Source organism: Camelus dromedarius, chromosome 16 (assembly GCF_036321535.1).
Source record: "Camelus dromedarius isolate mCamDro1 chromosome 16, mCamDro1.pat, whole genome shotgun sequence".
NCBI classification, from domain to species: domain Eukaryota; kingdom Metazoa; phylum Chordata; class Mammalia; order Artiodactyla; family Camelidae; genus Camelus; species Camelus dromedarius.
Window position 1 is genome coordinate 10,630,140 of NC_087451.1, and position 142,039 is coordinate 10,772,178.

The 142,039-nt window shown below is 49.8% G+C and overlaps 3 protein-coding genes across 9 annotated transcripts; all 3 read right to left on the reverse strand.

The window, feature by feature from the left end:
- Window positions 1–15,463: 15,463 nt before the first annotated feature.
- MRPS23 (mitochondrial ribosomal protein S23) lies at window positions 15,464–21,913 on the reverse strand. Of its 2 annotated transcripts, none has more exons than XM_031468077.2 (5): window positions 21,742–21,913; window positions 21,081–21,251; window positions 18,779–18,856; window positions 18,449–18,575; window positions 15,464–18,102 (listed from the first exon to the last, which is right to left on the reverse strand). In XM_031468077.2, the coding sequence occupies exons 1-5, from the start codon at window positions 21,783–21,785 to the stop codon at window positions 17,962–17,964; spliced, it is 561 nt and encodes a 186-aa protein (XP_031323937.1). In that variant the 5' UTR covers window positions 21,786–21,913; the 3' UTR covers window positions 15,464–17,961. The 2 variants fall into 2 exon arrangements, with proteins under 2 accessions (XP_031323937.1, XP_031323936.1); XM_031468076.2 differs by having other exon boundaries at window positions 15,464–18,105.
- An 8,549-nt stretch (window positions 21,914–30,462) lies between these two features.
- CUEDC1 (CUE domain containing 1) lies at window positions 30,463–106,880 on the reverse strand. 3 transcript variants are annotated; one of them, XM_031468075.2, is made up of 11 exons: window positions 106,818–106,880; window positions 50,143–50,718; window positions 45,776–45,903; window positions 40,604–40,730; window positions 39,715–39,907; window positions 38,687–38,770; window positions 36,924–36,995; window positions 35,982–36,075; window positions 35,179–35,237; window positions 34,320–34,390; window positions 30,463–32,075 (listed from the first exon to the last, which is right to left on the reverse strand). In XM_031468075.2, the coding sequence occupies exons 2-10, from the start codon at window positions 50,485–50,487 to the stop codon at window positions 34,323–34,325; spliced, it is 1,170 nt and encodes a 389-aa protein (XP_031323935.2). In that variant the 5' UTR covers window positions 50,488–50,718; window positions 106,818–106,880; the 3' UTR covers window positions 30,463–32,075; window positions 34,320–34,322. The 3 variants fall into 3 exon arrangements, with proteins under 3 accessions (XP_031323935.2, XP_064351034.1, XP_064351035.1); XM_064494964.1 differs by lacking the exon at window positions 106,818–106,880 and adding an exon at window positions 92,653–92,719; XM_064494965.1 differs by lacking the exon at window positions 106,818–106,880 and adding an exon at window positions 64,865–65,135.
- Window positions 106,881–121,142: 14,262 nt separating this feature from the next.
- On the reverse strand, window positions 121,143–134,443 carry VEZF1 (vascular endothelial zinc finger 1). 4 transcript variants are annotated; one of them, XM_031468072.2, is made up of 7 exons: window positions 134,270–134,431; window positions 131,437–131,657; window positions 128,811–129,505; window positions 127,994–128,057; window positions 126,684–126,885; window positions 125,384–125,539; window positions 121,143–122,349 (listed from the first exon to the last, which is right to left on the reverse strand). In XM_031468072.2, the coding sequence occupies exons 2-7, from the start codon at window positions 131,440–131,442 to the stop codon at window positions 121,922–121,924; spliced, it is 1,551 nt and encodes a 516-aa protein (XP_031323932.1). In that variant the 5' UTR covers window positions 131,443–131,657; window positions 134,270–134,431; the 3' UTR covers window positions 121,143–121,921. The 4 variants fall into 4 exon arrangements, with proteins under 4 accessions (XP_031323932.1, XP_031323933.1, XP_064351036.1 ...); XM_031468073.2 differs by having other exon boundaries at window positions 126,684–126,867; window positions 134,270–134,428; XM_064494966.1 differs by lacking the exon at window positions 131,437–131,657 and having other exon boundaries at window positions 134,270–134,443.
- Window positions 134,444–142,039: the final 7,596 nt, after the last annotated feature.

A 142,039-nucleotide genomic window follows, 5' to 3' on the forward strand; every position in this document is an offset into this window, starting at 1 on the left:
TTGAGAACAAATGCAGTATCGGGGGCTAGAGTTTGTCCCACTAACCCTTCTCTTGTCAGTTTCCCTAGGGAACAATCCACAGTCCTAGGGAAGCCGTGAGAGATGGGCAAACTTACTATGAGAAGCAAGCAAGTCTGAGCAGCTCCAAAGATGATCTGTCATGGATACTGCCCACCAAGACGCCCCTCTTCAGGGCCACCCACCCATCCATTCCCCAGCTGCTGAGAATAGGGGCTGCTTATGGCTCAGAGCTTCATCCCTCATTGGGAATTTCTTTACCCAAGGTTTATCCTCTCCCCAGGATGGCTCTGGTCAATAACTGGCTGATGAGGGGAGACAAGGGTCCAGCCCCCCTCCCTTGGGACATCTCTGAAGGGCCATCCCATTTGCAGAGCTCCCCACAAAGTTAGCTCAAGTCTCCAAGGCAACCACACTGGGGGCCTGGTCCTGCCTTCCTTGCCCTCTTCCAGGTATATCTCCTGAAAATGCTCCTAACTGAAATTTTGCAGGCAGCTCTCCTTCTCAGAACCTGCTTCCAGGCAACCCAACCTAAGACAGCCCCAAGTTCAGGCTGAGATAGTGGGAAACTCCAATAATGCTGATTTGACTCTTTGACACAAGGAACCCCAACAGTTTCACAGCGACCTATTGATCAATAGTTAAGCCTTGGATCAATCTTCAGGTTAGTTATTTCCAACCTGTCCCCTCTCACTGAGGTTTAAGGAAGTTATCCAAAAAAAGGAGAATGCAGCCCAAACCACACTTTGTTGGTGACTTCCACTCATGTCCCCTTCCTCCTCACTTGAAATCAAATGCCTTGGGAAAAATTTAACTAATAATAGGAAAGCTTTCAACAAGACAAGGACAGATTCAGGGACCTTAAGGAACACAACCAGGCTTGTCCTTCCAAAGGGAAGGGAAAGGAGATTAGCATTAAATGTCTACAGGGGGTTCAGTGTCATACAGGTATATTTTTAGTAAATGACAGAGGAAAAGGCAGAAAACAGGCTGATTGATTGACAGACAACTCAATTTTTAATCTGGACATCTTTAATAAATTTCTGCATTGCAGGATTATCAATCTTATCTCGCCTGGATTCCTACCCTTCACAAGGAGATGGCGTTGATTTTAGGGACCAGAATAAGTGGCTTCTTTATCAAAAGGTTCCCTGGAAATGGCCAAGCCTGAACAGCCCTGAGCCGGTCCCCAGGAGCCAAGTTCTCATCAACTTTTCATGGTAAAAGAGTTTTTCTGATCAGTTACACATAGGAAATCAATCTCTTTACATAAAGCCTTCCTGGATTTGAATGCAAGCAAAATGCAAACGGCAACTTCACCTGGATGCGGTGATGCTTGCCTTTCCAGGAGGTGAAAGTCACAGAGGCAAGTTTCCTGTGTCAGCAGAACGCAAAGCTCTTTCCATCCAGCGTCTCTTTTGACTCTTACAACCCCTTGGGTCAGGTGCAGTGCTATTATTATCTCCAAACTTCAGATGAGCAAACTGAGGCTCTAGGAAATTAAATAATTTGCCCAAGATTGCAAAACGTTGCTAAGTGTCAGAGCCGGAACCCCCAACCCAGTCTGCTTGAGGTGGAGCCCGTGTTTTTAACTATGACATTATTCTCTGATAGCCTGTGGATTTTGAGCAATGTCATCTATACATCACAGCATCATAGCCACTTACATTTCAGATCGTAACACTTGCGCATCAAATTTAATAGTATATTTTATATGACGATTTTTAAATGTGAGGTTATATACCGCTTTATAGAAATGTGGTATATTGTCTGTTGTCTATTTCAAGATTTTTCAGTTTGTCTGAAAGTATTTCTTACTTTTATATTAATCATAAAAATTCAAATTATAATTTTTTAAGTTGCAAATAAAAGCCAAAGGGGAGTTCTGTGTTTGCCATTCTTTGTTGAAGATAAATGTATTGAGAACAGGACATTGACTCTTTTACAGTGTCCCTGATACCAAGCTACGTGAGGTTTCCAAATTGAATCCTGCTGCACAGAATTTCTTTCTGTTTTTAAATTTGTTTGTGGTTGGGGGAAGAGTAATTAGGTTTATTTATATATTTATGTATTTATTTTTTGGTGGTACTAGGGATTGAACCCAGGACCTTGAGCTATACCCTACCCCACCATGGGAAAGAATTTCTTTCTTCTTTGCAGGATGAGGGTCAGGGGTAGAATGAGTGAGGAGAACAGAGGATAGACAGTGGCATATTTGTGTCCTATAACAACTTCTTTTTTATTGCTTTCTGTTCTCTGAAGATACTGTCAAGCTTCTCTTTTATTCATTTAAACATAAGGAAGAAAAGTCATTTATTGTCTGTAGTCTGACGGTTTCAATATCTAAAGTCTTTACAGGTCTGTTTCTATCGCCTGTTTTGGCTGGTTCTCACTTACGGAGTTGCGTGTCCTCGTGTGCCTGGGTATTGTTGACCATAGTCCAATATTTTAAAAATTATTTACAGGAATAATATGAGGTCTAAGTTTCCGAGATCTGCTTCTGTACCGTGTCGGAGCCGTACCAGTCTGGGCGCACCTTAAACCACAGCCGAGGCTGAGATTTCCCAGACCCGGACGATCTGGGTAACTGGAGTCTGGGTTGTAATTCCGCGTGAAGGCCGCTCCGTTTCTAGGTCACCCTTCTCTGAGGCTGTGGCGCGGGGGGTCCCCAGGTACTGTGGAGACACTGGCTCTGGCTCTGTCCTGCCCTCTCGTCCCAAGAGCTGCAGGGCCATAAAGATCAGAACGTAAGCCGCCCCTGCGTTCATTCACCCCTGGTTCCCATTCTCCCATCTCTGTTGACCTGGTCATTTCTTACTGTCTTGTCAGCAATTTAATACTATTTAAAAAGATTTTTAAAACTATTTTATGCACCCTTTAGAGTTGTCTCCAGTGAGAAGAGTTGGGCCAAATAGTTTCGCCCACCATTGCTAGGAAGTCTCATTCTACAGGCTTTTCAAGAAATAACCAATTCAGACCAAACTGGAGCCCCTACTAACACCTGACGTTTGACTTACGCATCTTACAATAAAATAGCTACTTTGTCAACAAACACATCCTGAGTCATGCCCACTGAGGTCTGTGGTCCAGACCCCGGTATAAGGTCCTCAAAACAAGGGAGGATTTGGAGGTGGGAGGAGAGATTGTGAGAGTCACTGGCAGCATCGGGCCCACCGGCTCGGCCCCTGAGCAGCTGTGCAACCTCGGTTTGCCGTAATCCTGGCTCTTGGCTGCTTTTCTCATCTGGAAAATGAGAAGAAGAATAATAATGCCTGTCTCACAATGTTGTCATATGGATTAAATGAGATTAAATAATGCATGCAAAGCCTTTAGCGCATGTTAAGTGTCCGATAAACATGATTATTATGATTATCCCTGAGATGCTGATGTCCTCAGACACATGCGCACACATGCTCATCTGACTGCCCTCCCCTCCCCACTTGTGCACACAGATCTGGTCTAGAGAACCACTGCCTTAGTTAATGATGATTTGAATAAATCACTCAATTCCAATGGTCTGGTTGCTAAGCACATCATCTTGAAGGCCTTAAAGGCAGGCCTTCTGGATTTTATCTCCCTTTAACTCATTCTGTGGCCTACAGACTGAAAGGATGACAGTCATTCTGTTGAGGAAAGGGCCTGGAGATCCCCGCCCCCCCCCCACCCCCAATAAAAGGTACCCCTGCGGCCACATGGCAAATCGTGCTGTTATGATAAAGCAGAAGGCTGTTTGGAAATAATCAAAAATTTTCGCAGGAAGCCCAATTATATTTTTACATCAAGAATCAAAATGCTGGTGCTGCAGACTTCAGCCCATCACTCACCAACCTTTTATCCTGTAATTAAGCCAGATCTGCTGCTGGGCTAATTCCTCCCTGAATGACACCACCCTTTGAGGCAGCCTGTATGTCTGCAGAAGACTTCGCTCTGATGATCTATTACACCGATCCATCACCGCGGTGAGCTGCCTCCTTAATGATTTATCCATAACACATCATCAAAGTGAGGCCCACTCATAATATATAGCTCAATAAGTCCGCGGTGGCCACGGGGGAAAGCCACAGACAGCGGCCGAGTCTGTGCCCTGACATGGTTGGTGTCAGCGCACGGGGCCCATGCTGGGCTCTCCCTTCGTAAACAAATGTTGATATAGGCAGGGGGGCTCCCCGGCCAATAGGCTTTTAAAACATGAAGAACTATGACCTTAAGAAAGTCCAGTAAATCCAGAGCAGAGAAGCCCCTCAGTGGGTAGTGGGGTCGACCCTCCTAAGCCCATCAGACAGGTAGAAAGTGTTTCCTTTAAGCTCTTCTTTAGTAGAAGGCCAGGGCCACTGCACTGCACAACTCCAAGGGGCGCTGATCACACTGGAGTCTGTGCAAATGATGCCCCCTGGAGTTGTGCTACATGCCGGTGAGTCACCTCACGGCAGCCGTGGGTGAAGAGTGGAGACTCCAGCATGGCTGCCTCGCTTGAATCAAGGTTCTGGGAATAATGGTCCTGTTTCACCTGGTTGCTCTGAGATTGAACAAGATCACGTAACCAGAGCATCTATTACATGGTGAGCACTCACAAATGGTCGTCCCGACCAACAGCAACCTTAACGAGCCCTGAGAGCCAGGGTGCCTGCAGGTCCAGGGCTGCGGTAGCAGGCAGCCCCTCTGTCTCGTGATCTTCGTGCTGTGGGGGCCTGTCTGACCCTTCTGTGTTTAGATTCCGGTTCATTCAAAAGAAAAAGGGGGGTGAATGGAAAAAAGAATGCTTACAGAAATATATATGAGAATAAAAGTGAGTAGACAGGGCCATTTGGACAAAAGGAAAGAAAGATGAAACAAAGTTTAAGCGAAAGAACTGCACACGACACTGCCAAGAATGGGCCAGGTTGGGAGCAGAGGGCACGCTCACCCACTCAGGACAGCCATTCGAGGGAGCACCTCAGCGTCGCCCAGAGACCTAACGATGGGCACACCCTGCAGCCCAGCAACCCCGCCCCTAGACGGATGCCTTGGCTCAGAGGAACTCTTTTCTTGCACAAAGAAACACTTTATAATAATGTCCCCTGCCACATCCTGGAGATGGCAAAAAAAAAAGAGAGAGAGAGAACAACTTCAATGTCCGCCAACAGGTAAATGAATGTGTAACAAGGAGAGACAGCTCTTAAACAGAACCAGGCATATTTTTAAATGAACCATCTCTCATCTGCTACATTATTTAATCTTCACATCCACTCTAGGAGGTGGGTGCTATTATTAACCTCATTTTATAACTGAGGAAACTGAGGCACAGAGAGGTTAATTTGCCCAAGATCACAGAGGCACTCTGGCTCCAGGGTCATGCTCTTAAACACCATCATTTGTCTAATCTTAGAACAGAATACTATACAGTAGTGAAAATGAATTAACTAGCAGGGGGAAAGGTGGAGTGGTTGTAGCTCAGTGGTAGAGCACGTGCTTAGCATGCACGGGGTCTTGGGTTCAATCCCCAGCACCACCAATTTTTAAAAAATGAACTAATTAGAGCTACATGTATCAATGTAAGTTTCAAAATAAAATTATTGAGTCAAAAGAACAAATTACAGAGGGATACATATGGGTAGTATGAAACCACTTAATGTTTTAATACAGGCAAAATAAATTATTTGCTACAGTGAGTTATAGAGCATGTGCTTAGCATGTACGAGTTCTTGGGTTCAATCCCCAGTACATCCATCAAGAAAAAATTAAAAAATAAAATAAATGGGTGTTACAGATTCATTCTTTTGGGGAAACTTTACTGTTTTTCACGTGGGAAGGATAAACACCTAGTCCAGGAAGATATTGACCACAAGGGGAGGGAGTCAGGACTGGTGCCCAGAGGGCTTCATGTGTATCTGTTAAGTTTCACATCTGAAAATGGATGGTGGGTATGTGAATGTCTGTTATTTAGGCTCTGTAATTTCTGCACGCCTGAAATATTTCATAATAATCAGCACGAACGTCATCATAAGCTCCTACATCAGAGCCGCACGTGACTGAGTTTCCTCACCACCAAAGCTAAGATGCCCAGTTTGCCAAGACCACGAAAGTAAACCATCCCGGTTGTGCAGAAGAAGCACAGGTTTTCTTTTCATCAAGATGGGAAAGAAACATCTCCCGTGGATCTTCAGAGTGGAAAAGATGGTTAAGAACATTCCTATAGAAAAAAACCAAAAGGGGGCATTATGCAACCATCTTCCAGCATCCCCCAAGGTATGCCAGTGCTTCCCATCAAAGCAGGATGCAGAAGCAGCTGCCCTGGGAGGGACCCATCTCTCTTGCTGGCATCTGGGACATTTCCAGAGGAGCAGACCTGTGAGAAACAAGAGGGAAGCAGGTAGACCCTGGGGGCTGGTGCCTGGAGGCACGTGAGAGGACCTTCACTCTGGGTGGGACTCCCCCCTCCACTGCTGCTCCGGCACTGGGACACTCGACAGCCTGGAGCAGAGGTGGCCCTGGACCAGAAGCATCCGCCCTTTGTCAAGCGCAGCTCATGATCACGCTGACTTCTCAGACCCTGGGTCCATCCAGGTATCTGTTTAAATCTTTGGTTCTTATCCTCATCTTACAAAGTAGGGAGTCAAGTGGTAATCAACAGAACAAGAAACAGAGGCGTACATATTTTATATAATTATGATGTTGGGGTGTTATGGTTTGTAATAAGAAGTATATATTGGTCTCTGCCCCCGGATCCCGACACAGGGCCCCTGAAAGCCTTGTCATTTCCTGGGCGATAGGAGTGTCTCTTGTTCTGATGAGGTGACTCTAGGTGGGCTCCTGAATGGCTCGTGGCTGACGGCTGGTCACCAGAAAGACCAAGCCAGGGTTAGAAGCTTGGAATTTTTCAGCCTCTCCCCTTACTCTCTTGAGAAGGGAGAAGAGCTGAAAGTGGAGTTAATGACCGATCACGCCTGTGTGATGGAGCGTTCATAAAACCCCAGAAATATAGGGTATGGAGTATTTCCGGGTTGACGAACACGGGGAGGTGCTGGGAGAGTGGCGCCCTGGAGAGGGTCTGGAAGCTCTGCCTCCCTTCCTCATACGTGGTCCTCAGCATCTCTTCCATCTGGTTGTTCATCTGTATCTTTTATCACATCCTTTAATAAACTGGTAAATGTGGTGGATGTTTCCCCGAGTTCTGTGGATCGTGCTCGCCAATCAGTCAAACCCAAGGAAGGGCACTGCTGGAAGCTCTGATCTCTAGCTGGCTGGTCTGAAGCACAGGTGATAACAGGGCTTGTGACTTGCATCTGAAGTCTGTGTGTGTATATGGGGCCAGGGGGCGGGTGTGGAGGGGGAGGCAGTCTTACGAGATTTGGCCTTTAAGCTGTGGGGCCTGACACTATCTCTGGGTAGCTAGTGTCAGGCTTGAATTATATTGTAGGACCCTCAGCTGGTGTCTCAGAGAATTGCTCATTGTGGGGGAAACCTCCACACATCTGGTGATCAGAAGTGAAATGTTCTATGTGGGTAGTGAGGGAGACTCCCAGGGAGAGACACACAGCTGGGAAGAACTGAGTATTTCCCTACGAGGGAAGGCGGAAAACAGTTTCCCTCCCCACAGTAATGCCCCAAAGGGAGAGGAACCGTGCTGGGTTCTGAGGCTTCTGTAACACATCGCCACAACCTGAGCAGCTTAGAACCCCCCGACTGTGTTCTCTCACGGCTCTGGAGGCCAGAAGTCTAAAATCATGGGGTCAGCAGGGCCACGCCCCCTCTGAAGGCTCTTGGGGAGACTCCTTCCTCGCCTCTTCCAGCTTCTGGTGGCTGCCAGCAACCCTCAGTGCGCTTTGGGTTGTGGTCACATCATTCCAACCTCTGCCTCCATCTTCCCTCTTGATGTGTGTCTGTTTCCAAATCCTCCTGTCCTTGTAAGGACGCCAGCCATTGGATCTAGGGCCCACTCTAAGGCAGTATGACCTCATCTTCCCTTGATTCCATCTGCAAAGACAAATTAGGACTTTGACATATCTCTGTGGGGGGTGGGGGGGTGGGGAACCACAATTCAGCCCAAAGCAGAACATTAAGTGTTGCTACACAGGGGAACTAGGTGGAAATATACCCACGATGGAAGGAAGAGCGAATCTAAGTTAGCTGAACCCTCAACCATCACAGCCAAGAGCCCAGACACAACGACCGCAGCTGGGAAACAAGAAGTGGTCGTAGAGACGGATTCATTCTGCGAATGATCACCAGAAGCACTAGGAACAGACGTGGGTAACGGTGGTCGTCCCCACGGACTGGCTTGGGGTAGGAGGAGGCGAAGAACCTGTTCAGGGAAACGTGGGGGAATCTAAATGTGAACTGGGTATCAGGTGAGATTAAATTACTTTTATTTACTGTTTTGTTAGGCTTAATGATGGTGTTGGGTTGATGTCAGAAAAGGTCTTGCTTTCCAGAGAAGCAGACTGAAGGCTTGGGTAAGGGAGGCCACATCTGAACTTGCTTTAAAATATTTAAGAAGTGGAGATGGGGGCTAGGTATAGCTCAGCGGTAGCGTGTGTGCTTAGCATGCGCCAGGTCCTGGGTTCAATCCCCAGTATCTCCATTTAAAAAAAAAAAAAAAACACTTCAGAAAAAAGACAGGAGAGCAGACATGGCAGATTATTAACAATGGTTAAGTCTACATGAGGAACATGTGGAGGGTCATCATACCATTTTCTCTACCTTCATGAGTGTTTCCATAACCAAAATTCAAGAAGTGAAAAGATTTTAAACAAGTATTTGGTAAGTCTTGGAACGTGCTTGCTTGCCCCATCTTGGCAAGCTCTTCTTGGACCCACAGACCCGAAGAACGGGCCTTCCATGGTCTTGTAGTTCAACCCCTTATTTTACAAATGGCTGAAAAGGTTGAATGACTTTCCAAAGTCACAGCCAATTAGTGGATGTGCTGGAGCCCGGCCGGGGTCTCCAGGGACCTCATCCAGGGCTCCCTCTACTGTCTCGTGTGGTCTCCTGCCTCAGTTTTAGGCTAAAGGAGCTATTTTTAAATGCTAGTGAGCAATAACAGCAAACTCAGTCTTCGGTCTTTTTTTTTTTTTAATATAACTTTTTTTAAAGGCACTGTTCTTATGTATTTTTATTTTATTTTATTTAGGGGGAGGTAATTAGGTTTATTTAATTACTTTTTTAATGGAGGAACCGGGGGTTGAACCCAGGACCTGGTGCACGCTAAGCACGCGCTCTACCGCTTGAGCTGCGCCCTCCCCACTCAGCTCTTTGTTTTGTGTTGTTTTGTTTTTTAATGCAGACGTTGCCTATGGGTCATCGAGTTCTCATACATACGAAATTTTGATTATACCCTGAAAATCTTATTTTCGTCAACGTGACAGTAGAGTACACTCAAGTCCTTCAGATTTTCAAGTCACCCCTTTGGGGTCTGGCCACGCATATGTCAGTGGAGCAATCAGCATCCATCCTCCATCCTTCATTAATATTAATTATAAGTGGCCAACAGCTCAGGGGAACCAAGTGCTGCAGATGAGATTTTCCTAAATTCAACCTTCTTGACTTTACAGGTATGCAAAGTGGTTCTTTTAAGAAGCCAGTCCAGGCACTTGAGTTATCCAAAGGGAAGGAATAAACAGGCCCAAGCTGGAGAACGTGCTAGATTGGCGGTGAGGTTGCCCGGCCCATGAGGGGCACGGCTGTCACGCTGCAGGACTGTGGAACATTCTGGTGCCCTCCATCTGCCTGGAGCTCAGGTGACCAGATCTCCCCTCCTCATCTGGCCTGTCTCCCACGGCCCCGTCCTCTCCTCTCACATCCGAGAGTGGGAGAGGGTGGGATGGGGCACAGATGCCCAAGACAAATTTGCCTTCTTAGGGTTTAATTTGGAATGTCTCTGGCATTAAGATGACTGCCTGTTGTTCTAACCTCAGGGCCCTGTGAGTGTGGCAGGACAGGGAAATGGGGAGCCGGGGCCGAGCCAAGCTCACCGGACCCTCCCTCTCCCCAGTCTGAACTGGGAGGCCCAGCCCTGCCCTTAGATCAGCCCAAAGCTGCGACAGAAGTGACAACACAAGCCCACAGTCCCTGGAATTATACCTTCAGGGGGCTGGAGGCCTTAAGGAAACAAAATGACACATATGCCAGGGCAGAGGATGGATCCCGGCAGGAAGTCAGGTGGGGAAGGGCATGAGCCCCAGGAGGGCGTGGCGGCCACGACCCAGCCACTAGGGTGGAACAGGGCCACCTCACCTCACTTGGCCGGAGCCAGGGCAAGCTGGCCTTAAAGCTCAGGCCCCTCCTGGCTCTGTGTTTAATATTCTAGAGATAATTCTGAGCGTATCTAGAGTTTAAACCGAGCACCCCAGGAGGGGGTTTGTGGAACAACCTGGCATGTCTTGCAGAATTCAGCAGGCAGAGACGGGACCAGTCATCCTTGCCCACTGCTCGGAGTCTCTCCTGAGGTCCTGCTCCCCGGGGCCGGGGAGCCCAGCACTCCCTGTCATCCTCCTGCGCCTTTATCTTGTGTAGCCATACAAAGCTAGAACGTTCGCAAAGTTCTGCCACACCAGCCTCTTGTTCTGCCCCCCAGAGCATGCCTGGTGGGTGCAGATCCGATAACACCCTGGGGCAGAGATGGGGGGAGCACCCATTAGTTCATTCGTTCACTCAACAGATATACTTTCAGGGACCCAACGAGCTCCACACCCTGTGCTGGGGCTGACTGTGGCTTCAAAGGGTTAAGGGACCCGCCCAAAGCCATGATTGCGCAGGAAGTGGCAGTGCCAGGATTTGAACACAGTTCTTTTTGAGACCTCAAGAGGAAAGAGGCCAGAGCTCTTCTCCTAACGCACCTGGGTGGCGCCCTAAGCCCTGTGCGCCTCTGGCCTAGCATCTCTGGGGACCAGAGGCAGAGGCTTTCACAGCCCACCTGCCGACCACCAGCATCAAATGGGGGATGAGGGCAGAGGAAGGGGAGAAGGACATGAAGAGATCTTTCTGGCTCTCCAGACTTCACTCCCATCCGATCCACCATCCGCTCCCATCCCATCACCCCCTTCGCTGGGAGGGGACCAGAGGGAGTTCCAGAAACTCCTGCCCCAATTGCTGAACAGCCCTGGGGCCCAGGAACAATGTCGCTGAGATGTTCTCCTGTTGGGTCTCTGGGTCTCTGACTTCCCCCCACAATCTGGGGTGCAGGGGGAGAAAGAAAGGAAAAAAGCTTCCCACAAGGAGGGCAGGGGAGCAACAATGAGGAAGGAAAGATGGGACAGAAGGAGTGCCATTAAGACACTGGTTTCTACATACACACATATAAGTACACGCACACAATCTGCCTAAGAAACAATTAAAGAAAAGCAAGTTTTTCGGTGAAAGCTACCAGCACTGAATGAGTTCCAATAGTGGACGAATTCCCAAGGTGGCCTTTGGTTTCCTCTTTTGTCTTGTCTTTTTTTAATTGATTGAGTGAGTGAGTGAGTGAGTTCTAGAAAGTTGGAAGATACAGGAGATGGTAACTACTAGGGGGGGAGGGTTGAGGAAAGATAAACGGTTAAACAGGTGGCTGGTGAAACAGTACCCAGGACCATCTTCTTGTTTCTTCTCCACTTGGTTCTAAAGTATGTTCGTCTCCACCCAGTGGGAATCCACAGTTGCCAAGCAAGGAGAGCAAAGACAGATCCGATTTGTTCACACGCTTTTATTCTGGGTCACAGCTCCAGGAGTTTTACAGATAAGGAAATTGAGGCTCAAGCTATTCATTTGCTCACTCCCCTAATGGCACAAGATGAAGCAATCTACCAGGGTTTCAAACCCAGGTCTGTCTCTCCACCAAGGCCTGGGTTTTTTCCACTGCTCCGCAACTGCCCCCTGCCTGCACATTTCTCTCCCTCCGTCCTCCACAGCAAGTTGGCAGATGTGTCACTGACTGGAGGAGGTGAGGGAACACTGCTCGGGGCAGAATCTCCAGGGGCTCAGCACCCGTTAGGTCCTTCCCCTCCTGTTCCTATGTTGGTGCACAGTCCCCGGGCAAGTCTTTGTCATTTGTCCAGGGGCCCCTCCGCTCCCATCTCTACCCTATCCCAGGCACGCCAGGACCTCAGCTTCCTAAATCTCAGCCAGAACATTATTTTACAAGGACAGTCGCCAACCTTGAAAGGCAAGGTACCTCGAGGCAAGGAAATTAAAAAAAAAAAAAAAAAGAAAAGAAAGAAAGAAATAGTGGCGAAACAGCATGAGAGTACAGCGCCATCTAGTGGTGCTGCGGCTAAGGTCCCAGGCGGTGACATTTTCAAACAATCAATATCTCATTATTAACCATAATCACAACCTGATGTTTACTTTTGGAGAAATGTTCAGCAGCCAGGGATGCACATGCACTTTTCTGCATGTTTTCAGAGGTCTGCGATCCTAAATGCCACAATGACTATTAAGCAGTATCCTGCCCATGAGCAAACAGGAGGGAGCGGAGACTGATTGTGTATCTTTTTCATCTAAGCTGCTCACCAAAAACAAAGCACCCGTTGAAGCCACTGACCTTTCACTAACTGCTGGAAGGAAAATGCTTGATAAATAATAAATAGACCACTACTGGATGTTGCTTAGAACCATCTTTTAATTAAAAGAACTGAGCAACCAGAAGGTCAGGTGACTGACATTTAAGTTCCAGTCCAGGAAAAGCATCAATCGAGGGTAAAACTATACCCAAAATGTAATTTCATTGTCAGCTAGCATTTAACAAAAATCCCTTCTCTGTAATCTGCTCCGCCAGGGGGGCATGGCAGCGGCATTTGTAGAGGACGTAGCACTTAACTCCCTGCCTCCTTTGCCTTCCCCTAGCAACCTTTTCATTTTTCATGCTGCAGCAATAAACACTTGTCTGGTTCAGCATCTCCACAGAAACTGCTCCAGTGCTGGGCTTATCCAATCAGAGACCAGCTTGCCACACTGAGGGCTGCCCTAGGAGTGTCAGGACAGCCATTTCCTGTCTTTTCCACAAGGAGGGCAGGTGCCCTTCCTCCATCAGCCAAGGTGACCTCAACCAAGTTGCTCACTGAACCTGCTCAGGCATCCGTCTCACGGAGCACCATCAAAGGCTCAAAACGCATGACTAACCCAGCCAGTCAGTCCTCCACCTCTTGGCTGTTCTGGAACAGAGCTCAGGAACACAGATAGGAACAAAGTCATAACCTCGCCCCGCTAGACACACACGATTCACCTTTCCATGTCCCTAGCTCCAGAGTGCCAACTCCCTTTCACTATCAGAGTGGCACTGTGTCACATGCCCCAGCTCCCATGCCGTCAGGGAAACTGCCAGCCCCGATCTGAGCCGGGCTGGGTCACAACTGAGAGCCTGGAAGGATACATGAGGCCGCACAATTCCAGCTGCCTTGTCTGGATTCCCAAGAACAGAGGCAGGCACCAGCGCTCTAGCCTCAGAGATCTTATCCTCCCACTTGAATGACTTTGTTTAAAAAGGAATCTGTTGACTATTTTCAAGTGGCAAGCCGTCATTTATTTAGAGAGAAGAGTATCATTCTAACAAAATTAGGAATTCTTTGGAGGCCTGGGTTTTTCTGTAATACCACTTGCATTATCAGAGAACAGAGCGTCACATATTACACAGACTGTCCCCAGCTTACGATGGTTTGACTTATGATTTTTTGACTTCACGATGGTGTGAGAGTACACGTTCAGTAGACACCGTACTTTGATTTTTCGTTTCTGAATTTTGTTTTCCCAAGCTAGCGGTATGCACTCTGATAATCTCTTGTGACACTGGGAAGGGAGGTAGCCACAGCTCCCAGACAGCCTTGCAACCACAAGGGTGAACAACTGATACACTGACAACCATCCTGTACCCAGACCACCTTTCTGTTTTTCACTTTCAGTACTGTATTCAACGAAGTACATGAGCTATTCAGTACTTTATAAAATAAGCCATATATTAGATGACTTTGCCCAACTGTAGGCTAATGGAAGTGTTCTGAGCACATTAAGGTAGGCTAGGCTAAGCTATGACGTTCTGTAGGTTAGGCGATTAAATGCATTTTTGACCGACGATATTTTCAACTTATGATGGGCTTTTCAGGACTTAACCCCATCATAAATCGAGGAAGACTATACAAAAATCACAAAAAGAATCAGGTTTGCCTTTTAAAAAAACACACAAAGATCAGGTGTAGCCAACAAAAGCAAAGGAAGAACTCTGTAAAACCTGGTGAATCCAGGACCACTTCAACAAGCCTTGCAATTTAGACGATGGAAGATGCAGGACCTGTTTTCTTTGCGGACTTTCTCATTCCCCCGGTCCTGAACATCCACCTGGCTCAGTCCCCCACATCCTGTCTCTCTACACTCCCCTGGGAGAGCTCACTCATTCTCCTGGCTCCAACTCTCACCCCGGTACCTGTTTCCTCCCCATCTCCCAGACACTCGACCCACATCTCTGCCACTTAGAGGTTGCGCCATCACGTCTAATTCAGTATGTTGAGAATTGAAGCTCACTTCCCCACCTTTCCTGCTTTTCCTTTCTTTCTTTTTCTTTTTTTTTTTTTTCTGGTAAGGGGATGTAATTAGGTTTACTTACTTATTTATTTTTATAGACTTTATTCTTTTAGAGCAGTTTCAGGTTCACAACAGAATTGAGCAGAAAATACAGAGTTCGCACATAGCCCTCCCCATCCACATATATATATACTCCCCTACCCTCAACAGCCCTCATCAGTGTGGCGTATTTGGTACCATTGATGAACCAACATGGGCACATTATTATCAACGAAAGTCCATAGTTTACATTAGGGTTCACTCTTGATGTTGTACATTCTATGGGTTTTGATAAATGCATAATGACATGTAGCCACCACTACAGTGTCATACAGAATAATTTCATTGCCCTAAAAGTCCCTTGTGCTCCATCTATTCATTCCTGCCTGCCTCCCTCTCCCCAAACCCCTGGAAACCACGATCTTTTTATGGTTCCTGTAGCTGTGCCTTTTCCAGAATGTCATTTGGTTGGAATCGTACAGTTTGTAGCCTTTTCAGACTGGCTTCTTTCATTTTATTTATTATTTTTTTTAAATGGAGGTACTGGGGGTTGAACCCAGGACCCCAGTGCATGCTAAGCACGCGCTCCACCACTGAGCCCTGCCCTGCCTCCGATGTTAGTGTTCTTCTGGTCACTCAGATCTCAAACTTTGGAGTCCTTGCCTCCAAGGGGAATGGCTGCAGAGATCAAAGTCGTGGTCTCCTCTTCCCTCCCTCCCTGCCTGCCCACTCCCCCAACCCCATTCTTTATGTCACATCTGGGCACATCTTCTTCCACCTGACACTGTTTTCACTACGTTATTTCCCTGCTCAAACTTTCTTACACCCACTGAGCCCCTCTGAGTAGTTATTGAGACCACCAGGATCTGATCCCACCCTATCTGCTCAAGCCTGTTTTCCACTCCTCCTCAAGAGTTAAGAAAAGCACCTGTTACACATATTACAAGTGAGTTTTGTATTTATTATCTCAAGTAATCCTCCCAGTACTAACCGGAAGCCAAAGAGGCAAACATCATCACCCCTGTCATAGTTTGAGAGACCGTGACAGGCACAAGGTCACATCAGTAAAAACTTGAGTAACCAGAACTAGAATCCAGACCTTCAGACTCGTGCAAACTCCACCATCGCCTGGACATGCCTTCCTTGGCTTCAGCTCAGCAAACCCACATGGAGGGTCTACTCCTGATTTAGCGCTCCAGCAGATCAAAATAAGAATTTCTACCCTTGTTCACATGCTGAATAGGGAAAGGATGGTTCCCTCTGGAAAGAAGACCAGGGTGAGGCAGGCAGGGAAATAAACAGCGGACCCGGGGTGCCGACTGCAGCGAAGCAGGCGAGCGTAGCCTGGAAGGGGCTCAGCTGGGACCTGAGACTTGATGTGAACATTGGTGAAGCTTCTGAGCAGAGATACCATTTGAAAGGGGCAGTGGAGGTATGGTTTCTAAAGACCCTGGTGGCAGGGAGTGTGCTGCAGGCAGAAGGAACAGCAGGCACACTTCAAACCCACCCCCTCCAAGGCAGTGGTCCTGGACTAGTTCAGAGCTGGTCCTTCTCCCTGACTCTACACATTTTCATAATTAAAAGTATTCCTGTTCATTTTACCTTTTTGAAAGTCACTCTTATCTTCCCACCTAGATTTTAAGGTCCTTAAAGCCAAGAATGCACTTACACTCCCATTCTCTTCAAACACTGTAGGGACCTGGTGATGGCTTTTGCCCCCACGGATCGTGGGAGGAGTTCTGAACCCCCAAGTAAGCTTCACACCTTTGACTAGGTTTTGGTGACTGGGATTTTAGGTTGAAGGTTTGCTATGCGTCCATACAAAGGATCTCTGAGACATTAAGTGGAAAACAAGTTCCAGAACAGTGTGCTTGGTTCCCCTTATATGTGCTCAAAATTATTTCTGGAAAGAAAAAGGTGATAGTGGTGGCCCCAGGGAAGGGAAAAGGGGTGGCCGGGGGACGGGGTACAAGAGACTGGCTTTTCAATTTAAATTTTGAACCATGGGCCAAATTGAACCATTTCAATTTAAATATTAAACCATGTATAATTTTGTCTCTAATTAGGCAACAAATAACTTTAAAAATATCTTCATCACTATCACAAAAAAAAATCCATTTTTTAAATCCCAAAAGGATAAGGATTAGAGAGGTAATGAGTGACCGCTGATTGTTGCTCTGAGAACAGAACCGTCTCCTCCACCTGCTTAAGTTCTCCTCCTAAGGCCCGGCCAGGGGTCTGGCACCCACTGGTTGCCTAATGTGGAATGGATGTAACTTACTTCCCCAACTAAAAGCAAAGCGTCCCCTTAACATGAACTGTAAAGCAGTGATGGGGAGGTGGGGAGGCAGCATGGCTGAGAATGGCTTTTGCCTCAAGTACTCATTTGCCTTCCATTACCTGAGCACCACGTGCAGGGAGGTGTACAGGCTGGAATGTGGAATATGGAAACATCTTACCTGTGTGTGGGAACACCTGCTCTGCCCTCCTTCTGCGGCCCCGCCCCCAACCTGCCAGGAGACAGAAGAGATGACACGAAGAGCAAAGGGGGAGAGAAGCCACCTGAGTTTTAAAATGAGGCACTTCTGAAGCAGCTTACTACAAACAGCTGACCGCTAATAGCTGAGGGGCATTTCACTTTTTTCGTAAAAGATACGGAGCTACAGAAAGCAAGACAGTGGTAGAAACCCATCAGCACACCCTGACGCCAGAGAGGCAGGTGGATGCTGGTGGGACACACCACCTAAATCAGCCCGCTCCTCCTGGCAACGCAGTTACCCACAGAGATGTCATCGGAATTCAGTCTTTAGCTGGATGTAATCACTCCTTCATTCAATAAATCGTTACCGAGTGGCTTACTCTGTGCATCTGTACGCTGTCTCCAGCACTCAATCCGTGAGATTAAACTTACAATTTCGCCTTTGTCTACCATCAGTGATAGGTTCTTACTCTTACTGCAAAGCACAGGTCAGCTTGGCCTCTCAAACAAAAAGTACAAAGGTTATCTGCAGACATACATAGCTGGCCAGGGAACCACACCGTTGTGTCCAAGTGGAAGTTTGATGGATCCAGAGACAAGAAACCTAGCAGCGAATCAAATGCGAACATAAAACTCGAAGCAAACCTACGCAGAATGAGTCCCACTCAAACAATTCTTATAAAGGTTTCCTAATGCAATTTACAGTTTTAAAATAAATTTACTTTATAAGCACTAGGGAGTTCTTCATTTAATACCGTCCAAACATAAAAGTTCACATAACTGCTTCTTTCCAACTGTGATACAGAGCTTTATGACAGCCTAGAAAGGGGAACCAAAAGAAGGCAAACAGAATGCCTTAGAGATCAAGCAACATTTGCACAGTCCAACTGTTAAAAATAGTTCCACGTTCATCTCCTGCAGCCGGCTTGGCTGTCAGTGTACACAGCACACAGAGCTCTTCAGGGAGGTGAGAGGCCTTTTTCCTGTTCTCCAGGTGCCCCCAAATGCTGGTCCCGTGGAACTTCTGTCAGAGGCTGATTCTCTTCCAACACAGATTGGGGTTTGACACCCATGGGTTCAGCCTTCCTGCTACCTTCCTGCTGCTTAAAAGACCAGACATAAGAACGTCAAAGGGATGTCATTTTCACTCAATTAACCGGCTGAAGCTATGTGACAGACACATTCTATCACAGAGTCAAAAATATAACACTGTTATCTCAGGTCATATTCTATTACGACAAACAATAAACATGATTTAAAAAACCTCTACAGAATCACAATTTCAAAAACCCTCACAAGTTACTTATTCCAAGCAGCAGTCCTTACCACAAAATTCTAGTATATCTGATCCAGTAGTATCTGACCTGGAGCCAAGGTTGGGGAAAGAAAATCAAGCCTTCCTTCAACCTCTGGCAAATTAGACAATTTTGGTAATAAAATACTCACATTCCTTGCTTCTCCTACTCGTCGTAAAATGACACCTTCTGCCAATAAAGCCTTCCCTGTTTCCACAAACAACTTCTCTTCATCTGTTTCTCCAAGTTTCTGTAGCTCAATGTATTTCTCCACAAACCTAGAAGTCCGAGCAGTCACATCTTAGGGCTGTGTACTGGGAGTTGTCAAGATGTGCTGTTACACACAGTACTAAGCACTCCTGTAACACATCTTCCAACAGAAACATCTTTTCCCTCAAGTGGAATTCAACAAAACTCCTCAAACTAACAACAAAATCCTCAAAAAAAAAAAAAGTAACCCAGGACTTGTAAAATGGCTTACCTTTGACAGGTAGACTTGAAGTTTGGATTGAACAGATCAAAAGCTTTTTGACCAGATCCATACGTGGAATAAAATTTCCTAGAAAACACAAAACACAATATAAATCTCCAATTATAGATCATGGCCAAGAATGGAGTAACGAATAACTGCTGGGCCCTGAGGAGTTGAGGACAAGGTGACCTACAGAACCTGAGCCTAACAGCTTTTGTTTGTCTGTTTTAAATAAGCACTGCATGCACGTGGTAAATACATCTAATGTTCCAGAAAGGTGAAAAGTAACGTTCCTCCTCACCTCTGAACTCCAGGTTCACTTCCCAGGAAGCAACACTACCCAGGGATGCTCTAGCAATGTACAACCACACACACATCCATCACTCCCCGTCCCCAGCCACATCCCCAGCCACGCTGTCTAACCCCAGGGATGGTGAGCACATCCCGCCTTTTTACTTAGCATTTCTTAGAGATCATTCCAAATTGGTGCATGTAGATTATTTCTAGTCCTCTGCTACTTTAGATACTGCTGCAGTGATTACCTTTATCTTTCTCAGTGCACTGGGCAAGTAAGTCTGTGGAATAAATTCATAAAAATGGTTATCACCAGGTCAAGGTATAAGAATTTGTAATTTGGCCTTCCAAATTGCCAAAGTGCTTTCCAAAGGAGCTGTGCCCATTTACACCCACACCAGTAAGGTAAAGGACTGCCTACTTCCCCAAACCCTGGATCAAATTATATTTTCCAATTTTTTGATCTTTGACAATTTGACAGGTGAAGTAGTGTAGCTCAATGTTGTTTGCTTTTCTTATGAAACAGACTGAACATCTTTCCATGTTTAAAAGCAAATGAATTTCCCTCTCTGTGGCCTGTCCACATTCTTTGCCCATTTTTCCTTTTGGTCTTTTTCTTATTGACCTATAAGCAAACTTGACAGCAGTATGAAGAGGATATCAGCCCTCTGTGATATGTCTTCCAAATTTTTTTCCCAATATGTCAGCTGACTTTTGATTTTGCTTGTTTTGTGTGTGCAAAAGATCTTAATATTTTCATTTATGGCTTCTAGGTTTTATGTCATGCTAAGAAAGGCTTTTACCACTCAGATTATTATTTAAATTCTCCCATATTTCCTTCTAGTACTTCTATGATTTCACTTCCTATACTTAGGTTTTGATACACCTGAAATGTATCTTGTTATTATAAGTTCTTAAAAATATCAAAAAATAGGGGGGAGGGTGTAGTTCAGTGGTAGAGTGTCTGCCTAGCACGCACAAGGTCGTGGGTTCAATCCCCAGTACCTCCATCAAAGTAAATAAAAACCTCATCACTTTAAAAACAAACAAACAAACAAACAAAATATCAAAAAACACCCCCCAAAAAACCAACCAACCAAACAAAAAAGCCAAAAAGATAAAGGTTCAAAAAAATTATTTAAGACGTTATTATGAGGGAACAGTAAAATATTCCACATTCTCCAATGACCATCACCTAGTTCCACTGCTACACACATGGTAAAAGCACAAGTGATTTTAATGTATAAATGACCTTGAAAGCATCCTGACCAAGTGCATGCAATAGATCTAAGCAGAAAAAAGCTAGGAAAGTATTCAGTGTCCCAAAGATCTCTGAAAATTCCCTACCCTGAAAATTTCCAAGCAGAGCTGGAACACACCAGTTCCACCTCAAAGGAGTGTTGTTTGGGGTGGGGGTGGGGAGAATATTTCTCAAATGAAAGGTGCCTAGACCCCAATAAATACAATGACTTTATAAACTATTTCCTTACAACCAGAAATAGGGGTAAAAATGAGGAATATGTATTAATTTCAATTAGGCACAATCTCTGATCTTAACACTTAAAAAACAATCTGTAAAAATTCTAGGCACTAAAAACTAACTTGACATCAGTATTTGAGGGAAAGGGCTTTGTCAGTGAATTCCCACTAAGCTGACCTCCTTGAGGCCCCCAGTCCTCATGACTAAAATGAAGACGAATATCCCTATCTCACAGGATTAGAGGCCTAAGGCGGATGTTTGCTAAGGGCTTAGCATAGTGCCTGCCACCAAACAGATGCGCAGACACAGGTAGCTAAATAGAAATGATCGGTTGCTGGGCTCCAGGTTCTACTTCTCGGAACTTTCGTTTGTCTCACACGCGAGAGAGGCACTGATTCCCTAATCTGGCTAGATAGACAAGACCTTTTCACAGGGCAAGCCCCGACTCCATTCCTATTTAAGTTGCCAGACTGCTGGCTAAACATTTCCTTCTGACGTTCTGCTGCCTCCTGTCCATCATATGGGCTCCGCACTCACGCTCTAATCCGATCCTCGTGGTACAAGATGTCCTGGATGGAAGCTTTGGCTTTGCCGTATCGCAAGCGGGGCCTTCGGAAGACCGGCTCCCTCAGCGGGGGAAAGGCGTTATATACGTCAAACCACAGGGGCTTCTCCTTCAACACCCCAGCCCGAATCAGGTCCCGCGTCCTTAAGGGAGGGTAAAGAACGAAGGTCAGTGACAGCCTGAGCCCCTGAATCAGTGTAGCCGCAGCCTGGGACATCTGGGGGACCGCAGGGTCCGGAAAACAACAGAAGGAGGGCAGAGCAGGTATTCCCACCTACAGGTAAGATGTTTCCATATTCCAAACCAACCTAACAGTGCTCAGGGGTTAATCCTTCCATTTTTATGTTCGTCCTACCCCCTCGCCCTATCACTGTGCCGTTAAGGAAAATGCAAAGCCGGTTCGGCCAGGCCCATCAGCCCCTTCCTCCCCACCCCTTCCTAAAGACCTCCCTTGGCGGAGGAGAGAGGTGCGATCTTGAACGTGAAAGCTAAGAGATTCAAGGAGTGACGTCGTCAGATATAACTCTTCAGAGGCAGGAGAGAGCACGAGAGAGGCTTTGGCGGCTCAGGCCCACCCAAAACAGAGCGCGAAATGGGGAGTGCCCTCGGCCCCCAGCGGCTCCGGGCACGCACCGCGAGAAAATGCTCCCCACGGTCTCCAGCCGGCTCCCCGCCATGCCCGGCGCCTCGGATCTCGCGCGGCTCCAGGTACAGGAACCGGAACCGGAAGCGCCCGTGGCAGGCGAAGTGGGCGTACGTTGCGGACCGAGATAAGGAGTGCTGTGCAGCCACCGCGGCCCCCACGGGAGGGCGGGGCCAGGAAGAAGCAGAGGATGGCCGAGCCGGCGCGCCCTCGGCTCCACGCTAGGTTCAGACGGGAGCACTCGATAGCCGAGCCTCCAGGGAGGGAGGGAGCCAGAACTCGGGTGAAGCAATTAAATGACCAGTCCAGGGGAGGGGTTAATTGTGATGGTTGCTTTACATCTGACCTTACTAAGCCAACTCCTTCCGAGAAGATGGGGCCGCGCGGAGGGAAGATGATAGGTAGGAAGGAGGGAGGGGCAGCCGCAGTCCTGGGGGGAGCCAACTGGCTCAGGCATTCGTAAGGCAGAGATTAGGGGTCACCAGCTCCAGGCACGAACTGCGCCTAGTTTTGGCTGGAGTCACAGGCTACGCAGAAGGAAACCAAGCTTCGGGGAGGGACGTCACCTGCCCAGGGTCACCCTACAGCCCAAGCCTCTGTCCTCCGTCTCCTGCAGTTTAGCGCTCCCCACTAAATCCTTTGGCCCTGGAGCGTCACCTGCATCCGCTCTAATAGGGACGCTACCGGCAACTAGTATTTCTTCCCCAGGAGGCGTCGCTAGCTAGCTGCTCCCTGGACTTTGAAAAGTGGAAGTGTCCGGAACAAACAAATTCAAAAATCCGGGGAAAGTAAACTTTCTGGGTTACCTTTTGCCCACTAATCATACTTCGGGTAAAGTACCCCGTAGAAACTAAAGCACAACTTCACGAGGATATTTGTGCAGGGGTCGTCATGGCAGCATTGTTCGTAGCGCTCCCCACCCACTCAATGCATCAACTGGGAAATTTATGTTTCATATGTTCCATGGAATCCTATGCAGCTATTAAAATGAACGCGCTGGATCATATGTATTTACCTAGATGAATGCCCGTGACTTACTGTTAAATGAAAAAGGGAGTTGCAGAGAGGCACCTTGAATGGGATCCTAACCTGTTAAAAGAAATAAGAAAACCCCTTTTGCATGTGTTTGTGTTTGTATGAGAATAGAAACTCCGTGGGAGGACACCCAGGGCTGTGAACACTGGTTATCTCCATTGAGATTACCAGAGCGGAAGGGAAACCTTTTTCTTTATGTATCCCTCAGAGTTTAACCTGTGATGAGTTTATATGCATATTTGAATTTTTTAATCCAATGAAATGCTTTAAATTACATACACACAAAATACCTCCCGGGAGCCCACTATCTTTGTCAGCAAGAAAGAGCATTAAGTCATCCCAGAGTCCTCCCTGCGATATGGGAGGCAGGAGAGGTGGAGGAGAGGGATAGAGCAGTTCTTGCTTAGCTCACTGAATCCACACACCTACCCACAAGTGGCTACTATTATCCTGGTTATGGATGAGAATGTGAGGCCACAGGGGTCAAGTAACTCATCTGACAGGTAACTGACAAAGCTGGTCTTTGCCCCACCTAGGTCCTTTACAGGACCCCCCAATGCCTTCTTTGCTCTGTCTTCAGCTGGAGACCAGCGGACTGAGGCGGTCAGACAAAACGGGCCCCAGGGGCAGAGGACAGGGTGGCCTAAGACCCACGGCTGAGAGGTGGGTTTCACTGCTGCCTCAGGACCTCTGGAACAGGGAAGAGAGAGCGCAGCTCTGGCCACTGAGCCAAGTGTGCAGGCTCCGGCTTTCCAGTCCTAGGAAGGTCTATAAGACTTTGCTCCAGGGAAAGCAAACACGCTCCCAGCTAAATATAGTCTTCTGAGGCTTCATAACAAGTTTCTAATTCTGTCCCAGTCAGAGCTAGCTGCCAGCCCAGACCACAGACACACTTCCCTTCTTCCACTCGGGCCTGCCCCCCAGGTCACAGCAGTTACCCAGTTACCGCTGCGAAAGAATTAGAAGGGCTTATTCCGAGTTCAGGGAGGGGAGCCAAAGACCCGAACCCTCGATGGAGGATAAATTGCATGGTGGCGATTTTCTCACTTGATCTTCTTGGGGAAGTCCCTTCTTCTGAGTGTTTAAAGTTTCCTCTCCAGTATCATACTTAAGGCTTCTGTGACTGAGAACAGAATGTTGGTGGGTAGAGTCAGGGACCATGAAGATGTGGGAGCAAGATGGAGGGGGAACCCTCTGAGGCTGCAACAGGAAGTGTGCACCCTGGGGAGCATTCATTCACCATATAGGGGGAAGCTGGGGGCAGGCAGGATGGATGGTAGAGGTTCTCTGTCTTATCCGGGCCTCTCAAGGCAGCAGGGAGCTGATACATTCAGGCCATGCACTCCACCAGGGAACTAGATTATCTCCTTCAATTTTTCAACTACCTGAGGTTATAGGTCATGTCCTGACAATCTTACAGATAAGGAAATAGAGCTTGTAAACTCTCCAAAAGGCCACATTCCTTCCACTAGGATCATTCAGCCCCACTTTGTCCCAAGCATCGCATTGTAGATGTGGCCACCGGTCATCTCATCTTGGGCACATTATGTAGGCTTTCAAGCCTCGAGTTCCCCACCTGACATCTGGCAGTGTCAACTATCTGAGTGGCCTGTTGCAAGAGTAAAAGCGCTCATTCTTGTAAAGCCCTGATCGTAGTGCCTGGCACCTGGTGAGTGCTTCTGAGTGACAGACAAGTCTAGTGGCTTTTACAGCATCACTGTTGCTGTTGTGTCCTGTAATCCACTGATTGCCACCTGGGACTGTGGCATTTTGATGATATTTCATAAATTGCCTGAATGTTTTATTTCCTTGTTAAATGATCCATTCATCCCACAAACATTTAAGCACCTACCTGTCCTAGAGAAGCTGGCTGTCCAGTGGAGGAGACCGAGAGGCAAATTCATAATGGATAAGTTATGAGCTGAAGAGCGTACTGGTTGTACTCGTTCGTAGGGCTGCCATCACGACGTGCCATGGGCTGGATGGCTTAGACAACAGAAATCTTTTATCTCACAATTCTGGAGGCTAGGAGTCAGAGATCAAGGTGTTGACAGGGCTAGTTTCTTGGGAGGCCCCTCTCCTTGGCTGTCTTCTGCCCTGTCTTTACATGGTCTTCCCTCTGTAGGTGCCCGTATCCTTTTCTTGTGACACCAGTCAATGTTGGATTTTGGGCCCAAAGTAATGACTTCCTTTTAAATCCCTCTTTAAAGACTCCATCTCTAAACACAGTCGCATCCTGAGGTACCCAGGGCAAAGACCTCAGGGTATGGATTTTGGAGGGATACCATTCAGCCCACAGCATTGTTCAATACGTTCTTGTGCTGAATACTTTCCACTTTCCCTCCCAGAGCCACGCCCACCCTGCGCCCTCCCTCACCCTGCCCTGTGCCTCCCAGAGGCTAACTTCTAGGACTGCATCCTCCAGCCTCTTGCCCTCTGTTTCCAGTTGGATTCCACTTGGTACTGCCAATGGGAGCCATTGGCCAGGGTCTAGAAGGAAGGAGGAGAATGAGTCCGTCTCGCTTCTCCGGCTCCCTCCCTGTACAATCCAGGAAGAAAAAGTCACAGGTCTCGTCCAGAGCTCTCTCACCAGGTTCCAGTCACTGCTACTCCCTTCCCTGCAGGCCCAAACAGGACAATAGGCACAGGGTTTACGCCACCCCTTGTGGTTTCCCTACACTCCACCCACATCTTTGTAAATAGTGCCCCGGAGTTTATCAGACAAAAAGAGCAAGAGCATCTCCAGTAGCAGAACAGCTTTGATAGGTGAAAACCCCAGCAGATTGATGAAATCACGAATACAGCTCCTCATCTTTGGCAGGGAGCCAGGATCAGGGAGCCATTAGCAGTTGCTTTAACAGAAGAAGAAAACAATAATATTTATTCAATCCACAGTACAAGGCCTGGGAGGATGAAGGGCATGGAGTAGGGTGTTCAAGGATAGGGCAGGAGCACCACCTCTCACCTCCAGGCTGGTTCAGCCCAGCACACACTCATCGAGACCTGAAGGATGTGCCCCCGGGACCTGCTCCCTCCCTAAGCTTGTCTCTCACATGGTGAGTGTGTTGATGTTGTAACTCTGTTGGCTTGGCTGAGTCTGGCCAGCTGGGCCTCTTCAGGCCGGAACCCGGCCTCTTATCTCTGCCTCCCCACACCCAGAGCTGGCTCGTAGAGTTTTCTAGTGATCAGCATGGATAAATAAAACCAAGTTAGGGCAAATGAGGATGCCGTGATCTCAGCACTCCTTTGCTGCCTGCTCAGTCCAGCCCTCCTTCCCAGAGGCTTTCCCCAGAAACACCCATAGGGAGAAGACTGTGGTTGAATGGAAGTAATCCTCCACCCCATCATGCCTCTGGCCACTTCCGGTTCTGGCTGTCCTTTGTGCCCCACTGACTGATCGACCCTTTTTACAAACCTCTGGGCCTCAGCTTTGTCGTCTGTCAAATGGGCATAATCATAGCATCCACCATATCGCTTTGTTGTGAGGAGTCAGTGGGGGTAATACCGGCAGAGTGCTTAAAACTGTGCCTGGTGTATAGTAATTGCTCAATAAATAGGAGTGATGATGATAATGATTTCTGACCTTTCCAAGCTTAAGAGCAATAAATCACAATTGTCAATCACACCTACAATTAAATCACACCTAGCAATTTTCAAGGCATTTCACATTGCTGCCCGCTCATTTCTTCAGCAAACAGCATCCTGGCCTCCAAGGAGACTCCAGCTCAGGCAGAGGAGAGAGAAGCACTTTATGCCCACCTGCCCCCGGGAGGTCTGCATCACTTCAGCTCCTGCTGTAGCCAAGGAAACAGAAGCCAGCGAGGCCTGGCCTTTTGTTATCAAAATCAAAGGCCAATCGGAATCACTCTGTGGAGTTTTCCCAGCAGAAGATGAGATCCTTGAAGGCAAAGTATGGGCCCTTCTTTTCTTGAGGAGGGTAGAGCACTCCATCTTTATTTTTTGTTTGTTTGTGCGTGCTTTGGGGGGGGGGGTATTAGGTTTATTTACTTATTTTTAAATTTTTTTTTAATGGAGTACTGGAGATTGAACCCAGGACCTTGTACATGCTAAGCACACACTCTACCACTGAGCTCTACGCTCCCCACCTCCATCTTTAATGTGAAGCTCCTGGGGTTCTTGGAAAATGCAGATTCTGACTCAGTAGGTATGGGGTGAGGCCTGAAACTCTGCATTTCTAACAGGTTCCCGGCTGACACCAGTGCTGCTGGTCTGTAGACAAGAGTAATCAACTCGCCCAAGTTTGCCCGGGACTTTCCTGGTTTTAGGACTGAAAGTTCCACATCTGAGGGAACTACTCAGCCCTGGAAAACCTGGACAGCTGGTCATCACATCAAAAGACCACACTTTGAATAGCAAGGTCAGAGCAAGGCAGGCTCATGCTGCGTTTGTACCGAGCTCCGTAACTCCTCACTGCAGAGTCCCTGGAATAATCCTCCTGGCCTGAGAAAGAATTGTGACTTTTTATAGAAATGACAGGCGGGGTAGATGCTGGTTTTGTGGGGCCTGAAAGCTTATATAATCATAGTGGCCCTTTGAAGAAGAAAAGTCCAAAAATATCTTTGCTTTGCAAATGTTACCAAACAAAACCACGTGAACAGAGTAAATTTCCTCTGTCTGTTTGGCTTGAGGCCAAACAGGTGCTCAGGTCTTCCGGGAACAGGGTGCTTGGCCTCTTGGTGGCCAGCGACTGCCACTTCTGAGCAATAACCACCAGGTGGCAGTAGATCTACACAGCCCCCTTCAACACCCGTTTTCCTCCCCCCACACACAACACTCAGCCCAACCACCACACCATCAACTCCAGACATTTCCAAATCTTCCTCCAGCTGGCCCAGCCAGCTAATCCAACGAATGAATTTATGCTGTGATAATGGGCAAAAGGGATTCGTATGCTTCTCCCTCAATAGCATATTTGCCATTTAATGGAAATGCTAAGAGACTGTTTTTAAAACGAGGGAAAGAAGGAGGTGACTCCGGGCACACTGCTGGGTCATGTATCACTGTGGAGATGTTCTTAAGCAGGTGGACCCCTCTGTGCTCTACGTATTGCATTTACACAGGGGTTCTAAGTCTTAGCACCTGTTCCCGCCACCCCAATGTATAGCTTAGTGTTAAGGCACCAGCTCTGGAGTTCAAATTCACATACTACCACTTACTGACCATGATGCTGAGTAAGGATCTTAACATCTCTATGCCTCAGTTTCCTGATCTGTGAAGTGGGAGTATTAATACTGCTTTCATATAATACTTGCGGGGCTCAGGTAAAATAATGTAAGTAAAGCACCCCAGAAAAGTGACTGGCCTACAGTAAGCACCACTGAGGAGCTATCATCACTGTCATCCCCCACCTTGCCTGCCTTCTTCTAACCAAGTTCTCCTCTTATGTTTCCTCCAACCTCAACCCCCTACCAGTGCTTCAAGAGAACAGAGGGAGGGTTGAGACCCCAGGATGGTAATAACCAAGCCATTTTCTCTAGGCACAGCCCTCCCAGACCCAGGAGCTCCTCTCAAGCTGGAACTGAGCCCTAGGGACACCAAAGCTTACAAACAGGGAGGGACACTGGCTGGACCAGACTCCAGATGCTAGCCCGGCTCAGTATTTTTGCAGAAGATAAATCTGTGGGTATCATGTTGTGGATATTAAGAGTCCAGGACTTGCAGATGCACACCAGATGGCTGGGCAGTCATCTGGCCCAGCCAGATTCCTTCCTGGGTCCTATATACACTGTTCAACTGGGAGGGACTCATCATGGGCGGAGTCTTTATCTTCTGCATTCCTGTTGGACCTGGTAGGCTTTTTTGGCCTTCTTTTCCCACACCCCCCTCTCTGGTTACAATCACTTTCAGTCTCATCTACATTCACAGGCATAATAGTGAGCGGTTCTTAAACTTGGCTGCATATAGAATCACCCGAGGAGCTTCTGCAATCTGATCCCCAAGCTAAACCCCAAAGCAGTTAAATCAGAATCTCTGGGAAGGGCACCCAAGCATCAGAGACGATTCCAGAGTATGGCAAGTTTAAGATCCAGTGTTCTAGAGTGGTGTTTCTCAAGCCTTACTGTGTACACAAGTCAACTAAGGAGTTTGTTATGCTAAAATGCACATTCTGGTTCAGTAGAGTCTGAAATTCTAACAAGCTCCTGGATGATACAGATGCTGCTGGTCCACAGACCAAACTTTGAGTAGCAAGGTTGTAGAACTGTGGTTCTCAAACGTGAGCATGTGTCGGAATCACCTGGAGGGCTTGTTAAAATACACCTGGGGAAGGAATTCAGGAGATTGGAAAGTAGGGCCTGATAATAAGCATGTCTGATAAGCTCACAAGTGATGCCTATGCCTTTGGTCCACAGAGCACAGCTTGAGCAGCAGGTGTGTAAAGGATGGAACACAGATGTTGAAGTCAGGCAGCCCTGGGCCGTTTTCCGACTCACACCTTGCTAGCTCCTGGATCAGTTACTTAACCTTTCTGAATTATTTCATCATCTGTAAAATGGCTATTATTGGGCAAGATTAACTGGGCTAATATGAAATATTTAACCGACGGCTTAGTGTGCTGGTCCTCAAACTTAATTACAAACTTGATTGTGAACTTGAATGGTGCTTTCACAGAAACTAACCTATGGTTGTTGATTTAATTGGTCTGGTATCATTTCCCAAATTTTAGTGTGTATCAGAAGCACAGACTGCTGAGCTGCACCCCAAGAATTTCTGAGTCAGTAGGTCTAGGGCCGGGTTGAGGACTGGCATTTCTAACAAGGTCCCAGGTGCTGGTGCTATGCCCAGGGGGTTACACTGGGTCACAGCTATCAGTAAAGAATGTGTAGAGCGGGGGGTTAGAGGACAATCTTGGTTTGCCCAGGTTCAAACAGCAGGTCTGGAGTTTGACACCAGCTGTGCAGGTGTGTCGATTTACAAGCCCACCGTGGTCTAACTGAGCTGGGCTGGGTTGGGCTGGGGTGGAACCTCTTTGTAAGGAAGGCAGGAGGAATCTGCATTGTTTATTCAGAAGGAGAGAGGCCCCCGAGCTCAAACATGGCATCAGGGGACTAGCGATGACTTGGCCTGGGTGACCAAGAGCCCAGAAACAAGATGTGTGGGTTGAAGCCACAGGAGGCCTAAAGCAGACACCAGGAAGAACTGTTTAACCTTGAGAAGCGCCGGGTCTGGAAAGGGCACCAACCTCCTCTTTTGGCAGTGAGTTCCCTGGCACTGGAGGTAGTCCAGCCGAGCCTGGGAGTGGGGAGAGCTAGAGAGATTTGACCTGGAAGATCCCTGCGGGCCCTTTGAAGTCTGAGATTGCAGGTCCCCGTGGCCTCCAAGCGGCCGTTAACTCCGGCAGCTTTCTGTTTATTTAGGGAGGTGACGGGCTGGAGCTTTCGCAACAGACCCGGTGTTTCCTTTGCCTGTCAGCAAGCGGTTTACTTTCCCAGGGCAAACAGGAAAGCCGCCGGGCGGGCAGCAGGTGTTACCTGAGAGGGCGCTGCGGGCAGGCAGAGCCCTCGGGGCCATGCGTGCGCTGCGGGCTGGCGCGGCGCGGCCGGCCAGGCAGGTGGCCCACGGGTGCGGGGTGCGTCGAGTGGCTCGGGCCCAAACCTGCCCGGGGGGATCGGGGGAGGGGAGGGGAGAAGACGAGGGTCAGCCCATGCGCCGCCACGTCAGAGCACCAAGAGAACACCAAGTCTTTATTACACGAATTCCTATGAAACAGCTCCAAGAAAAAACCCACACGTAGGAGAAAAAAACGAAAACAGAAAAACTAACAAAGCCACACATACACAGATGGGGACAGGGGCTCCGCCTCCTTTGAATGCGGGTCATCGGCGCATCGAGGGCCCAGGGAGCAGGAATGCAGCCGCGCTGCGCTGCTCCACTCGGTCGTTCGGGATGTGGAGCCCGGGCCAGGATCCCCTTACGGCACCGCAGGGCGAGGGGCGACTCAGACCCGCCTGGCCTCCGCCACGCCCTCATTATCCCGGGGTGACTTGAGGTCACCAGCACCCCCACTTCCCAGCCAAGGCTTGGCGCCCACTCCCAATGCCCCAAGGCCCCTTGGCTGGGCTGGCCCCTCGCCCAGGCCAGAGCCTTGCCTGCCCAGGCTTCCTGGTTCTCCTGAGGTCAGCGCCTTCCCATCTCAATGGCAGGCCAGAAGGGCCAGGCAGCCTCCCTCCCGTCAGCAGTGGATGGTGCCAGGTCAGGTTCATAGATCCGTTGCTTTCTTTTTCCGTTTGCTTTCTCCGTCTTGGCACAGGGCACCCAGCAAGCCCTTCCGCCCCAGGGGCTCCTGCCCAGGCTGGCAGTCTTTTCATCTTGCCCCTCAGTCCTGCACCTTCTCAGGTAAAGAACTGGCTGCTGCTCACCCTGAGTGACAGCAGAACCTCCAGTCCAGCTGGGGAGCCAGAGTCCCTTGCGCCCCTACTCTCGTGGGACTGCAGGGTCCCATCCAGAACTGGCTTTTGTCTTCTGCCAAAGTAAAGACGACCCCTGCCTCGGAGGAATCCTCCAGCTCCGGGGTGGCCAGCCTCCCCATCCCTGCTGGGGGCCTGTGCCAGCCCCGAACAGAAGCAGCCGGAGGGGCCCAGGTAGGGTGGCCAGCAGATACCTCTCTGCGGTGGCCCATCACTCCTCAGAGGGGGCCTGAGTGACTGCCCAGGGCTCTCTCACCCAGAGCTCTGTGCAGGGGTGTGCTGAGGGCCAGCACCCTGGGGAAAGGCTGAGATGCAGGAGGCCATGGGAATAAATGGCCCAAGGTGCCCAGAAGGGAGCTGGGGATGGGGGTAGGGGATCAGGCAGTGTCTGTAGCCCTGCAGGAGAGACCAGGACAGGAGGGAGGCAGGGGCTACACCTCCAGGCCAATGAGAGCCTCTGGAAGGGTCATCCTCCCCTTACGGGAACTCCAACCTTTGCCTATTTCCTGGGATTTTTTTTTTTTTTTCCTTAAACAAGAGGAGTTAGATCCTGCATTTCCACTCATTCCCCATAGAACAGCCCGGCTACGAAAGGGGCTGTGGTTGGCTGTCGCCCCTCCCCCCACCCTCAGGTCCTTCCTCCAATCACAGCATGCAACTCTGAAGTTCTAAGTCCCATGAAAAGTGGCAGTGGCAGTGGCAGTGGCAGTGGCTAGGCTGGACTGTGGCCGGAGAATCACTGGGCCTCAGAACTCAAGCACCATCTGTCCGGCTGCAGCTGGGCTCCTCAGCTGGGGGCCAGGTTGCTCTCGGGCTGCCTCCACCAGGTCAGATCGTCTCCGGCAAGGAGGAACTGCTGGCATCTGGTAGGAAACGGGATGGGAGAAGTCTTTTTCAATGGAGGCCAGTGGTCTTTCCTCATCACTGGTTCCAGAAGAGATGGTTTTGGGCAGAAGCTTCCTAAGACAGGACTCCCTCCTTCCCCCAGGGACTCTATGTCAGACTTGGAACTCTGCCTGGGGTCACAGCCGCCAATCTGCGCTCCTAGAAACATTCCAACTTGCAGAACAGCAGGGATTCTGGCAGCTAGAGATGGACTCGGGGGCCTGGAATGCCGGGTTTGGGGGAAACAGCTGTCTGTGAAGGGCTGAGAGGTGGCGGTGGGTGGGGTGCCTGGCCTGTTCTGTGATACAGCAGCAACTCAGTTGAGCTAGACCAAGGGCACCTGTAGCAGCAGAAAATGGGGTCAGAATTTGGTCACACCAGACTGAGAATCTCATGAGCATTTCCTCAGAAGACCCATTCAGGGAGCAAGGGAGAAATGGCACTGAAGTGGTGTCCTGGTGATGAGTGAACAGACTTGGGGCAGGGAAGGGACTAGCAGCTGTTAACCAGGTGATGAGAGTCTCCCAGGGCAGTGATGGAAGGAATAAGGAAGCAAAATGGAACAGCGAAGTCAGGACGGGGGCTGTCTGGCTTGCAGGAGTTGACAGCCAGGCCTAGATAGGCCATCATTGGCACAGCTGGGGATATGGAGTGGATTTGGAGACCTGACTAAGATGGAGATTCAGATTTTGGAGCCAACTTCACAGAAGTGTTGCTGATGCTGTAAAGAAGGGTGGCGGCACTGCTAGGGAGAGTGGAGGGTAAGGAGACTTCAAAGATGGTCAAGGGCAGAGCTACTAGGAGAGCTGGGATTGAGGGAGTGGGAGGAGCAATGGGAGCCCCAAAGACATACAGAGAATCTACAGCAGAGAGGAAGGGGGCCCAGGATTCCTGGGGCCACAGGAGCCAAGGGAGGGCGCTTTCAGGGAAGACGATGGGCACAGTTTGCAGAAGAGTGCACCAGAGGATGCAGGACAGGAAAAGGCCGCAGACCTGGCAGGTGACCTGAAGTCCCTCTAGGGGTCATGGGAGGGGCTGGCTGCCTGCAGTGGGTGTAGGAAGATTCCACTTTTCTGCAAGTTGGGTGATGAAGGAAAATATCGAAGCCTCTTGGTTTTTAAGAGGAGGAGGAGGATGTAGACTCGAGGAAGGAGCTGGAAGGGGGAAACCTGGAATACTCAGGAGAGAACTAACTCATGAGCATGGTCCTGATGGGGGGTGGCTTTGGGCCGGCACGTTACCGCTGGGGACGGTGGGAAGGAGGTGGCAGCAACACTGTGTGGGAGGGGGCCCTTCCCTGGCTGGCGTTATATCAGCATTCTGGACAAGGGGGAAGCGTGGGGGCAACAACGTGGGTGAGGAGAGCCTGAGAGAACAGAAGGGGTCTGGAAGCGCCTGGTGGAGGATGTGGCAGCGAGTCAACCAGAGCCCAGGCTGAGCAGAGAGAGTGTGTGTACTGTTCCGGGCTATGTCCTCTGCATGCTGGTTTCTCCCCTCCGCTACAACCACCCCGAGGGTAGTCAGTATTTCTGCATAGCCTGGAACAAGCCCATACCTGCCACACTGTGAACTCAAGAAAGCCTGGGAGGTGCTGCCCACTGGGACCGGGACAGCAGCTGGGGGAAGAGAGGGCAGGCGGCTTCCTGATAAGGGAGGGGCTGGAAAAGGGACAGGTTGGACAGAGCCCTGGAGGAGGTGTGGACATTCCGTTTCTCCCCAGGGATGCACAGGAGGAGAGGAGGAGAGGCAGCCCGAGGGCCGCGGGCTCCCGCCAGAGAGGGCCCAGTTCTCATCTGGCTGTGGCTGCTCCTCCGCCACCCAGGCCAAGCAGGCCACAGGAGACTTCTCTGTGGACATGGCCGGGGTGCAGCCATCTCAGTTTTTCTTAAATTGTCCTCTTCATGTGCTATGTGTGTCCAGGACTCTTCTAACTGTGCTGTGAACCATTCAAGGTCAAAGCTGATTTTTTTCCCCCTGTTCCTAGCATCTGGCGTAGGCAGGTATGATTATCTTTTGTCAAATGAATAAATAACAGGAAAAAGAATTGCAAAAAAACTAGTTCCCATGCAGAAGCCCATGTTCCCTGCCACAGCGACAAGGGAAGAAACCCCGGACCTGCACTGCCCAGGTGGCTGCGTCTGACGCCTCCGGACCCCTGGGAAGACACCTGGGGGGTGGGGCAGGGCAGTCCCCACTCCACCCCCATGCGCTCCAGACCTTACCTCTTACTGTCCTTCCCTTAGGGCTTCCTCCACCTTGGGTACCTCCTGTCGCCTTCCCCGGAAGTCCTCATCTGCAAAGCAGAGGCACTACCTCATCCTCCACCCTGCAGGGCCTCGCCCAGGTATGTCCCCTCCCTCAGGCTGACCCCGTCTCTCCACCCCCCTTGTTTGCTGGGGCACACGCTGATCCCTGGGGGTGATGCGTCGGTCTGGTGAGAGGCAGTGGGGCATGGTGCGGGGTTAGGACACCCGCTGCTGGTCTGGCTCCATCACTGGGCTCTGAGACCTTGGGCAATTTCTTCCCTCAGTTTCCTCATCTATAAAATGGATGGGGAAGATGAACTGTCCAGATGACCATCAGGCCCTTCTAGTCCTTGTTTCTGGATGTCTCTTGACCACCAAAGGGCCCCTCTGCAAGAGGCAGGAGGATCAGGGTGTGGCTGTGGGCCCAGGAAGGTCTGAGGCAGTGTCTCCTGACCCACATGCCTTGGGTGGGACTGAATGAACGAGGAAAGGCCTGTGGGCTCCAGAGACTGAAACTGCCCAGCGCTTGGTTCTCAAGGGGAGGCCCCTCCGGGTGGGTAGGCCTGTCTGCACCCTCACACCCAGAGAATATTTCCCAGAAACAGCACCTGGCTCTCTGTGCTCCAGGTAAACATCTAGGTGGAGATATGCCCAGAGCCCCTTTCAAGGGTAGAGGGCAGGGAGAGGCAATATGGGCCAAGTGGGCGGGCCTATTTCTTTGGGTTCCCCCGAACCCCGACAGGTTTGGGTCCACCTATGAAATGCCCGGGCCCTCTTCTTGGAGGGCCAGTCACAGGCAACTTAGAGCTCCAGTCCCCTGCCCTCCCTGCCTCACCACAAGCGTGGCCCTCCACGTCCTCCAGGAGATTAGCTGTTGACACCGCAGCCCCTAGCCTGCCGGGCCGTTCAGGAAAACTGTCCCAGGGATGGGTGGGCCACAGTGCTCCCACGTCTACCCACTCCCTGTCCCCAGCCTTTAACCACCCGCTCCAAGCCCAGGAGGTTTCCACCAGGCCAACCGTACCCCCCACATTCCCCAATACTTCTTGCAGGCTCTTTTTCTTGGGGTCAACTGAGCAGCCAGGTCCTGACTCTCTCCCTCGGCTCCCATCTCTGGGGACAGAGAAGCAACTTTCTCCTTGTACCCTTTTGGCTGTTCAGCTTCTAATATCCTGGGCCCTGTTTGACAAGCAAGGGTGGGAGTCTGGGTAGAATTGTGGAGAACCTGATTTTACTGGAAGAACTAAAAGGGAGAGGGCAATATGCTTGAAATGAGGTGGAAAGGTCTGTGGATCGAGTCAACTTAAGAAATTAGGGGGAGGTTTGGTGATTTCAATGGAAGAACCAAGTTTTCTCCCAAAATGCAGATTACCCCAAACAAAAATTAAAAAGTTGCAGGACAACTTCTGAGCCTACAGTGGACCTACACTGGCCTGCTCCCCACGCCTGGTGGTGGCGGTCAAGAGTGGCGTCAGGAGACGGGGTGGCAGGGTGGCAGCAAGGCTCGGGGTGGAGGGGGAGGACCCCAGGGCCCAGTCTGCTGGTGGGGAGGCTGCAGCCCCAGGGAGTCCAGCCCGAAGTTTCGATGCCCTTAGTAGCATCCACCACCCCCATCCTGTGCCAGGCTGGAAAGGATACGAGTGATGCTTCAACAAGTGTTTCCTCTTTGACTTCCTCATCTTGGTCTTCTCTGAGAAGGCCCTGGCCAGCTCAAACAGCTTCCTCCGGGTGGCTGGGGGCAGAGAGACCTGTGAGCCGGCAGCCTGAGCAGCAGGTAGCTGCCCACCCCCAGGACTGGGGCAGGTGGACAGGCTGGTGGGGGAGGGGAGAGGTGACAAGTGGCAGATGGGGCCAAGCTGGCATCCTGGCCGAGAGAGGTGGCCATCCCACGTTGGCCTGCAGGGGCAGCACAGGCCACCGAGACCCTGGCCCGGGGCCGCAGCCGGCAGGCAGGCAGCTGGAGATCCCGGACCCCTCCTTCCCCAGCTGTGACGGCCAGCTACGCAGCTTGGCTTTCTCTCCTGCCACCTCCCCTTCTCCCTTCTCCACCTCCAGAGCTGGTTCTGGGATTTCCATGACTAATCCGAGATCTTCTCTGAAACAGAGCCCAAAAGGATGGCAACCTCATTCACGCATGGTTGTGTGTCTGTGTGGCTGGCGGGGAGGCGAGGGGGATGGGAAGGCACGACCTGGCTGGCAGGTCACTCAGCCCACGGGCCTCCCACCCACAGGAAGTGGGCTTAGCTTGGGCCTCCCCGTGCAGTCAGGCCCCCTGGCCAAGCCCCCTCAAGCCACAGAGAACTTGAAGCTCTAAAATTGGCAGGGGGAGGGGAGTTGTACAGCACATTATTATTTTTCTGCAGACAGCTGGCTCAAGAGGATTTAAAACTTAATTTGTATCCAGACTCAGCTGCGCAGGGAAGTGAGGCAGGAAGGCTGAGGGAGCCAGCGTGTGATTAAAATGTCACTTCGGTTCACCAAGAGTCCACTGCATTGACAAGTCCGGATGGCTCCCTCCCTCCCAGGAGGCTACAGGCCTGTCTGGGAAGAGCTGGGGAGGGGGGCGCGAGCTGGACTCACACTTTCCCATGTGTTTCAACTTGTCCCGGAATAAGGCATCTTCAGATACGGTGGCGTTGGTGTCGCTGGTTCCTGAAAGGGGGAAGACACCTCTAAGGGCCACCTCTAGAGAGGGCAGCTGCCCAAGTCTCTGGGGAGGGGGGGTCAGGGCTGTCCCCACAGGACAGGGGCTCAACTCCAACTTCCACTTGAGGAGGGGAGCAAAGAGCAGGCCTCTTTCCTCACCAGGAGGGAGCTCAAAGCAAGGGGGACACTTGGGGTTCAAGGAGCATTTCTTTCCCCACCCAAGCCTCACTGCTCCCTTTCCTATAAAAAGTGGGAGAGCAGTATGGTCTGCTGTATGTGTGGAGGGCCGGCTCACGCAGGCTCCCAGCTGTCTGCTCCTCTGACCGACGCCATGTTCTGCAAAGTCCTGTTAGAAGCTTGCAATCAGTTGTGATGGGAGTACTGACACCACGGAAGCTACCAGATGCTATGCACTGGGGCGTCCCCTACACCCTGACAGGCTGTTAAACACTCCCAGCACGTGGCCAGCCTGCCTGCATCCTGCACAGTGTGAGGGTTAATGCAGTAACAGGGGCGAGCCAGAGTCTCTGCGCTCACTCAGCACCCACTCTGCCGCTGCCCTCCTAAAGCCCCTGCGCTAATCCGGAGTCACCTTGCCTGCTAAGTCCCCTGAGTCATTCTGATCCATCTCAGCGGTCCTGGTGTCTACAGTTAATTTGGGATCGAGGACAAGAAGCTGCCGTTAAAACCCCCAGATGCACATCTGATGGGGCCTAAGCTCCTGGCCTGTTGCTTATGAATCGGTTCCCCAGGATTTTCTCTCTTCAAGCTGGGATCAGCTGAGCTCCCCATCCTCCTGCTCCCCTGCCCCCACTCTACCACAAGATGTAAGATTTGTTTCGGGCAAAAGCTGCTGGTTCTTTCTCTGAGGTGGGCAGCCTGTGTGTGGAGGGCACTGGGTGACGAGGGACCCCTCTGCACACAGGCAAGTCCACGCATCGAGTACGGAAGCCAGGCCTTCTGGGCCTCTCTGCCCTGAGTTCCCGGCTCCAGCTCCACCCTCGTCTGTGCAACCCAGCAGCCTGCTGTCCACCCCTGGCCCCTCTTCTGCCGCTTAGGGTTCCTGGAGGGTCCTGGCCCTCTCCTGAGGCAAGTCTTGCTTCTCAGCACCCTGTACATGAAGCTCACAATTCTCTTCCTCCAATGCTAGGGCAGGGCCGGGTGTTCCCCAGCTACTGAATGAATGAAGGAAGGAACAAACCCTTCCCAGACTGATTCTGCCCTTCCCTCAACATGCGTTTGCTGTAATTAACAAGGGTGTCCTCAGCTTTGCTGGCGCCTCCTCCCACTTCCTGGACGCATCTCCTGCGTTTCCCCACAAGACCGCAAGCTCCCCAGGGGCAGCGACCAAGTCTTGAAAGTCTCTGAGTCCCTCCATCCCCACCCCCGTCACCCCATAGGACACCATGTGGTGTGGTGTGTCCCCTTCTTGCCGGTGCTCCAGGCCCCTCTCAGGAGTTCAGCCAGCCTGTTGGCTGATCCCAGCTGTGGGCTCTGGCAGCTGCTGGGTTGGTAAGAACTCAGGCTGCCAAGTGGAGGAGCCATCTCACTCCTCGGTGAGTGTGGTGGTGGGGGCAGAACTCTCCCCTCCAGCCTCCTTCTTCACCCTACCCCTCAAACTCCAAAGATGCAAAGCCCAGCTGGGGTGTGAGCCTTCTACACCCTCCAGGCCACTCTCTCTCAGGAAGGCAGATTACCTGGGACAGGAGAGGGAAAGTCAAAGTCATTCCCAACAGCCACGCTGCTAGATGTAGATTTCTGGGACTCATACTTCAATCGATCTGGAAAAGGACCACATTCTGGTCAGGGAGGTTAGCTCCCACCCAGGGGCACCTGCACTGACATGCAGGAGGCTGTCGGAGGCCAAGCCCCCAGAGTCACACACGTGCACACATGCATACACAGAAGATGTGTACAGACAATGTCCACGGGCTCTCAAAGAACCAGTGATACAGAAACTACTGCCCTGACAATCACGTGGGTTGTTAGAATGTCAAATTTAGAAGGACCCTGAGAAATCAGACAGCCCAGCCTTTCACTTAAAAGGAGGGGCTCCGAGACCCCCAGCTCCTTTGGTGCAGAGCTGGGACCAGCCTTGGGCTTCCTCTGTCTCAGACCAGCCTTTTCCCTGCATACCATGCTCCCTCCCCCACAACACACTGTCAGACAGACAGACAGACAGACAGACAGACACACACACACACACACACACACACCCCTCTCCCACAGTGCCCTCACTGTACCCTACCCCAAATTCTCCCACCCTGAAAGGGAAAGGCAGCCAGCCTAGGGAGTAGGGTCTTGGCCAAAGGAAAAGTCAAACATACAAAAAACTCAAGAGCCTCGGCTGTAACGTCCTCTGCGCAGGGAGGCATCCACTCTGGCACCCATAGACCCAATCACTCTATTCCTGGAGCTCCAGACACATCGTGCCCCAGCCAGTGCCTGGCACAGACCAGATGTGTGAGGGGGGCGAGGAGAGAGCCCCCCTAAGAGGGCACCCCCTCCCTCCCTCCAAGTCCCAGGGGAGGGAGAAGGGTGGCTGGCGACTCAGGTTCCCATTGGCAGAATTCTGGGGCTCCCATAAGGATAACTCAAGGCCACGCCTGACCTCCAGCTCAGTGCCTCTCCTGAGCCCCATGGTTAAAGCCAATATCAACCCGTCCTTCAGCTGCGTAGCAGCGGCCGGCCAGGCCAGCTGTAGGGCCCTGACCCAGTGCCCCACCTCTCTCCAGGGCGAGCAGGAAGTCACGGTTGCGCTGCAGCTCCTTCATGAACTCCTCGTTTTGCAGGAAGAGCGCGATCCTCTCATCCTCCAGATACTGCTTCCAGCGGCTCTCCTGTTCCCGGGGCCCAGCCCCGATCCCCGGGGGCTGGCCTGCCTCTGCACTCGTGGGCTTGGAGCCCCCGGAGTTAGCCTGCGGAGAGGAGCGAGCACGTGGACCGCCTGCTCACGAGGGAACGTGCTGCACTAACATCCACGGACATCTGGGGGTACACGTGTCCTCCCCAGGATCCTCCAGCCACACCCTGCAGCCAGCACCTCCTATCCGCATCTAGTAGTCAGCCGGAGTCCAACTTAACAGGCCAGAGCCCTCTCTGCTGAGGAAGCAGCAAAGGCTTTAAAAACGACTCCGTCCCACCTTGAAACACTCATTCCTTCAGCAAAACCTGAACTTAGTCCTGAAGGGTCATCTGCAGACTGCTCAGTAGCCTACACGTGGATCCCCAAACTCAAAGCTCTCCCTGTACCAGCTGCCTTGGGGGAGACCCCCTGCAAGGGCCAACCTCCAGGGAGAAGCCACTCCAGCCCTTTCCCAGGGGAGGGAAGAAAGGCGCCCTGGTTCTCTGCCATGGACAGCCGCCCGCCCACCTCCCCCACCCCTGGGGTGAGGGCTGCAGCCAGAGAGTGGCCTCAGGACTGTCACCTTCCTGGGTGGAAGAGGAAACCTCCAGGAAATGAGGCTTTGGGTCCAGCACTCTTTTCCTGCAAACTCAGTGCAACAGAAATAGCTCGGCCTGTGCTTAAACATCAGGCAGTGACACCGGCTGGCACACACGGTGTGGGCGAGCAGAGACGCTGCACTAGAGGGGGCGGGGGGTATCCCCGTTACCTGTATGCTGTCCAGCTGCTGGGGCAGGATGCGGAGAAAGTCTTCGGGGAGGTTGCCAAGCAGTGGGGGGTTCCAGTTGCGATAGCGCCTCTGGCCGGAAGGGGGCGCGGTGACCAGCACGTCGATGCTGGAGGGCAAGAGATGACGATGGGGAAGGAAAAGTCAGGCCCAAACCCGGCGTCCCACCCATCACATCGGGGTCCTGCTCAGAATGGCACCCCCGATCCAGAGCCTCCCGTGGCCTCCACTGCCTCCACCTCCGGCACCAAGGCCCAGAGGCCCAGCATTCTCACACATCTTCTCAACCAGGCCCTGCTGACCCCCAGCCTCTGGACCCGGGTGCTTGCAGCACCAGACATTCACTGCTTCTGACCACTCAGTGCCCTCAAGGTCTCTGGGCCTAGAGAGCTCTCTGTTCACAGCGGGCGTTGTAGATTTAGGCACGGATGCAGGGATCATATTCTTTCAAGCTCTATCCCCAGCACCGAGCCCGATGCCAGCTCATGGCTGCTGAGAAACAGGTGTGCCCTGAGTGAACAGACACGAGCCGCCAGCAGCCCAGCCCACCCCACTCTGGTTTGCTGGGGTCGAGGGGAATGGGAGCACCAGGATCCCTAGAGGGCAGAGCGGACCCAGGCTCCAGATCTAGTGCAGCCACAGACAGCACGGTGGTCCTGGGTGAGAGCCTGCTCCCCCGGAGCTCAGTTTCCTTATTTACAAACTGCTGCCTCCCTGCCCAGGCACGCAGAAGCCCCTCAAGAGTCTGTCTTGAACGACATGCTGAAAAGGCACGTGTGGGGCGGGAAGGGCTCTGGGCCCAGGTGGCGCTCAGGGGCGGCTCTCGGTAGGCAAGGTGCCTGGCAGGACGCCTGAGCCAGGCTGAGGCCCACAGCAAAGTGGTGGCGGAGAGGAAGGAGGCCAGGGCACGCGCCCTCTCCGACCTCCAGGCTCCCGCCCTGCCATCCCGGCCTGCGGGCAGCCTGGGGCCTGGCCAGGAGCTCCCCACAGCTCCTCGCAGGCAGCCTGCAGCGTGGCAACCGCAGGACACGTGTTCTGCTGAATCAGGGAAATGACACACAGAGAAGGCAGCCTAGGGCCGGGGGCGGTGGGGGCCACTCTCTCCCGGGCCTGGCTTTGATTTAGTCTCCAGCTCCAGGAATCCCGCCCGCCCCCTCACTGGAGGGGAGCTTTTCCGGGCTGCCTCTGACTATGGAAATAACTTCCTTTCCTTTTCTATTTTGGGCGGGTGGCCTGGCGGCGGAGGGGGAAGGGCGGGGGCGGCAGCAGACAGGATAACAAGCTGCTAAGTGCGTGGTGGGAGCTCAGCACTCAGCCAGGAGCCAGGGAACCCCGGCCCCTCTCGCCACACAGATGCCAGAATGGAGCCTGTATCACCACCCGGGACTCCGATGCCTGGGCACGTGTCCTTCTCCATCACTCCTCCGCCTCCTGTTACTCTTGGCAGCTTCATTTTTCTCTAAGGGCCGGAGAGGCAGGGGAGGGGACACCCCATCTCTCAGGGACTCAAGGACCACCTATGGTCGGCCCCAGCACCCTGGAGAAATCCTCTCAGGGTCGCCACCCTTCCTACAGCTTCAGGGTCTTCATCTGGGACAAAGGTGCCGACCTGAAAGCAACCACGCCCAGAGCCACCCAGGAAAGCTGTGGAGAGAGCCCCGGAGTTGCCGTTGGACCCCTCAAGCCAGTTGGACCCCTCTAGCCATCTGTCACTGAGAACCCAAGTGGGGAGGAGGATGGGGGATGAGGAGCAGAAGGCTCGCCCTCAGCTGAGTTCCCCCGGCTGCTGGGCCCATGGTCCTGGAGGAGGGGCAGGCCAGCCCCCTGCCGGCCCCCTGCCCTGGCACCGGCTGAGATGAGGTCAGCCCACAGCTGCGAGAGCCAGGGAGCCCTGAGTGCAGGCGGCCCAGGCAACTCCATTGTGGTTGGAAAGGAATGTCAGAAATGAGCTGGGAGGCAAATAAAAAAACTTCCAAGGCTGTAATTTCAACGGAAGAACAGCAGGTGGCCTGCGAGGAGGGGTGCCTCTGGGTTTCAGAGACTGTCTTTCAGTCTGGAGAGAGAGGCAAGGACAGGCCGGGGGAGGGAAGAGAGAGAAGGCTGGGGAGGCTCTCCTGACCCAGAGCCTCTGCCTCTGGACCTCAGAACTGGAACCTCAGACCCAGCAGAACCCCAGGTTTACCCAAAGAATACCAGAGCCCAGAAGGATTTCAGCAGCAAGCCTTCTAGGAAGGAGTTTTGGTAAAGACCAGACATTGAGGCCCAGATGGGGTCAGGCCTTGTCCCAGGGCACATAGATCATCCTGGTAAAACCTGGGCCCAGGGATCCTGGCGTTCCAGGCATGCTCCCCTGGGATCACCTTGCCTCTCTGTGCCCCAGCAGGGCCAGCTCCCAAACCCTGCCCCATCTGCTGTCTCAAAAGCACCCCAGTCACTGGAGGTGACAGAAGGGAGCCAGGCCATTCCTCCCCCAGGTCCCCACTCACATCTGATTGCCCCCAGCAGCCACAGGGAGATTCCTAAAATGCTAATCTGATCTCACTCTCCAGTTTAAATGCCCTGGCTGTGGGATAGGGTCAAAGCTCCTTGGAGGACCCACAAGGCCCTCCATAATCTGCTCGCTTCTCCAGCTTCCCCCAGCTGTTCCAAAATTCCTAGAGTTCCCCTAGAAGGTTCCCCTCTTTCCTGCCTCCAGGCCTTTGCACATGCTGTTTCCTTTGCCTGGAATGCTATCCTGTCCACTTCACCAGGTCACAGCTTGGACATCAGCTCCTCTAGGCCATCTTCCCCACACCCTGCCTGGCGTCTGTGCCTCCCACAGACTCTGATTTCCTTTGAAGGTCCCAGCTGCGCTGTGTCCACCTCTGTAATAGACATGGTTCAGTGCCTGCATGCTTCAGGTGACTCAGTAAATGCTGAAAATGCGCGTCCTGGATGAAGAGACGGAATGAGGCCCTGGAACTGGGCTGGGGGTGGATCTGGGCCTAGCAGGGCCATCCTGGGGCAAAGGGGCACATGCTCAGAGACTGGCCCTGCCTATTCTGAACACTGGCCTCTGAGGGCAGCCCCATCACTGGTGTCAGTGTTCACTGTCGGAGCTGACATCAGAGGCCAGCTGTGCAGCCGGGGGCGGGACGGAGCAGTAAACCACTGGTGATGGGTCTGGTTCACACCCGACACTGTGCTAAGTGCTACCCACATGACATCTCGTTCAACCCTCACAAGAGTGCCGAGGTGGGGATCAGTATTCCCATTTCACAGATGAGGCAAAAGAAGTTCAGGGAGTTTGAGCAGTGAGCCAAAGGCACCTAAAGAATCAGAAGTTCGGTCGCTCAAGGGGCAGGGAGTGACTGGGGAGAACACTCTGCTTCTGTCTGACTCCACAATGCAAGTTCTCTTCCCTGTATCCACCCCCAGCCCAGCAAAGCCTTCACTTCTGGGTCAGGCCCCTGAATCTCAGAGAAGGCAACCTGTCCAAAGTCACAGGGTGTGAGCGAGACCTCCTGAGCCTTGGTCTAGTGCTGAGGTCACTTTGCCCCCAGCTGGGGCTCCCAGCCCTGGGCAGCACTACCCCTACCCAACCCGACCCACCAGACCCAGAGGAGGGGAGGGAGGATGTGGCCAGGATGTCCACACCAGGTTTACGATGGGATTCTGTCTCTTCTGGGCTCAGCTTTCCCTTCGGAAAAATAAGTAGAATTATTCTAATAGAAGCCGAACTATTTGAAAAGGCATCTTGGGACATTAAAGAAAAATGTCAAAGGAAGATCCTTTAGCCCTGGGCGTCATGACTCATCCCAGGCTGCAAGGCCTGCCAAGATCTCACCCAGACCTATCCACTTATTCCCTGCCTCCCCCCACTGCAGCCTCCTGTGTCACTTGTGATAGAGGAAGGACCTCAGCTCCACTCCAGGCCATGACTCCAAACGTTGCTTCCTCCCCCACCCCCATAACTTTCTAGGCTTCTACCAGCTCTCTGAGCTGCAATCACAGAGGTTTTCCTCATCAGGGAGATGACAGGACACAGCAGTGAAGCACATCTGTTGGCTTTGGAGTCAGAATGACCTGGTTCAAATCCCAGCTCGGTAGTCTTAGGGAAGTTAAGAAATTTCTCCAAGGCTCAGTTTCCTCATCTGTAAAATGGGGATGACAACAGGGCCTACCTCACAAGCTGCTGGATGATTTGAATGCAATGGTGTAGGTAAAGAACCTTGTCAGTTTCTAGCATTTGAAGGGCACTTAGTAAATGGTGGCTGTTATGATTTATTATCTATACCTGTATGATCACACTGTCTGGGGCCCCCAAGATCCCCTGAAGGGAAGATCGACTGGAACAAGTCCCTTGTCCCATCCTTTCCCCCAGCCCCTCCCCACTCCAGGCCGGAGTCATTCTAAGGACCAGCAGGTCTAGGACAAAGAGACACCTGGGCTTCAACAGCCCACCGTGAACAGGGAGCCCAGAAAAAAACAAGCGCCTCGGAGACCCACGGGACCTGGCTGGCAAACAGCTTCATTTAAAATTTCCAAATTACAGAGTCCCTGACCGGGAAGATTTCTCCAGGGACCTAGCAATCTCTTCTTCGCCCTCCAATCATCGGATTAGCCCAGAAAAAGCGACTTACTTGCCCTCGTTGCTTAAAAATCCCTACAACATCCCTAGACCAGGGATGGCAAATAGCTATCTATTCCATCAATTACTGATGACTGTCTGGAAGTGCTGTGTTGAGGAGGATTCTGAAGTCCCATCTCAACTAAGCAGGAAAGAGCACAGCGCTCAGTTAGTAACGTCTGCCCAGGAGAGGCAGTGTCTGGACCCCTTCCGTGCATTTGTCACCCTCATGATGCATCTCGCTTGACTATAAACTCCCAGAAGGCAAAGGCTGAGCCTTGATTAAGTCTGTTTAAGTGTGTGTTCAGCATAGCGCCCAGCCGAGAGTAGGAATTTAGTGAATGTCTGCTCTTGCAATCCTCACACTTTGAAAGTTCTCCTTGGTATCTAGCTAAAGTGCCTCTTGCTGCAGTAGAAGACTGTTCTTGGTGGGACAGTATACTGAGGGGTCCAGCCAAGTTTCCTATTGTGTTTGTACTCAATCCCAACCTCTCATCCCCCTCCCCTCCAACTGCCCTGCGCTCTGAGAGGAGACAGATTCTTACCGGGGAGGTGGCGTTGGGGGAGCCAGAGGGTAAGGCCGGTCGAACATGTGCATGTGGTAGGCTGGCGGGGAGTACACAGGCGGGGGCTCCTCATCTGAGCTATCAGGTTCCAAGGTTCTTTCCAAAATCTGCATCAGAGGCAATAAAGGAAGAAATATTAACAGTCCTTCCTTGAATGTAAATTAAATTTAGACAAAATCAAGTGTGGGTGAGGATGTGTAGTAAGGGAACTCTGCCACTGCTGCTGGGAGTGTAAACTGATACAAGCACCACTCTGCAAAACTGTCTGGCTCCCTTCACTAACACCTAGCACCCGGGCTACCTCTGAGCCCGCGATTCCCACACACACAGCAGACGTGAAAGCACACGTCCCCAGAGGAATGCTCCGGGCAGCATTATCCATCCAAGGAAGGATCAAAACCAGGCAAAATCAAAACAGTGATTGCACTTGGAGCAGTGTGACCTCTGGGGAGCTCGGAAGGAGCATGAGGGGGATCCCAGCCTCTCTGATGTTTCCTGACCGGGGTGCTGACGAAACTTCGCTGAACTGCACACTTGTGACTCGTGGACTCTTCTGTACGTGCGTTCCTCTCAGTAAATAACTAACATCATTCCTACCCTCTAAGTACTTCCACATCGATGCCCTCTCCTTAAGCTGGAACAACTGGGCAAAGTAGGCTGTGGGTCGTTACTCCCATTTTATAGATGAGGAAACTGAGGCCCAGGCTGACTGATTAACAAGGCAAAAGCCACACACTGTTTCTAGACCTAAGTCTTGACATGGACATGGTCTCTGCGGCTAGCGTCCCTCCTTCAGACACGATGCTTGCACACCAGGTTGGTTTCTCAGGGTGGATAGAGGTAAAGGGAGGGCCCAGGATGCCTGCCCTTCCTCCTCCCAGACTCCTCTCTTCATCCAGGAACTAGAGAAAGGGGCAAGGGCAGCCAAGGGCTGGATGAAGGCCAGGGTTCCTGCCATGTGGACTGACCTGGACCCTTCCACAGAGGTCCACGGAGGGGTCCACGGCAGGAGGAAGCTGTCGACCCGGAGAGCCCAGGTCACACAACCCCACCCGGCCTACACCTTACCCTCCTGCTCCCTTCTCCTCTCCTGCTCAGCTCTGCGCTCATCTCCTCCAAAGAACACTGGAAGGACTTAGAGGCTGTCAACTGGCCTGAAATCTGAGCCCTAAGTGAGTCTGCAGAAGTCACCGCTGAGCTGCCTCTGCTTCTGCCCCAGCACACCTCTGCCCCGAGCCCAGCCACAGCCCGGCACCCGGAGTGTCAGAGTGACACCACTGAGGACGAGCATGGGGGGTCAATGAGCATGCGCACGTGCACAGGCGCGCGCGCGCACACACACACACACACACACACACTGCCATGCTTTGCGCACACACAGCCAGCCTGACCCAAGGAAGCCTCCTGCCCTGGAATGCACTAACGTTCTTTCCTATGAGGCGGTAAGTATTTAAACAGATGCTTTTGCAGAAAAAGAAGAATGTAGCTGCTTTGTGGGCCACTGCTCTCCTTACCCCAAATTTCCACAAGAAAAAAAGACAGAGAGAGAGAGAGAAAAAATAAAACACTGTAAAGTCCAGGTCTGTTCACTGGTGAACTGCTGGTGCCTGGCACACAACTGCTTTGAGGGACAGGGTTCTAAGCTGGGGCCTGGAGGCCAAGCCTCTCCTCCTTCAGTGGCTGGCCTGGCCTGTCTCCACTGACGCTGATCTGAGTGAGATGGAAAAGGAGGGGAGAGCTCAGTAGGAGTGGTTCCCAGAAGGAAGCCGCGTGGGGTTCGTATGACTGGGACCTGTAGCAGCCGGCCCGCAGATTCAGGGAGAGCAGGCCTCCGCTCTCAGCCCCTCCAGCTCCTCCTGCGGCCTCCTGGGGCTGCAAGAACCAGACATGCATCAGAGGCTCCTGGAGCAGAATGAGGAAACGCCAACCAGGCAGACAGCAGGCCAGGCACACTCCGGAAAGGCTGATCCGAGTCTCCAGGGAGAGTAACCCCAGCCATGTGTCTGGCTCCCCGGCCCTCCCCCCAGTTTCACCAGCCACAGTGAGGTTGTTCTTCTGGCTCTAAAGAAAGGTGCTGAAGTTTTCGGTCCTGTGGCCTCCTGGCTTCACTCAGTGTGGGTGATGGATGCCTGCCAGGTGCTCCGGGGGCCAAGGTCCGGGCCATTGATCTGACAGGAGATATTTCTCTGTGGCAAGGATCCCCCTCGGGCCAGCCCACCATCCATCAGCCCTCAGAGAGGGGGCTTTTTCCAGTCAGCAGTTATTGTCATTCCAGCTGCCGCTCATAAATTTTCCGAAGCACTTTTGGCTGGTCAGGAATGAATGGGCCCAAGCTGAGCTCCAAAGATGGGGGTAGGGGGGAGCCCAGGAGGGGTGCTGAGAAGGGGCTCAATCTGGAAAGCAAGATTCTTAGCAAAACAGAAGCACACACAGTGCAGGCTTGTGTAGGGCATCGGTGACGCTTTGTGGTGGCTCACAGGGCTGTGGGTGCTGAAAACAAAGGAGGAAATATTATCCTACCTGCCAGACTGTCAGAACAAATGAGACCATGGAAGGGGTCAGTGTTGGCAGAGAACTTTCCTTCCAGCTCACACTTAAAGGCTGTATCTGCAAACATACACACACACACCCCCCCAAACGCACACACACATGCACCTACCCCTCCTTTTCACAAAGGAGATCTGGTTTTTCTAAAGCTCCCTCCACTAGCTAATCCAGGCGGAGTAAAAGAGTGGTCTCCCAGGAAAATAGACTAAAGAAAGCTGTGCAGGGGGGAGGGTATAGCTCAGTGGTAGAGTGCACGCTTAGCATGCACAAGGTCCTAGGTTCAATCCCCAGTACCTCCATTAAAAATAAATATATGCACCTAGTTACTTCCCCTCCCCCCAAAATAAAGCAGTCAGAATTCACTAAAAAAAAAAAAAAAAAGCTGTGCAAAGACAGCAGCATTTATTCATTCAGCAAACATTCCCTGAGTGCCTGTCACATGCTGTGACTGTCCCAGTGCTACAAGTGACATAGGGATGAGCCAAATGTCATTGCCCACAGAGCTTCTCCTCTACTTAGAAAGAGAAATCTCAGTCAGCACCCCCTACAGGAGGAAGGGCAAGTGGACTCTACTCTGCAAGAGTAACGGAGAATGGCCACCTGCAGGGCTATGTTGAGGACTCTGAGGCCACAGGTGGGTCTTGGCTTCTCATTGTAAATGAGGGCAATAACAATGCCACTTCACAAAGTTTATGAGATTTGAAGCGATGATGCAGCTAAGCATGTGGGATGGTGCTTGGCCCAGGCTGGGGCCAAAGAGCAGAGCTGAATCCCATCTGCTGGGTCCTTCTGTCTTGTCCATGGCTGCATGTCTCTGATGCCGCTGCAGGCAGTGACTCCCTTGCTGAAAGACTCTGTGTGCCCCTTCTGCGCCCAGCATGGCAGGTCCTGCCGAGACTGGGGGGGCAAGATGCATCCTGAACTCTTGGATGGGCAGAGGGAGGCCTGGCCACACCCAGCAGGTGGGCCTTGATTCAGCGAGCTGGTCCCTTCTCCTCCACCCACCTCCCTGGAGAGAGGAGAGACCGACCAGCCTGGGTATCACTCACTCCTCGGTCACAGGAATTGAACTTGCAAGTCTGGTGTGTCATCCCTCTTCCATGGCTCCCTAGGCTCTAGGGTACAGCCCCACTGTTTCTCAGCCACAAGGCCTCCTGGTCTCTGCTCACTCTAGGACCCTGACAAACAGAACTGCTGCCAGTTCCCTAAGGACTCCTGCCCTGTTTCACCTCTGAGCCTTTGCACAAGCTGTTCCCTCTGCCTGCACTCCTTTCTCTCACTCTTCACTCTTTCTTTGGTTCTCAGCCATCATTTCCTCTCTGCTGCTTTCAGTTCCCCCATCCTAACATTTACCTCTCCAGGCTGTCATTGCCTGACACGTACCTCTAGTCCCCACTGGACTGTGAGCTGTGAGGGCAGGAACTCTGACTTGGCCAAAGGGGATACCCAGAGGTTCAAGAGGAGCCTTTCTGGACAAACACAGACCAAGTGGGATTCAGAATGTTGGGGTGATGCCCAGGTGTCTCCATTTTTAACGAGCTCCTTGTCTGATGACCTCTGACCCTCTGGTCTAGTATGGTGTCTGGCACAGCCCTGAGTAAGTGCACAGTGTTTGCTGAGTGACTGGATGATTTTTGGCCATATAATCAGGCCACAGGCTGACTTGGGTACAGCTTCCCTAGGACAAATAAGACATAAGTTCTGCTTGCTAGGCAGAACCCAGACAGGAATAAAACCCAAGTCCTCTAAGAGGTTCAGTTGTTGGAGCTCCTGGTGAATTATCGGGGCCGCGCCCCTACCTCCGAGGGGATGCTGTCCTCCGAGTCCGAGCTGTCCTCGTAGACGCTGCCGCCACCCGCCTCCAGGTTCATCTGCAGCAGCTGGTCGATGGTGGCGTCCACGGCGCCGCTGTTGGCGCGCAGCACGCACTCAATGATGTCGTAATCCATGTTGGGGAACATGGTCTTGAAGTCGTCCATGGCCTGGTTGAACTCGAGGCGGCGCACCTGGCGGGCGGGCCGGCTGTTGTTGAGCTCCTGCGAGGCCGCCGCCGCGCTGCCCCCGGCCCCGCGCGCCCCCGCCGAGCCGCCCGCGCCGCCCCCGCCGCCGCCGCCACTGCTGCTCCGGCGGAACAGGCTGGTCATCTTGCCGAGCCGCTGGGGGAAAATGCTTCCCGCCCGCGCCGAGCCCCTTCCCCCGGGTCCCTGCGCCGTCGCTGCTGGCTCGGCGGGCTCGGGCAGCTCAGTCCCGCGACGGGCGGGGTCCCCGGGTCAGGAGACTAGGGCGCGGCATCCGGGCCTGGGCCGTGTGGGGCTGCGCGGCTGGTCATCCACGCCCCCGGAGCATCCTGGGGCAGGCTCACCGGACCGTCCCACCTGAAACCGAGGAGGACAGAGTCAGGGGACGAATGCAACAAACTTGAGCTCAGGATGGTGCCAAAAGGAATTAGGGCGACACCACCACCCAACTACCACATCCACGGGAGAACGGCTTCTTTTTGCTTTCTCTCCAGCTGTGGTAATTCAACAGCCCTGCTCTTTACCAGTTAGCAAGGGCTTACATTCTAAGTATTGCGCGCGGGTTAACTCATGACATCATCATGAAGTAGGTACTAGTATCCCCCTTATGCAGATGGGAGAACTGAAGCACAGACCTGAGGAAGTGGAGGAAATGAGATTTGAGCCCAGGACTATGGCCCCTGAGCCCCTGGCCTTAACCACTACACCCACTGCCAACTATCCCTAAGGACTGGACGGGGGCAGGAGGGGCTCTGTATAAGCAATGTCCTCCCCTTCTGGTCTCCAGCCCCATCCAGTCTCTGCTTTCCTCACCTCCCCCCATCAGGGCCCCACCATCATGGCATCCACTTTGTGCAAAGCTCCACTAAATCTGCCACAGAACATGAGCAGCCCACTCAGAACCAGGCATGTAAATCACTACCAAGGTCGCATGCCTGTTGGTGCAGTCAACTGAGAGTTGAACGTGTCTCAAAACGTCAAGTTCTGACTTTCTCATGCTTATCCCAAGATGTACAATAATTTGCTAATTGTAGAAAAGTGGCAGTGGCAGCTCTATTTTAAGGGACTGTTCCATCAAAGGATGTTAAATTCTTTTCTACTTGGGGTCATAATCTTTGGCAATTGATAGAGAAACACTGTTGTGAACAAATCAGCGGGATGATCTGCCTGGCCATGACCTCAGCAGTTAACTGGTGATGGAAGGAAGGCTAGACCAGAGGGTGCGGAAGGCCAGAAGACCTGTCACTACCACTGATTCCGTCTGTCCCTTTAGGTCAGTCCCCTCACAGGTAAAATGGGACTTCATATTGTTCCTCCAGTGCCTTCCGCTGCTGCTATGCTGAGATTCTTAACTTCCTGCAAACCTCCACCCCCTTAGAGGGATGTGGAAATAGTCCAGGGTTTCTGCTCTGGGACTTGCTGGGTGGGTCTGCCTAGTCCCAGGGAGGCGGGCTGTATTCAAGAATAGGAAACTGGAAACACACGGGCCCCATGCAACCTCCGGACACTGATGTTACAGAACAATGATCCCCTCCCGCCCTCAGAGGAAACCTGTTAACACTCTGGTATATCTATCTAGGTCCTTTTTTCTATGCACATACTACCATACGTATGGATTTATTTTACCGAAATGTGATCAAACCATAAATTCTACTGTGCGAATTGTTTTTTCCATTTCATAATTTATTGTAGCCATCTTCTCATGTCAGAACATATAGATCTACTCTGTCATTTTTAATGCCTGAGTAGTAGTCTGTTGACTGAGTGAAGCAGGATTTATTATCCAACCTCCTTCACCCCATCTCTTCCCAGATGAGCAAGTCCCAGCCCAGAGAGGCCAAAGCCATTTCACAAAGAAGCACAGGGAAGTGACCTCAAATGATCAGTCCAAGAAATGTGTTATGAGAATGAACATAGGAAGGTAGCCAAGGGTGACATGGCCTCCCGCAGCTGACTTTAGACACCCCAGCTCCCCACCCCCACACCTCCCACCACGCCCAACACACTGAAGGTCAGAGGATGCTTCCAGAACACCCTCCAAAGTGGGACTCCACCCTGCTGTGGCCTTTATCCTGGATTCTGGACACTTGCCCTGAGGCTTCTAACAAGGCCCTCAGGAGGCCCCAAAAGCCAGTGCCCTGGGCTGCAATCTGCTGTCCCACTGTCATGGCACATAGGGGTCAGTGCCTTGTGCTACACCTCTGGAGTAAAGCCACCTTCTCCCTGCCCCTTGAGTAACTTAGTAAAAGAGATGGAGGGACCTGGCTCTCACTTTGGGAAAGGCAGCCCCTAGGAGAAAGAAGCCAGGACCTGACCCATCCTGAGAGACAAAGAAGGAAGATGATGGGTCCACATTTTCCCCATTAACAGCCCCCTTTACAGGCCCCTTGGGCTCTGGGCCTCTCTGAGGGTCGGGAAGCCCCTGAGAGGCATTCTGCACTCCTGCCATTTAAGTCAGGGCACTGGCTTGGCCCCAGGATGCAACTCCAGCTCTGCAGCTCCCAGCTGTAGGACCTCCTAGCTGTGGGACCTGGTACAAGTCCCCTCTCCTCTCTGTGCCCAATCTCTCACCTACATGAATGGGGCTTCAAGGAGAGTTAAGTAAGATAATCCTCAGTGTGCTGCCTGGAATGTGGTTGGCCGCGTGACTGTTGCTGCCACTGCCCCAGAAGAGCCAGGGCCAGCTGGTGTGTGGGCCAAGCTGCTCCCAGAGTGGATGGGGCAGGGGATTCCAGGGGATCCTTCCCCAGCATCTGGATACTCCCATCAGCCTTCTGGAAGGAGACATTGATCCTCACAGCCCCGGGGAGGCCAGCTGGGACACCACGGCCCCAGCAGCCTCTTCCCTTTACCCGGGGGGCAAAGCTTTGAAAAATCACATTTTGTGTCTGCCGTGACATGGAAACAGCTGGCAGCTCTAAGCCGCCCCCATAGCCTGTTCCTCATTACAGATGAGATGAGACCCAAAACCAAGGGGATGCCCAGGACACAGAGCCAGCAGTGGCAGAGCCTAGAATATTCCATCAAAGGGCACTTCTGTGGATGAGGAGACCATGACTCCTCATGGGAAAGGCAGGGGAATAGGATTCAATGTACAGAAACACCGTTTTCACAGGACTCTGCATGGACCCACAGACTCCCAAAGCCAGTCTGCCTGTAATTCACAGCAGGAGGAACTGTGACGGTCCCCACTTCTCAGAGGACCCCCACCCCACCCCTTGCCAAACTCCAGTGCAGAGGCTGAGGCCAGGGCTGAGGTTTGGCCAGAATGGCTGGGAGCAGGGAAAAGGACTGTCCTCAGGGTCAGAGTTATGCACAACACGCTGCCTTCTGCAACCAGCACAGCTCAAATGAAAAGCAATTTAAAACACATGAAAAAATAGATTAACACGTTTATACTATATAGCACAGGGAAATATATTCAATATCTTGTAGTAGTTCATGGTGAAAAAGAATATGAAAATGAACATATGTATATTCCTGTATGACTGAAGCATTGTGCTGTACACCAGAAATTGACACAACATTGTAAACTGACTATGACTCAATAAAAATAAATAAATAAATAAAACACATGAAAAAATTAAAGGCAGGCGACTTAGGTTTACGAGCTTATTCCAGACACTTTCATGTTTAATCTTTAGTACAACTCCAGAGATAGATGTTACCGTCTCCATGTTATAGCTGTGGAAAACAGTTCAGAGAAGTTAGGTAACTTGCACAAAGTCACACAGCCAGCACGTAGAGGAGGCCAAAATTAGGAACCCACTTCCTAAGAGCCCAAAATGCCAAGTCAGCCTTGCAGGGCTAGGAGCCAAGAAGCCTCAGAAAGGCTTAGGAGACTGGGCACAGCCTGGCTGACACTCCAGCAGAGGAAATGTGACCCAGACAGCACTGGGGGAGGGAGGGAGGGGTTCTGTTGGCTCTGTCCCAGAACTGGCTTGTGACCTTGGGGAAACCACTCTCTGAACCCCAGCTGATGGGCACTGGCGGGGAAACAGAGGGAGATAACCCCTGACTTCTGAAAAAGGAAGCGAATCAAACCTGCTGAGCCCGTTAGACGTTCTGGAGGCCAACTCAAAGGCTCTCCTAAACTTTCAGGTTGTGAGTAACCTGGGGCTTGGGAAGCAGAAACCCCACACCTGTCCTCCCCCAGAACCCAGGGAGCCAGGCCTCCCCGGAAAGGAATCCAGGCCTGGCAGGGGCGGTAAACAGCCCAGCTTCACTCCAAGCTTGCAAGCCAGCCAAGGCCTGAGTCACTCCCAGCCTGGCCCAGGGAGGTGAGCCAGCTGCCCGGAGTGCTCTTCTCCCGACCTCGCCCAAGGTCATCGCAGCCAGTCTCCTGCAGGGTCAGGGAGGGCCCACGTGGGGGACATGAGACTGGGAGCCAGAATCCAGTGTTCCCAGTCTGCTGGGTCTAGTTAGGCTGGGTGACTTGGGGAAATTATTTCACTTCTCTGAACCTCAGCTTCCTCATTTGTCAAAACTTGGATAATACCTACCTGGACAGGGTGTTATGATAGAACTTATATGGGTGCCTGAGTACAGGAAACACCCAATGGGACAGGTTGGTATGGCCTCTGGCACAGGTCCTGGCCCTTTGCCTGGGCTACCTTCATACCTTGAGCGATCTTATCCAGTCCCACGACTTTATTTTTTTATAGAGGTACTGGGGATTGAACCCAGGACCTCGTGCATGCTAAGCAAACACTCTACCACTGAGCTATACTTTCCTCCAGTCCCATGACTTTAAATACCATCTACACACTGAACACTGGCTCCCAAATTTCTCTCGCCCTGAGGTCTTCCGACAACATGCCCTTCACCTCCACACTTGCACATCTGATCTGCTGCCTCCAGTTGGATGTCCAACAGCAGCTCCAATGTAACAGGTCATTTGACTTCGCGATTCCTTCTAACCCAACCTGCTCCTCCTCGCCTTCTCCATGTGGCTCAGGCCAAAACCTTGGGAGTCATCCTGGAGTGCTTAAGTCCTCTTCCAGCCCACACCCAGCTGCAGTAAATCCAGTCTTCCCTGTCTTCGAAATGTTTTTAGAATCCAGGCACCCCTCAACACCTCCGCTGCTCCCGTCCCGTGCCTGTCTCCTGGCCTTCCTGATCGCATCCCTGCAGACTGCTCATCCAGAGGTCTTGCCATTCCTCTGCTCCAACCCTCCCAGCGCGGCTCCCCATGTCCTCAGAACACAATCCAGAGCCTCACTTCAGCCTACCAGGCCCCACATGGTCCTGCCTGTGCCCCGTCTCTGACTTTGCCGTCACACTAAGCGCGTGCACACGCACACACACCCTCGCTCTCTCCCCCCCTCCCTCTCTGCCACCGGAGCCCTGCTAGTCCACCCCCAGGTCACACACACTCCCATCCAGGAGCCTCAGAACTTATTCTTTGCACAGGCTGCCATGTTCTCCTCCCAAATACCTACACAGCTCCCTCCCTCCCTTCTGATCCCTACACAAGCATCACTTTATTGGAGAGGCAACGCCACCCAGCCCATCCGCCAGTGTTCCCTCACCTGTACCCTGCTTTGTTTTGCTCATGAAACAGACCACCAGAGAGATTATGTGTTTGTTTGTTGCTGACCATCTTCCCACTAGAACGTGGCTCCGCGAGGGCAAGGCCTTTGCTTTATTCACTGTAGTGTCCCCAGTGCCTAACACAGTGCCCGGCACTGTCAATAGATACTTGTTGGGTGGGTAAGTAGAGGAGGGGAGGAAAGAGGTCGGAGCACAGTAACTATGGGTTCTCTTCCTTCCATTCCTCCTCGGGCTCATAGCAATGGTGAGGGAGGGGGAGGCGCTGTCTTCATTTCCGAAGCCCTTTCTCCTCTACCTTCTCATTCAATCGTCACAACAAACCTATGATCTGTAGAGCGCGTGCATTACTACCCCACTTCACAGACAACGACCAAGGCCAAGGCAGCCCAGTGGCACGGTTAAGGCACCCGAGCCCTCTGCCACCTGGCTTGAGGGCCTCCTCTCTGGCACACAAGGCTGCTGGCAGGCTGGTCTTCTTTCCAAGCCAGCGACAGCTCCAGGGGGCAGGAGGTCAGCTCCTGCCAACATCTGAACTGATATTCCACTGCCTCCCTGGAGGACCAGGACCCAAAAGGCAGGGGTTAGAGCAGGAGGCCTCAGGAGGAGGTGTGGGGTTGGAAGGCCAGTGGCCCCATACTGCCAGCACTTTCCTTCATCCCCCCTTCACTCTTCTGGAATAGGGTGGGGCTGCCCTTGGCCAGCTCTGTCCCTGCACACCTCCGGCTCCCTCCTCTGAAAACCCCCCAGGGACTGGGGACAGACCCGATCTCGTGATCTATCTATAACTGCTGTGATCACAGTCTGCAGAGGGACTTACTGTCCCTTTTGGCCTCCGATCTGGGCCCAGCCCAGGGACGCCGCCATGCCAGGCCACTAGGTGGTGTCCCCGGGCTCAGGCCAAGGCCCTCCCAGGAAAGGGAAAACAGAGCAGCCTCCCTCCAAGAACTCAAGAATCAGCCACCCCCCCAACCGCTGACTGAAAGGGGGAGGAGCCACCCAGCCGCCCCAGGGGTCGTAGAATCCAAGACTGAAATAGTTTAAAAATAATTGATTCCCAAGGTAGGACATACAGGGCACAAGTGCCACTAATTTCTATCCTGGGTCCTTTGCAGACATCACTAATCCATCCAGGCATTGTCCTATGGAATCTACACAACCTCAGAACCCTTTTCAACCCAGCGCTCTGAGCAAGCCACAACCAAGTGATTAGAACTGGCAAGCAAGAGCCAGCCGGCTTGCCAGCCCTTTCATTTCCCGTCTGAGAAGCCCAGGCCCTGGCTTACTTTGTCTCATTAGGAATCCAGGCTGCAAAAGCCAGCAGGGCCAGAATGAGGTCATCTGACCCCTGGGACGCTTGTGTAACCATGGTTAAGTCCTGGGGAAACCTCAAGTGGGTAATGGCAGCGTTAATGGAGAGGCTGCTGGGCCTGGGGCAGCTGCATCCTTGTCCAATTGTCACCTTGGACGCGATGGGGGCAGGGTGCAGGGAAGTCTGCCCAATCCTCTTGGCTTCTGAGCTGGAGAGGCCCCAAAAGGGGAGGAAAGAGGAGGTGGGGACCAGAGACAGAGAGAGGCTGTCAGGGTCTGTGTGTGTGTGTGTGTGTGTGTGTGTGTGTGTGTGTGTGTGTGTGTGTGTGTGTGTGTCTGAGTGTGTAAGTGTGTGTGTGGACCGTGTGTGAGCAACCAGCGGGGAGGGAGGGGACAGCCCTGACAGAGGCGCCTTGTCCTCCTGCCCCGCACAGGCTTGTTTTCTTCCCAAGCTATTAATGTCACTGCAGCTTCAAAAGCCGGGTGACCTTTAAATGCCGAGCCTCCTGCTCCAGCCCAAGGCGCGGAAACCGGTTAATGGAAACTCAAACGGTCACAGCTGCTGGGGCTGCAACAAAGCCCAGCCTCGTTCCCCAGGCTCCCAGAGCTGCTGGGCAGCCACACCTGTGCCCACTCCTGGGAGCAGGGGTGTCAGGAAGGGCCGAGAGGACCCTCGGGCACAGCTATCGGGAAGAGGAGGTGTGGTGGGACCTGAGAGGAAGAGGAGGGGGAAGGGAAGGAGGGACAGACTCAGTTCTGCCACACCGGGCTGTGTGACCTGGGGTTGGCCACTTACCTCTCTGGGCCATCCCCCATCATTTAGTCCAATTTAAGGCTGGGGCAGAAAATGAAAATCTGCCTCCTCCAAAAATATCTTTTAAAAATCTATAGAAGGAAAAAAGTGAAAGAAGACATTTTCTTTCCTAGTTTTTCTCTCTTGCCTCAACCTCCATTGCCATGTCTATAACCATTGGGGGCTGTTGGGTAGGGACTAGCGCAAGAGGTTTCAAAGGAAGGTCCCTTGCCTATGAAAGGATTGGCCCCAGAGCCTCAGTTCTAAGGACACCATCGTTTATCTTTTTTCCTGAGGCCCTGGGCTTGCTGCTGTAAAATAAGAGGTCCATCAAGAAGTCAACTCTGCCTTTCAGTTGAAAAGACCCAAGATGTCATCTGTTTGGCTCATCATGGTAGAATGACAGTCATAATAGTAATAATGATAACATAACACTTAGGGCCTGCTTCTGCGTGCCAACCATGATTCCAAGTGCCTTAGGCGTGTTAATAACTCTTGTCATCCTCTCTACAGCCCTGTGAGGTACATATTACCAATGCTATTTCCACTTTTGAGAAGGAAAAAGGAGGCACAGAAGAGTCGAGTATCTTGTCCAAGGTCACACAGCTAAGTGGCCAAACTGGCATTTGAGCCCAGGAGATGTGATTCCAGATTTGACACTCTACATCCATCAGGCCTGACCACCCCTCTGCGTTTCAAAGCTGAGCACAGAGCAGGGCACACAGCAAAAACTCAGTAACTGTGGATTGAATTGAGTCCTAATGGGCCAGAGTTGCCCCTGGAGAGGCTGAGGGTGCCTGGTGCTCATGTCAGGGAAACAAGGGAGGAGGAAGGAGTCTGCAGGCAAAGTCTATCAGAAGGAAAGACAGAACCGTGGCATTACAAGAACCCTTTCTCCACCCTACCAAGGCTGTCAGTTGCCTGGGCAACCAACTGTTTTCCATCTCTACCTGAATTGCTCGGGACTATTTCCACAACAATCCCTCTCTCCATCAACAGACGCCACCAGCTCAGCCAGGACACTCAACCCAGACGCCTGGCAGATCAAACCTCAGTGGACAGAGAGGAGACTGCTCCCCACCACCCCACCTGGGGACCACAGCCTTGGGAAGCCCCTCTGTGCTCACAGGAATGTGTTTGTACCTGGGACCAGGTGCAATGGCCCAGGCTGGGAGAAGGGGCTACTGGCAGCTCAGGTGCAAGGCAGGGAAGCTGGGCTGGCTCCAAGGATGAGCTCGTGCTGGCCCAGGTCCCACTCCTCGGGAAAGAAGGGCCAGCTGCCCGTCCCAGGACCTCCCCTCCAGGCAGTTAGGCTGAAGCCCGCATGGTCTGGGGCTGAGCCCTGAAATCTGGACAGAAACGGGAGATGTCTCTGGGTGCCTGGGACAGGGGGTCAGTCAATGACACCACACAATTTAGCATCTGAGCATGCCCAGGGAGTCCAGGCCAAGGAAGCAAGGTTAGGGAGGGGTGCTCAGGGTGAGCAGAGGAGGGTCCAGGGAACAGAAGTCCCAACTCCTGCCCCCTTCCCCTACACTAACACACACTTTGCACCCACCCACTGATCCAAGAATTCCATTTCTATGGAATTCATATAACATACATAATGGAACACTATACGACGGTAAACAGAGAAAATGAGGCATCTCTGTATGTCTCTGTGCCTAAGACCTATTGCTAAGGAGAACAGTACAAGACACAGGACAGTGAGTACAATCTCCATACGACAGTGCATTATGGTGGGTGTATTCTGTGTATAGAGAGGGCGAGCGAGAGGGCGCTGAAAGGATTCATAAGAAACCGACAATAGGTTTCCACTGCGGAGAATTAGGTCACAAGAGACAGATCGGGAGAACTTTTCTCTGTAAATCCTCGTGTATCTTTTAAATTTTGATTCATGTTCATTAATTTAAAAATAAAATAAGCAAATAACCTATAAAGGACATCCAAGTGACAGTGCTGCTAATGATTTTTTAAATGTTCTTTTTGCGCATGTATATTATCTACAAGGGTCAGGAATTACTTTTTAATAATAGTTACAGCCTCTTACTATGTGCCACGCACTTTCGAAGCACTTGGCATGCATTATCTAATCAAAGCCCCACAGTAAAGCAATTATTATACCCAATTCACAGATAAGGAAACTAAGACTCAGAGAGTTTAAATAACTTATGTAGGGTCACACAGTTGGTGACAGAGCCAAAATTTGAATCCAAACAATGTCCTCAGTGCCCTGCTCTTTATTTGGGAGGTGGGCAGGGAGGTAATTAGGTTTATTTATGTATTTTGATGGCGGTACCAGGGATTGAATCTAGGACTTCCGAGCATGTTAAGCATGCACTTTACCACTGAGCTATACCCTCCCTACTTCATGTTCTTAACCTCCTCCTTATACTGTTCTCTGATTAAAAAACAAACAATAATAAACCAGACCAAACAAACAAAAATTGAATGACGATAGGAAAAAATCTTAAGAAAAAAGCAAACCACCAAGCCTCCAGGGCTTTAAAACTTTTGTAATCCCTGCAGTCCCGACTCAATCCTTCTCACCCCGACTATTTCGGCAAGCCCTTCCCAGTCCTGCCTCGGAGGGAACCAGGCACCCTCCTCCTCCGGCCGGGCTTCCTCCAGCCTCAGGGTCAGACACCCGCCCACCTCCTGGCGGGGTTCAGGGGGGCCATGGCCCAGTGGGCAAGGTGATGGCCGATGCCCCAGGGCTTTCAGAGGTCAGAACACAGCGTGGAGGGCCCCCCAGGGCAGGGCAGGGTCGGGTCTAGGCAGGAAGCTCTTCCTGGAGGGGAAACCACAAGCTGGTTTTTACTGGTGCTGAGTCTGAGTAAGAACACCGACGTTAAGGGTGGGCTTGAGCTCCAGGCCAACCTCAGCTTCCATCCGGATCACCGCTGCTTGGGTGAGTGGACTCCCTCTGAGTGTGTTTCCTCCTATGTAGACTGGGGACAGCCACACCTCCTCAGCTGGCTTCCTGAGGGGGTACTCTCAGCCATCAGTAAGACTGTGTCTAGAGCCTGGTTATGATCTTGAATCTGGCCCTGAGTGGGGAGAGTGTGCAGCCCAAAGGCTCTTCTCAGGGGCCTCTAGGACCTCAGGCAGGGGTGCTCTGGGGCCCCTGAGTGGAGCAGGGAGCCCCCTCCCTGCCCATACCCTGCCCCCAGCTAAGCTTCAAGTGATTGGAGTATTTCATGGGGCCTCCCACTCGGGCTGGGGGCCTGCCCTCTAGGGCGGGGCCCCGCAGGCACCCAGGCCGGTGGCCTTCTCAGAAGTGCCGCCCCTGGCAGCCGAGGAATGCAGACCCAGGGCTGGGAGCAGGGGCTTGGGGAGGGGCCCCAGCTTCAAAAGAGCAGGCGGCAGCTGTGGCTGGGAGGGCCATCGGCCCCCCTCGTGCCGCCAGGACACCATCAGAAATTCCACCCGGTCCAGACAGCAGATGGGATTGTTTAGAGCCACTTACGAGGGCTGCTACTCTTCCCAACCACAGGCTGCTCCCCCGCCCCTCGCCTCCACCCCTCCTGGATCTGTGCAGCTGCCCGCCAAGCTTGCCTTCCACTGCTGGGGTGCCCAGAGGCCAGCTGACAGGCATCCCCTCCCAGCCCGAGGTCCTCCCTCACCCCCACTGCTCAACTCCACATACCCCAGAGCCCACGCATGCCCTTGGAGACGCCACAGTTAGGAAGAAAGTTCCTGTTCTCACTGCCAGATGGGGTGTGTTACCAGAGGTCACAGAACTCAGTGGCCACAGAGCTGCGTGCGATGTGAACCTAGATCGTGGACCCCTGGGCCAGCGCTCTCTCCCTGTGCGGGTGCACACCCACGTGCCCTCAGACCGTGCACTCCCACAGTGCCACAGCTGTCCCAGGCCCTCACAGCCACGGGACACACTAACCTCCCTTGGATTTTCCTGAGCCCTCCCATCCAGCCCAGGCACTGAACCTACTCCTCTCTTCACCCAACTCGGAAGCTGTGTTTTTAAAATTACAGCCGCACTGTCCTATGTGCACACACCAACGTGCACTGACAGCACCCTCACCCTTCCCATGGCCCACCCTCCAGGCCCCTCCCTTCACTAGGCTGACAGCAGGGCTGGATGAGGCCCTCATCCCTCTCTCTCTTCCCCAGAAGTGCCCCAAAATGGTCTTTACAGCGTCAGGTGCAGTGATGGTGAGGGGTGAGTTTGGGCTGACCTGGTTTGCCGGCAAATCTGGCCAGAACCAAAACTGGGAAGTGGTACAGCCTGGCCAAAGCACGGCTTCCTGGTTCCCCGCAGGACCAGCTCCTAGAAGGGAGTTCGGGGAAGGGCCTTGTGCCCTCAAATCTGTCAGGGGAAGGGGACAGGAGGTCCTAGGGATCCTATAATCAGCCTCCTTTGCCTCCAGGGGGCTTCAGTCTCCATCCCTAGAAAATGGAGAGAAACACACCCTCTTCGGTGTTACTTTCCCCATCACTGAAACCTCCCAGGGGTGCAAGGACATGAGTGAGGGTGGGGGGCAGAGCAGGGCCAGAGAAAGGCACCACTGTGCTAGGTGCAAACCATGATGACGCCTCTGAAGAAGGAGGTGGCTGCATCCCAGTCCCCCAGGGCTGGAAGGACCTGTACCCTTTCTTTAGCTACAGAACCAGAATCCCATTCCTCGAATGAAATCCTCAGCAGACGTCCATTCTATAAAGACATTAAGCAGAGGCCTGCCCTCCCCGCCCTGCCACAGCAATTATGTGTAATCAGAGAACCTGCCATTTACTGAGTGCTAGGCTAAGTGTTTCCCGTGCATCGTGTTAATCCTCACGATAATCTAGTACTGCGGATTATTACCTGCTAGCACTATCAGAGCCATTTTATGGCTAGTGACATGGAGTTGTGCGTGACCTTGAGGTTGTCCAGGGCTGCGCCACATCCAAATTGCGTGCCTTACAGGAAAGAGACCAGGGTGCCTGTCAAGTCTTCTGGTACACCAGTTACTTGCAACCTGTTTTAAAACCTAGGTTTAACCCCTCATGCTCTCATCTCCAGAGCTGTCTGTATCTCTTCCTGTTCCTCCCCAACTAACGACCTGCTCGCACGGCTTTGGGAAGTGCGAGTGTGCTTTTCCAGCAGTCTAAGAAAAAAAATTCTCTCTGCATTATAGCAGCGGTCTCAGAGAGACTCCTCTGAGGGGTTTGCTAACACATATTCACCCCACTATGGAATCAGAATCCTTGGGGCCGCAGCCTGGGAATCTGCAATGTTAACAAGCTCCCCAGATCATTCTAATGCCCAGTAATCTGTGAGGACCACTACCTTACAGGGTGATGCAGTTTGGAGCCCTAGATTCTGGTTTTAGCTCCATCGACAACCAGCCAAGTGACCTTGGGCAAGTCATTGTGCCTCCTGGGCCTTCGGGTTCCCATCTGGAAAATGGGCAGGGAGGAATAAATGAGCTCCAAGATCCCTTTCACTCTTAATATCCTGTGTCTGCCCTGAGTCTCCAGATAGTCGCCAGGTGTATGAAATGAGTTTCATGGACTGTTTAGTCCCTGTAGCAGCCAGTGTACACTGGGGACACACATTGAAAAGAATTTCTGCCTGGCTGATTTGCAGAGATCTGCAGAAGTACCTTATCTCTGGCTCCAAGCCCTAAACAAATGGCTTTTGGATCATCCATGCCACCTCCCTGCTCCCCTGAATATCCATTTTCTTCATTCCAGCCTGAGCCAACCAGGATTCTGTAAACAGTGGGTATGCACACCTGGGTTTAATCAACAGTCATCAAACAAAGGCGCTGCCAAGTCACCGCACAAGCCCAAACTCGCAGCTGCTCTGTCCCTCCCGGGAAGCCAGGGATGTGCGGACCCTGCGCTCCCTTCTTCCGTCACGGAATGGGCATGTGGGCCGGGTTGGAGAGAGGGTGTAGCTGACCGGCCCCAGCCTACAAGTGGGTTGCAAGTCACCCAGACTTCAGGTGTGTGAGAAGAGATGGGGATGACCCAGGAATTGCTGGGACCTTTTTTTTTTTTTAATTTTTATTATTATTGTTTATTTGGGGGAGGTAATTAGGTTTACTTATTTGTTTATTTTTAGAGGAGGTCCTGGGGATTGAACCCAGGACCTTGTGTATGCTAAGTATGTGCTCTACCACTTGAGCTATATCCTCCACCCTGGGAACTTTCAAAAGCAGCTAGACATTCCTTAGTTCCACAGCTCCCTGATGACTGCCATTTAAACAAGAGGTATTCGGCTGGTGCTGAAGCGTCACTTGCTGGTGGCAAACATATGATAGACTCGTCCTTCAAGGTCTATGAATCCTTGACAGAGGCGCCGTGGGGGTCAGCAGACCCACAGCCCACAGACCCAGCGTGAATTTGGATTCGTGCCACCTTTGTGCGGGCAGACCTGTGTACCTGTGCAAAGGAACCAAAGAGGAAGGATGGGCAGGAAATGAGAGGATGAAAACCCCACTTCCACAGTGGGAAACATCTGCGAATCCTAGCCAAGGTCTGCTGATCCCAGTCATTTAAAAATCCCAAAATAGATCATTCTCTCACTCTGAACATGCTGACTGCCCCAAATGATGGTGCTCTACATGTGCACAGCACTTGACAGTTTCCAGTGCTGGGGGCAAGTTCCACAAGCCAGTTCTGTTCAGCCGGGCTCTAGGCTGGGCACAGGCCCCAGAGCAGGGATCACTTGGCACCATGCTAGGCCCTTTGCCTCCATGGTCTCCTTGCTACAATCCTACAAGGTAGGAAACTGAGACAGGACTAGCATATCTTGCCTACAGTCTCTTAGCTCAGTGGCCGAGTCAGGATTCTGTGCCAAAGCCCACATGGTCACCCCAACTAACAATGGGAGCCTCTTACCTCTGCATGGGGCAGAGAAGGTAACTGAGGCTCCAGAAGGGTTAGGAACGTGGGGTCAGCTGGAGCAGGAGAGAAGCAGCCACATGGAGTAGGCGGGGAGCAGGGAGATGGAAGAGACGAGGGTGCACCCCAGCTCAGAGCTGGGCCGACCAGTGCCACTATATGCCTCCCTCTGCCGCAGGGGTCCCAGGCCCGGCCAGGCTCCCACCCAGCAGGGCCTCCCTGTCCAGGTCTGAGCTCTTCAGGCTGGGTTTCCATCCCAACCACACCGGCAGCAGCTGAGTGAGTCAGGCCTGGCAGGAGGAAGTGCCACACTTGAAAATCATTAACATGCAGGGCTGAGCTCAGGGGCCTTTGTTCTTGAGCAAGGACTGTAGCATTTCACTTTCAGGAAGGAGCTGGGAGGGTGGGGCAGGCTCGGAATTGCACAACCAAAAGCACAGGCTCAGACACACCCGGGTCCCACCTGGAAGTCAGCTTAGAGGGCCCCTGTGGAAAAGCAGCAGCAGACCCCAGGCCCCCACACGTGGCAGGTCCACACAGAGAGCACAGGCCAGCTCGTCCCTGCTTTCCATCTCAGAGAGGCCTTCCAGCAGGGGTAAATTGGGCCTTTGTGGTCAATCGCCCTCTAAGTCAGGGAAGCCAAGCAAAGGGAGGAGGCAGACAGGCAGCAGAGGGAGGGTGGGAACTCGGGCTTCCGACCTCAACCACAGTGGGAGCCCCAGGTCCAAAAGGGACATCACCCCCCCCCACCCCTTTTGGCTGGTAGGGGCAGTCTCAGCTCAGGGAGACTGCCTTCCTGCAGACCCCTCTCCAAAAAATAGCACCCTGCCTCCAACCATGTGGATGTCATGTGTCCCCCACTGCCCCCGCCCGTGTCTCCCAGATACGTGGGAAGTACCTCCAACAGCCCTCACAGGCACCCCCCGCAGTGAGGGTCCAGGTAAACTCGGGGGGCTGCAGGTCTTCCCTGAAGGAGTCACATCTCAGCCACCAGCAGTGGTGGGAGAGGCTGTCAAGTGATGAAGGCTGGGGAGGGTGGAAGGAAGGGAAGGGAGGAAAGTCAGTGGACAAGGAGAAATCTGTTTTTTAAAAATGTAACACAAACAAGAATGAAACACCTCTAAGGGAGTCTCATAGCCCTTGGAACAGGAGCCTCCCTAGATCCCAGGGAAAGGACCCCCTGCTCCCGTCCCCACCTCGCAGGGGTCAGTCAGAGGCTAAGGTTTCACCCTGCTCCCCTCCTGCACCTCATTAGAGCTTAACCTCCAGGCCTTCAAGGAAACTAGTAGAAATGAGACTCTTGTCCTTTGTTAATTACAAAGTAAACAGCCTTCTGGGGGATCGCCCTCCTCTGGGGGGCCCTCTCACACTCTCAGACAACCCCCTCTGTCCTTCGGCGTGGCAGCAGGAAGGGGAAAGGAATGGACGTGTTTAGGGAAGCCGCCTGATCCTGGAGTTGTGGGCTGCCTGGCAGGGAGAGGCCACCCACCAGGTCCAGCTCACCCCCCTCAAAGCCTCTCTGTTTGTAAAGGGCTTTCGGGGACAGGAAGCAATAAACAGAGTCAAGCAGCCAAGATGCAGGGGCTGATTATGCAGTTTATGGATTTTCCAGGCCTCTTTGTACTCTCCCACCAGCTGCCTGGGGCTCTGCAGAGAAAGGTGCTGGCAAATGGCAGGCTGGTCCTTGGCTTGAAAGGTGGCCTTTTGCCAGGCCTAAGCTGGGTCTTTCCAAGTGTGTGAAGGGACTGCATGCCTCGATGGCCCCCCGGGCTTCTTCTCAGTGCCCCAAAAAGAAACTTCGCACATCCCTTGCTACGAGAGCCTGGACACACACGCACGCACGCGCACATGCACACACACTCCAGCTGCTGCTCACCTTTCTGCCCAGCCCCAAGTTCCTTCCTCACTTCCAAGGAAGCTGACTCCGGGGACTCCCAGAGGGGCAGGCGTGCTGGCCAGGCTGCTGCCTGATCAGGCCAGGTGGGTGGCCCTCCTTCATGAAGTAGCTCACAGCCCAGCTAGTTTAGCTGCCCCAGGAGTGGAGAGCAACTTGGGAAAGGCCAAGATTGATGGGGAAAGTGGGTCTGGGCTGCGTGGCACTCCCAGTGCCAAGGTCATCTCGCATTCCCCACACGGGCTCTGATCTGGTGAGATCGCAGCCCACGTGTGCAAAGCTGTGAGTGCGGAAGGTTTGTGAGAATTGTCTCACAACATCCAGGAACTGATATGTAACACAAGGTACATCCCTCAGCTGAGACCCTCAGGTGCAACGTGGAGTGACATGAAACAATGAAGTGTCAGGGCCAGATGCCCACTGCACTGTTTCTGCTGAAGTATCAGCATGTATACTTGTACGTTTGGAAATGCCCAGGGAGGCGTCCAAGTGGATACACACCAGACACGAAATAGCAGTTATCCAAGAGGTAGGATTGCATAAGGGGTTTGCTGTTTACTTCATGCACATCTGCATCCTTTGAAGTGTTTACAACAAACATGCATTATTTCTGTAGTTAAAAATTAAGAACTTAAAGGAATATATGTATGCATATGTATGACTGAAACATTGTGCTGTGCACCAAAATTTGACACGACATTGTAAACTGTCTATACGTCAATTGAAAAAAAAGAAGAAAGTAGATTCTAAGTTTTCATGACAAAGGAAAAAAATTTAGAATTTTTTAAAGGTACATTGCAACATAAAATGCGCAGCTGCTATGGAAAAGTCTGGTGGTTCCCCAAAAAGTTAAACACAGAATTACCATAGGATCCAGTAATTTCACCCCCAGGTATATTCCCAAAAGAACTGAAAGCAGAGATTCAGATATTCAGACACCGATGTTCATGGCCACATTATTCATAATAACCCAAAGATAGAAACAGCCCAGGTGTCCCTCACCAGATGAATAGATAAACAAAATGTAGTCTCTACAGATGGAACCATGGAATATCACTCAATCATAAAAAGGAATAAAATTCCGATCCATGCTATAACATGGATGAACCCCGAAAACAAGCTAGGTGATATAAGCCAGACAGAAAAGGACAAATACCATATGATACCACTTTTATGAGGTACCCAGAACAGGCAAGTTCCTAGAGACAGAGATTAGAACGGAGGTTACCAGGGGCTGGGGGGACAGAGGAATGGAGAGTTATTGTTTAACAGGCACAGAGTTTCTGTTCGGGATGACGGACAAGCTCTGGAAATGGACAGTGCTGATGACTGTACATTCTAAGTACACTTAATGCCACTGAATTGCCACTTAAAAATAACTAAAATGGTAAAGTTTATGTTATGTGTATTTTATCCTGATGAAAATAAATAAGTAAAGACATAAATCAGGCAGTGGGTCGTGGAAGAGACTGTGAATCACTGGGCAGAAGGGGGCACTACTTGGGTTATTCAGAGAGAGGGCAACCCGCGCACAGGAAATCCTGCCTGCACAGAGGGGCTCTGTCCCCATCTGCACAGAGTGGACCAGAGGACAATGACACCCCTGTTGATGAGGACTGTTCACATGGTCTACAGAGCCACACATGCCATGGGGCTGGGGGGGAGCAGGCTGTGCAGGGATACTTTCCGGGACTTTTGGAATAGTTGGGTTGTGACACACTAGGAAACAGCTATCAGAAAAGGTTCGTGCATCAGAAAATGCAGGGTACATCTGAGAACCTTGGGAAGAAGGGGTGGGGAGAGGGGAGACGCCTTGCCTACATTCCCCCTTGCAGCAGGGGAGGAAGAGGAGGCGAGAGAGGATGAGCAGACGTCTGTGCTGGGGCAGGCAGAAACCACTCCTTCCATCCTTCATACATTCATTCAACAAACATCACAGAGCACCCCCAGGTGCCCGGCAGTGGGAAAGTGGGGTTGAGGGGACCAACTCAGCTGGTAAATACCTTAGTGCACCTTCAGCCCTGACACCCACTTTGCTCAAAAATATACCCGTATATAAAACAAAAAATCAAAAGCTGTCTGTCCTTCGTCTCCACCTTCTTGCAGAAGGCGAAAATCCCTTTTCCCTGAGCTGTTCAATCCAGAACAGGAAATAAGGTCAAAACTGCCAGGATGGGCTGGCCACCCCGGTGGCTGGGCCCTATTCACACACGCGTGCCTGTCTGCCAATTACAGGCATCCACCGACACCAGATTCTTTCTTCCTACAGGCGGGGAGCAGACAGAGGAGCGCAGGCCCGCCCGGGTTGGGTGCCAGGTCGGGAGGCCTGTGACCGCTGACTTCAGACTTCTCAGGTAAACGGTCTCCTTACCTGCTTATCTCTAGGTGTGCAAGGACACAGAGAAGCATGTGTGGGGGCATGTTTACAGTCAGTAGCAGCTCTGCCTCCCTTGAGATAAGAATATTTAAACAGTGGACTTTGTGATAAAAGGACATTGTATCCGGGGCTTTCCTGACAGGTGCAATGTGTGCATGGGTGCGCAAAGGACAGAGGGGAGCAGGCAGTTTGGAAACGTGTCGGCTTGACCACGTACGGCCTTCCCAGAGACCCACTCCTTCCAGAACCATACTGTCCAAGAGGGTAGCCACTAGTCACATGTGGCAATATAAATACAAATTTTACTTATTCAAAATTAAATAAAATTTAAAATCCAGTGCCTTACTCACATTGCCACAGTTCAAGTGTTCAGCCACCATGTAGGCTGATGGCCATCACACTGAACAGCACATACGTTAGAACATTTCTGATGTCGCAGGAAGTTCTCCCAGACGGTGCTGTTCTAGCAGGTAAAGGGGAGCCCTCCTCCTTGGCAGGATAACACCCTGGTGTACTGCAATTAGAGGGCTTTGCTCGAATTGCCTGGGGGAGACCAAGGACTATGAGCAATTGATCCCCAACAATTGATTCCACTTCCTTCTGGGAAGAGCAGGTAAGCACAAAGACCCCCTTCGCCTGGGAAGATGGCTAGGGTGAGAGCCAGGCCTGCTTCCCACTCACGTCCTTGGCCTCATCCAAGATCAAAGCTTGGGCCAGTTCCTGTGATGAAACTTGACACCGCAGGCTGGGAGAAGCAGGAGTCCCTCCAGGGGCCCGAGCATTGGCAGGGCTCATCCACTGTCCCCTCTCCTGAGCATAGCCCATGGTGGCCCTGGCACTGCCTCCTTGGGCTTCTCCAGAGCAATCAGAAGGAGTCAGGGGAAAAGGACGGCTGAGGTGGGGGTCCGTGTGTGGTGATGGGGGAGGGGGTACAGAGCTCATTAAAGAAAAAAACATAATTTCAAGGAACCCAATGGGTCAGGCTAAGAAAATGAGAAGGGTTCTGAAAACGCAAAGAAGCCTGGGTGTCTGTATTGCTGAACTAACCAGGGAGAGAGAAATTGGTCAAGTCGCCCCCCAACCCCTGCAACACACTCCCCGCACACGATGATGGAAAATGGCTGAGATACCATCACTCCTGACTTAACCAACCTCCTTAAGCATTTCCCTGTTTGAGTCAAAGGGGCATCACCGTTCTTCACCCAAGCTGTCTCCACTGGGCCCTGCAAGTCAACCAAAATGAGCTGTAAATCTGCGGCTTTTCTTGCAAGCTGCAGATTGTGGGCTAGGGGCTGGGAGGTGGGTGAGAACAATGGCACATGAAGCCGGAGGGAGAACCCGTGAGCAGGGGTTCAGGCCCTGGCTCTGCCACGCGGGTCCTCGAGCAAGTTCCTTTTTCCTTCTCACCTTTTTTAAAAAAAATAAAATAAAATAAAACAGATACAGGAAACTGCCCCAAATTTACAACATTGTAAATCAACTATACTTCAGTTGAAAAAAAAACTGCACAAAATAAATGTGAGCTTAAGAAATTATCACAAGGCAAACACCTTGTAACCACTCGTGTCAAGAAACAAAACTCTGGTGGGAAGGGGATAGCTCAGTAGTAGAGTGTGTGCTTAGCATGCACAAGGTCCTGGGTTCAATCTCCAGTACCTCCATTTAAAATGAAAAAAGACAAAGAAGCTAATTCCCACCCCCCAAAAATAAAATAAATGAATATAGATACAATTAAACCAAAAAAAAAGTAAAACTCTGCCAGCCGCTCCAAAACCCTCTCCATGTGCCTGCTACAAGCTGTTTCTGCGGTAATATTTTCCTGTCTTTCTTAACTCAAATGTGCATGCCTGGACACTCAACTTCAGTCTTGCACATTGTCTCTAAAGTCTATTTTAATCTGCAGGTTCCCTTTGCCATCCCTTTTTTTTTCCCTTGTAATTTATGAGCTGAAGAACCCAGGCTGTTGGGCAACCGATTTCCTTACAGTCTGAAGCTCATGGAGCAAGTTGCCTTTTCTCCCTGAGCCTCAGTGACTTCTTCCTCGCCAGCGCCGCCCTGCCCAACTTGTGGCACTCCCGCGACAATAAAAAAGAGCCTCAAAGCACGTCGGGAAACGCTTCTGATATTTTGTTAAGCAAAGGATGCAGGAGGCAAACTGATAACATGTGGTGTGCTTTCAACAACATAAAGATGCACGGGAAAAGGGAGCAGAAGGAAATATGCTAATACATCAACAGTTGCCATGGACTGGGGAATTCTGTGCCCCCCTTGTTTTCCTTATATTTTCCACAATTAGCATATAATACCGTGTGAAATAGGGGACAAATTGGTTTTAAACATTTTAAAGAGAAGAGTGCTCTTAAAGTGTGGCACGAGATCAAATGTGTCACCAGGCTGGTCCACGCTGCCTTCACTGGACCACTTGGATTTGCTCTCTGTTCCCACAGCCACCACTAGTCCAGCCAGCATCCTTAGTGTCCCAAGCCTGCTGCCCTTGAGGCCTCCTTGCCGGTCTTCCTGTCTCCTTCCTGTCTTCTCTCTGTGCTGCCAACAGAAGAACTCATCTAAAACACGCCAGGTCACTTCCCGGCTCCTCAGTCTCTCGTGTAAAGATCAAGCCTCTTCCTTTTTCTGCATCAGCTGTCACCACACTCAGGGAGCACCAGGGTCACCTGCAGGGCTTCTTAAACACACATTGCTGGGCTCTACCCCCAGTGCCATGGGTTCAGGGACGCAAAAGAACAATCCTGTGCACCTTTCCTTGGTCCTCATCAACAAGCCCTGTCCAGCTTTTAAGACCAGATCCAGGTTCCCCTTTTCCATGAGGCAGTCTCTGGAAACTTCAGCCCACACGGATCCCTCTCTGCTCTTCCAGATCGCAGCTAGCGCCCAGAGTGGTCTGGTGGTCTGGAAGAGGGGAGAGAGCACTGAGTGGCCGTGAGGACCAGCAAGGTGGCACTTCACCACCTGCCATCTCCCTCCATCAGCGCAGCTCCCGGGGCAGACACCAGGAGGGACACTTCTTCAGGGCCCCCACGCTCCCCAGGGGGTGTTCTGCATGTGCCAGGTGAATGGAGTCTGTGTCATTCACAGGCACCCAGTGATAGTCACACAGGCTTCTGATTATTCACTCATTCATTCACTGTCAGAAAATACTTAGTATTTGCAACAACATGGATGGACCTAGAGATTATCACACTATGTGAAGTAAGTCAGACAGAGAAAGGCACATATCATATGATGTCACTTATATGTGGAATCTAAAAAAATGATACAAATGAACAGAAATAGACTCACAAACATAGAAAACAAACTTACAGTTACCAAAAGGGAAAGGTGGGAGGAGGGATAAATTAGGAGTTTGGGATTAACAGATACACATTACTATAAATAAAACAGATAAACAACAGGGACCTACTGTATAGCACAGGGAATTATATTCAATACCTTGTAATAAACTATAATGGAAAAGAGAATACTGCTCAGCCATAAAAAAGAATAAAATAGGGGGAAGGGTATAGCTCAAGTGGTAGAGTGCATGCTTAGTACATATGAGGTCCTGGGTTCAATCCCCAGTACTTCCTATAATAATAAATAAACCTAATTACCTCCCCTACCAAAAAAAAAAAAGAAGAAGATGAAGAAGAAAATAATGCCACTTGCAGCAACATAAATGGACCTGAAGATTATCATAATAAGTGAAGCAAGCCAAAAAGAGAAAGAAAAATACCATATGATGTGGTATCTTAACCAAAAAAATGAGACAAATGGATGTATTTACAAAACAGAAACAGACTCACAGACATAGAAAACAAACTTGTGCTTACCGGGGGGGTTGGAGGGATAAACTGGGAGTTCGGGATTTGCAGATACTAACATATAGAAAATAGATGGAGGGGGAGGGTATAGCTCAGTGGTAGAGTGCATGCTTAACATGCACAAGGTCTTGGGGTCAATCCCCAGTACCTCCGTTGAAAAATCAAATAAACAAATAAACCTAATTATTTCCCCCCTACAAAAAATAAATAAATAAACAACAAAGTTCTACCATATACCACAGGGAACTATATTCAATACCTTGTAATAGCCTATAATGAAAAATAAATGAAAAGGAATATATATGTATAGCTGAATCACTATGCTGTACACCAGAAATTAACACAACATTGTAAACGACTATACTTCAATAAAAAAACTGTAATAGAAAATAATCTGAAAAGGAACATATATAAATATATATATAACTGAATCACTTCATTATACACCTATACACAGCATTACACACTTGGAGTATTAACTATACTTCAATAAAAAAATAATACTTAGTGAGGACCTACTGCATGTCAGAATACACAAGATAAAAATCTCTTTTCTTCACAAAGGCCAGGAATTACAACAGCATGAATTACAATGGCGAGGGCTCTATGAGGAACCCCTCCAACTGCAGCTGATGCCACGCCCCCCGCAGCCCCGAAACCCCCAGGAACACACAACCGTGGCCTGAGGAGCAGGTGTCGGTGTCGCCAGCAAGCGCACATGGTTGTGGGCACACCCTCATGCAGCCCTGGGGAAGGTCTAGCCGCCAGTCACAGGCTTCGCTGTCCCCCAGCTAAGCCACCCTGGAGTCAAGGACAGGGTTTATGGACAGATACTGTTAGGAGAACAGATGTCCAGGCAGGCGGGCAGAGCAACTGGGAACAATGGCTGTGATTGTGCCGGCCTGGAACCCACCAGAGGGAGGCAAGAAGACACTAGCTCTTGATTAAAAGGCATTAAATGGCTAAGGAGCAGAACCCCACCCTGTTTCTTCAAACACCTGGAGCTCTGGACCCTAAGGCCCTCTGTCCGGCAAGACACCCCGGACTCCGTAAGGCAGGTGCTGGCTTCTCGTGACCTTGGACAACGTTTACTTCTTTGTGCCCCAGTTTCAATATCTAATAATATCGTATAAAAAGTAGTAAAGCCAAAAAACAAGATGATAGAGATCTCCATTGGAAGAATAAAAGGAGCAATTAAAAACAAACAACAATAATGCCCCTCTGAAAAAGTAAAAGTAAAAGAAAGTGCAAGGAGATTGGGCAGAGAAGATCCAACAACGCCGCAGTGGAGAGACGCTAAATGCACTCAGGCACCCCTGGAGCCATGATGGTCAGGCGGAGGGTGCAGCGGAATCTCGGGGAGCTTTCGAAAGACATAGGTCCAAGGCCCTCTACTAAACCAAAATCTCCCAAGGGGCGCACAACCCCTGTCCCCCAAACCCCAAGCAAGTCAAAGGGGCTCGGGATATTCTGGGCCGCTCCCAGTTAAGAGACACCACTCCAGAGGTGGGGAGCAAATTGTTATCTAAATGAGGAGGGGCAGTGGCCACATGGAAAACATCACAGGGAGCCCAGAGACCTGCTGGAGCCGAGAAGGAATGTCAACATTGAGGTGCCCTTCCTTTCTGCCCTACCCACCCAGTCCAGAGATCTGGTTCTGGACAGGAGACGTCCTCCTCTGAGCACTGGTTGACCAGTCCCCCAGGGACCTGCTGTTTCAGCCACACATGGCTGAGTCCTGGGCCACTCCTTCCTCCGGCCACCACATTGAGCCAGTACATTTTCCTGGTCCTGTGCTGTTAATGCCTCGGCCCTGACTGCCTCACCCTGACCACCTGCAATTCTTTATTTTAGGATTCAGACTGCAGACCTCCTCTTCCAGGCAGTCTTCCCAGATGCACTTCACCCCCACATGGCCTTGGTGTATTAGATTCTCACTGCACCATCAAAATGGCAGTAATAGTCACACAGTATCACTATCTCCAGTGTGCCAGTTGGTGGTCCCAACAGAGCACAGGCATTTTTTGTTTTTTTTGGTTTCATTCAGCTCTCTGTCCCCAGCACATAGCTCAGTAGCCTGCGTAAAGCACGCAAGCAATACGTACAGACAGATCTCATTTTATTGACCTTCATAGATACTGAGTTTTTTCAAATTGAAGGTTTGTGGCAACCTGACATCGAGCAAGTCTATTGATACCATTTTTCCAATAGCATTTGCTCAGTTCATGTCTCTGTGTCACATTTTGGTAACTCTCAAAATATTTCAGACTTTTTCATTATTATTATATTTGTTATGGTGATCTGTGATCAATGATCTTTGATGTTACTACTACAACTGGCTGAAGGCTCAGATGATGGTTAGCATTTTTTGGCAATAAAGTATTTTTTAATTAAGGCATGTACAGTGTTTCTTTAAGACATAATACTGAGGGGAGGGGTATAGCTCAGTGGTAGAGTGCATGCTTAGTGTTCGTGAGGCCCTGGGTTCAATCCCCAGTACCTCCATTAAAAAAATAAATAAATAATAATAATAAGATCAATAAAACCTAACTACCTCCTCTCCCCCCTCAAAAAAGACATAATAGTATTACACACTTGCTAGACCACAGTATAGTGTAAACATAATTTTTATGTGCACTAGGAAACCAAAAAATTTGTGAGACTTGCTTTATTGCGGTGGTCTGGAAGCAAACCTGCAACAACTCTAAGGTCTGCCTGTATATTTATGCTAATCAGGAGAAAGGAGGGGGAGGAAATTTTAAATCAAACAACCCCAGTAGGCAAATTTTATACAACTCTAAGGAAATTAAAGCAAACATTTTCTTTAGCATGTCCTATGTGCCCCAGAGAAGACAGAGACACAGGGAGGTGAGGGCGCCCATGGTGGCAGAGCTGGGTGAGAACCCAGGCAATTTGGTTCCATCTCAGCCAGTCTGCTGTGGTATCTGTGGTTCAAAGGAAAAAAGAGTAGAATTTGGGGAAAAAAAATTGTTCCCTCTGAAGTCCCTGCTCCTGTGGCTTGGGGGTGGGGATGGTGTATCACAGCAACTCGGTACTTCACTCTTTGGACAAAGCACAGATCCAGGCTGCTGTCTGGGGGACCAGGAGCACTTTGTGCTGAAGGCCACTCTCAGTGAGGTACCAGGGACCCTGCTGCATCCACCTGGAAGAGCCCGGGAGTCACCGGTCCCAACTGGGGGCCCCCAGAGGTCAGTTTAGAAACAGGGACCAGATGGGGGCTGTATGGCTCAATGGTAGAGCGCATGCTTAGCATGCACAAGGTCCTGGGTTCAATCTCCAGTACCTCCATTAAAAAAAAAAAAAAAAAAAAAACAGGGGCAGGGATGATGCCATCCAGCGCCTTCATGTGAAAAGGCTTTCCTCTCCCGAATTCCCAAGTCTCCTGGCCGGCTGCTTCAGAAGCAGCAGAGCAGCGTGGCCCACACCTGCCCCATCCAGCCTCTCTGGGCCCAGGAACAGGCCAGTGAGGAGGATGTCTACTTCCCTAGGGGCTTCATTCAGGACAGGCTGTGAAGAAAAACAGGAGCCCTGGGTGGCACAAAAGTAGGCAGGAAAGAAAATGTATTCAGAGTCAACCGGAGTGACTGAAAATGAACCATACGCCAGGCACTTGGTAAGGTGCGTCCCCACCGTATTTACTCTTCACGCCAACCTAGTAAGGCAGCTACTATTCTCCTCAGTACCAACAGGAAAGTCGGATGCTATTCTGCTGGAACAAGAGAAAGCCAGGAGGTAACTCTCCAAAATTGGGTGTGTTTGGCCAAGGCTGAGTAGAGATTTAAGGGTCTTTGAGAAAAGCATTAAAGATACTTGCTTTTTGTTCTTTCTTAAAGACAGACAAAATAAGATAGGATTTAGGTTAGACTTCAAAAGAAACTTTCTTGACCGTATAGAGGTGTTAGAGAGGGTGCTTCCCGGGCTAGACCCATGGTAGCTCTGAGTGCCTGTTGTGCAGGCAGGAGCCCGGATACCTTGACCTCTGTTACCACGAGGACATCGCCTAATGCACTCAGAGCTCTCCTCAGACAACTCGGTTCCAGCTCCAGTCTCGAGGGAGGCTTTTGGACAATGCAAATCTGAGGTTAAACACATCCTTTGCTAAATTTGATAAGCAGATGGGTGGGGAATTCCAATATTAAAATGAAGGATGGAGTTTACTGATTTAATCAACGGGTAAAGTTCGCATGAGCATGGTACTGATAAAAGCCTTCTGTTTCGCCTGTTGGACATCATAGTTAGTCAAACCAGCAGTTGCCGAGATAACTGTGGGGACTGTGCCAAGCACCCGGCTCAGGCAGAAAACTGCTCAGGAAGCCCCGTCCTGCGCGGACCACCCTGGCCCACCGGCCCCTGAACTGCTATGAGGTCCTTGAGGACACAGAGCAGATCTGCTGTTGCCTTGGGCTGCTCAGGCCACGCTTGTGCCTTGGCCTGGAACAGAAGGCTCCCATGACCAGCCCGGGAATGCAAAACACCCCAAGCAGGAGGGGGCGCCTGGGGGCCTGGATCATAAACAGGTGCTCAGTCTAGTCTAAAGAGAGGCTCCCGATTCTGAAGTTTCATTTCAAACCAGGCAACTCACTGGTTTGAATCAAACACAGGCTTTACTATTCACCATAGAATAATCATATGACGACAGTTTTGCAGAGTTTACCCAGATGTGGGCCTTCCTTAAGGTAAAAGGGGTCAGGGTACCAAAGAGGTTCAAAACCTCTCTACCCACTAAGGAGAAATCAAGGTCGGGAAAGATTAAAGACCTCGCCCAAAGTTCCCACCAGAGCATCAGGGCAGGTGTCAGCTCTCCCACCCAGCCTGTTGCCCCAAGTGGCCAGCAAAGTACCGTGGGCCGAATGTCTATAAACCACGGCTCACTCCGTTCCACCCGTGGCTTCATGATGTGTAAGGTACCACCACACAGGCCAGGCCAGGTGCGGCTTCCTGCTGGAGGACTGACTCTGGCTCCCCTACCCCAGGAGCTCCAAGCCACTGCAAGTCCTCCTGCGCTGCCCCCACCTTTCCCTTTGATCCCAAAGAGGGGAGAAGGGTGGAGAGCAAAGAAAAATCTCCAGTCGGGCATTGATTTGCCCAAAGCGTAGGCAACACAAAGGCTGTGCCTGTTTCCATGGAGACGCGATCAGGCGAAGCAAAGGAGCAAAACAGTGAGAAACACAAACCGTCACCACCTTCCGGGCCAGCGTGATCGATGCTGGCAGGCCAGAGCCCGGACAGGAAGACATCGGAAGGATTAAAGGTAATCAGAAGATCTTGAGGCCAAACTGGGAGCCCTTTCGGTTGGCAGAGAGGAAGCACCGCCTCCCCACCGCCGCTGGCCCCCAGGCCTACAAATTAGCCTGGCCCCCACTCCTGAGAAAGACCCTGAACAAAAAAACCCCAAACAGAAATCCAAAGTGAGTCATTATTCAGTTTACAAAAGGATTCTTTGCTTGACAAAGGGATTCCTTGAACTAGCCAAGTCCCAAGGTGGACTGGAGCTTTGCTTTGTTTCCTTACTGACTCCTCTGAGGCAGAGGAGGAAGAGGACAAGGGAGCAACTTTCAGTTGAAAGTTTGTAAGAAAAGATGACAAAATTCCTAAAGCGAAGACAGAGAGGGGTGGAGAAAAGACTCTGTTTCTAAAACACGTGCTGGGAGAAGCCCTGGAGAACTGGAGCCTGGGCAGCTTTCAGACAGAAGAGAGAGAGCTGTGTGCCCGCCGCCCATCACCAGGAAGGAGGCTGGGCAGCAAGGTTTCCAACAGGTCCCCATGGGGTGGACCCCAAAGCCACCAGGGTGCCATGAACCTGGGGAGCAGTATGGGGCAGCCCATGTCCCGGGGGCAGCAGAAGGCAAGAGGCCACAGCGGGCTCAGCCGGTGTTGGGGGCTCAGGATCGGTACTGACAGCCTCCTGGGCTGCTCCGCCCCCCAGCAGGTGACGTGTTCCAAGCTCCTCGTTGCATGTGTGGCCATCTTGGGAAGGGATAACGCCATGCACCAGTGGAGCCCTGCCCTTGGAGAGTCTCAACCAGGCCTTCAGTCCCCTTGGCCCTTTCCCAACCACAATTCTGGCTGGGAACAAGAAACAAGCTTCATGACAGCAAAGATATTTCCTGAGCGTGCTGTGTGGGCCAGATGCTAAATATTCATGTTCTCACGTATCCCCTCGACCACCCCGGGAAGGAGATACTGTTCTTACCCCACTTACCCACGTAGAGACAGGCACAGGGAGCTAAGTAACCCGCCTAAGGTCACGCAGCTCTAAAGTGGCAAAGCTGGGATTCAAATGCAGGTCCAAGCAGCCTCAAAGCCTGGAAACACTAGGCTGAATGCCCACCACATCAGCCCATTTCACAGAGAAGCCGAGGACAAGAGAACGCAAGCGAGGCAGGGGACTGACTCTGAAGACCAGCTCTCCTGACCCAACCAAAGCTTTTTTGCCTGGTGATACCTCCCCCAGGAAGGCCAGCCGGCTTTCTTGGTGTGGTACCTGCACTGCTCTGTGGCCATGACATCACTCTCAGGTTCTGGTCCTCAGTTTACCTCTCTGCCACAAGGAGGCGTCATTGTAGTGTGAGCCCCCAGCTATCTCACTGAGAGAGAGGAACTGGGAAGAAACATAGGAAAAGGTTCAGGGTTGTCACCAGGGAGCCCATGGGAGGAACAGGCTCAGTCCCCACTCCACTAAAGATCTTCAAAGACCCACAGACTCTGGAGTGAGCAGTGCAATGTTCCCAGAGCAAATCCCTGGGCGGCAGCTCCAGGATGCATCTGGTTCAATGGTCCGCCCATCAAGGTACATTTGGGGTACTCCTGACGTGGTTGGCTCTCAGGGCATCAATTTCCAACACCCCCACATCAAGTCCTTCCTTACACTGAGGTGCCGGGAACCATCTGAGCCCACCAGCTCTCATTTGTGGTGGCCCTCCTCAACACTTCCCCAGAGCAAAGCCCATCCCCTCAGCCACTTCACCTTGCTTTGCCCCAAACGAAGGGGCAGCTCAAGAATGCAGCACTCCTGGGAGGAGTCCCCTGAGGAAGGACACTGAGAAGGGGGCTGGTCTTCTTTTACCAAGACCTTATCTATCTTGTCCCCCCATCTGTTTACTTTAGGATTAGGATTAGGAAGCAAGGAAGCTGACACAGGGACACCTGTTGAACACATTTATTTGAATCAATGGAGTCAGACTTTTTCTAACACAAAGCATGATTTGGCTGACTGGTCCAACAACAAGGTGGCAAACATTCTCCGTAACTGTGCGGGCTGCGTTTGCCATTCTAAGGCTTTGACAAAAATATGTTTGAAATAGATAACATACAATAAGCCTGGAAATACACTCTACCTAAAGTTATGATTTGAAAAAAATGTATATGTGAATTTTAAACTGCATAGGGGGATACAGTTTTTCAAAATTCTTTTGACAGGTGTGGGAGCAAAAAAAGTTTGCAGCCTGTGTCTTTACTTCCTTGGAGCCACACTCAGAGGCCACAGCTTCCACGCCACGGGCAGACCCACTGGGCCACGTGAATAGCAGGTTCTCAAGAGGAGGCAGCCGCAGCGTGGAACCCAGGTGTAAGCTTCTTTCTGCTACTACTTAGCTGTGTAGATCTGGTTAAGTCACCCAGACTCCCTGAGCCTCAGTTTCCCCATAAGCAAATGGGAAGAACACCATATGAGACATATTAAAAATCCTGAGGCTGGGATGATAAGATTGAATGAATAGTGGAGAAGTGCACAGCACAGACAGCCCCAAACAGTAGCCAACCAGCACGTGTTTACTGTTTGGCTTGGACAACTTTATGGCCTTTGTCTCCAGAAGACTCTGGTAACTGATATTTATTGAGATTTATTTATGTGCCAGGCACTGGACTACGTGCTTCACAGGCCCCAGTTCATTTTGTTTTCGTATCAATCCTATGGGTCAGGTGTCATTCTCACCCCCAGTTTATAAACACGGAAAGCTTACACACTTGCCTGGCTCAGTCAGCTAGCAATTAGAGGCCCAGCGGTCTGTTTGATTTCAGAGTCTGTGCTCTAAACCCTCCCTGCTCAAAGCGTGGCTTCCCGCTGGCAGCATCTGCACCGACCGGGACCGTATTAGAAATGCAGGGACCCAGGACCTACTCCGTACCTGCTGAATCAGAAGCTGCATGTTAGCAAAATCTACGGGTGACTCATATGCACGCCCACGGTGGAGAATCACTGCTCTAAGCCACCCGTCCAGCTGACTGGCCATCCTGCTTTTATCTTGCTGAAGGTAACATTAGAATGTTTGCTTTCTCTGCACGCACGCACACACAGCTGGCAATTAAAGCAAGCAAGATGGTTAGAGATTATAATAATCCATCAGTAACACATGCAAATGCATGCTTTGCAAAGGGCTAGGCAGCCTCACATCAAACTGCCAACAGCGGTTACCTCTGAGGAGTGGCATGGGATGGGGGGAGGGGGTGGTTGAAGGGGGGCTCTTTTGTATTCTTGGAAATTTTTAATAAAAATAATAGCGGTTGTGTATTGGTTATATAATTTAAAAGACAAGCACATTTTAAAACACAAGTCCAGATCACTGGAATCTGATGGTATGTAATGAGCTACGTCTTTAAGAGTCTACTGACAGTTCCCAGCTCCAGGCACTGGGAGAGAGTCCCTAGAAAAGCTTTGGTGGAGGAGGATTGCAGTGCTTGGAGTCAAGAGACCTGGATGCAAGGCCAGGGTCTGCCCCTAATTTGCCTTGGGACCTCGGGCTCTCACTTAGCATCTGTGGGCCTGTGCTTCCCCTACTATAAAAAGGGGGTCGCCCCCAACACCCTTCCAGCCCCACAGGGTGGGTGCAGGAACCAGCCGTGCAGCAAAATGCACCAAAGGCCCCTGTGAAGGGCAGGGTGCTGTGTTTCTTGAAAGGACAAGAAAGTCCCCCCTCACTCATTCCATTCCCCAAGTGCAGATAGTCCATGACTTTATATGGAAGACACACAGAGGAACCTGGATTTAGATTCCGTGGGAGCCTCAGGCTGATTTTCAAATCCTTATTCGAACTTAAAAGTTAGGTTTGGACGTGGTTCAAAACACAAAAAGAAAGGGTTGTTTCTCTCCGTGCTCGTCGCCGGTTCCTCTCCGGGCTCACAACCCCAGGGGAGGCTCTGTCCCGGGGTTCTGTGTGCTCCCTGTTCGGGCACAGACACTGCACACACTCTGCTGAGCGCTCCATGCCTCGCCACCTCCAGCCCCGGCCCCGGCCCCGGCCCCGGCCCTGGCCCTGTACTGCCTCCCAGCTGCTCAGAGGGTCTGCAGCTTGGCTCGCTCTGGATGATGCCTTACTTTCCCCATTTTACCTTAAAACTCAGATTTGCAGACCTGGAAAGAGCAGTAAGAGTCCTCCCCTAGCTCATCTGCGTACACAGGGATAAAGTGACTTGCTCAAACCCACACAGCCAGCTTAAAACAAACAGAGCTGGCTCGGGTTCTCCATGACCTTTGGTAATACCTCCTTTTCCTTAAGATTTTTCTATCATTCTTTGGCAACTCATCACTGACCTCACCTCCAGTCTCCCCATTCTAAGGGACACATAAATCTGAAGACTAAAAGCTGCTGTATTTTCCCTGAACAATCCTGAAACCACACAGTCTGAAGGTATCATTGAAACTGAGCCAGGAAAGAATCCCCAGCCAGATTTTCCAAAGAGGGCCAGGCCCTCCTAAACCATTACGAGCTTCAGTTACAGTGAAGTCACTGAAAAAGAAGCCTCCGGACAGCTCCAGTCCCAACACTCATGTGGCTTTAGGCACCTGACTTCACCTCTCCGAGCCTCAGCCTTCTCATATAGAAGACAGGGAGAGGATGAGCAGCTTTCAGGTGTGGAAGGAAGACTCTAGATAAGAATACAGCCTTTCACAGGGAGTAAATATTTCAATGTCACTCTAAAAGAGACTGACTCACTCTCCTCCTTTTGTAAGACGACCACAATAATATTATGACACCTAAAAAATAAATAATTCCCTAATGTCAAACACCTGGCCATTATTCAAATTTCCAATTATTTCATAAACATAATAATAATTTTTAACAGTTTGTATCAGGACCCACATAAAGTACATATATTGTGATTTGTTTAAAAAAAAAAAAGAACACAGGCTTTCATGCAGAGGAGGCGCTTAATACACAGCAATTATTGCCATCATGATCATTATCATTCAGGACCATCCATCCCAAAGACAGGGGTCTGTCTAAGTCAGTTCTCCACTCCAGCTGCACATTAGAATCACCTAAGAAGGTGTTTTCCTTTTTTCACATACGAAAGCCCAGGTCTTCTCCCCAGTGATTCTGACTCAGTGGCCTGGATTAGGACCTAGGGAATTGGTACAGTTCTTACAGCTTTCCAGGTGATTCTAATGTGCACCTGTGGTTGAGACCTGTGATCTAAATCCATGCTTCTCAACCTTCACCATGCACACTAATCTCCTAGGGGTCCTGCTAAAATGAGAGTTCTGACTCAGTAGGTTTGGTGTGAGGCCTGAGATTCTGCATTTCCAACTGGCTCCCAGGTGATGCCAGTGCTACTGGTTCATGGCCTCAGGAGCAATGGCACCCAAGACTCAAGGTCCTGGCCAGATGGCTGTAAAGTTTATAAGATTCTTCTCTGGAAGTCTCAAAAGCCAGTTCTGTCTAGCCAGGCTAAAGCTCACTGTGTCCTGGAAGCAAAGAGCCAATTATCTGACCTCAGACTGGGGCACAAGGACCCAGAACCAGAGCCTGTCATCCAGATGACTCTTTGGCTTCATGTTGTTTTTTTTGGTGGTGGTGGGAGGTGAGCTGGTGGTGGGGCAGGGGAGTCTAGCAAGAGCCTGCAGACAAGTATGGCCACAAAGACACACTAGAAAATTAATCATGACACCACACCCTGCACTCACATGGAGCTGCCTTCTCAACACCAAGGGAAAAGCCAGAAGGAAGGGGCCCTAGTTAGTTTCACTCGGATTGGTGGGTGTAGGAGAACATGGCCTGACTTGGCAGGATGTCCCATCCAGAAGGAGCTGAAAACAACTGCAGCTCTGCTCAGCCAGACTCCTCTGATCAGCCAAGCAGGAAAGCTTCCTGCCTGGAGCGGGCCAGGTAAGTGCACAGTTGAAGGGACTCTGGGGAAACGTGAGCAGGGAAGGGGCTGGGAGGGCAAGTCTCTCTGGCTTTGAGGTTGATGTATTCTGTGACCCTGAACAACATCAACAAAACAACACTGACCGGGGACCTACTGTGTGCCAGAGAATTTTGCAGAAATACTCTGATTTGATCCTCACATCAACTTTCCAAGTCAAGCATCACTGCTTCCACTGTATAGATGAGGAATCTGAGGCTCAGTGGATAAGTAACAATGGAACTTAGGGAGGACAGAGCCAGCACTGGAACCCAAATGCAGCCAATCCTTCCTACTTCCTTACATTGCTGCTCAAAACTCTTAAATCTCTTGATGGCTCAACTTACCCTTTCACAAGAAAAGGAAAGGGGTATAAATCAACAGAACTGCAAGTGTCTTTGGGTCTCCAAGAACAAAGGATAATGCTCATTAGCATTATAATTATTATTAATCACCATCATCATCAGATGTGTAATAAAGAGACACTGGAGAGGGAGGGTATAGCTCAAGTGGTAGAGCGCATGCTTAGCATACACAAGGTCCTGGGTTCACTCCCCAGCACCTCCTCTAAAAATAAATTAGTAAACCGAACCACTGCCCCAACAAAAAAAAAAAAGAGAGAGAGAGAGACATTGGGAGAAAAGGCTGGTGTCAGTCCTGATGTTTGGGGTGGCTAAACCCAGGCCCCTGCTGTCCCCAGGCTCTCTGGGGCAGGGTGAGCTGCACCTGATGACTCCAGGGTGAGTACCAGGAGCCTCTGGGGGAGGCCCTTGCTGTGGGATAGAGTCCGAAACCCCAACAGTTCAGGGCAGGAGAACATACTGGGTCACAATTGCATGTTCCTGGCCCCTGGGCCACCATGCCAGGCCCAAGGTTGGAAATAAAACTCAAACTGCTGCACCATTGGGCCTGAGAGCCAATCTGAACCTGTGTCACAGAAGCTTCCTCAAACTGCCAAGGGCGGCCGCTCCACCGAGTGTCCCACTTCAAGGACTATGGTGCTGAGGGCCGAAGAGGCCATGCTGAGAGCCTCTGTCCCTTCGGCCCCAGACCTGAACCACAGCCAGGCCCCTCCTCCCAGCACCCTGGCAACTGTGGATTAATATTACACCAATACAGCCCCAACAATGGCTCCTGGCAGTCATGCTCCATAAAGTTCTGAGGCTTAAAATAAAGATGAGCTAGGGCAGGGCAGGGTGGTGGGGGGAGGGAGAGGGAGTGGCCAAGAACAGGGAGTGCACAAGGAAGCAACGGTGCGGCCACTGAAAATGTTTTTAAACCACACCATTTCATTAAAAATGCTCATTCTACAGTGTTTCGTGAAGAGGTTACATACAAAAGTATGTGTCAGTAGGATTACAACTATCTACATTAAAAGAAAAAGAACAGAGGGAAGTAACAATCAAATGTTATTAGTGGCAATATTTAAATTATCAGAATGATCACTTTTGTTGGAAATTAAGCATTTTCTAGGTTTTCTTTAATGAGGATGTAAACAGGGGCAGGAGGAACACACATTCCTTTTCTGTTTTTAATTGAAGTATAGTTGATTCACAAGAGGAGCATATTCTGACTAAAGTCAGCGTGTCTGAGAAGTCAGGGTGAAGACCTGCTAGGAGGGCATAAACCCCACCGCACCCCAGGCAGCCCCCAGCAACGAGCTGGAAGAGGCACGGCCGCCATCCAGAGGCCACGGGGCTGCGGTGGTCACAGCTGGGCAAGGGAGCCAGTGGGGCACCCTTCCCAAGCGGCTGAAATTCTCCAGGGAACATGACAAAAAAAACCATTAGCCCTTAAGGCGCTCTAAAGGATCCTGGAGAAAGACACCTAAATGAAACACAGCCCAGTCAGGTTCTCTGCCCCAGGCAAGGAGGCAGACTGCGGGGCCCAGGGTCCCTCGGAGAAACCCCCCGGGAGACCAGGATTCCTGACTGCGCCGCAAACCCCCATCAGCACAAGGACGTAAAAGAGAGGAGCTTCACCATATGGGGCTTGGGACCTCCTGGGAATGCCGGTGGGAGGGAGAATGGCAGGTCCCTAAGCCATGTGCAAATGTGAAGGAGGAAAGGGGTTTAAACTGAATGCACTGCACCAGCTGTCCCCAAAACAGCTCTAATTACAGGGGCTGCACTGCCGGAACCAGGCCTGGTTCCGCAAGCAGAGACCCTCCCAGGGGCCCAGCAGTCACCCAGCCCCCGTGCTCTGCTGCCTTGCGGCTGGCCCGGGGCGGGGCGAGGGCATGTGGCTGAGGCCGCAGGCCTTCACCAGCTGGGCAGGAAAGCCCAGGTCCAGAAAGCAGCTCCCACAGGTCCTGCTTACTGAGAAGTCTGCATCAGAGGGTCAGGTGGCTGTGCTTCGGGCCAGGGCTGGGAGACACTGGCATGGAAGAGGACCAGAGAAGCTCCCTCTCCGGAGATTTTAAAGACCTAAGCATCTGGAACAGCACAACACTGAAATAGGAAAAAAAGTGACGTCCTTGTCCCTTGAAGCTGGGGAAAGGGCAGAGTCAAGCAGAGAGATTAGAAATCTAAGTCCCTCACTCGCAGCTCATAGCAAGGAGCTCAAGTTCACCATCACCATCACTTCCTGGATGTCCTCCTGCTGCTGCGTTTCTGCTGAGGCACTGGGGCGGACAGAAAAAGGCCCACACTTAAAAAGCCAAGGAGGTAGGAAGGGCCTGGGGGTCAGACCCAGGTTTTATCCCAGCTCCCCAGCCCTGGGGCGGTTGCCAAGCCCCTTCACTCCTCTAAACGAGGTGTAAGCTGTATCCATTCTCACTACTGCATAGAAAACGGTTTGCCTGTCCCTGAGAAATGTATGGGAAGGTCCTTCTAAAACTAGCAAATTCTAAACAAACGGAAGGTGTTACGATGACTAGCGGGGTGTCTTTATAAAATGGGGGCATTTTGCTTTCCTCTCATGACAACATGCAAATTAGAAGCAGAAACAGATGAGCACTTTTTTTTTTCCAAACCCTTTGCCCACACACCCTAAAGCAGGACGGGATGCGGCTGCCTCGGGAACACGCGACGGGTCTCAGAGGCTGGGGCTGGAGCCTCCTTAACAACAAGGCAGAGGAAAGAGAGAGAGGAGTAAACCAAACCAACGAAACCAGGGACCAAGCAAGAAGGTTAGAGCCCGGATTCCAGCCTCCTGGGAATGCGCCTCGCGTCCCTGGGAAAGAGGCCGAGATGAAAGGGAAGCGCAGCTGGGGGAAAACAGGCCGTGAGAACAGGACGCGATTGTTCGCCGCCGGGACGGCCGCGCTCCCCCAGGAGAGCCAACGGCGGCCCCGCCGCTTTGTGCACTAATGTCATTATGGAGGTGGGGGCCGTGCGGGACCTTGCACCTCCCGCCACTCTGCCTGAGCAGCTGGGCACCGGGGGCTCGGCTAAAAGGGGACAGCGGGGCCCGACGGCAGGAGGCGAAGCCCTCACTCCCGGCACTTCCTCCCCCTCTGCCCTGGCCCCGGGAGCTCCCCAAGCCCGGCCTCTGCCCTGACCCCAGTTAACACTCCCACTAATTGCTGGGCAGCAGAGGGCCCGAAAGCCCAGGGAGCAAAAGAGCCAGAGTTAATTAAGGAGAGAAAACAAAGTCTGCTTCTCCGATCTTCGTTCCCTCCTCCCCGCAACTCTGCGTCTGGCGGGAGTCTAGTTCCAGGGAAGCTCCCGAGGCAGGGATCTTCTGCCGGGAGCCAAAACCAACAGCAGCACATGGAAATTACTGAACGGGGGCGGCTGGGTCTAGAGGGCTTCTAGGCGCCTCGCTCCAAAGCTGCCCAGCTCTCCAAATTTCCCATAGGTAGGTGGAGGGGGCCACTCCCCACCCATCCAAAGGAACGCCTCAGGTTCTCAGTCCGAATACTGTTTGCTCTCAGATGAGGTCAGTGCAGGTTCCTGCAGCTGAGGTGGGATTCCTCTAGAGGGCAATGGGCATCCCGCAGGCTAAGCGATGATAGTGCCATGGAAGCACTGAACAAATGCTACCTCATCTAATCTCACAACTACCCTAGGAGATAGATACTATTCTTGTCCCAGTGTTATAGACAGGGAAACTGAGGCTTCGAGGAGATAATTAACTTACCCAAGATCTCAAGCCAGCAAGTAGCAGAGGAACGACTGAGACCCCAGCACTCTGACCCCAAAGCCTGTGTGTTTAACCCCTAGTCCATACTGAGGGTCACTGGGATGTTCTAGTACACTTGAAACAAGCCTTGGGGAGCTTCTTAGCCAGTGATCTTTGAGGCTGTGTTGACCGCACACACCCCAAATAAAATACACAATTTAACATGTTTGTGTGTGCATGTATTCTTTTCAGGGTGGAGAAGGGGGTGTCAAAGTTCTGTCTAGATTATCAAAGGGATCTGGATTCAAAAAGAAGTTAACAAACGTGGGCCAATGAGGTGACACCCCAATCAATGTCTTGCTAAGTTGACTCCAGAACACAGATCTTCTGACATGAGTCCTCTACTTTCTCACTTTACCTCCTTGCTCTGATGAAACAGCCAAGAGGGAAGCCTGAGTTTCTCCAGAAAGAGAGGGTGCACTGGCAGTTTAGAATTAGGCGACTTGACCCTGAAAATCCACCTGGCCTGCTAGGGAGAAGGATTCCAGGAGATACACTGTGCGGGAGGAGAGGAAAAGGTTAACAGCCCAGCCCTGCGGATGAAAGGGATTTCCTACACAGTGTTTATTACTTCATTCTATCGCTGAAAAACAAGTTCCAACATTGTCCCAATTCTGATCCTCAGTTTTGCTTGGATTCACATAGAGGAAAATTCACTACCAGCAGCCCCAAACTATCAGAAATTTGCAGGGGGAAAAGTATGTCTGTTTCAAACTAATTTGCTACACTTTTAAAGACCACAGTCCATCTAAAAACAACAGCATCCCTTAACTGGGGCCATTGCCCTCATTTTCAGATGCTCCAAAATAGCAAACAATAGGGCTGCTGCCCACAGTTGACAGCCAATGTCATCAAGGTCAGTGCTGCACCCTTGTTTTTCTCATTTCATCTTCACCCCAACGCTATGAGGCAGGGGCGTTACTATCTCCATATACAAAATTAGGGCTCAGAGAGGTTAAACAGTTGCCCAAGAACACACAGCAAGTAAGTGACAGAACCAAGATTCAAACACGAGTCTATCTGACCCTAAAGTGGGGCCCTGGACCAGGGCCACTAAAAGCAGGTCTGCAGATCATTCAAAAACTGTCATGGGTCCTTGACACCATAAGTACAGGAAGAGAAAGTAAGAAAGGATTTGACATTGCCACATCCAAGCACGTGACGGTGGACTTGCCTCTTTGAACAGAGAAAGCATAGAAACCGGTTCAGACACTGTCAAGCTTGTGCAGATGGTCATGCTCACTGGGACCACATATCCATCCCCAAATGAATGAAAACTCCCCCCGTCCTTCTCCTCAGAGTTTGAGAAGCATTGCCCTCAAGCACACTGCATAGACGGCATCCTCCTAGTTGCTCCCTCAGCCAGCGATCTTCTGGCAAAGCGCTCCTCAGACTTTTTATGTGCCCACAAGCCACCCAGGGATCTTGTTAAAATGCAGACTGCCTCGGGCAGGCCAGGGTGGGGCCTGAGACTCTCCATTTCTAACCAGGTGAGGTGGGTGCTGCTGGTCTGGGACTGGACTTCGAGGAGCAAGTTTCTAAGTGCACATTGCACAAGGGAAGAAGAGGTTGATGCCAGAAACTTGTCCTGACAAGCCAGCCAGAGCCCAGCAAAGGGCCCAAGAACAGGCTCACCACCCAGGACTTGCTGGAGGGGGCAGAAGGCCCTGCACCGGACCAGGCTCTGCTCACAGGCAGCCCTGGCAGCACACCTTCCCCACCCCAGCCTGAGCCTGGGACACCAGGTGGCCCTTTCTTCCTGAGTTGCAGAAACAAGGCCTTAAAGGCAGAGAAGAGCGGCTCCGAAGCGTCTGCGAACATTTGGAGGAATCCCACCTACAACTAGCCCAAGGAGAGGAGGTGTTCTGACTGCACTGTGCTTCAGGCCTTGGCTCTGCTCACACCACCCTGCAGCTGGACCTCGGACAGCGACGCCCAGGGAGGGTTACCACACACGTGCGTTCAGACAGCACTTTTTACTCCTTAAAAGGGGATAATCACGTCTGTTGTGAGCGCTGAGAAATCTAATTAAGAGCTGGAAGTCTCAGAAAAAGGGGCATAATATAGGTCATCCCAGGAGGGAGAGAGATGGCCCCACGGTGGCCACCCCTGCAGCCAGAAAGGGCCATGAGCAGCCCACCTCCACAGGGAAATGGTTCCCACATCCTGCAGGTGACCCCTGGTTACCTGTCCTACTCCCTGGAAATTCCTAACAGTGGAGGCCTTCCTCCTTATTACCATCATCTCTCCTGATTCAACTTATGGCACCAGGACCAAAGGACTTTGTACTTAGTAAAGGGGCAATTCACCGTCAAAGGCTGGGATCCACCCCTTCATTCAGGGAGTCACTCATTCATTCAAAACCATTTATGGAGCAACTGCCATGGGCCAGGTACCATGATGGACTTGACAGACCAGGGCTCTTTTCTCACCCTTCTCTAAGAAGTAGGGAATAAATGACCCAAGGGGCATGAAGCCATTAACGAAGGCAAAGGGCACTGCCTGTTCCTGGAGCCAGAGGGAAAGCGAGCTTCTGGGCAGTAGCCTTCACATTTGTATGTAGTCAGGGACGTCAGGCGAGCCCTTGAGGCTGATGGTACCTGACCGGGTTCCGTCACTGGACTCACACGGGGCACAGAAAGGCCTGCTGGTTACTGACACGCACAGCAAACAGTCAGAGGGCCCTGATATCTGAACCAAGCGTGTCTGGACAAGACACAGACCCAGCTCTGGGGAGAATCAGCCTGAAAACCAACCCCGGATCTCAGCTGACTCTCGTGAAACCGCGAGCCTCTTTCTTTTTTGCAAAATCCAAACCACATTCTTCCCACTCCAAACCCTGCCATGTGCTATTTCCCTACAAAATGTTCTCACAAATGTCAGTAGTACCTAACGGTGACAACCCAAAACATCTCCAGACTCTGCCAATGTCCTCCTGGGGGCCAAAATCATCCCCATTTGTGAACACTGCACTAGAGGGATGGCCTGAAACCCTGGCTGTGCATGAGAAATACCTGGGGAGCTTATAAAACCCACCCATGCCTGGGCCCCACCCCACACACATTCTGAGTCTACAAGTCTGGTCAAAGATTCTGCAAGTGAACAAGAATGCCTGTCACTTTACAAGCCCTTAATGTTCCTTTAATATGCTGGCCGGTTCATGCATTAGACTGAATTTCTCCAGAAGCATGAACCGTACCTTCTTTTTTCCTCCTCTCCACAAAGCTCCAGGCAATGCTCCATGCAGTGCCTCCTATTTTATGCTAATCAGAGGAGTTTAGAAAGTTCTTGAGCCCCCTCCAGCCCCACTTAAGATGAAGAAGCTGCTTCAAATAGCACCATCTCCCCCAAATTCATTAGTATATGACAAGAAGAATTTACACCCTCCCTATCTCAAAAGGAGGAGGGGTCAGAAGAGGTGAGGGCCCGTGAGAATCCAGCCACCTGGTTTGGTCCTGGTGTCTGACATCTGAAGGAGTCCCCCCTGCACACTCTCCCTGGGTGTGAGGAAACTGCTCAATGGCCAGGACATCAAGTACACTCAAGTTTACTGACCCCTACTCCTTTGGCCAGAATGGAAAGCATGAGGCTGGGGGCCCAGCTGCAGCAGTAGAAACTCCAGCCTACCAGACTGAATGCTGTTTTCCTCAGACTGACTGTGACTTGAAAATAAATGCAGGCCCAGAGCCAGCGCCTTTCTGAGACGGAAAGGCGAGGCTCTCTTCCCACACCTCCCTCAAAGATCCCCAGGAGGATCCGGAGAGCTGATGGAGACAGGCCAGGCCAGTGCTAACAGCTAACAGATGTAGTCAGGTCCCTGTCCTGTCTCCCCAACTCCCCACACCTGAGGCTTCCCCTGCTGGCCACCTGGTCGGACAAAGTCCAAGAGGGATAAAGCGTCAAGGGAGAAGATCTAGCCATTAACCACCATCTGCCCTGAGTGGAAATGCATTCCTCACTCACACATTCAGTAACAAACATACAGAGGGTATCTTACAAGTGATATAGGTGCTCAGAGAGCAGACATGCCACCCTTCCCAATTTTTATACTTAGGTTAGCTTAAAGATGAAATGAAGGAACGGACATCCAGGGACCAAGCTGCCCCAAAGACAGCAAAGGCTATTCAAGCTCCCAAGATCAGCTTTCTCACTAAAATTCACTGGCTAATACATAAGAATGCAAACTGCCGTGTGGTTACATTACAGTTAAGGAGCGATTTAGTATTTTCTCTGATGTTTTTCTCATTTGATGTTCATTGCCAAATCGGTCTGGGGCATGGAGGCCTTCCACTCTAGGAGGCCAGCAAGACAGTGATTGTTTTTTCAAACTTCCTTCCCTCCCCTCAGTTACACACATACACACACACTCACACACCACACACACACAATCTGTTGCCTGGAGACTGAACACATTCCTCATGCTTACGTTTCTTTTCATTCTCCAGAAGCAGGAGCTGTGGAAACTGGGGCCTCCAGGAAACACGCCTGCGGCAGGAGAGGGGGGACCCGGAGTGACACTTCCTCACTAACAGGCCGCCTCCTCCCCGCCGCCCCCCCCACCGCCCCCCCAGGTTTGAAGAGCCCGCCGGCTGGAAGTGAAGGGCTCCCACAGGGAACAAGGCCCTCTTTGAAAGTCCGTGTTTCCCGCAGCCCGGCCCGGGTTGCCATGGCCACGGGCCTCCTGGTGGCCCAGGGCTGGCCTCAGTGCCGGACACCATCTTGACCCCCTTCCAGGGGACCCACTGGCCCCCCCCACCTCTCTCCTGAGCCCCACAGCTGCTGGGAATGCCTGTTTCCCCCAATTCTGAAAACATCCTCCTGAAGGGGCCAAAAGAGGATTGTCGTTCCCTGCCAGCAGGCAGGCAGAGCCTCCCTCTGTAGAGCAGGGCCGGGACTGGCCCACAGATGGGGAGGGGGCACAGGGACACAGTGAGAGCCAGCAGCTTCAGCCCTGGCTGGGCCCACAGTTCTCCCTGGTCCCTTCCCCCAATTCCCCCACCCTCTTCCCTGCCCCCAGAAGCCAGAGGGAGCAGGGTCTCTGAATAATTCAGCCTTCAAATTGCTCTGTGGTCAGAAGGGTTTCTTCATTTATTTTTTTAACTCCCCAGGATCTGCACTTTCACCGCAGGCAGCACTTTAATCCCAAACCTGGATCTGGTTGGAGACCCAGGGCCTCCCACGCCCCGAGCCCAGAGCTGCAGGGAACGAGTCACTGAACTTCAGAATCCAGCGAACTGCCACCCAGCTGTGGAGGCTGGAAGCAGGGCGGGGCGGGGAGGGCGCAGGCTCTCCAGGGCTGTCTGCCTCCCCTCCTGGCGCGGGAGTAACTGAATTACTAGAAAGACCTGAGCATCAGCCACCTAGACCAGCCTCTCAGTGAGCAATCTCCCTACGCCTCCTCCAGCTTCCCACCCTCCCTCCCTACCTGCACCCCCCACCCCCGCCAGTCCTCATGTGTACTCTGAGTCAAGCGGCCTGGGCACACAGTATTTCTCCACGGCCACAGGTCCCTGGAATAGGCCAGCTTTGGCTTCTGTTAGTAATGTTAGCTGATATTTTGCTGAGCATTCATTTCATATAATCTTTGCAATAATCTTATGAGGTAGGTACTACAATATCCCATTTTGCAAGTGAGGAAAAAGAGACTCAAGAAGGTTAAAAAATGTCCTCAGATCATAGAGCTGGCAAGGAAAGAATGAGGATTCAGACCCAGCTGTCTAATTCCAGACTCCATGCCTTAATCCCCATGTCACCCAGACCATGCATATACTGCACACGCAGAATCTTCAAAGAGCAGAACTTTGCTCAGAGAGGTGAAGCGAGTTGCTCACAGTCACACAGCCCACTAGGGCAGTGTCGGACAAGGACTGATGTGCCATAATCTGGGCTAACGTCCTTTCCAAGATCACCCAGTTTCGACTACAGAGGCATCCATATTTACACAGGTGAAAGCACCCTCAAAGCACTCTCTCTCTTACAGTGTTACGGTCTAATGGCCTGTAAACCTAGCTTGACCTCTGGCAATGCCCCATGCTAGTCCTGTCCACTCCCTCTAGTCTCTGCTCCATGACCTTCCAACCAACAGCTCCCCTGCCTCCACCAAGACTTAAATTCTCTCTCACAGCATTATAATCTCTCCCATCCCCCTTCAGGGCAGCGCAACCTCCAAGATTCCTAATGAGAGATCCCACACCATCCTGCCAGCTCATATTTACACAGCACTTTACAGTCCTCAAAACTCTCTTGCAGACATGATCCAATCAACTCGACAACCCTTGAGCCAGGTAAGCATGGGCACCTTTTGAGGACTGCCCCCTCATTCACAGGCCAAGGCCCCCAAGCCAGGTGGTACTATATGACCATGCCCTCCTGGCTATAGCTGATTGGACCAGTGGGAGACAGCTGACACAAACAGACCAATCAGATACTTTCCTTAGGAATTTGACTCAAGGTTCTGAGATACAGTTCAGTCTGATGGTTACAGGAAGGATGGGTATGGTTGGGGGCTGAGGGCCCATGACACCTGGCACACATCCATAGAAGCAGTGGCATCCTGCAGTTCCAGGCACTTGGGAGGCCAGCCGTATTCCTTGACCTTGATTCTTCCATTCCCCTGTGGCTCCAAATAGCTCAAGCTGGCTTCTGTAACTTGTAGCCAGTAGAGTCTGAGCTAAGAGATGGTTGGATAATTATCCTCTTTTTGTAGATGAGAAAAGAGGCTCACAAAGGTAAGTGACTAAATGAATGTCACATGACCAACATGTAATAAAGGACAGTTAAAATCCCTGCCATGTGATGTCTCATGCCTCCTTCCCCGGATTAAAGGAAGTAACAGGTGTTCGCTTCCTGTCGGTATTAAAAAAATGGTCACCGAGGATACGTGACTAGGCTGGAGGCACTCTAATGGATTAAAGCCAGAGACAAGAAATACAAAATCCTCTCCTTCTAAACCATGAAAACATTTGCCTCTCTACATTTCCCGGCTTCCTTTGCAGTTAGGTTAGAGCCATGTGAATGGTTCTGGCCAATGAAACATGATGTAAGTAACAGATGTCAGTTACAAGGCAGTTAAAAGCCAGGGGCTGGTGAACCGCGAGGGCCCCATATTCCAGATGGTGTGGCTACAGATTGGGGAGCACTGCCCAACCCACATCAGACCTTCCATGAGTACAAACTAAACCTAGATTGGGTGAAGCCACTGGGACGTCAGGGTTTGCTTATTACTGCAGCATAGTCTAGCCTCTCCTGACTGAAGCACACAAATCATTCAACCTGGGCCCTTCAGCACATTTGTCTGGCCTGTAGGATGCTGCATTTGTTTGTCTAACATTCGTCTGTTTCACAAATATTTCTAGAGCACCAATATTAGATGCTGTAATGGGTACAGCCAAGAGCATGGTAGTAAAAAAGACCCAATCCCTCTCCTCCAGATGCTCCCAACCTGGTGACCCACAGGACCACTCTGGGACTAAAAGGAGCAGTTCTACAGGTGTGAAAGCAGGACCTCCCACCCGAACACTGGCTAAACTGAGCCCCGATAAAATGTAAGCTACCAGGAAGCTTGTCCCAGCGACTCCATGAGGGTGGGAGTTGAGATTAAGTTCACACCAGGTTTCACACCCTGGGCTCTACCAGCTCCCCTCCTGCCAGCCTTGTGGCCTTGCACAAGGGCTTCCCTTGCCCTGGGCACAGAACAGAGGGGAGAAGGCATCAAGGAGAAGTCATCAAGAGAGCAGGTAGCTGGTAGAAAACAGGAGCAGCAAAAGACATAGCTCATCCGCCCTCACCCTCCTCTGGGAATTACCCCCTGCTTCATTTAGCCCCAAAAGTTCCCAACAACTGAGCTTTTCCCCCCTGAACCCATGTAGTGGAAGGTCAACCAGAGACATCATCTCTCTGTCTCCTTATGCCAAAAGTTGGATGAGGAGAGAAGAGAGGCAGGGCCACCATATACAGTTGCACAGACTGTTCACTGCACAAGGTGCCCATCCAAAAAAGGCAAATGGGGCTAGAATCCAGTCATTGCTCTGATTACCAAGCTGTATACCCTGAAGAAGGGGTCCCTTCTAATTCACACAAAAGTGTGTGCTGTATGCCGTAGCCACAGACGCACAGGAGCCGGGGCTTCTCCATGAGGAGAGAAGAAGTTTGGTGATGGGTCCGTGGGAATGTACTGTACTAGTCTAAGTCTGGGGGTATATTTGAACTTCTTTAGAATAAAGTTTAAAATAAACAAACAAAAAAAACCCAAAATCCATCCTACTCAGTAAGTGGCTGTATTACTTGGGCAAGTTACTTTACCCCTAAACCCTCAGCCTTGGTTCCCACATCTAAAAAGACAATAATCCCTGGCTCATAGGGTTGGTACAGGACTAAATTAAATTACTTCAATGAGGGGGTGGGGATAGCTCAGTGGTAGAGTGCATGCTTAGCATGCAGGAGATCCTGGGTTCAATCCCCAGTACCTCCATTAAAAATAAATAAATAAATAATAATAGTAAATTACTTAAGTGAAACACTTGACAAGAGTAAGTCCTCTTACAAATGGGGGCTATTAAGAGTAGTTGCTGCTGATGGCTGGGGCAGGAAGGAAAACGAGGCAAAATGGTGGGGGTTGGGCAGCAGGGCACCCTGGAGAAAGGCAACCGATGGGAGCATGAGTGCCATAAAGCCAGAGGGCATCTCAAAACACAACCAGCCTATTAACGTTCCTAAACTGGGCTTCCAGCGGGCGGGTCTGAGGGAGCTTTCTTGCAACCCCTCCCTCCGTGGCATTCCTCGGGGGACTTCAGCCTCAGCTCACAATCCAAATTTGAAGTCCACAGAAAGGTCCCAGAGAATGGCTCAAAAAAAGATGTGCTCCCCAGCAAAGTCAGAGAAGAAAGAGCGACTGGTGGGTGGGGCTGGGATGGCAGGAAGCACTCACATCTGGAAGGCTTCTACCTGAGTCCCAGAAGAGGAGGCCCCCAAAGATGTCCCAGGGGATCCAGCATTAGCACAGGGAGGGCCCTGCCCCCTTCACTGGGAGGGAATGTGAGTGGCCATTCACATCCCTGAAGGTAAAAATGATGTTTGCATTGTCTAATTTTATGTGATAAATTTTTACATTAATATCTTCAAAATTATAATTGCTGTATGAATTTCACCAGTGGTTTGTCATTTAAAGATGACACACCCCCAATTCATTTGCCCTTAAGGCCTATTCCTTCCCCAGAGCCTCAAAGGGGTGGAGAGGGGGAAGGTGGCAGTGGCATGAAGCCAGAAGCCCTTCCTGAAGCCCCTGGAGGGACCTCACCCTTGGCTCAAGCCACCATGGCCCTGCATTTCGGCCCAGCCTGTGCCCAGGGAGACCCACGGAAGGCCCCTGGTTTCAGTCAAATGTCATCTCACTCACTTACTCTCTCCTTTCTTTCTTCTTTTCCAAGATGAAAGCTAATAGGATGGTTCATTCTCCTGTCAAGTCAACTCATGAGAATAAAAGGAAGTCACCCAGGTTCCCCATCCTCTCTCCGCTGAACACAAGCCACTCCATGGCTCATCCCCGTGGGCACGCCACAGAAATGCAATAATGAAGACGAAATTCCTCTAAAAATCCCTTTTTTCACCTTTCAACTCTCAGGAATTTGCTATCTGTTTCCAAGGAAGTTTTCTAAGTTTCTGAAGCCTGTCACAGCTGAGGGCTGAGTTGGGCTGTAAAGACAGGCTTCCAAATAAAATGCAATCGGAGAGCAGAGACACGTGGCTCCCCAGTCCACAGACAGCACAGTCCCTCACGGCAGATAGTGAAAATCCACCTGGAAAATGTCCTTCTCTGTCCCTGCCGACTCTCCGCAGCTCTGTCCCAAACTTAGAAACAGCTGTTTCCCTTAACTCCAAAAAAAGCTCTCATATGCTCCGTCTCCTCATTCTTTCCAACACTGTGATCTGTACACTTAATCTACCTCCAGGCTCAGCTTATCCCTCCCTTAGCTCGTCAGATACGAAGAGGAACAGTCAAAGACGAAGAAGGACAAGACAACGTGTTGTGAAGCCCTCCTGTAAACACCATCCACAGACTCAGCAGCCTGGCTTTCTGAGTTCGGATCCCGGCTCCTCAGTTACCTCAGTGTGTGATGTTGACTTAACCCTCTGTGTCTCCATCTCCTTGCATGGAAAGTGGTAAATAATACTACACTTGTACAGGGCTGAGTAAATAAATGCATACTCGTAAAATGCTTAGAAAGGTGCTTGGCAGGCAAGAAGCACCTAACACATGTCAGCTATTATTATTAGACGATCACAACAATCTAGCGTGATAGGGATTACTATCAGCAGCTCTGTTTAACAGACATGTTCTGAAACTATTTGTCATTGTGAGTGTAATAACAGATTAACCTCAAGGAAAGGACAAATTAAGAAATTAAGTGGTCTACTCAGAATGACACTGTCCATGTGTGGCAGAGCTCAGACAGCATCTCCAGTCTTGGACTTCAAGTTGCACACTCACGAATTTCACACTTTAACACGCTCCCTCCCGCAGGCATGGAAATTTGAGAAGTCCTGTGGATCAGCATCAAAAACAGATCTCAATTCTGTAAGCCCCACAGAATGGCAGTATCTCAAGGGAATGCTGCAGGACTTGCCAAACGAAATTAATTTCCATTTGTTTTCATATTCCAGGAAAACAGACCAAAGCAGCCTTACAGGAGAGGGTACCACCTCATCAAAGGTGTCCAAAGACCCCTCGAGGCCAAGGATCACACCCGCCTCAACAATTCAGGCTCCCTCGGGACGCTCCTAGGCTGTCAGCAATTTGCAAAAAAAGATCACTGCAAATCATTTGGGAAGGCATTTGTGCAGGCCTGGCCTAAGACATGTGGACTTCTGCCAAACCCATAGTTTTTCAAAACACGCACTGTCTTCACCCTTGATAAATAGCAGCCAGGCTACGGAAATATTTCCATTACACCCAAAAGCCTGCGTTGCCACCACAACTCGTTGAAATGGATGTTTCCAATTTGAGAAGAACTCAACAAAAACATCGAAAAACATCCCAACCTTCCCTGCAGAGGTAACCATTCTGGCACTCAAGAAACCTCGAAACACCAGTCAAGGATATTTGTGGACACAAATTACTTGGTAAACATATGCCCTGATGCCCGAAGTCTAACTGTATCTAATACATGGATTGAGCCCATTTCTTCCAGCTCTATTATGAACTTTCATTAGAAGATTTCTACACAAGCACTTTCCTCAGTGCTCTCTGTGTATCTCAAGACTGTGATGAAATCTTCTTATGGCCATGCTGGAGAGAACTAGGAATAAAGAGTTCAGCACGGTAGCCTGGGCTCTACCACTAACTAGCCATGTGATTTCATGAAATGATAATTAATAACAACACAGCAGCAGCTAACATTAACTGGGAACTTACAATGTGCCAGGCAGTATACTAAAAGGTTAGTAAGTATTTATTTGATCCTCATTCACAACCACTAGGGAATATTGCTTCTCACTGTATGGATCAGAAAACTAAGACTCAGACAGATTGAGTAACTTGCCCCCAAGAACACAGCAGCAACCAGCAGAGGCAGGATTCAAACACCGGCAGTCTGACTCGGAGTTCTTAACTACATACCATAGGTCTTTTCAAGGTGCTTAATGACCCAGGACCACAAATCCCTCTAGGAGCGGTCTGGATGATCTTCAAAATCCTTTCCGGCTTTAAAATTCAGTGATGTTCTCTTTTAGAAAGAAAATGAATTTATGACTTCAAGAAATGAAATGCAGTGGTGTTCTAGAGGTGGGGTGAAACATCTGTGTCTGCCGCACCCGGATCCAGTCAGGGGAGGAAAGCTGCTGCTTTTCTAGGATAATGATTCCCTGTGAAACCCTGAGACTGGCCCCAAACCGTCTCAGGAAAAATGCCAGCTGGAAGTTCTTTAAAGATGCGCCAACTTGCAAAGATCTGCAAGTTCTCAACTATCAGTTCTCAAATCTTACTTTATCCTTTTTTTTTTTTTAAGGAAACTCAAATGCAAGAAGATGTGAGTTTTAAGGACACCAGTACGCGATGTGTGCAGGCCTGGTGGCACACTTACACCTTGCTTTCCTCTGGGCTTTACACCTGCTCATGGAAAACCCACTTCATCCCAGTAATCTGTGTTTTACAGTGTCCCTATGACTTCCTAGCCCGTGGCTCAGAAGTCCTGTAATCCGTGCAGGGTTCTGTCCTACACACACCTGCTGAAATGGTCACACGCTGCCTCTTGGTCTCCAGACACACAGACGCTCCACGGCTCCCTTCCCCGACTCCATCTCTGATTCCTCCTCCTCCTCTCCCTGCTCAGCACCGGAGTTCCCTGCCCACCCACCTTGCCACAAGCTGACACAGCCAATGGAGAAGCGCTCTCCCTGATCACTCCTCCTCCCACTCACCCTGGCTCCTCTCTCTCCCTCTCCCTCTCAGCTCCTGGTACAGCCTGAAACCGAAACTAATCTCAGACCTGAACAAAGTGAAATCATCTCCTACGCCTGATCACCCTATATGACCACAGAGAATCTTCTCATTAGAGCTCCAAATCCAGCTTTCTGGCAGCTGGAAAAAAAAACAGAGTTCTGCAGGTGCCTTCCTAGAGCCCAAGGCTTCCTTAATGAATAGGTGATGTCGGGTCAGAGGAGGAAGCAAGAGTTCCTCCATACTGTTTTCCACTGCTGTTTTTCTTTAATTTGCACAAGTCAATTTAAATTCACTCCAGGAAGTAAAGTTCACCACCCAGTACTTTAAATTCATTGTCCAGCATCAGTTCATATTTGCCTCATTCTTAATCAGATTCTCTTCTGAGAGCGAGCCTTGTTCCCTCTGGCCATCTCTGTAGCCATGTTGCTGAATGCATTTTAGATGGCTATACCACATGCTTTTCCTAAATTTGAAAAATGCAGCCTTCACTTTCATGCTGGGAACAAGAACAAAATTAAAACAAGCAAAAAAAAAAAAAAAAAAAAGGCAAGTTACCATCAAATATAATGCCCGCCCTTGACAATCTTTCAAAGACTTAATACATTTTGAGAAAAATCCTAAACCACTTTGTGAATGACCCTTGCCCTCAGCACACTTTTGGGTGCCTTTCTCTGTTGCTGGGGCATTATGTAATTATTCCATTGTTGGCTTAAGCAAAACAGAATTGAGATGGTAAATGTGCTGGCCCAACAAGTGTTTGGTAAAAGAGGAATAACTTTTGGATTGTCTGCTATTTACTCTCCATTCAACAGAGCTTCCTGAAGGAACATCTTGGGAGGAGGAGCTGGGGCTTTCTCTAGTTCCCACAGCCAGACAAACGGTCAACTACTTGCCGGCTTCCCTCAGGCCTCCTCGCAAGGCGTTGGCTCCATCCTGAGAGCTGCTGGCCGCCCCCTGGAAGCAGCCCCTCTGACAGAGATCAACGCAGGGCAGCACCCAGCTGTCGGGCAGATGTGGATTGCGTCTTGCCTCATTAATTCACAGATGAGTCACTTAACGTGATGGACATTGTTCAGTCACTTCCTCGGGAACATGAAGGGAGAGGCCAGATTTGAGCAATATCCCAGCTTAAAAATTCCAACTCCCTTCCCCCTCCCGTCACTGAGCTGACACAGATCTCCAAGGGCCTCTATTTCACCTTCCTGTCTCCAGATTCGCCCTCTTAAACCACAGAGACAAATGGGGCTGGTTCCCATTTCTAAAGACCTTCAGGATTGGCCATTCCCCTCCGCGCCTGGGAGTCACTTGTTCTCACATCTCACATCCTACCTGGACCGTTCTCCTCAGACCTGACTTGGGCCCTTCCTCTGCAGTTTACCCTCTGGTAAACCCTCGCCTCTGGTTTTGCTTCTCAGAACGGAGGGACGAGTGAATCACTGTGTTTTGAGCAATAACTCTTACAAGATTAGTATTTCTTCTTCAGCACATTCACTGCAGGCATTACGGGAGGTGACTATTAAAAACCACAAAGGCATCAAGGAAGCCAACCAAGGCGGGATCCTGAAAACCCAACCCCTGGCTCTACTCAAGAGTTCACAGAGTGGGAGAGCGATGTACTCCATGGCCAAATCACAAGGCCAGGAGACAGCAGCCACCTTTACCCTCACTCAGATCAAGTGCCACCTCCTGCAGGAAGCCCTCCCTGCCCCAGCTCCTCTTCTGGCTGGCAAGGAGTCCCCTTCCTCAGCATCGCATCTCAGGGCGGCATTTGTCATGGCAACTGGAGTTCTAGGTTGTCTGTCTCCCCAACTAGACTATAGGCATCTCCCAGGCAGGGATTATATCTTAGTGACCTCTGTACTCAGGGTTAGGCCCCAGTAGGGTGTCAAGTAGTTAGCCAGTGGTCCTCAGTAGAGTGTGCAAGGCTAAACCCTCCAGGTACATCCCAATGATGCTTGAACGTTGCATTATCAGCCCCAACCCCTCCAAACCCCGACACCACTCACCCCTCAGTTCAGTATGGGACTCTCTGAGACTTTCTCTGAGGAGATAAGCTCTGTAGCCAGGCCTCCTGGGTTCAAATCCTGGCCCTGCCACTTTCTAGCCATGGGATCTCAGACAAGTTATTTAACCTCTTTATGTCTGTTTCTTCACTGAAAAAGAGATATAATATCCCATAGGATCTCACGAGGGTTAAATGCGCTGATCATGAGAAGCACTTAGAACAGGGTCTGACCCAGGGTCTGACTCAGTGATCTGGGAAGTATCATTTCCCAAGCCTGGTCCTTCCTAGAACCCCCCACCGCCCCGGACCTGGCCCCTTCTGCTTCTGCTCTTGACTGGCACTGGGCCTGCCCTTCCATCACTAGACTCCCCTCCTCCAGGCCCCCTCTGCCCTGTTCCTCCAGGACCAATGTTAGCATTAATGTGAAAAGCCATTCAACCCTCTTCACTGATTATGACCCTCCCCTCCCCTACAACCAGCTTATAGGGCATATTCTCCAAAGAGAAGGGAGAAGAGCTGGTTCCACAGCAGGGCTACAAGTGCTAAGTCCTTCTGCCCCCAACTCTGCTTCTCTGTTGTCACCCAGGCTCCCCATCTCCCCACTGTGTGGTCCCCTCTGCTCAAAAGTTAAGCCTCACCCCACTCCATCCCCCTCCTCCGAAAGCCAGCCTCAGCCACTACAGATTTTACCAAGATCTTCCTTAATAATAATAAGCTTCAGAATGTTAGCACCTGCGTACAGAAATAGCAACAACAATAACAATAATAATAGCCTCTACTCTGAAGAAGGCTTGCTCTTTGTCTGGCATGATTCTCCTTTAATTATTCCTAAAGCTAGAAACTGAACTCCTACAGAGTCATAGAGTAAGATGGAGGGCTGGGATTCCAACTGGGGACAGACACAGAGCTTCAGAGGGTACCTCGGCACCCCTAAGCTGTTATGGAGATAGGCCCAGGGCGGCCGGGTTGCCTCCAGGGGGTGGACGTTAGAGGGATTTGGAACTTTCTTCATCCCATCAATGATTCCTCAAAGACACTTTGGTGCATCTCACATTTTATGAACAGGGAGTTTATATTTATAGGCATTGTTATCCCATTTATCATGTATGGCCTGTTTTAAAGATAAGCACCATAGTGCATTTTTAGGGGTCTGTTACATTGCTCAGATACATCAGAGATACTTACTGGGAGGCTGGAAGCAGAGGGGATCAGAGAAGAACTGAGTGAGCAGACATGACCAGCATGCTAAGCTCACCAACCTGTGGCAGCCAGGGAGGCTGCAGACAGACGAGTCCTGGCCCCTGAGGAACGGGCCTCTCTAATCACTGCCACAGGACCCTTACATCCCACCAGAACAGCCTCCAAGTCCCAAGGCAGGGACCGCTGGACCACAGCGTCTCCAGGCCCTTTCTGGGGTTCACTTCCTGTAGGTGTAGAGCCAACAAAACGGAGACATCACCTTCTCCAGGCCACCTTGTACAGTCAGGGGTGATCCCTGTCTGACTCTCAGCTTCTTGCCCCCAGGGTTCTAGAATGCTCCTGCCTTTGCTGCTTTTTGCCAGGATGGGGGCAATCCATCGAGGCAGAGTTAATGTAGGAAGCTCCAAAGGGAGAAACAAGTGTGAGCGCTACTGTATGCCTGACACTGTGTTTGTTAGTCAAAAAAAATCTCCACGAACTACCATTGTCTAGGGGGCACGTGAGCCTAAGAAGGGCCTCTCAAAATCAAGGCAGGGAAGTCACAGGTGGCAGACTGTATCAAAGGCTCTTCCAGATCCCCAACAAGTGTAGATGCCACGAACACCCAAGCAGCAGCCCAGGGCCCAGTGAGCTTTGGCTAAGAAACCAAAGGCAGGCCAGGTTTCCTCGGGGATGCACTGGGGACAGTGACAGCCATCTCCTCTGGCCCCCACTTGCCTAGTCCAGACGGATCCCAGGAACCTACCAAACCTGGATTCTGACCTTGAACAACTCTGCCCCAAGAGCTCCTCAAAAGGAGTGTCTTTCACACATATACTCCCCAATGAAGCACCTTCTCCCACTGCAACCCATCACCCCAAGAATGTGCTGGGGCTCTTAAAGCACCTGGATCCTACTCTGCTGAAACACCAGGACATCCACCCCTCACCCCAACCTCTGCATTTACCTCGAATTCAACAGCTCTGTGGCCCCGACCCAGTTAGTGCCCAGAGCCCTCTCACCACGTAGATAGCAGAATCAGCCCCTGGAGAAGGGCCACCCCATCTGCCCCCATCCTCTGGCTATCTGTAGGGAGCTGGGATCTGGGCCAGACTTTCCAGGTCTCCATGGCCACAAGCCCAAAGTCTCATGGGAATGTCGTGAGTAAAGCCCCTTGAGAAGGTCTGCTCTTCGCACCCTGGGATTATTCACTGACCCAACACAGAGGAGGGAACTCTTCTGAATTGCCCAGACTGGATCACAGACTCTAGATAGGGGTTCTTAATAGGGGTCTCAGTTCCAAGGGGCACAGTAACCTGATATTGCACACAAAATGTGTCCCTGCACACATGCATATTTCTGAGGGAGGGAAGGAGGACTTAGAACTTTCGCCAGATTCTCAAACAGGTCTGTGACCCCAACCTCTGGCCCCAAGTAGAGCCCCCCCCTGACCCCAGTCATATTATCATCCCCAGGCCATCCTAGTTGGCCAAGGTCTCTCTCCTATTTAAGGATGTGCCCAGGCCTGAGGTACCACTCCTCTTCCCTTGTCCCTGCTCCTTCCAGCTACAGAAAGTAAACTGGGGTGGGGTGGGCAGTGGGGTTCAAACCCAACCCTCCTGCACACACCCTCCAACTTCCCGGTGACCTGAGCCAGGTTTCTCTCTCCATCCCAGAGATGCCTCCCTCCATTAAAATTGAGGTCCCAAAGGCCTTGCCCTCCAACAACAGAGGGGCCCCATTTTACACCTGATCCCACAGGGGCCAAATCTCATGGTGAGACGCTTCCTCCATGAGAGAATTCCTGGTGTCCCTCACTCTCTTGAAGCACACCTGGCCAGCTCCACCCAGGCTGTAAAGATAGGTATGCCTGGCAAAGAAAAGGAGTGAGTGGCCAGAACGTCTCCCTGAGTCCTTTCTCCAGGGCCAGGTAGCTCAGGGAGCTGCAGGATAACCAACAGGAAGACTCATTCCCAGTGCTCCTCGACGCTCCTGCCTGAGGGTCAGGTGGCGTGGGGAGTGAGATGGTCTTGTGTCCTGTATCATCTCTAGGACACCTTATTTTTCAACTCCCAGTCATTCCCCTCACCCTCCACTCTCACCAAAAAAGGAAAATCTAAAACCTCCCTCCCCTGAAAACAAATTCCTCTCCAGGAATTTCAATTCAGTACAAATTTCTTGCAACTAAAACTTCTTTTAGGGGGAAAAAAACGGGCAAGCCCGTGCTAGGTGTAAGGCAACAATGCAACCAGAAAAGAGGAAAGAAGGCATTAGCGCCAACGCCAACCCCCTGGAGCTTAGAGCCCGGGGCACTTCGAGCCGGAGGGGCGGGGGGAGCAGGGGCGGGGACAGTGCGTGGTGAACTTTCCCTGACGGAGCCTCGGGAGATGCAGCTCCCAGGGGACCGGGTGGGACCAGAAAGGGCTGAGCCGACCTGTGACATCTGCGGGGGCAGGAAGCGAACCTCCCCTTTTCCTAAAAGGAGCTCTGGCCCCGGCAGGCGTCCCCCACTCCCCCAACCCCCCGCCAGCCGTCGCCCAGCAGCCAGGGCCCCCCGGCCCCGGCCGAGCGGGGAGGGGCGCCCCCACAAAAGGGGAGCGGCCGGGGAAGGGGCTCCGCGCGGCGCCGGCTCGCCGAGGCCTCGCTGGCCTTCCCGGCGCCGCCCGCCCGCGACCACCCGTCTCGACGCGCGCCCCGCTCCCAGCCCCCCGGTGCCCGCTCGCCCCGCGCGCCCGCGGCCCGGGAGGAGGCGGCGGCGGCTCGGGCAGGACGCGGGGCCAGACCCGCCACACGAGGCTGGGGCGGCGCGGGCTCCGGGGCAGCCGCAGCGGCCGCCCCGGGAATCAAACTCGCGCCCGCCCGGCCCTCCCGGCGGCGCGGCTGCGACCGGGCCCGGGAAGGTGGGGCCGGGCCGGGCCAGGGCCGCGCGCGGGGCCGGGCGGCGCCGGCGGGGAGCGAAGGGAGGTCTTACCGAGCAGCCGCGCGCGCGTCCGCTCCCCGCGGGCCGGAGGGGCCGGGGGCTGGGGGAGGGGCGCGATCCCGCGGCGGCGACGGCGGCGGCGGCGGCGGGCCCGGCGCGGCGGCACGGCTGGGGCGCGGGAGGCGGGGAAAGCGAGGCGCGGCCGGCTTCCTAGCGGCGGGCGGCGCGAAATGCAGCTGTCCCTGCGCGGCCGCCGCGGGGCCACAAGTGGGGCCGCACGGGGAGGAGCGGGGCTGCGGGCGGGGCGCGGGCCGGGCGGCGGCCCCCGGACCCTCTCTGATGCCGACCCCTTGGGGAGTGGAGGGAAGCTGGAACTGGGTCCGCCAGCAACGGAGTCGCGGAGGCCGGGGGAGGGGCGCCCCCGGGTGAAGACGAGGCGGATCCCCGCCGGATCCCCGCAGACGCTGCGGGGACTCCCGACTGCCGGGCCGGAGGGCGTGATTCGGGAGCCGCGGTCCCCGGGCAGAGCGGGCTTGGGGCGTCCCGCCCCTCCCTGCTCGTGGAGCGGCGCCGGGAGGGCGCTCCCCGGAGAGGGTGGGGCGGGAGACCCTAGACCTCGGCGGGGGCGAGGGGAGACCTAAGAGCTGGGCTGCCTGAGAGGCTGCAGAGTCTGAACGCACATCTAGGGCCTGGGACAGCTGAAGTTGCGGGGAGAGGGCAGCCCCCGGGGAGTTAGGGCTCAGGAAGAGAAACAAAACACTGAGGTCAGAGGAGATGGTGGGGAGGAGGTCAGGATATCAAAATCATTACCCACTCGCACCATCAGATACCACCTACAATCTCCCCATCTCCTCCTCGGCATTCCAGGTCACTTCAGGGGCATCTGAGCCTGAGAAGATCTCCCACAGAAGAACTTGTTCAATAAATGGGAAATCAACTTTGGCTCTTCTTTTCCCACGTGGCTTAGTTTCAGACTCCAATTGGGGGGTGGGTAGGATGGGGCAGTGGCAACTTGCCCAGCATCCTACTCTGAAGAAGAGCTAGCTGCCTAAGGGATCTGAGGCTGGTGAAGACCAGAATGCAGGTCCAGCTCCGCCCCCAGGCAGCTTGTGAGGGGCCTGCACCCTCCTCCGGACAAGTCTGCCCTAGAGACACACTTGCCCATCTGGGCACAGACCCCAGGGAGCAGCCCCCTCTCCCCTTCTCCCCTGAGGGCTTGCAGTCCCTTAGCCTACTGAGACAGATCAACGTGCTCAGCCAGAGACATCGAAGGTAAAAACCACAAACTGGAGTGCCCTGGACACCCCTGTGTTTCCACCATTTGCATGTCGAGGGTAAGTTTCTTCAGCAAGTCGGGAACCTGGGAGAGGGAGAAACCTCAGAACCACACCCTCTCCTGGAGGCCCCGCATTGCATTAGCGCATTACATTAGCCAGTGGAGTTGAACTCCAAGACCAAGTTCCCAGACACCCACCCACCCCACTACACACACACACAAGGATCTCCTCTCTCCCACCTCCCTCTCCCCAGGCCCCTTCCCTTGATGGTACATTCAGTTTCAGAGGACCCTTGAAACCCCAGGTGGTGGTCCTAGACCTCAGGTTAAAGATCTGTAATTAGAGGGACTGACCCTCCGTGCTGACTTTCTGTCTTCTTTCCCAAAGTTGTTAACTGAGGGCTAGGATTTAGCCTCCTCCCTAGATTATGTTACACTCGCCCACAGTGCAGTTCATCAGCCACTTTTCTGCTTACTTGCGAGATCCCTCTGCGGTTCCTCTAACTGTTGCCTTGGCATTTTGGAGCTGATGAAATGCATCTACAAACTTGGATGTTTCCCTGTTTACACTGGGAGGTGAGTGCTCACAACATCTTGTCATATATTACTAATAAAGTCATCAAGTGAACCCGGTCACTGTAATGGACGCTCTTCCTTGAGAACACTTCTTGGGCGATGGTAACATACTCTTCCTTTCAGGGCTGTCTTCCTGAAAGGTTTCTCACACTCCTTCCCTGCCTCTCACATCCCACTGGGTACCCTCGCTTGCTCACACACCGCTGCGTCTGAGCTGAAGGTTCCCCAGGGTCCCAGGGTCCCAGGGTCCCAGGGTCCCAGGCCAGACCTGCCTCCTGGGTTCCAGCACCTCACAGCCAGCTGCCTACAGAGACTCTCCAACCCAGGTCCCTTAGACACCCCAGTGCAAGGAGGCAAAAGGCCCTGAGCATTCAGTCCCCAAGCCGCCTCCTCCTCCTCCAGCTTCACAGCTGGAAACCTTGGTCCACAGTGTCCCTTCCCCCGCATTCTGTTGGTTGTGAAGTCCTGTTCCTTCCTCCTCACTCTTCCCCTCCTTTGTTTCCTGGGCTCTGCCCTGGTTCAGTCCCCTACTGTCTCTGCTCATCTCAGAGGATGAAATGTCCCTTTGCTTTCAAGCCCATCTGCTTCAGGAGACTCTACCAGTTCTTTCTTTCTCCCCCTTTCTCTGCTTCATGCCTACAGACACTGCAAAACATGCCCTTCTAAGAAACTCCCTACCCTAGCCCTGCCCTGCCCTCAAGCCATTGTTGTATCTCTCTCTTGCCCATTCATCAGTAGACTTCCTCTAAGAAGAAACCAACCTTACATACTCTTTCTGCTTCCTTAACCCCCACTCAGTCTTCATTCTCCTGCAACCCAGCTTTCTTTGCCACCATTCCAAAGACACCTTTCAATGGGAGGCACCATCTCCAGATCTCCTGTGCCGGGATTCTCTGTCCTGGAGACGGGCACCTCCCTCTCACCGGAGCTACTGACTTCACACGCCTTCCTCCTCTGCCACATTCAAACCCCTAAGTAAACAGGCTTTCTGCTTCCTGAGCTTCTCTGAGCTCTGTCCCCTCTGCATTCCCACAGCTCAGGCCACCAGGCCCCTGCCTTTCAACCCGCCCTCCTCAGTGTTAGCAGTTATTTTCCAAAGTACAGACTGGTGATGTCTCCGCCCTGTTGAAAGCATGTGGGTGACTCCCTGTGGCTGGGAGGATGACACTTAAACACCCTTCCCCCCAACAGGACATTTCCTTTCCAGGAGTTCCCCACCCAGGACGAATGCCAGGCGTGAATGGTGACAAGGGCATGTGGAGGCAGCTTTGGAACCAACCACATGGTCCAGCCATCAGGAGACTCTCTTCCTCCTCGAAGCACCAAAGGCAGCTTAACAAGGCCCAAGGAGGAAAAGCAAATAGTGTAAACATCCAGATATTTGGGGCAGTCCTATCTCCTTCTCCAATTTGATCAAGACACTCAGAGAAAACTTTGAAAGAATTGGTAACATCACACTGGGTTTTTGAAAGAACACATGGGTGAAACATGGAAACGGTAAATGATCCCCTTCTGGGACAATAACTAGATAGATGCCCGTGGGATTGCCAGCCTGACTCCCATCCGAGAGATGGATTCCCTGGGACCCTCACCAGGGGGCCAGCACCGATGACACGCCTGTAGCCCTTCCTTTGACCCCTCCTGCCCTTGCACACCAAACTGCTCCCGTGCAGTCCCTGTGTTCATCCTGCAGGCGGTCTCTGCAGGAGCTTGGGGAGGTAGGGAGTGTCTGCTGTCTCAGTGCAGGGCCTGGCAGGCCCCGTGAGTGAGTACATAGTTGCCAAAGCACTGCCTTCCGACAGGTGGTGAGCCACGCCTGGCTTCCCCTTACAGAAACCATGTATCTCCCCTTCAGTGGGAACTGTTTGTGAAGTTCCAGGGGTCCTACCTTCCAGCACAGAGCCTGTCAGCCTGCCCTCTACAAGGTGGTGGCGTGGAGATTAGGTGTAGGTGCATGGAATTCCGTATAGCCATTCAAATTGCTTTTAAAGAATGTTCAACGTCTATAAAAATGTTTTAAAATGTGTTATGAGAAAGGAAGGCTACAAAGCAGTATATGCAACATGAACCTATTTAGTTCTTTTTATTTAGTTGTAAACAGAGAAGAAAATAGGCCAACGTGTTAACAATTGTTGGCTGAGGGTTTTATTGATAACTTTGACTGTGTTACCAGTATTTTCTCAGATTTTCCCAATTTCCTTTATAATCATAAATATTGTAGCCTTCAACATCATTATGTGTGAGTGGAAGGAGGAAAAGTTAAGCATAAGGGACTTCCCTCCATAATTACGTCTAACTTTGGCTGTTTGAGTCCAGTTCCAGGACCATTTTTCTTGACCTCTCGTGTCCCCATACTGAGACCCCAAAGATGAGCAATAATAGCCCCTCCCCCCAAGTCTAGGGGAAGGTGGATGTGGAGCAAAATAATACAAGGCTGAGTATGACACTTCCTAAAGTCAAGGTGTGAGCAGAGGGCTCTGGGGCTCCCCAGGAAGGAAGTGGTTAATTCTCATGGAGGAGAGGTCAGAGAGGGCACCTTTGAAGAGCTGGCTTTTGAGCGATGCCTTGAGAGATGAAAAAGATGTTAACTGGGGATAAAGGCATTGCTCTCCGGGGGTGCAGCTAAGCGAGGCACTGAGGTGGGAGTGTGGAGGCAGATTTGGATGTGAATCTCCACTGGCCAGAGCGGCAGGGTGGGTGGTGGGGGACACAGCGAGATGAAGCGGAAAGGGGAGGAGAGTGTGACCGGGAGTGGGCCCGAACAGCACACTCAGGAATCCACGGAGGAGTGTGATCCAGGCATAAGCTTGAAATTTACAATAGAGTACTAACATTTGCTTTGATTTTCCCGACAATACCAGGAGTTGAGGCAGGGAGGGCTCCCAGTCCTGTACCAGGACCAGCTTGTAGGGAAAGTTGGCCTGGGGTTAAGCATTTGCTACAAAAATTTCACAGAGGCTGGAAGTTCAATCTCTGCTTGGAGCAGCAGATTCCTTCTTTCTCCTAACCCCCCTGAGGAGAGTGGCTAAGCGCCCAGACCTTCGTGCCAGTCAGACCAGGGTACACGGAAGCCCCCGAGGTCCTTGTTCACCAGCTAAGTGACCTTGGGTGAACCACTTTAACCTCTCTGAGTCTTGGTTTCTTCATCTCTAAAATGATAAGAGTATCTCCTTTCTCCTCACTCAATTAAAAATAATAATAAATGACACATTTTCTTGAACATCAACAATATGTCCCTGTTTCAAGCACTTTTGCCCATTTTAGTTCATTTAGTCTTCAGAAAAACCCTCAGGGGCAGGCATTATTACCATTTCTATTTTACAGATGTGGAAACTGAGACCCAGGGAGGTCAAAAGTGTTTCCAGGTCCAACAATAAGTGATAGAACCGAGACACACCCAGCCTGTGACTCAGAGCCCATGCACCTCCCTATATCCCTGGAGGTAACAATGACAATAATTGTAACAGCTAACCCAGAATGCTAACAATATGCCAGTTGTATTTACATTGTCAACTCCTTTACTCCTCAGTGCCTCTGTGCTAGGTATTTACCTTTAGGCCCTGTTTACAGATTAGGAAACTGAGGCAGCAGAGAGAGTTGCCCTCCTTCCTTCTCAGAGCCAGGATAGGAACTCAGGTGTTCTGGCTGCAAAGTCTGCTCCTCATCACGCAAATGCGCTAAATGAGTGATGCCTGTTTTATGTACTGTCATTCTTTCAATTCCCAGGAGGCCTGCCTGTGATCAATTTCTTCCAGATGTTCAGATCTGATTCCCTCCAGTGATGAAGATCAGTAGAGGAGGGAGGGGGTGGGGCAGGATGAATATTCCAGAGTGGATGGAGCTTGGGGAGCAGGGCTGCTGATGGAGAGGCCTCTGGGCCTTGGTGTCCTGGGGAGGGACTCTGCTGCACCAGTAAATGGCCAAGGAAGGAAGGAGGGGAAGCTGGCACTACCTCCTCAGCTCCTGAACTGGGCTCTGGGCACTAGTGGAAATGGGAAAAATGTCAGATTCTTCAGTGGGAGCGCCTCCCTGGGATTATACCCCTGCTAGTTCCAGCATGGTGAGTGGAGGACTCTCGAGGGTTAAGCGATGTCTTTGAGGGAGATTTCACTTACCAGATGTCTCTTTTAAAGGGAAAACAGAAACCTCTCCCCAAGGCAGGGCTGAGCCCCTCAGGCTATGACAGGATTGGGTTCCTGGGGTTCAGACCCCCAGCCCAGGCCCCACACTTGAGCCTGCAAGGCCTACTCTCTTTAGGGTGAGTGGGAAGGTAGAGCCCAGGGCTCAGTTCAGCTCTGTTCCCTAGGCAGGGAAGTGTCAGAGGAGGGTGGCTGGTCGGAGGAGTGGAGCAGCCAGTGTAACAGCAGAGGTGGGGCACAGCTACCACTGCAGGACTGGTTCACCAGAAGGCTGAACTGAGTTTAAAGGAGCAGGAGGATAAACTAATTCATTTATTTATGTAAATGGATTTATGGATTTACTTTCCTTCAATAGCTTGTGATTTATTATTATCATTATTTATTTTGATGCTTAGATTGTTCCGGATTTGGCCATTTGCTGGCTCCTGTGTTCTTTTGCTACATTCCCATCTTCTTTGATACAGTCCCATCCCAACTTTCTTGTGCAAAGAGATGTTTCCACCATCATAGGAAAGACTGCATCAGACTATCAATGGATGCTAGGGGTGGGGGTATAAAAGTGGTAGAGTACATGCTTAGCATCCACGAGGTCCTGGGTTCAATCCCAGTACCTCCATCAAAAAACCAAATAAATAAATAAACAAACTTAATTACCTCCCCCTTGGGAAAAAAAAAAGAATCTAGGGGGAAATTTTGATAAGGAGCAAGCTATTTGAATGGTCTTAAAGTGTTTCCCCTCAGACTTCTTATTAGTTGCAAAGGCAAAAACAGTAATTATACGATGGAGAAACAAGGCAATGTCGTGACTGGGTGATCTAAATTAATATCACCTATGAGGGACAGTGGGCCATCATGTGCCTCTAGATATGCTATCCTGAGGACATGTTGCCTTAGCAGTATTTCAGCTGAGAATGCATAACTAACCTCAATTTAATCACAGGGAAACAAACACAAAATGAAGAATGTTCTGTTTTTTAGGAAGGCAAGGGTCTGTAATGTTTTTTTTAAAGGCAGCTATGTAAATGGTACAGATCTAAGGAGACTAAAGAGACAGGACCACTAAATGCAACACCTGACCCTAGACTAGAACTTGTCCTGGAGGGGAGATGCTGTCAAGGACATAATCAGATAAACTGGCAAAATTGGAATATGGATGGTAGATTAAATAAAAGTGTTATACAAGTGTAAATATATAAGGTTAATAACTGGACTGTGGTGTAAGAGCTTATCTCTATTTCTAGGAAATACACACCAAAGTATTTAGGGGTAAGGTCCATGATGTATAAAATCCTGAAGTGGTTCAGAAAAAAAAAATTAGAGAGAGCCCAAATGTGATTAAGTAAGGGATAAAATGTTAGCAATTAGGTGAATCTAGGTAAAGAGTATATGGGAGTTTCTTGTACTGTTCTCATTTTTGCAACTTTTTGTAAGTTTGAAATTATTTCCAAATAAAAATTTTTCAAAACTGTTCCAGGCTTTGTGTTTTCCCAGCCCAAGCCCTGCAATCAGCTTTTCTCCAGAGGCGCCTAGTGAGCAGGACTATTTAATCACAGTAACAAAACAAACCAAACAAACAAAAAAGTGACTGAGAAGGAAAGGCATTCCTACTGTGTGGGAACAACATGACAGCAGGCAAGAAAGTGTGAGATATAAGTGTAAATGATAGAAAGGACCGATGCTGGGAAAGTGGGTCTTCTGAAAAGCTAACCGATCAAATAGCATCCCAGGATAAACCGTGGCCTCGCTGCGGAGAGGCAAAACGCAGCCCGGCTGCGGCTTCCCACAGGCCTCTCCCCATTCACGGGCCCATGTGTGATCTGGAAATGGGATGCAATACACCGACAGATTCGGTCCTCCTTCAGGGGGCCAACACCATATTGGGAGGCACATCATAGAAGTTATTTTATCTATTTACGTAGACTGCGTACAACTACTGTGCAGAGTGGAGAAACTTCAGCAGGAGGGGAGCAATGCTCCCTGTGAATGAGCTCTCTCACCCGACCAATCAGAACACGGAACACCGGAGACGTCGACCAATCCCGGCTCGGCAATGCTCTAGTCGGGGTGAGGGGCCGACCTGCCCAGGGTTGTTTGTTTGCGACGGCTCCCCACCAGCGCCGCTCTAAAGCTAGTATACCCCCGGGGAAATCGCGGGGAGGAGGCTGGCGAAGTAGATTAGGCCAAATGGTGCAGGGCATCGGATGCTAGGCCTGACAGTTTGGGAACCACAGTGGATTGACGGACCCAGCCCTGGCAGAACTCACATTTGCCGCGCGCTCTGCAGAACTCCTCTCTTTCAGCGCGTGAGTCCTTGACACCTCCAAGAGAGCAGGTGGAGCTGATGAGGGTTGATTCAGGAGTCTAAGGATGTCAGGCTTTTCTCTCACATCCTGCCTGGGTAGGTGGTGGCGCTCCCTTTCCTCTTGAGAAAGAAGGAGGTCAGGCCTGTGCCAGGCTAGCAACAAGCTATAAGAACTCTGATTGTCAGGATGGTGAGATTGCAGAGGGAAACTGCACAACAGACACCTTCTCTGGATATAGTGCACGTAGGGGGAATGGCGTGAGATGGAACGACTACTCTGGAACATGCAGGTCTCCTAGTCTGGAGATTATTCCCTCAGTGTAACCTGAACCCTCCCTGCCACGTATCCAGCAGCCTTCAATTAGCTGCTGTTCAGATGTGTCTCCCATCTAACTCCCATTCCCGAGATGAGGCTCTGGTTCCCATGTTGGATGCCAAATCTCAAAATCTCAGCGTCTGAGGTGGCAATCAGCTTCGTTGCTCTTTTGGAGAATGCAGTTGGTGCCTCTGAGCGAACTGATGTTGCTATTACTGGATAGGATATAGGAGGACCAGGTGGAGGTGGGTACATTGAATTTGAGGTTCCTTCCTCTATACCAGGCTCTGTGCTAAGCCCTTACATGAATTAGATCTTTAAAACTTTACTAGGTTGGAACTATTATCATCCTTACTTACAGTTGAGGAAACTGAAGCCAGAGAGGTTACATATCTTGCCCAAGGTCACACAGCTCCAACTGACACAGCCTGAATTTACACCCCAGGCATGTCGGATTGCAAGCCTCTGCTCTTAACTGCAACTCTGTGTTACAGCACCTCCCGACTGCCCTTTATGCTAGGTCTCGTCCTGCTCTGGATCTTCTGGGGGCCTCACTTACCTTGCTGCTGTTTCCCACCTTGGTGCTTGGTACCTTGTTTCAGGCTTCCATTTGGGACACATTGATACAAGGGAAAGTCAGCAACAGGCTGCCATGGTCCCACTAAATTGGAACCAGAGATCTAGGGGATGTGGCAAAACATTTGGAATCTACTGTCAAACTCAGGAACTAGGCTCCCTTCTGGGGAGCCCTGGACTACCTCCACTTTATTTGGATATCTCCCAGCTCCTCCTGTTACACTAAGGAGGAATGAACCATCTGCCTAAAAGTTACAGGAAAGGTTTCAGAGGAAGCAACATTTATATTAGCCTTTGCAGGGTATCTACGGGCTCACAACAGATAAAGGGTTGCTTGTGGCAGGACATTCTAGGCCTAAGGAACAGAATATAGCAAGGTTCTCTCTCCTTCCTCTCTCTTTCCACAACTCCACTCTCGACCCATTCCTCTCCCTCAGACATCCTAAACAGCCACAGAGCTTCTGGTGTTGACAGAGTGGCAGAACTTCCCTTGTGTGGGACAGGCCACCCTGGAGTCAGGGCCTAGTCTCTTGGGATGAAGCTCTGGGATTCCAGGAAGGGGGACCCCTCCCCACCTCCTCAGCTGGAAGTGGCTCAGGGGTGCCCACCCAGGCAGGATTCCCTGCTAATCACCCGAATCTTGCCTGTTCCTCCAGCTAAAATCATCATAGCTGGCTGGGACTAGCAGTGTGACTCAAACTCCTCTGAGCAATCGTGTCCAGCCTAGGGCAGATGCCTGGAGAGGGGAGGGGGTCAGGGTGGGGATTACACCCCAGGGAGCACAAGGACACTTTCTCCAAAATCTCCCTTCCCCCCCTCCCTGGGCCCCTTTCTAATGTTCAAGCTCTCCCTTTTCCTTCTCTCTCTCCCCTTACGAACAAAGCTGATTTCTCTCTGGCTCTTTTCCCACCATTAACAAAGTTAGGAATTTCTTGGCTCATGAGCAAGGGCCTTGGAGATCCAGCCTCCTTCAAGCCAGATCTCTGAGTGGATTTAGGCTGACTCTGTAAGAACCGTGGCTTTGGTGGCTGCCAATCGACCCCTAAGGTTAACAAAGAATTAGCTTCCCGTCCCAGTCTCCAAGGATGGTTCTTCTCTCTGTGAGCAGACTCTAGAATTGGCCCTGGACCATGAGGGTCAGGTATAATCTGCTCCCAGCCTTGGACCTGGGCACTGACTGCCAGACAGACCTGCTGGACCAGTCACTGGAAGGGCATGTCCCTTCCGTTCCCCCTTGGTCTCATCGTTCTCTCCAGCTGCTGTGCCAAAGGAATAGCTCACTGGCAGAACAGAACGCTGTCCTCAAATGTCCATCTTCAGCCTAGTAATTCTTGCCCAAGCTCTTTATAGCTGTATTTAGGGGGAAATGACATTGGGGTGAAGGGGCTGATGCAGCCAAATGAAGGTGGACTTCACTTTGAGAGAACTGCATAAACAATGTGAATTTACAAAAACACCCCCAGAGAATTCTTCCTGCATAGTTGGCAGTTACATACATCAGAAAGGATTCACTCCCGTAAGAATAGAGATCTTAAAATTCTTATTCTGTGTACTCTTCAAAGAGATATTTAGGGGTTGGGAAGGAGGTGGGATATCAACTTAAAGATCATCAGGGATGAAGAAAAATCCTGAGATGATGATGCAAGTCAGTGGTGATACAGAATCTCAAGTGTGAAAATCCATCCCCTTACCATGACAGGCCAGTTTTCGTAAAGGGAAGTATTCTTCATCCCCATGGTCCAGGGCCAAGATCTGGGTCAAGTTCCTGTCTTGGGAAGGGGACAGCTAACTAGCCAACCCTTGATGGATTAATCCTAGGGAAGGGCTAGATCACACAAAGATCCAATGCAGAGCTCCTGGCCCTCCCTCCATTCCTTTCTTGGGAACAACATGAGCCTTCATTGCCCAAAAGTGAGCAGCCAAGAGAAGGTGGAGTCCAGATCAGTGCACAAACCCAGTCAGTATTCAGCCCTGAACCATTACACACTGATCTGCCTGCCCTGCTACTTTCACAAGACAGCGGGAGATTATCCAGTAATCTGCCAGGGTCAGATCAGCTGTGGGCGAGATTTATAGGCCCAAATGGGGACAAATGGCATTCTTTCAGGCTGCAAGTCTTTAAGGAAGAAATGGAGAGGACAAGACTGCAGGCCAGATTTATTAGGCCAGGGAGGGGAAAGTGATTACCAGTCCATGAACACACTGGACTGTTTTGTAGTCCAACAATCCTTGAGGACATTACAGGGGAAACCTCGGCTATCCCCTCTACATCCCCAACCCAGGTCTCTCCAGAGAGGATTAACCGCAGGGCCCCTCGAGGAGTGGAGACACCTGGACAGCCAGGACGGTAAGATTAACCAGCAGCTTGGTGAAGTAACACTTCCCATTCTCAGACAAAAACAACATAAGGAACTCCTCCTCCAGCTGTTTTCACTGAGTCAATAAAGAGACTAAAGCAACTATCAGAGGAAGTTTGGAAAGCCTCAATTCTATATAAAACAGATGTAGGTATCCAAACTTTTTCTTTAAATGAATTGTCAGATCCATCTTGATTTGCTGTTTGGTGATACTGTTACTTGGGTACTTGTCATCTCTCTCTTAACAGCGTCCTTGGAGGCAGCAACCATGTCTTCTTCATCACCTTTATATGCCCTTCAGTGCCTAGCGGTGCCTGGTACCTTGTTGGTATTCAGTAGACAGCTAGTGGATCCAAATGGGTAGGGGACCCAGACTTTTCAAGTAAAGAAACTGGGTTTAGGGTATGAAAAGAAATATTTTAAACTCATCTTCTCTGGACTTCACTCAAGCTGACTGGTGGGGTCCTTGTCTTCCTGCAGCCTGTCTGGGGCATTTCCACCCTCCCTTCTCAGTGGTATCTCAATACAAGCCAGCCTGACATTAGTCCCTCGCTCTCTCTCCAGCCCAATACCAAGATGTGTACACCTGGAGAAGCAGTGCTTCAAAAATTTCTCTATCATCACAGTGAACTGGTGAAGCTTCTGAGGTATTAAGCAATCCATCATAACATTTGTGACCGGTTAACTTTAATTTGTCAAAATAAATCTGCAGTTTTTGCATGTTAGTAATACAGTGCTGGTATTGACAGGAAAAATCATCTGCTTACACAGAAACCTTCGTTTAGGAGCACACCTTAGGAGGGAAACGGATACACAATAAAAGGCAAATGCAGGCCGAGCAACGAGCCCTACAGCATAACAGGCTGGATGTCGGATTTGAGGATTATCTAGTACAGCTGTTTAGCTGCCGAGCTGATAAAGGGGAAGCTCTCAACCAGGTTACAACCAGAAGGGAAAAATAAACTCTCTGATTTTCCATGAGCGGTGGCCGTCGTGCCTTCAACACTTGGTTGAATCAGTTCATCAGCATCAAAACTCAATTCCAGTTCCAAGACACAGGAGAATTTTACCACACAACCTACTTGGCGCCCCCCCTTCAGTGGCCCACTGCCACCCTCATCCTGCCAACTCTCTCCCTCCCAAAAGACATGACGTGGCTTTGTTATTGCAGACAAGCTTCTTAAGTGAATAAAGAATGCATACAAAATAGCATTTTAACTGAAGTCATACAATGAAGTCTCACTCCTGTTTATTATACAATGAATTGATAAAACAATCATTTCTAGTATATATCTTTTTTTTTTTTAAAGAACTAATACTTTCAGGGTTCTGACGACCACACTCTAGCCTGGGGGTAGGGCCCACACCTGCCCCCACTGAGGACTGCTCCTTGGGCCACTGTGGAGGAAGCCTGGGCTGTCTCAATCATGAAGGGTTGTGACTGGCAGCCCAGCCACAGAGAGACAACAGGCCCAGCAGGCAGAGCCAGAACCTGGTCCTGGGGCTGCATACCAGGAAATGTGGGCTTCCTCCAAACATGGCCACTGCCTGCCCAGTCCAGGCCTCAGCAGGGCCATGCCCGGGCCTTCTGTACGCGAGTCCTTCCAGTAGTCCACACATAATGCTCTACATATTAAAAACAAACCATCTTGGTACTGTGGATAAGAACAGTTGTAACAAAGTCATAGCTACATATTTTTCTCTACATTTTGTTTATTGAGACAAACTAATTAAAAGGCACAAACATAGGGCATGTTTACATGGACATTATAACAAACATATACATTAAAAGTGTAGGAATGTGTTGCCTTCCTGCTAAACAGAAAGTTCCTAAGCTTTTATATATACAAAAGTTGTACAATTTAATGTCCTAAAGTACAAAAAGATCATTTATAAAATTATTTTACACTAAGTACTATTTATTTTATTTTTTACTATGTAGTTGAACCCCCTCGAACTATTTTGTATAATGACACACAGATACCTGTCCCTGATGTAGGAAGTCTGCCTCAGACGCAAGGTATTTTGATGCTTGAAACTGACAGTGGGGTATAAATGGAAGTCATCCAGTTTGATAGTCAGTCCTGCAAACATTCTGCAAGATTAACACAACTAATTTCCATTTCTCTTAACTGCAAGATTAAAAAAGAAAAAACCAAAAACATAATTGCAACTTAAAAAAAAATCACAGCGTCTTGGTTTTAGTATTGTTTTTTAAAAAACACGATGCTTTAAAAACATTAAATGTGTGGCATGATGGCGTAGAGTATCTGTTTCCCTAGCTTTTGGTTTCTACTTTATGTACAGAGATAAAACATCCTGCTAAGAAATAAAAAGCACATGTCTTAACGTGCACTATCATTGCTGGGCGTCTGCAGGGAGTGCAGACAGCTGTCTCCCTGAAAACCCCACAAAGCGGATACAAGTGTTTTTTTCAAAGGAAAAAAAAAGTGATGTCCATATTTACAAAGTTGAACAAATCTGCACAATACTTGATTAAGAAATGGAAGGAGAAATTTAAAAAAGATACACTCTGCTTGTTCTGAAGGGGCATACTACCTAGTTAGTGGTTAGAATAAAAACTGTATACAATTTAATATAAGACATAAACTCTAGTGAGCAACTAACACATCTTTCCCTGTTGAAACATCAACAGGCTCTGATTGGGAGAGAGAGGGGCATATTACATCCCAGTGCCTCCAGCGTCTTCCAATTTAAAGCAATATATTTCAACTGTTCCAAAGCACTCCTCGGCTCCTGAATAGGAGTCCCACGGCCTCTGTCTGCTGGAGTCGGCCTGTCCGCACACTTGACTTCTCCTGTCAGCTGCGGCCTTTTCTTACCAAAACACTATTTGTATATCTTGGTTTTTTTTTTTTTTTAATTTTTTAAAAAAGTCAACTACAATGCTATATTCCATCAGGATTAGTATGCTGAGCAATATTTACATCTCCAAATATCAGGTCACAATCCCTATTATATGTTGACGTTAGAATGATAAATTACCATATGCTTTGCATATCAGAGCTGGTATCACCTTTCCCATAGGGAATGCTGCCTGAAATTAACATATTCCCAAAGGTAAAATGCATATTCTCTGAAATGCATTTTATTATGACAATGCGTGTATTTACTCATAAAAACAATAAACACAGACAATTCTACACTAGCTCTCAATCTGTGGAGTTAGAACTTCAGGTTAAAATCAGCCATCCACCTTGACCATATGGGGAGAGGAGCTCTGCTAGTGTTTAGAATAAAACGATTTCTTGGGATTAGAAACAAATGCTTATTTTTCTTATTTTGAAATGGGTTTTGCTTTTTTATGATTGGTTTTAATTTGGGCATTTCATCTTGCCAACTACTATCCTGTTTAAGCAATGCTGTCAGCTAAAAGTAATTTCTGATTAAACTAAAGTGGTCCAGTGATATGTGACATACACACCCTACTTTGAACAATCCCAGCCAAATTGGAGAAAAATGCTACTACACTATTTTTTAACTAATGTAATGAAATCTCCCAATTTCATGGTTTACTTTTTGCTTTAATAAACTAAAAGTAAGTTGCTGGTAAATATTTACTTTAACCCATATTTTGACTTTATAATACTGTTTACCAAGGTGGTGATGTAGGCAAAGCTTGGGGTAAGAAAGGCATGCTCTCTACAGGCCTCATTGCTATATTGAGAGGGGCGGCTAACGTCATAGGCGTGGGCAGGTTCATCGGAGACGTGATCGTGACAGGGTGTGCTATATTCACTGGAGCAGTGACAGGGGTGGGGAGGTTGACTGGGGTAGTGAGTGTTAAAGGAGAGGTCATGGATAATGGACTGGTTATAGTTACAGGGTGCCCTATGTTCATTGGGCTGGTTATATTAACTGCACTTGAAACATTTACTGGACTTCTCATGCTCATTGCAGCTGCCACTGTGACTGGGTTTGACATAGTCCCAGACGACACAGAGGACGTTATATTGAATGGAGTAGTGAGAGTCACAGGTGTCGTAGCAGCCGTGGAGGTTTGGCACAGGTTAGCAGCTTCTAAAATAAGAAGACAAAAGGGCCTTTAGACTCTCAAAACAGTGAACACAATTCAGTTTCTGAATCAACTTCTTTTAATTAAAAAGGACAAACATTTAATAAATTAAATTACAGTTTTCTACCCCGTGGTCAACAAGAAGGGAGGATCCTTCTGAGCACAAGACTGGGGACCAGGAATCCCAGCATGAGAGCGGATCTCTTTTCTGATGCTTTGCCTCCCACAAGGACTTAGGCAACTTGTTTAGCCTAGGTGCTTCTGGTTTCGAGTTTGGATTTACTCACCTACCTCACAGTGAGGCTGGGAACATCAGTTAATTTCTGCAAGGCACTCTAGGGGGCAGAGATATCACGTAGGGCTAAGTACTCTCACTACCACTTCACGGAGTTCCTCTGAGTTCTAAAGACTTTCCTGGGAAGAGCTAAGCATCTGAAAGCCAGGCGAGCAGACTTGTTTACACAGAGTGGGCGACGGTCACACAATAACAGATAATCAGAAAAGTCTTCTCAGAAGGCACACGGTAACTAGCAGTAAGGTGTGTGTCCTCCGTGCTATGTATTCTAAAGCCTTCTCAGAAGTGAAGCCATATTCTGTTGTTTTAAAAATCCATTAAGCAGGGATTAATAAGCTATTTTAGTATCATCCGCTTATTTCAGTCTTACAAAAATCATTTCAGTTAAATAATTCTGTTGTTTGTGGTTGTTTCTTAACTACATTAAGAAAGAATATGCGTCCCTCGTAGTTTCACGTTCTTCTCCCAACTCCCGCTTCTTTTTCCCTTTCTGATGCTGACATAATCACATACTTTATGCCTGTCATTTAACTGCACATATTACACACACCACCAACCATACCAAGCAGGACTAACCAGGCTAGGAGAGCTGGCAGTGAGTTGGGGGGACCTGGGTCCTTGTTATCAACAAAGCCTGGGCACTTCTTAAGGAAACTTCCCTCAGAGGTGACACCCCCCCCAGCCCCACCCCTCAACAAAATTCAGCACCACCTGCTGGTGTGTCAGAAAAGAGCAGTAACAAGACAGATGGGGGTGCTGGCTGTGACCTGGTGTCAAAACGAAAAAATGCATTTGAGACATAAAGACAGAGGGTTGCACACATGACACACATGGGTCAAATCACCTCAGATGGACCCCTGAGTCGATGAGCAGCCCTTTCTTGATCAGTATGATGGAACCTCAGCATTACTCCATGCTCCACATCAGGGATTCCCAAACCTGGCTGATGATCAAAATCATTTATCCAGGGGGATTTTTTTTTTAATGGCTTCCCAGAAAATTCAATCCTGTGATTTAGACGGAACCTGGGAAATCCGTATTTTTAAAAAGCTCCTGAGGTGATGATATGATTGTCATCCAGGTTTGGAAACTTAGGTTACCTTATTTAAGCCCCAAATTTAAGGGACGTGCTGATTTATGTTCAGGTTTTCAGGTCAGGAGTCTCTTCTCCCCACAAATGTGGTATTCACTAACATGAGTTTCTAACATCAGAGATCGTTTCCAAAGAGATCCACGCTACAAATGGGAATACAATAGCATTTTGTTTCATGGGGGTCAGAAGATGAGTTGAACAACTGAGACTTATTGTGCAAGCACACTGAAATACAATACCAAACAGAAGGGTGCAGAAAAAAAGAGAATGAGGAAGAAAACCAACTCACTTTCGAGGTGATGGTAGCATTGCTAAAAATATTGCTTCCACCAAACGAGTTTTCGCTCTCCCATGTGCCATCTCCCCACCTCTCCTCCCACGTTTTCTTTTTAATCTAACCTTACTCTTTTCTGTAACTTAAGTACTTTTACTTCTTAAGTAAAACATCCTTCATAATATGCTTTCAACTCACTATGCAATTATCATAGCCTATAAACACATATAAATATTTCTCTCCTACCCCCCACTTCTCCACCCCTACTCCTGATACAAAACATTTTGTCAAAATAATGACAAATAATCATTTGGAAGACAGGAATAAGCAGCACCTGAGGCAGAGGGGGAAGCCTATCTGAACTGCTGCACTCTTTTCCTCCAGTGCCAGATGTATATGAAAAGAGTGCTATTCCTTTTATCTTTATCCAAGTCCGGGATGTTTGGAAGGGATCTGAGGAAGAGGACAGTCACACTACATGAAAGCAAAGAATGGAAGAAACTACACAGCAGAGGAATTACAGCAGAGTCTACATGCAGAGGATTCCTTATACATTTAAAGTAAACAGTAAGACATGACAGGGATGAGGGAGGAAAAATGGAATTTAGGAAATCTGTCCTGTGGCTGATGATAAACTGTCAAAATGATTTAACTGAAATGGCTGCACAAGAGTCCAGAAGCCAAAGCTACAATTAGTAAGTTAAAAAGCTGTTTTGAAAACTGATATACCAACTGATTCTTTACAGGATGTATGTGGGAGAAAAACAAACCATTCTCAATTTTAATAACAATTACAGTCAAGTCACTAACAACTGACATACGTTCATGTTAAGCTAATGCCAGCCCCAGTGACAGACTGAATGAGATTAAGGGTGAGACCAAGAGAAAAGGCAGCAGCATTACGAAGTCTGAAACACGTAAAAAAGAAGACAATTCAGGAAGAACACTAAAGAGCAGAAAATAGCAGTTGTAAGAAAATGAACTTTCATACACACAAGGATAAGTTCACCTACCTCTGAAAGTGGGAGTATTTTAGAAACAAAGGAAAAAAGAGCCCTTAATGCATGGAGGCTGACACAAAAATAAGCATAAAAAAGGGACTCTGGGCATACTGAGCAAAGGGCTCCAAATTTGTAACAAAAAAGTAAACCAAGAGAAACAACATGACAAGAAATACCGAGAATTTTTATTTCCTAGTAAAAAAATTTATCTGGAAGCTTGGAAGCTTTGTTGCCAATAACTTTACCAGGTGTTTCCCAGCATATACAGTATGTCCACAAAGTGCTCTCCTCGCGGTGGCTGTGACGTTGCCCACTCAGCGTACCTCAGGGACGCACTCCTCCAGCCACGCGCGGAGCGCTGGCAGCCTCGTCTTACCTTTCTTCCTTGCTTTGACAGCTTCTTCCCACAGCCTCAGTGTCTCCACCTGCTTCCCCGGCCAGCTGCTCACGTGCTGCTGCTGCTGCTGCTGCTGCTGCTGCTGTTGCTGCTGCTGCTGCTGCTTCTGGCTGCTGGTCTCCTCGCTCATGCATGCTGCCCCCAAGACAAACCAGAAACACTCCATTTACCTTGAAAAAGTGCAGCTATCTTTTCAAAATCGGAAACTTCAGATACTCTGACTCCTCACAACCCCTCTGATTGTTACCATTTGACTGGACAGTTTTTACTACAGTGCATCTTGTTTGCTGCTTCTGTCTATATTGGTCAACTAGGTAAATTTTAAAAATCTAGAGCTAGGGAAAACCAATGTAAAAAAGAAAAGAATTCTTTGCTACATTAAAAAGCAAGTGTCTTTTAGAATGGAACTTGGGTAATTTTAGCACAGAATAATTAATGTTCATCGAAGTATCCAACATATACCTGGTTACTTGACCACAACAATGTACACTAAAAGTAAATTTGTATGAAGTCTGACACGCTAGATAATAAACCTAATGTACTTACAAAGAAGCAAAAATGAAAGATTACACTTTTTTCTGGTGGTAGGGGAGATCTTAAACAAAAAACCTGGGTAAACACAAGTGATGAACTTTATCCACAAGCCCGTGGATAGTCTACCTTCAACTCTGAATTTATGGTAAGCAAAATATTTAACACTTCAAATGGATATGATATCCTATTTCTCTGTAGATTTGGGTTTGAAAAGTAAGCTTATTTAACACTGCTTTTATCCTTAGGTTATTAAGGACATGTTATTAACACAATCAGGAGTTCGGTGGCACTTGAGCTTGAGAATCTTCCTAACATTAAATAAAAACAATTCAAACTGCCAAGCAGGAGACGCAGCTTCCTAGTAGCCTTCTGTTGCCACAATTCTAACACACTAGAGCTTTTAATTCAAACCCCATAGAAGAAGAGACAGATTGAAAAATAGCTGCAGGGAAAATGTGCTCTTTTAACATGGGTGTTATTAGTAGCCAAGTACAAGATTAAAAGCAAAATCAGTGGAGAATTTATCAATACCATCTGCAAACATGCATGTAAAGTGTATTTCCAAATTAATATACACTCTCTTTTGATGCATGTCTGCATACTTTAGTAACAGGAGGAAACACATAAAATGAACATTAATATAGTCCTGAGAACACAAGTGAAAAATACCTTCAATACATTATAAAAACATCTAGATTCTGTCAATCCAAAATGAAAAAAAAAAAAAATTTGAAGTGTCACCTACTTTTACTGATGCCTTGTTTACATGTATTACAGTTGATGCTTTGGCTCTGCCCGTGCGTCTTTAAGTGGCTGGTGATGTATGCTGCACTCAGGAGCTTTCCGCAGATGTTACAGGATACCTTGCCTTCGTGGCGCACCATGTGTGTCCGCAGTCTGTCTTTGGTGGCAAAGGCAGCAGTGCATGTCTGCATGAGGGAGGAAAACTTTTTTTAAATATAGACTATCCTGTTCTACTCATTTTAAAGTACGTTATATTCTAGGTATTAACCTATCCATGTCAGCAAGCAGACTGAATTAGCTGAATTTTCATGGCATGTGTTACCTAGAACTGTACTCTTAACAAAACATTTGGTGAATTTTAGACTCTTACAAATTTGGGGGGGGGGGGAGAAAAAAAATATCAACAGAGTAGTGAAAAGATGTGAGCTTCAGAGTCATTTAAACCTGGATTTAAATCCAGCTCCCTCAATCACTAAACAGTGTGATACTGAGCAAGTTAGCTAACCTGTCCGAATTTTTTTCTTCATCTGTAATGAGGACAATAATACCTACCTCACAAAATTACTGGTGGATTAAGAGCCTGGCCCAAGGCCTCACACATAGTAGGTGCTTACTAAGTGACACTAGCTTCCTTCCTCCAACTGAATTTTTCTTAGAATTCAAATCATTTACTTAATAAAATCAGTCATTAACAAATTTAACTACAAGGAGCACAAAAAGATTTTCAGCAACAAACCAGAATTACTGATGCCTAAAACAGTCATTTGCTTTAGCAAGATTCTTAACATTTTTTTCTTAACATTTTCAATATCACAACTTATATAAAATAAAATCATTAACACGAGTAGATTTTTAAACAACTGGAAAATGCTCCAATTTGCCAATATCAGAGAAAAATCCAGTAAGTGATAACATTTGGGAGAAAATTCATACTTTCTTCTACTGCATTTAAAACAACCTCAACCATCAGCCCAGAAATTAATTTAAAGCATTTCATTCGTTTATTCATTTCAAATACAAAGCGACCTTTGCAAAGACAATAAATGTTTTTTTATATAACAATAAATACTGTTGCCCAAGGAAACGGAAATGTAGCTTCACAAAAACAGCATATTTACATTTTCAAATGATCTTGTCTCACAGAAACAGAAGCTGTCATTTATATTTTATAAAACTAGAATTCAAATGGACCACATTTATTCAAGTCAGTGATTTTAAGACTATTTAAAAACGGTGAGATTTGATTGGCTCAGATCTTCTGGATAATGTGCATTAAGTGCTACACTAAGGATAAGTCATTTTAACTCTTACTTGGCATTTGAAGGGTCTTTCTGTTGAATGGACATGTTTTACGTGACAGCTTAAGTGGTCAGGCCTGTGAAAGAGAGTTTCAAGAGAAGATGTAATGGAACACACACAGAGAAATGCTACTTACTGTGATGTTTACATGCTTGGCAGATTTGGGTGGGGGACATTTTAAAGAAAGCTAGCAGAATTACCAACTCCCCCGCCCCCCGTGCAAGTCTCCTTACCTCTCTTACCATAATCAAAAGTCTTAGTCCTTTACCTGTTAATTTTCTCTCCTAGTCAACATTAAACCATATTAGGTCTTTATTCTTTACAAGGACAAAATACCCAAAGTATAGTCCTAACACTTGCCAGAGACAACTTGTACTATATTAACTTTAAAAGGCTTTTAAAAATGAAAATTAGTGAAATGTTAGTAACCACAGAAAAGTGGAAAAAATGTTCTCTTAAAAACTTCAAGAGTATCCAAGGTCATGCCAACTTTCAGGATATGTTTCTTTGTTTTGTGCAGTGAACCTCATGTCTAGTCACCCAACTGAATTGAAAACTGATGGTTTTGCAGCTTTGGTAAGAAGTACTTATGTGCCAAATGAAGGCCTGAGTCCATCAAGGTACTCTTTAAATGAAATAAGTTAATCACTACGTCACCACTTGTCAACCACACCAAACTGAAATTAGACCTGAAGGTATAATACTTCATCTGTCACCAATCTCCTCTAACAACACAAGCCTGCACATACCTATTCTCACATAAACCTTTTAGATTACACAGAGATCACACTGAAACCATAATGGAAAAAAGCAAAGCAAAATGCAGTACCTCGAGAAGCCTTTCCCACAAACACTGCAAGTATAGGGTTTGGTGATGCCTCCTTCATGAGACCTCACATGGTAAGTCATCCGGTCCTTCCTCTTGAAGCGCTGATTACAAATAGGACACTCGAAAGGCTTTTCGTCCGAATGGGAGAGCTTGTGCCGATTGAGGTGGTACACGTCTCGGAAGGCCTTCCCACACATCTCACAAGCATGGTTCTTCTTGACAGGCTTACTGGGTTTCTTGACAGACTGGGTCACAGGCATAGCTGTGGTGCTGGCACTGCTGCTGGGGTTGGTGCCCGAGGAAGATGTAGTGACTGTTGACAAGATGCCTGCAATGGTTGAGACCAACGAAGTTCGGCTGCTGTCCCCAGCGATGGTGGAGATAAGGGGAACCACCGTGGTGGGGGTTTTCTTTGGCCGGGACACCAACTTGATGCCTGTGTGGCAGGACTCGTGGCGCCTCAGGTGATAGCTGTCCCTGAAAGCTTTACTGCAGTAAGTGCACACAAAGGAAGTTTTGGGTTTTTCTTTTTTAATCCCAATGGCATCCTTTAATGTTTCTGGAGCAGCCTGAGGTTTCTGAGTTATTGGTATTGGAAGCAATGGTTTCTGATCAGGGGGCTCCACAGCAGAGCTCAGGAGGGGCAGCAAGCTGTTCTGTGCTGCCTGCTGTTGGTGATGGGAGGCTTCATGGGCCTAAAACCAAACATTTACACTTCAGAAACTCAGCCTCTCATAATGACCTTCAAAATTCAACATGCTTCAGACAACAGAGACCAGAACAAACAATCAAAGAGCCTACAAGCTACTCTCTGCAGCAGAGATCCAGCAATCACCTAGGTACTCTCAGAGCTCCCAATACAAAGCATTAAAATCACTGCACAGACACAAAACTTTTGCGAATACGCTGCTGACAGTGATCTTGCTCTCAAACAGCTGAATAAACTACACACCACCCTGGTTCATAAGGGACACAGCAGCTGATGAAGTCACTTTGCATTAGTCTGTCAGTGTCAAAACCAAGTTTAAATAACTTGTCAAAAAATTACCCTCCAGACTTAAGTATTTAACAGTACCTTATAACACTAATGCACAAAACACACACTCACATACAAACACATATATACAAGTAGTCATCTACTTGTCTACTTTACCTAGAAAAAGTAATGCATTGTGTCTCTCCCTTTCCATCAGAAAACCGTTAGTGACTGAGGAAAGAGGCTGTTGCTAAGTGACAAAAAGAATCTAGTTCTCTGAATACATATGCCAGTTGTTAAGTTTACTTTGAAAGTTTTCACTTAACTCTACTGAAGATTTGATTGAAATGAAACCTGCAATTAATCAACCTGGAAGGCATTTGTGAAGGCAGCTCACAGCAGAACACCTGCCCGTTGTTTCTCAGTTCATGTACTCTTACACTAAAGTCTATATCCTTTAGCAACACTAGCTGTTCAAACCCTCAACTCTCTCAGACAGACTAGTAAGAGGAAATAAACTATAAATTATTAAAATTCCTTTCATTTTCATCTTCTTCCAGCAGTTGTAGATTTCATTAAAGTATCAGACATTTGCTGTTATAATGTGCTGCTCCACTCCAAAACTGGAGGCTGGCCACTGCCTGGAAATTTTCTTTAGCTGCACTGAAACCAAAATTTCACTGTGGATCAGGTTCTTGGTATTTATGAGGAGTTACTCTCTTGGTTTTTTGATTCTTCCAAAATTCTCCACACCTCCATACTGATAAACATTTAGGAAATGATGGGGAAAAAATTCCTGAAATAGTTCTTCCTAGTATGTTGTACTTGATCGACATTATTTTTGAAACTCTTGACAGTGAGCCCAAGCTCCTGTGCTTGAGTTTTGTAATCCTAAAAGGATACAGGCACTCAGAGGTAAGAGTTCCAAATATTTTAAGCATACAATGTCCTAGGAAGGGTCTATCCCATCATCTTAGAAGCTCTAGACACTTTTTTACCCTTCTCACTGTATAATCTTAAGACCTGCAGTTAACTCTATTAAGGAGAAAAAAAACACGGAGACAGACACACTCACACAGAGCCTCCCCTCCCCCCGCCCCCAACAGACAAAAACATCTACTACACGTTGCTCGATGTTTACTTGATGGCAGGACAACAGCTAAAACAGCTAAGCCTGGAACCAGACTCCCCCAAATCATTAGGAGGTGTGGTATCCAGAATTACCACTTGCAATGTAATAATTCTGACTGAATCTCCCTTTGAGTCCTGGAAGTACTCAATAGAAATTGTATGCTTACTTATGAGTATCTTTCTGGACTTAGTGCTCACACTGAATTACAGTCCACTTTTAATTTAATTTATGGAGCTCCTGGAACTATCAGGCGCTACCCAAGTAACATTGGTAGAAACTTTATAGAATTTGGACTCTGATCTAACCCCCTTTCCAACCTGGCTGTAGGACACCCAAGTTTCCATACAGTATACAAACAGTTAATAGCTGAAGATAGCTCAAGATATACAATTTCAAAGGCTAACAGATCAGATAATAGGGAACACAAATCTTCTGGACAAAGTTCAGACTTACAGTGTTTAGAGGCATTTTTCAATTCTAAACAACCATTAGTTCGATGGAGTACTAAAAGCACTTACTGCCATTTTACCAATTCAGATGTCTGTGGCAACATAAAGTATTTTTACAGCATTGCTGAAGCTCACTCTCACACGAGGGTCACACCAGGTCCCTGCTTCTTGGGTGAAATGCTGTAGGAGGCCTCGACCACTACGGGAATCACTTTCTGAGGATTCCTAGGATCCCCACACTTCTATATGAAGCCTTCTAAGAGGGGAACTGGGTTTCCCCAACTTGTTCTCTGGGGGAGAGACAGAGTAAAATAACAACCATTGCCTGCCTTCAGTTAAGTGATTTTTAAAAATATATAACTTCTGGGTAGACTTTTATTTGACTAGCATCATCAAAACAAAGTTTTAATTTTATCTCCCATCTCTTTCAATTACAAGGCTCTTTTTTTTTTTAAAACCCTGCCCAAGCTTTCCTTTTTCTGGGGACGGCAAGAAACAAAAATAAAACAGAAATGTTATTTCATCACCCAGGGTGGTAGGATATGGCACCATGAAATCTCCAGTGCCAGAGGATAAGATTTTGTACTGAAAGAAATTAGCATCAGTGAGTCATATCTTGAATGTCCTGTTAGGAGAATCATCCATCAAACATTTTAACAGCTATGGCTTTCACTTTCCACCAGGTTACTTGGAAATCAAGCAGGTATTAAACTGTTTTAAAATATAAATTCAATGGGATGCTCCAGAAAACAAATGAGAGACTTTAACTCTCTTATTTCCCCAGTGAAAATTACTTAAAACTGGAACTGAGTAAGTCTATTCATACCTTTCCAGAGAAAAGACTGAAATATTCTCTTTACCCATTCAACTGTCCTCGGCTCTAAATTATAAGTTTTCCAACAATTTTCACTGCACACATTGCCAAGCCCAGGATCAAATATTAGCTTTCACACTTCTCCATCAGGTGGAAAAAAAGATTTTAGTAGCTGAAAAAAATTGAATAATATAAAAATCTAATTAAAAAGTTGATCAATAAATGCTTGGCATTTGCTTTATCCAGGAAAGAAGTAATAAAAGTATTCCAAAAGATTTTTTAGCTAGTTTCCCAAAAATTAATTACAGGTTTTCCCCTCATATAAAGAACTCTCATTTTTTTCAATCTCCATGAAGTTTATAGAGAACACGTTTAATATGGTAAATCTAAACCATCCCTCATGTGAAAATCACTTCACTGACCCATTAATTCCATATTTTAAAATAACCATTTGAAAGCTTTTTCTAGAGAGGGCATTTGCCACCTTTACACCAACCTGGATGCTAGTTAGTTATATACCACATCTTTTCCAGCATTTTTAAGTTGACTTATCACATTATCAAGCTCATCAAAGCACAGTACTAGCTCAGAATGAAAAAAGGGCCAAGTCAGTGAATTCTGTACTTTTGAATATATTCAATTTTAAGAAGCCCGAATATATTCCAACAATTACTTGAAAATCAAATTACTCACATTTTAAAGAATATGTCTTAAAACAATAAACCACCCCTACGAAATAGGCAGTGTTTGAATTAACCAGCTCCCTTTATTAACTCCACTGGGATAGGTCCAGTGGCTGGGAGGATTATTTGAAAATTCTGCATCCGTTCCTGGTTAGCTCCAAAAGGTCTCAAGCGCCCAAGCTACGCGTTTGGGATTTCACGAAGTTATTCAAAGAAGGAAAATAACTGAGAGAGGCGGGAAGAATGCACTTAAAGTGACGAGCTTCCTAACCTCCTCTGGTTCCGAAGTTTCCCCGTGAGCTCATCACTACTGCCCACTAACTGGTTCGTTTGCAAAGAAACGAAGCAGAGGAAGAAAAAGAAAAAAAAAAAAGTTCTCGGTCTTCTAAATAGGGGTCCCCTCCTAAAGTGGGCGGGCAAGAGAACTGCCAGCGTATCGGCTACAGTCACCTTCAAGTTTCTTCCAAAAAGTGAAGACCAACACCCCATGAATGACTCATCTGGGGGCTTTGTAAGCGGACTTTGTTTGCTCTCTCCACTTGCCGTCTCCCCCACTTGGTTGGAGGAAACGTTCGAGGTGGGACGAGAGAGAAAGGCGCCCCGGGAGAAGGTGGGGCCTCCCGGAGTCCCGGCCGCCCCCGTGCCCACCCCCCCGGCCGGGGGATTCCCCGGGCTGAATGGGACGGCGGGAGAGCTGGACAGAGGGAGAGGGTGTCAGCTGCCAAGGCTCGGCAGAGGCTTGGGAAAGAAAAAACATAAATCCGGTGAAAAAGTTTGGGGAGAGCATACACATTCATAACACCCCCCCAACTGGGTAAACATGGGGGGGCGGCGGGAAGGGGGAGTGGCGGGGAGCCCAGGGACACTCGCTACTCGCGGGGATGGGGGGGTCAGAAAGTCAACACGCACACACACAAAAAGCGGAGAGGGAGGTGAAAAGGAGGGAGAGCGAGCGAAAGATGGATGAAGTGGGGGGGGAACTAACACTAGGGACCCCCCTCACCCCACGGTGCGGGCCCGGGCCCGGCGCGCCGTGGCCAAGCGGACCGCGCTATCCAGCGGCCCGGCGCCCTCCTTTCTCTGGGCCGCGGGTGGTGACAGCGACTGGCCTCCTCCCTTCCCCTTCAGGGCGGGAGGGAAGGGTGTGTGCGTGTGCGTGTGTGTGCTGGGGGGGCCCGGGGTTCACCCCGAGGCCTGCTCTCTCCCCCGCACCCCGTGAGGCCGCCTCCTTTCACCTCAGCAGCCCCGCTCCGGCGGGGCGGGCGGGCGGAAAAACAAAGGGGGATTAAGGCCGGGCCGGAGAGCGGAGCCGGGAGGGAGGGGAGGAGCGCCCGCCCGCCCGCCCGCCAGCCCGGGGCCCGGCCCCCCTGTCCCCCCCGTGCCCCCCCGGGGGGGCCCCCAGTACCTGGAACAGGAACGCGGTCCAGTTGGCCTCCATGGCTGTGGCGGCCGACCCCCCTCCTCCCCACTCCCCCCGCTCGGGGAGCCTCCTCAGCCGGAGGAGGCGACAACAAAGCGGCGGCGGCGGCGGCGGCAGCGGCAACGGCGGCTCCTCAACATGGCAGCGCCGAGCGCGGCCACTTCCGGTAACCTCCGGGACGCACCACCGCCGCGGCGAGCGCGGGCGGGGGGGGAGCCCCGACCCGGCCGCCGCCGCCCCCAGTGGCCCGGACCCCTCCCGGGCGTCTTCGCGGCCGGCTTGCCGCCTCGGAGCTCAGCCAGTGCCCGCTGGCGGTGGGGTCAGGGTCCCCGCGGGGGGGCTGGGGTGGGGCCGGGGGCGGGGATGGGGCGCGGCGTCCCCCCCCGCGGGGGTGTGTGGTGCTGCGGTCCGTGGCTCAGGCAGCTGGAGCAGGGGGAGCTCAGGAGAGAAGATGGAGGACGCCAGGGTCTGGCGCCGGCTCGCTGGGCACGGCGGGGCCGGCTCCCGTGACTCAAACCTGGTGCCCAGCAGCATCGCGTCCCTATCAGACCCTGAGCGGAAGGCATAGGCCACGGCGGTCACCCGGCTCTTCAGTCCCTTATGCGCAGCACAACCCCCACCTCCAGATTGGGGAAAGCCCCTTCGACTTGGAGCGTCTCTCGGCTCAGCTATTTCATCCCAGCGAAACCTTCCGCGTTCGTGCTATGATATGCATCTAACTCTGAGCGGCCTTCCAACTCAAGCAGGGAATCCCACTGGGGTGCAGCCTCAGATCCTCCCTGTGCGGAGGGAAACACTTCCCACGCGTAGAGATGTCATTGCTGGGTTATTCTTGGGTAAAAGGGCTGAGCTTCCCCATCCTCTCCCCCTGAACTCGAGATATGATGTGAAATTCTACCGAACACCCCTTCTCCCGCCAAAAGTAAAAATAAAAATACAAACAAGTGAGAAAGTATAGACAAGAAATTATTTAGTAGTTTAGTACAGTCCGCTTCCTCACCCCCCAAAACAAAACTCGAACTTCTGGTTGGACAGCGTCAGATGTCACTGTGGTGACCCCAGCCTCTGTCTGCAGTTCCAAGTCTTCCGTGTAGGCGTCACTGCTACTGGAACTTTGTATGAGGATGACCTGAACATTTTCTGTCTTTTCTCACATACGGGTAGTTACTGGGAATATCAGAGACAAGCTATTATTTAAAAAGTGCCTCCAATCCAAGTAGTCTGTGGTGGGAAGTGAGGGGGCAGGCTCTATCAGTGATATTTTTATCAACTCTGGTTTAAAAAAATTCCTCAGATGGTCACATTATTTCAAGACTTCAACATCTTTCACAACCGACTGTCTCTTATCTCATCCCCTCCATTTATTCCTCTCAAGTCACATTCTAATCAACGTTACTATCTCCAACTTCCCCCATACATATACAACAAAAGTACGGTTGCAAAGTTCTGTTCGTAAAAGCAGCTGAATAGGTATAGTAATCTGACAGTCTGTGTTTCCCTTCCATCCACCACGCGTGTATATCCCCTTCCCACTCTTTCCTTCCCTCAGTCAGCAGAATAAAGGGGCTGGAAAACGTTGGTCTGGTTCCTTTGAGAGTTGATTCCCTATTGGATATGCCTGGAGGCCTTGGGGATGACTGAGAAGTTCTGGAGTTTGGATCAGTGGCAGAAGCAGGTAACACATCAGGGAACCAGTCAGCCTAAGACAGGAGAGGACAAAAAATGATGAATAGTTTCTGATTACAATGCTCAGCTAAACTGCTACAGTGGCCCCTATGTCTCCTATAAATGTCCATTAGTCTCTTTTGGAAAGAGAAATAAAATGGTTCAGGAAGCCTGCGTTTATATATACATATAAGGAGAGAACAACGATTAGGTAAATTAAAACCTTTTTGCATTGACCCTGAACACTGCATAGTCTTTTGTTTTCATTCAGTGAATGCAAGTCTCCGCTCTTTCCTGTCTTAACATGTTCACTTCAAGGTCTCTGTAATGCCTCTTCTCAGTTTTTCTCCTCCCCTGTATAGCCTCTCCTACTCTGCTGCCTTTCAAACTGTGGTAAAAATGAATCTCTGAGATTATGAAAACTAGTACTTAATGAAGATCGTTATTCTAATGACAATATTGCTGGACTCAAACTCCTTCTCCCAGGATCTAGAACTCCTTCTTTAGCAACCTCTCTCACAATGCCTCTAGAGAGGGGTTTCCCTCACTAACAAAGCAGGGGTCAAGTGAAAACAGTTCATCCAGTTCTCATTAATGAAGAGCTGGGATTCAGAAGTATCACTTTTCTTGAAGAAAATGGCTAATTCTATCTCTATCCATGAGATGAAACCAGAATTCCTCATTGCTCCCCAAAACCCCACTTAAAAAGAAAAATTAACCTTTTAAATGCAGATGGTATTTTAAACCTTAGGATACTTCCCAGAGAAAATACCCAAGTTTGCAACAAGTACTCAAAAACAATCAGGTCCAACTGTTTTGAGGAATATAATGAAACTAGGAAGATCAAAGACTCCATCCCTAGAAGGGACATTTCTACCCTTAGGACAGACAAAATCGTAGCCACAGACAAAATGAACTCTCCTCAAGCCTGCTTCCACAGACCATATTGGGATCCAGTCAAAACCCTAGCAATGTCTAAAGACAGTAAATTCATCTTGATTACTGTAAACAACTTTCAGTGAGTCAACCAATGGTGTTACCTCCAGATATGAATAACTGCAATGTCTGGTGTCTAAGCAAAAAATTGCATGTGCCTATGTACCACCTAAATAAAATTCAGATTCCCTCCCTACCCTGTTCAGTTTCCTCTCTCCCACCTCCCCTGCCCCAGTGTGTAAAACCAGTCACAAGCTTTCAGGGCCTCAGCTTAAATGAGGACGAAATAAAAACCTATCTCACAGGGTGACTTGTGGATTAAATGAGAAACGCATTTAAAATGCTTAGAACATTTCCTGGAATATAACAGGTGCTAAGTAAATTTTTTTATTGGTGCTATTGAGTGGTTCTAGATTAACTTTGGGGCTGAGAACTCTGTATTTTAACAGCTCTGAGCCAGTTCCTCTTACTTTCTCTCAAAGTAACAGGTTTTCCCCATGCCTCATCCTTCTTTCCTTCAAAGAGCTCTAAGGTAAATAGCCAAAAGGCTAATGACATATGACAAAGGAAGATCCCTATTAAGATCAGCTTTTCCAAAGGCAACTTTTTGCAAACATTAGAAAGCAACAGGCTATTTCCTTCCCATTTTGGAAAAGATTTTAAAGTCCTGTGAGTACATTAAGGATTAAGATTAGATTCAGAATCCTAGGACTAGAAACCATATCTGCTATTGTCAATTACCTTTCCCAAGTAAGGCTGCTCCACAAACCAAATCAAATCCAAAACGTTCCAAAGAGAATATCTAGTTAGAAGCTTCAGATTGGCAGTTAATGGACTAACTCCTCATGGAAAAAAAGCTGGAACTGACAATTAACAGATCTTGTAAAAGCCAAGACTGCAATATTTAGAAATACCAAAAACATTGGCCAGAGAGAGATGTTATCCTTTATTACCAGCCTCAATGCAATCAAGGAGAAAGGAAGCACACTCTGCCAGATCAAAGGGAACAACCCCCCTCCACCCGCTCCCCCCCTCAAAGAAACAAAAACAACCAAGCCTTTCTCCGAGGAAAGCAGAAGTAATCACCTCGCCCAAACACCCCCCACCCCCAGCTCCATAACCACACCAAGGGCTTAAGCCAATTGCCTGTGGCCCATGTGGTCAGAAGTTGGGTTTGTGTTTCAGTTCTACCACCTAAACTGTCATCACTAGTTATTTCTGTTTTAACTGGTAAGGTGAGGAAGGGGAACAACAGCGAAGAAGTTTTTTTTCCTGAATACTTATTTAAGTTCCTTGACAGCTGGAACATAGCCACACAATACAAAGGGACAGGGAACAAATCCACCCATTTTCTTAGCAGACATTTAGTTCAACCAGTAGTTGAGGGTCCTTAAACACTCTATTGTTTCTAAGAAGGGCCACATAACCAAGATGCCAAAACTAAGTCCAAAGCCATGGAACCACATTTATCACCTTAACTCTTCTTGAAAGAAGCTGCCAGGAAGCAATGCTTAACCTACCCACAAAACATTTGAGTAGAAATACCTTCCGTTTTACAACTCCTAACTGGCTGACAGAGAACATCCAAAACATAGCAAGCAAAATAGCACAGGACACAAGAAGGAAAGACACTAAGACAGGTCAAAAATACACCAAGTAAGAAATTCAATCCAACTGGAAAACATACTCTCAGGCACTAACACTTCTCCTTTGGACACCTGTTCCTCCCTGCCCTCAGATGCCCCAAGCCCAGGGTAATGGCTGAGCTTGAAAAAAAAGTTGATACTTAACAGGTCATGCAAACTCGGTGAGTCTGAACCAAACCACAAAGACTGGTTCAGTGACAACATCATGCTAACAATCAAAAACATAAATTAAATCCTTACATAAAGTTATTCTGGTACAAAGGAAAAGTTCTTTTCAGTAGCTATAGCCTCTACCCCAAATACATTCCACTGGTTAAGAGGGATGTAACAGCACTAAACAACATTGTGCTAGCTACTTATCTGCATTACTATAAAAATGATACTCATTTGCAAAAAAAAAAAAAAAAATCAGTACTTGTTAATGCCTGTCCAAATGTTCTGGTGAAGAGTAGGGGCAGAGCAAAAACATAGATATATCAAGTGAATACTTTTTACCCAAACTCCAACAGAAACATCTCTTCAATTTCTTCTTCATAACAGACTTCAGGATAGTTCAGAGTTCAAATAGGATTCTGTTTCTCAGAAGTCTCCAAAGAGTTAGCATATTAATACCTGCAGATTTTATGGCTCCCTCTTTCTGAGTTGGTACTCCTTCCTCTCCCTTTCATTGGCCTAGATAAAAAAAAAAAAAAAAAAAAAAAAAAAGAGCCTCATTGGGTCAATTTGATCTTCAACTGAGGATCCCTCCATTCCTGGTGGTGAAGAAAACAGAATAATGAAACAGGTGTTGAGGAACCTATGCAATATGTCCCCTGGGTGAGGGAAGTGAGCAGTGGTGACCTAAGACACTGATGTGACATCACAAGACCAGTTAGATTAAGCTTTAGGAAGGCTGCTCCATTCTAGACAGCAATGCCAAGAGATGGCAACACAAGGCCAGCATAAGATCAGGCTAATGTTCCAGGAGAGGGATTCGCTTCTCTAAGGATGTTTCTTAGCCCCCAGAGAAGTCTCTGAACTAGAAGCTGCCTAAAGTTCTACAGTCAGTCATCTGGTCCAGGCATATAAGCAGGTGCAGGGAGCCTGGCAAGCTGGTTGTTAAACCTCTACAAAGGAACAACAGTGGTACTCAGCATTTACTCCTTAAGCTGTGTAATAAAACATCAAGCTTACATGCAATCCACAAATACTACTTGAAGAATTTCACCCTTGGCTGCCTGAGCAGTGGCAGCAAGCTCTTTGCTAGACCTGAAGAGGACCAGAATTCTAGAGGGCTGGATAGATTTTGACTTGAACAATTTACTACAGTACACAAGGACAGGTCAGATTCAGAAAATCTAGATTTTTCCTTTGAAGTAACTTTAGTCTCTGTAACAAAGCACACAAGGATCTACTCAACTGGTTGACAGAATTAGCCCTCTACCCTCAGGCCTGACCCTGTCCTCTGCTAGCTTTCTGTTTTACTGACTTTACATAAGTACCTCTCCTTTCCCCAGTTCCCAGCTGTTTCCTCTCATTTTTTCAGCTTCCTCACCCTCCACCCTCTCACTTCACTTTCTCTCCCTTTTAATTCAGCAGTGAATGCTCAGAGATCAGACAGTAAGTACTCAGTCCAAGCCACTGAAAATGCTCCCTGAGCATCAGGTATAAGGCAATCCCAGAAACAAGAATCCTGGAGGTCGAGATCAATTATTTCTGCCTTTTAGTGATTTACACTTTAGGTGGAAAAGGCGTAATATATTTATTCTTCTCATATGGAAGAATATCTTCAGACCAATTCATTAAAACTAGATTATTTGGGATAAAAAAAATGCCTTAGTTATGCTTCTCAGGGACAAGATATTTTCATCTGCATCAGAATTGATAACTTTTATTCCTAAAGTAGTTTGTCCAGTCATCTACGTAGCATACATAGCAAAACTCATGAAGCCTCAGGAAGCCCCCATATATATGTTCTATACACAAGTTTATTTAGCTAAAGATGAGTTACTCTGATGACTTAAGCAAAGCATATGGAAGGATCCAAGCTGGTACTACAATCCACAATTAGCCCTCTCACCAGAGAAGAGCTGAGAAAACTAAAAGGGAATCTTGACCACTAGAGGCAGATTTGAGATTTATTCCAGAGTGATCGCCTTTAAAACCACAGGAATTTTGGAATGGAAACTTACCTGGGAAAACAGGGAGGGGAGAGGGAAAAGGGCACCACAAGTCCAATACCTCCAATCAGGAAAGCTTCATTTAGTCTCTTCGGGTTGCTCTAAGAACCTTGGTAAACACCCAGTCCTTAGATACTGCATGGATGGTATCTAAAGAGAATCAGTTCAGATACAGCCCCAAATTCAGGCAGTGCTAATTCCAACCTAGAATGACATAGTCAAGATTTTGAAAGGCCAGCCAGGACACCCCAGGGACTAACTTTCCAGTTCATAATGAATTCTAATCAGCTTAAAAACAAAGCTTAATGTGGACTCTCTCCTTGGAAAAATGGCTCATGTGTAGAACTATGCCATAACTATTATCCTATTACAGTAAACAAATACTTACCAAGCATCTATTAAATGCCAGGAACTATACTAGCTACTGGGATACCTTTAAGAATCTCCTCCAGTAGAGAAATCAGAACTTGAAAAGAAATAATTATAGAACAGTTAGACACTTACACAAAGTGCTTAAAGAGCACTGGAAAGAAAATAAAAATTTAAAGGGGCTACTTGCTCTGATACTATGTGAGACTTTTATCTCCTTGATTCTCACATAAGTGATAAAGATTGTCATCCAGGGTTGCTGAATATCAAAACTGATGCCTAAGAGGTTGTATGCTCAGGGCTGAGTGTAATGCAGACTATTATTCCAAATTAGAAAGTGCCATGTCACCATGCATTGGCTTTTAAAACTCATCTACCTACAGTGGTAAAGCAGTTCAATCCGGTTTTGAATTTCAGATCTATTTTGCTAACACTAATTTGCTAACAAAACAAATGCTGATGTTTGTAAACATTTACTCATTCACAGGATTCTTTTTTGCTACTGTTCTTCATGAGGCTGCTGCCTAGAAAGAGTGGCTAGCCAAGCCCAGGCTGCTGTCTGACCTGCTGTCCCGTGGGGCCAGCCTGACCAGCAAGGGTCCAAAGAGGGCAAGGGCCTCTCTGATGCTGGCCGTGCACGGCATACTGGAAGACCAGGGAGCTAGGCACACCACTTTCTTGCTACTGGGCTCTGGGCCATGGCCACTGTAACTAGATTAACACCAGCTTTCAAACAGCCCTCAGCAACCCAGATAAGAACATGAATCAAAGACAGTACCATGGGACACCCTGGTGGCATCAGGTGGATATTACAGGTGATGATCACTTGGGTCAAAGACTTCTCTTCCCCGTAGCAACGTCCCCACTGGAAAAAGAAAGCTGCTTAAAAACAGCAATATAATAGTGAAATAAAAAGGAATTTGTCACTAGAAGATGTGGATTCAAGTTCTGGGCCTGTCACTTTAACATCTCTAAGCTCA

Excerpts from the sequence above, each read along its gene's own strand:
- MRPS23 (XM_031468076.2), bottom strand. The coding sequence starts at position 21,785 with ATGGCGGGGAGCCGGCTGGAGACCGTGGGGAGCATTTTCTCGCG. Across the intron at positions 21,252-21,741 it reads GTGGGGAGCATTTTCTCGCG|GACGCGGGACCTGATTCGGG; the intron begins GTGCGTGCCCGG and ends CCCTCCCTTAAG. Across the intron at positions 18,106-18,448 it reads GAGTAGGAGAAGCAAGGAAT|CAGCAGGAAGGTAGCAGGAA; the intron begins GTGAGTATTTTA and ends TGGTCTTTTAAG.
- CUEDC1 (XM_031468075.2), bottom strand. The coding sequence starts at position 50,487 with ATGACCAGCCTGTTCCGCCGGAGCAGCAGTGGCGGCGGCGGCGGGGGC. Across the intron at positions 40,731-45,775 it reads CCCCCAACGCCACCTCCCCG|CATCGACGTGCTGGTCACCG; the intron begins GTAAGAATCTGT and ends CTTGCCCTCCAG. Across the intron at positions 35,238-35,981 it reads CACTTGTTGAAGCATCACTC|GCTAGGGGCTGCGGTGTCAA; the intron begins GTATCCTTTCCA and ends ACGGCCCGGCAG.
- VEZF1 (XM_064494966.1), bottom strand. The coding sequence starts at position 134,302 with ATGGAGGCCAACTGGACCGCGTTCCTGTTCCAG. Across the intron at positions 129,506-134,269 it reads GGACCGCGTTCCTGTTCCAG|GCCCATGAAGCCTCCCATCA; the intron begins GTACTGGGGGCC and ends GTTTGGTTTTAG. Across the intron at positions 128,058-128,810 it reads TGTGGGAAAGGCTTCTCGAG|GCCTGACCACTTAAGCTGTC; the intron begins GTACTGCATTTT and ends TCTCTTTCACAG.